Below are 144,179 nucleotides of genomic sequence, written 5' to 3'. Positions count from 1 at the left end.
AAGCTTAACAACTTAGTAATATATACTTGGATAATACAACTTTCTTACTTGCCCTAAGATCTTCTATAACAGAAGTTATAACCGATATATTCTCGCTAGCAATGATCTGAACCAAAATTAATCTCTCTCAAGTAGCAAGTGTAGTATACACAAGTCTTCATGAAAGAGGCAATTAACAACTGCTACAAAAAATAATTATATATAAAGATGGTTTGAAAGACAACGCTCTATCTAAAATGACCTCGCTGTATTCATAGCACTGATAAAACAGTTTTACTTTAAAAAAATGCAGCTTTTTTATTCATCAAAAGAGAAAAGCCCCAAGGTCACCTGTCAATAACAGAACAAACCCTCAGTAAATCACAGTGCTTCACAAATAAATTCCTCATCAGTAATTAAAACCAGGCCTCTCTGGCCCTGTGTTATCAGCTCATCAAATTCATTGCTCATCTAGAATAACAGATCCACATCTGCAGTCATTACAGCATGCCAGATAAATCAATCCTCTCAATGATGCTTTGAGCCATCTCTGCTCCCTTTTAACCAGCCCGATATTTATTTCCCCCTGACACTTCTGACATTCTATTTACTGTAGGCAAATGGAACTCATACGGCACCTTGTAATGGCTTTACCAAACCCCATTGTGGGGCATATCTTCGAAGACTGATGGTCGCAATAAACAAGGTTTTATGGTGTAAGTGTGAGCTTCCAACTTCTTTTTTTCCAGGAATTTGACTTCTGCAGTGAAGAAGGTTTATTACATTTGATTGCAGGTGGAAAAAGCTATATCCACTTAGAGACCTGTCAGCTAAAAGCAAGCAGAAAACTTTGGAAATAATATTATTTTTGTGATTTCATTTTCACATTGATAACAATACAGAATAAAGCATCTCCCTGTCAGGACTTGGAAAGCAAGCCCATGGTTTATCACTCCACTTCCGCCCTCCCTCCCACCAAATCAAACACCCGTCTCCTCTGGTAAACTTCAAAAAAGGTACAACAGCAACATGCAATCACCGCACATGTACCATGTACATGCCAAACCCTTCCCAGTATTGTTTACATTCAATTCTGAAGTATGAGTGTCTAATTAGATGTATGTATATTAATATATAGAGTGAATCATGGTCTTTGTGGTATCTGAACCCAGTGAAAAATCACGGGTTTAAATTTACTGCACAAACCAAAACTTTTCACTGTTTCGTGCATTCTCTGATAACATGTGTTAGACTGTTGGCTTCAGAATAAGAACATAAATTGTTTCTTTGAGAGTGAAACAAACAGCACAAAAATTACTTTTCAGCATAAATTTTGATTGTTTGTACACTATCACAGCTGCTCTATTTAAGGAAATTGAGTGAAAATCTGTTTAAATGAAAAGAAAAACAATTTCTAAAATCTGAAGGAGTATCCCAGAATCTAACACATGTGTTAACGACTCTGAGAATTTTAGCAATTTCTAGCACTTTAGCAGATACACCCCTTCTTATGTGAAGGTGGTGAGCTTACATGTACATATGTACATTTATACAGCGTATGACTAAAAGCATTCGCTATCCATCCAGTAACCCAACTTTTGTACTAGAAATCTGTAGGTTTTGTTCTACAAAGAGAATTATGTTATGTATAATTTGACTACCAAAACAAATTTCTAGTACAAGAGAGAAGTCAGTGAAGAAGGGCAACCCAGCTTACCCCCCAGTGAGCCAACTGTATTGCAACTGGACCTGTGTCGCTCTACACAAACCATCCTTAAGAATGAGCAGTGCTCCACATCACTCCTGTAATTATGCATGGCTCAAAATTGACTGCCATTAAGTTACTGTCACAGTGTTAGTGGATCTCTCCTTTAGCATATATTAAAATTTTATTTCTGTGTGTCAATGATGCCTCACTCACAGTAACATGAAAAGACTGTTAAGTTCTTTTTCTCAACAAAAATAAAGTTAAAGCCTATAGAAGGCTATGAATTCTCAGACTGATTCAAAAATGACAGGATATAGTCTTTTCCTTAATGAAAAATCTATATTTATCACTCTATTGTTCTTGTGTACTGATCCTACTGCTCTCTGAGGCCAAAGTTTGAATATATTGGATTTTGAAATAATAGCCCAAGGCTCCGCGATGCTGGGTCATGATACATAAATGATGAGAGGGTTGTTCCTTTTTTCACTCCTCACCGCAAAAAGAAAATACAAATTCCAAGTTGAAAAATCTTCAAAAGTCTACATTATCTATAGAGTGCAAATTATGTAGGGATATTCACAGAACTATAGACAATACAATCTGAATATATTGAGAAAGACAATTTGCCTGTTCTATAAATGAACGAGTTATTTGTTGCTTTAGTATCAAAGTACTTTACCATAGATGTGGCATGCTCAATTTTTTTTGGCTATTTGTTTGGCTCAATTGATTTTTCATATAATAAAGAATCAAAATATTTGAAAATACTAATCCAGGAGAAAGATTCAGAGGCTGAATTTACTAATCTCTTACAATTCACAGTTAGATTCTTAAGTGTAGAAGAGGTTGAAAAAGAATAAACCCACAGCTATAGTCTGTTAGTACTAAGAGAATAAAGATATTTAAATCTTTATTGTTTTTTTTTTTATTTACTTATAGTAAAATTTAAGGCTGCTGTTACAATGAAAACATAAGGGAAAAATCTGGAAATTATTTTTCACTTTCATCCCATAATATAGTTGCTATTATATAGATTTCTGTGAAGTTACACTGAAAATACAGTGACATAGAATGTATATAAGCAACAGCTGCCTTTTTAGATTTTGTTTCTTGGGAGTGACTACAGCTTAAGTTTTCAAAACCAGCCACTGAAATACACATCTTGCCCCAACATCCAACTGAATTTCATGTGAACCTGGGGATATCTGATCTTCATGCTATTTGTGAAGTACCTGAAAATTAAGCTCTGAGATTCCTAAACTACTTCAGCAGTTTAACACACAATATCCACTAAGAATTAACACCTCAGGGAAATCCCGAGATTACTGCAACATTCAAGTGCTATAGAAATGCAAATAAAACTTTGTTACGCCTTCTTTTTTTAAAAAAAAAAGTTTAAGTTACATTATGAATTATACATAAAAAGCATAAATATAGTGCATATATATAGAAATAAAATTTTTAAAAATCATTTTTCATACAACAGCCCATGCTACGCCATTTTGTCTAGGCATACTGTAATTCTGGGAATTTTTAGAGATAAAAAAATTCTTTGATTACCAGAATCAAATGCAAACTCAGTTTTACAAATCTTAAAGAAGACACTTCCATTAGCCACATTCCATAGCATCAAGCAAGATTGAGTCTGCACTGATTCAACCAAAACAAAATCACTACTTCCTGCTGGGCACAGCACCTTCTTACGAGGTTTCTAAGAAAGAATCAAACTAGCTCACACTTGATTAGCTACGGGTTGACAACCAAACATAATTGCACAAGGTGTTCAGTCTACACAACCGCCTTCTATACACCCTCCCCACTACTCTTCTGAAATACTGGGTTCAGAAACTCAGCATCAAGGAAGTGGCTGTACAAACACAAGGTTACTCGGTAACATAGATAGGACAGCTGTTCTACTCCAAGGAGTTTTGGAATTTATTTCTTGCATATATTCCATATATTCTGTACATAATTTACACCAAAAAAACCCCAAACGAGTCACTGACAAAATTTTTAAGGAATACATTAGGAAATCTACCAAGGAGCTAAAGAAATAAGGTAACATTCTCTTCAACTGCCTTCAGTAAAATAAATAATCTGAAATTCCTTTTAAAAAAATGTTAGGGAGAAACACTGTTCTTTTTGAAGTTTATATTTTCTTACTTAAAAAAAAAAATATGACTCCATTCCTAAAAATAGATATTTTTTTAGAGTCTAAACTGAGTTCTTAGTAGCTTCAAAAGACTGCATTATGGAAGACATTCCTTACCTTTCTAGATTATTACATGTATATTATATATTATACAGACACACACAGAGAGTGATTGTGTGGTTGTTGTGTTGTTGGGGGTTTTTAATTAACTTTAATCATTTACCCAAGCTTTATATATTATCCTGTTAAAGGAGAAATTTTCAGTCTTGGCAGGTAGTAAAAAAAAAAAAAAAAAAAATCAGATTGTCAATGCTCCCAGATAGCTTTGCTCCCATTCTTCTAAACATTTTCCTACAGTAACAGCTAAGGCGTTCACTTTTTCTCCTCATTCCCACTTCATTTAATTCAAATGTGCATTATCTGGCTAAAAATGATTTTTTTTAATAATAAAAAAAATTGATTCAGCCTGACATTGCTAAAACTGTAACCAAGTCTGTTCAGATAAAAATCGAAAAATTCACTGAGTTAACACTGACTGTCTGCTTTTATTTCTAAATAACATCTTACAAGTTAAAACCAGTATTTTCCAAGATTTACACAGCCATTTCCTGAACAGCTACCAAAATCCATTTACCAAGCTCTCTGTACCATTTTGGTCCATCTTATAGCCATAATACCCTCTCCTCACACCATAGATAATGTAAAGCACTGAAGAAGCCTGAATAAACCATGATCCATAACCACTACCCCCTCCTTTGCCAGCCTCCAGAACTGCAGAAGTTTTTATCACCTGGGACACCCAGCATTCCAGCTCTGATTTACTGCCCAGTGGGTGCTTCCAAGTCCCCAGAAATCAGATTATGGGATAAAGAACCCTGAGTTACAAGACTCTTGTTCCAGTCATTGCTTCCTTCTCCCTCAATATTTCTTACATGTTGTTCTACTCTATCCTACTTCACCAGGAACAAGGGGAAAATACTATAAACGTGTTCACCAAGGAATTTCTATTACAACAGATGCATTTGCCAGAGCAGACATGAACTGGTTTTGCCTTTCCTCACTCTCCCTCCCACGTTTGCCCACCCTCTCGTGCTGCTAAATTAATCAGCTTTAGAATATTCCCAGAATACTGAGGTTTGTTTTTTCCCCCACTATGGTTGTGTATATCGACAAATCTGATGTATTTAGAAAACCAGTTCAAAATGTTAAAATGCCGCTTAAAAGTCATGCAGTTACAGAATTACAGAGTGATAGGGTTCTGTAACTGCATGACTTTTAAGCGGCATTTTAACATTTTGAACTGGTTTTATAAATACACCACATGCCAGTCTACAGTTCAACTCTTTACTTCCTTCTGCTACAGCCTTCATTTATGAAGGGTTTTAATTCGTCATTTTCAGGTTTTCACTACTAATCAGATTGCTGGTTTCATTTTGATTTCCAGATCGTGAAGCAGACTAGAAATGTGTTTTTAATCAAAAAGGATCTTGGGATCAGTGTTCATCCCAACACTGACCTGGGTTAAGTACAACTTCTTGCATTAAGGCCTTAAAAGATGGTGTTTAAGTTCTCACTGCCATAGACTGCGAAAGTAAATACTGCCTATGGAGGGTCCTGAAACAGTTTTCTACATGAAGAGAAGTTATTATAGTCATTGTAAAACACAGGACTTGGAACAGTCTCACTGCTTCTAGTAGCTCACTAGTGAAGTTAACCTACTCCTTACAGAGGAATACATTCTTGAAAGGGCAGCCAGAATGCTTTCTTGTTTTTACTGACCTGAGTGATCCATAAGGACCTATCGTTAGCAAGACAGTTTAACTTTGGAATAAACTGGAGTTCGCCACCCAGTAATGGAAAGTATAATATTTACCAAGGAAAGTTTCTCTGAAAGAGGAGAGTGGAAGCAAGAAAGAAACAGAGGAGAAGGAAATGAATGGGAATCCCCAAACCTCTACTCAGAGGGCACTACCCTGCATCCTCATAGGTGACCAAAGCTCTGGCACCTGACATGCTTCATCTCTCCCTTGTGCTGCCTTTGTTTTCATTCCTCCCCTCCCCCCCCAATAAACTCACTTCTATTTATTTTAAGAGTGAAAGTAGAATGTCTCATTATATAGTAATGAGGTTTCATTAGTAAAGTCAATTATTACATTTTCCAGTAACAATGAATCTCTATTCACCTCCACACCATTTGTGATTTCACACAGCTTTATACCACCCTTCCTCAATATAGAAGCTGCTCTTCACCCATCATCCTCATCATTCTTCTGTTCTTCCCTCTTTGATGTTTTTCTGTGTCCTTTGGCAGACAGCTAGAAGACGACCAGAACTGCACAGCATTCAAGATGGAAGTGCACCTCAAATCTGCAGTCACATACTACGGTTTTCTTTTTGTTCTATACACTTTTCCAAATAATTCCTAACAATCACTTTGATTTGGCTGCTCCTTGTTAAGAAATGCTAAAACATACTTGCTAGCTGGGGAATTATTCAGATACATAATTTACAGGCAGGCTGGCTATCCAGGTTTAGACACACAGGGACACGAGTCTAATCTCAAAGGTAAAGAGACTAGATCCTGGTACAGTACATCGAATGTCAGTATTTTCTGAGTAAAAATAAGTACATGAAGAGCCCTCAGGCAATCTGTTTATATTTAAATGGATCTGAAATTGATGTGCCCTATTTTATTTCAACATGTTTACTGGCATAGGGTTGGAAGGTTTAACAACCAATTAAATAAAAGACACATGTAGCAGCATGCTTCATAAAAGTTAATACAATTTAAGCACTCCCACTACCCCCCCAAACAATCACTTTGTCCACTGCCAAAATTAGATGTTATTATTAATTACAAACAAGGATTTGTATATGCCAAAGTCCAAAGCACTTGCAAAACCAGAACGATTACTAGAAAGGTACTAACCCACATATCTGTACAGCCTTGAAATTCTAACTTTTCTTTCTTATGCTTCACTGTATTATTTTAATGACTGCTCATTTACCCTGACTCTTGAAACATGCAGAATATGACCAAGAGAGATTAATTTGGCAAAAATATATACTCAGAGGGTAACTATGTACAATCTCTACAATTTAGAATAGGCTATACCCTCTAAACCAGTGCTCCCACTGTTTTTTTTCCCCTCTGCTTTCCCACAACATTTTAATACAGCTGCAATTTGAAAACCATTCTATATTCTAGTTTGAACAATGGTGTGTCACAGACAGCTAACCACAGGTCCACAGTAAATAAAGTTGACCTCTTTAATGTTTGAGTCATTAAAAGTAGAAGTTCAGCAATTTCCAGAAAACCAAGATCAAATACTATAACTTTTAAGAAATAGTGGAACTATTGAAATATATTAATATAATCACACAAATATGCTTAGTGTGCCATTCTACACTCCTCCACAATTAGGTTCTGAAAAAGAGATTAAGAAGTGTGCATCCTACTGCTGTGGAAAGCATGACACTGTATTGCTTTCAGTACCTCAAACTGGAGTTTCACCCATAAGGGTGAAGACAGATTGGTCACAGTATTCATATGAAGTCAAGGAAATCTGACAAACATGGGTTTGTACAATATTATATCAGATTCCAGAAACTGTGCTTCACATACTTACTGTACAGTGACAGTCTGAAGCCATGAATATTTAAATGTTCTACTATTCCTTGACATTTGCCCAAACCTCTTTTCAATGACAGAATTATACATTTCTTCAAAAATATTCAATTACCCCAACCCACAATAAGACCACAAAAGGGAATACACTTGGATTTGTAGACTAAATTAATTTGAATTTAGCAGGCAAGTCAATACCTTACTCAGGACCATCTCTCTGTAAGAATTCTCATTGCTCTTGTCATAATTGGCTTAGACCTTACCACTGACATGGGATCCTGCTCTAAGATCATACTAGTGAAGCTGCATGCTGATTTAGTGTTTTGTGCAATAATTTGTTTTAATGTAATATGTAACTCAAACTTGGTTAATATTTTAAGATAGCCTTTACCTTAACTGCTGTAGATTACCTAACAAATAGGGCCTCCATTAGTGTAAGAGATATTAGCAGCTACTGAATAGCGCTTAAAGTGCATAAATCCCAAGAACATCTGAAAGACCTTTTAATTGGTGGTTCTATTAAAACATTTCTTGGGAGGAAAGGTAAAGACAGTTCATCCCACACAGGTGTACCTTCCTCAAAAGCAGTAAGCACTCCAGGAGGTACGAACAGTATATAAATCCCTTTTACAGGCTTGTGAATTTATGTAGCAACTTCCATCTTCCCCTAAACAGTCACCTGAAAACTACTGCCTGCGGTAAAACCACTCATCATCTCATTAACATGAAGAATCACCGCCACAGAATGAAAACAAAAAATAGTGCAACATGGGAACACAGAAAGTCAGAGCCATGCAACGGACTCTCCCTCAAAATACTCATCACTCATGCAAAATGAACGCTCAGTTCAGGTGTCCCATTTTTCAGGACCAATAGAGCTTAAAATGGGTTATTCCATGTACCAGATTATTACAAAACAAAAACCAAAGTAGTAGGTATTAGTTTTCCTCCCTTTTACTTGGGTATGATCCTTTCACTTGTACAAAACCAATTAGTAATTCTAATTGAAACACATTCATCAGAACTTTTCTAAATACGTCATGCATGGGCAGTAAGCAGTTTCGAGAACTTGCAGAGAGGTTCAGATTGGCTAAAAATGTGTCACATTTAAGAGACATCACAAATGGATTAAGTGTTGCTGTGGGGCACTGTGTGAAGAAAGGCTGCTAGATTTTTTAGCGACTATAATCCATCTCAGCATAGAAAATTAGCCATTCTAAGTAAGCCCAATACAACCCACCAAGAGGAGGAACTCAGGGGAATGTACTTAAAATCATTTAATACTTTCTGAACACAAAAATCACGAGATGGCTCCACTGCTGCATCCATCAATTGTGAATTCTTACAAGAATTCTTTCCAGTTCAACTTCTTGCAAGACCAACAACTTAATTCATAAAATGATTTGAGATCTACCATCTGTTGTCACATATCATTTCCTCAATGAAAACTGCCCAGCAGAGAAATAAGAAAAACATCTGAATCAGCAACTGGATAAAACAAAGACCTAAGCACATGCAGAGAAAAAAAAGTAAGAGATATCTGAATCCTTACTTCAGACCACCTTCTTCCTATTTGCCTACCCCTAATAGCCAGAAAATACAGACTACAGATCACAGAAGATTTTTGGATTCCTCGTTGATTCTAAAAGGTTAGCATCCACAAATAGTACTTTCTATCAGATCCAATAAGGTATCTCAGCAGATACCTATCCCAGATGTCCTGATCTTAGTACTAGTCCTACCATAGTAAAATACATCAGCAAAAAGCCATCTGGGTTACAAAATTTAACCACATAAAGAATGGCAGCTGGATGCTGTCCACCACTCTCCATTGATTTCTCACACAGCATCAGCGTTAAGTACAAGACCTCTATTTTTATCTCTATTGTGGTGAATATCTCGATCCAACAAATATAAAAGAAAAAAAAGAAAGAAGCCTAGGACTATTTGCTCCTTAAGCATCATTGGTTTTCCTTTTAGGGTAGGCAATTCTCTCTCAAAGCCCTCATTGCTATTTAAACCCCAATGAATCCCAGAACCTTGTAATCCAAGGAGAAATTATTTCTTCTTTTTGAGTTTCCCATAATTCTGACAAAATAGACTTTGGCATTGTGTACTGAAATTACTCATACAAGTGGTTTTGTACAAACATTTTGTTTAAGAGTTCTTCAACAAGGTCTTCTTATCTTTCCTTTTTTGAAGAATTTTGGAGTGATAACAATGAAAATACATATAAAGATATAAGTCAACTCATTTAATTCAGTCATACTGCTGGAAGGTACAAGTACAGCCTCCCCATCCATGAAGTGCTGATGAAAAAATTCCACCAGCAATTTACATCTGTGTCAGATAAAGGAAAGTAGAGGCAGAACTTGTGTTCTTTATCTTGAACCATCCAAAAACCAGCCCAGAAAAGCCACAGTAAGCAATTTTACTGCTTTCAAATTTAATTTGTATGAGGTTTTTTGCTTTTTAAATGCCTATGACATACACCAAACCACTAACAAGATTATTTTGATACCATTGCTTTTGGCCTCTCAGAATTTATGTGGGATACTGTCCCACCTTCCTGGGGAAGTTAAGCTTTTCTCAGATTATATCAGTAAAGCCCTGTGTATGTACCTATGCATATGCACACATGCACATAAGCACAAGCCATATATACAGGCAGGGACGGTGATGTTCCTCAATGAATAAGGCAGATGTTGCAAGCAACATGTCACTCAAACTTTCAAAACTGATCATGTCATAAATAGAAAACCTTTTCCCACTATTTCATATATTTACCTCTAAAGGGCAAGAGCTGACTGAGTGAAGGCATTGACCAGATCTGTAGAAAACACAGCTGGATTTATCTTGTCTGCAAGATTAGTCTATACCTTGCTTTTAGGGAATGTGGACCTACTGGTATTCTATGTAGTATCCTATGAATTCATACATTTATGCATGAATACTCTCTCATATATTTATAAAGGAAGCAATACAGCCTCATATAGGAATTCCTGAAACTTCAATTAGTCTCTAAAATACTCTTATTTTATTGATATACTGTACATGATTAGGATACAGTAAGTACATCAATAACCGAGTAAAGAGAAAACATAAGTAATGTGTTATCAAACTCTCAGTGTTATCACCCAATGCAAGAGTTAGTTTGTTGTACCTTTAGCAATAGTAATAACACACTGATAGTTTGAACCCACTGTGGGAAAGCAGCTTAAGAAGGAGATTCTGCTTATAAAGGCACAACTTGCAAAACAGAATCTGCTTACGAGGTAGAAAAGACAGAAAATAGAACTGTAAGCTTTAGGAGTTCAAGGCATGATTATTGTGCATATTGCATATAAATTTATGATCATCTAAACATCTACATTTAAACAGAGCCTCACTCATAACTTAAAGGGAAACTCTCCAAACTAGGCACAGAACATTACTGAAGAGATGACCGTTCTTTTTAGTTGAGCACTTACATTTTCATATGAAAAGGCAAAGCTTTTATTTTTAACCAGCAAGTAAGTAATCAAAAAAGAGACTAAGATACTTGAATAGAACTATCTGACAGGCTGAGGACATCTAATAGTACAATAACGAGCACTTTTATAAACAACAATCTACAAATGTATGTATTTTGTCTTGCAAACCATACTACTAGTGAAGCCAAATAGAGACACTTGCACTATCTTGTTTATGAGAACTGGAAGAGAAAGTGCTAAGTGACTCAATTCTTGAACCTCAATAATTGAATTTAAAGTTAATATGGAAAATTATGGGCGAAGATTGGACAGAAGAATTATCCCCTTATGAAAAAGATCACTAAAACAAGACTAGAAATAGCAAAACAAGCCTTTATTTTTGCTTTTTGAACAAATAAACAGATTTATCTTGTATTACAATAGTACCTTCAGCAGTTTCATTGTCAGGTCCCATTTTCTGCTTCCTCCATTCTCCCCCTCTTCTGATTCAAAACCATCCCTTTAACACATCATTCCTAATTAGATGATTAGTGCTTGGAAGGGCAGGAGATAAGTCATTTGCATAATTTAATCATAAAAAGAAGTTAAAGATACAGATTTTGCTGTTCGTTTGTACAATTATCTTCACCGGCCTGGGGGGCTGAGATATTAATGTGATTAAACAGTATTTCTGCAAACAGGCAACTGTGTGTCCTCTATTAAAGCAGAGCTTGAGGCAAATGAAAAATTAATTTTAGAAGACAATCAATTTTATTCTACATGACTGTAATAAATAACAGCCCATCTGCAGACAAGTCATTAGGCCCTGGGAGGCTACATGTGTCACAAAGTCTAAATGACATACAAGGCCAAATTTTCCACCAAAACCAGAATGAGTAATAAATAGTCCACCAACTGCCATTCCTGTTCAGAAAGTGCACAGGACTTCCCAGAAAAATCAGATGCATGTGTAAAGTACTAATCACCGATCGTGATTTAAGCTTGCAAGCTATTTAGAAATACAGGTATGGTGGTTTACCCTTCATCATATTTTCAGTCTCAGCTTGAGAAAGGTTAAAGTTTTTATATTAGTGAATACCAGTAATGAACAATCCCTTGCATTTTGTGAGACTGCTATTGCTTTCAAACACAGAATTAATAGGCCTTGAACAGAATTGAAGTTTCTTAGGTACTAGTTTTCCCAATACTCTGCTGAAATAATTTTCAACTGAACAGTTAAAATGGAGCAAACTGATTTTAACAAGTCCAAGAACTTGAATCAATAGCTATAAGAAATCAATATTTTCTGAATTCTAGCTGGAAGTATAAATCAAGAGTAAACAGTCAGGATACTATGATACTGTAAACTTTATGAAATGTACATGCTTGTTAAGTACATAATTATCACTTTCCTACTTTTCAAACTGTCAAGGTGCATAATATTTTTTCCACTACTCTGTACATGCAGTCACCCCCACTTAGAATATTAAATCCCCCTACCTTTATTAAAAATTGTCAAGATTGAGGTTAATCCTATTTCATATATTTGAGACTACATAAGGATTTCTGAATATCAGCAGTGTACAACTATGCACAATAACAAGTTTATAACATTCATTCTACAGAAAATAGTTTCTATTTATCACCATTGGTAAACACTTTCCACAATGGGAAAAGTGAAAATTCCTATGCAAGTTGCACAAACACCCTGTAATCCCTTATTCTTGGCAAAAGTTCACTTGGCAACGCAGGCATACATTTATTGACTCTTACTAATTGTAGCCCATATAGTACTTCCATCAGAATTATTCAACTACACAGAGATTCTTTATGCTTATTTTCTATATGAGTATATGGACTTAAAAGAAGAATTCTTTCATGATGCTACTTCCAAATTTGCACAAAATCTTTCCTAGTGTGGACCAAAGTCACTTACGGATTAGTCCGTGGATATGCATTTAGTTTTGATTGCTTTCTGCACTCCAAATCCAAAACCACTGAAATCAATTGAAAGACTCTGGTTCTGCAATGGTTCCATTGCAGAATTTCATCTGCAACAGGGTCAAAAGAACACAGCAATCACTTCCTTCACATGAGATCCACAGCCTTCATGTTCATTCAGTCCCCTCTACAGTGTTGCACAGAAAACTTATAGCCAAATATTAACATGTTCTTAAACCGAGTTATTAACACTTAAAATACCTTCAATGTTAAATCTCCTGTATTGTGTTTTTTCTGTTATACCATGTCTATGTTGGATTAGGTTACAACCAGCACTGACTATCCGTTTTAAGATCCTCAACAGCACCACTCCAAGATACACAATTAACTGAATGGAAAGATTATCTACTCTGAAAAAAAGGGTGGTTGAAACCAGTGTTTCAGAAAAACGTTATGAAAAATCAACAGCAGAAAAAGCAAGTTTCTAATTTCACCTACAGTCATATAACAGAACTATGCAATCATCCTAAGCACTTAAATATAAATGTTCTTTGCCCACTTATTGTCTGTAGATTTGGTTACTATCACTCTCAGCACTAGACATCAAAGGGGATTATTTTGGAAACAATGTGACATCATCAGATAAACTACTTAGTGTGCATAAAGTCGCTAAAAAAGAGCTTCTTATCAGAAAGCAGAAAAGTGAACAGCAGCATCAAAAAACCCTCCAAACAAACTTCCCCCAAAATCGGTGTTTAGAGGTTACAAAAATTTTACAAGAATCCACTAACCCCTATATCTAAACATGGCAAAGAGTACCTTAACGAACTTCTTAAACTTGAAAGACAACTCAATGACCATTCAACACAACAAATGAAACCTGCAACTGTTGTCTACAATAGAATGCTATATTTATGTATTTCATTACTGTGTTGTTACTATCAATAACAGATCAATCTAGGTGATGGGGAAAGATGAGGCTGTGTAGCCACACAGCCACAAGTACCTGAAGGTGTCAAAGAGAAATTCCAAGGCAGCAGAGGGGGGGAAATGATAACTGCAGAGTAGGCACAGCAGGAAATTCTGCAATGAATTCAACATACTCTGCATGCAGTGCACAGCTTAGCAGCTCTTGCAGCAATTTTAAGGTGCTCTGGTCATATCAGCCTACTGCACAGCTACTGCACACCACGCATAAGAACTTCTTGGACTCCCTTGCCTGACGGAGCATGTGCTAAAGGACTGTATTGTTGAAGTACACTATCTGCAGTCCGAGTCTTCTAACACCCAGGAATCCTAAACAAACATACTGCATCCACCAGCCCAGCCTCCCTGATCCTACTTTCCTCTCCCTGTAAATCAATAACCAACTCCTATTAAGGGTTTACGCTTTGTGAGACACAGCTTCACTGTGAGCCGGCAGCAGGTGGATGTAAGATGTGGTGAGGTGGTGATGTTCTTTCATCTTTCCATTTTTCCCCCTAGAAAGCAGAGGTATGGACCACCTATTACTACTTAACACTGGCAGGACAGTAACTTAGAAATAACCATGTCTCCTCCTGAAACCACCCAGCCATCTCAAGGTGGCTTAGAGGCACTGGGAAGATGGCTACATTCCTTTTTTAACATGTAGGTAGAGGACAACCAGCATCAGCAAGGCTCCTACTTTTATTTTGGCTGACTAACATTAGAAAAGTAGTTACATGGAAACAGACAAATTTGCTGTAGGTTAGGAGAAGCCAATGCAACAAGACCTTTCTAACTACACTTAACAGATGCAATATAAAACCAAGAATTATTCAGACCCTAATACAACACATTATTTAAATCAAACGCAGCACTGGTAGAATGCACCCCTAACCTAGGCTGGCTTACGTGCCACACTTAGCTGCAGAAATGCTCAACCCTGTCAGGCATTTAGCTTTCTGTTAAGAGGTAAGTTTGGGAAAAACAACAAAAATAGAAAGCTTATACTATCAAAAACTTCACATGAATGGATAAAAAACATTTCTTGCGAAGAGTTTCTATCTGGATCAGAATACACCAGGATAAGAACTCAGTCAGCTTATCTTCACTCAGAGAACATGAGTTCTAAAAATGTATTTAACAGTCGACTGTCATAGTCTGAACTACTCTACAACAGTTCCTGCATTACTCAGTAAAGATGCCCACAATAAATATAGTACAAATATTTTTTGTTTTGTTTCCACACCGACATGAGATTCTCCCAGTAAAATAAAAGGTTAATTTTTTCAGTCAGTAAGATTAAAAGCTAAAATTGTAAACCTTTAAGGATGAATATCAAAGAAGATGAACAGTTTATTTGATGTCCTATTGTTTGGGGGTGAGAAGGGGAGCAGTAAAATTTGCAAGAGAAAAGTATTTCATGAAATTGCAAGACAGAAACTTTGTTTCTTTAGGTTGGAACTTGAGATTTTTTTGAACGAAAAATCAGTTGTGTGACAAGGCAATTTATAAAAAAACAGCAGGAAGAAGTGACAGCAATTACAGTTCTGATACGAGACAGAAAATCTAGTGTATGATAGCAGGATCAATTAACCTTCCTAAGCACTTCTGATGATGAGAGAGAGCGGGTTTGCAGCATCTTACAGTAATCATTCCGGCCAAACCTTTTCTGAGGCCTCCTTCTAAAAGACACATCACAGCTGCACAAGGAACAACAGGGATAACTTCCCACAGACACCAGATATTTTCTGACTAACTGTTATAGAAACAGTCTATTAGCCATTATCTAAAACCTGTACCAGGCAAAAACAACTGTTATATGTATAAGAAAAAGCGTAATGCAGAATGTTTTAAATACACTAATTCGAAGTTCTACATGAAACTCAAAATACTTGTTCTTTAAAACTAGCTTGATCTTCTTATTTAACAATTCCTAAATTACTGCAACATACAAGTAACTAAAATCCTGCTACTGACACATCTGTGCTAAGAGTTTTCTTACAGCCACCTCCGCCTTTTTTTTATTATTAATAAATTAAAAATGAACAAATACTACTTCTCAGGTAATGATGGGCAATAAGAGAAGTCAGCTCAACAGCACACACAAAGGATTTCAGGAAATCATTTGTGAGACAGAGAAAGCAAAATATGAATACAACATGGAGGATGAGAGGGTTACAACTCAGACTCTGCTCCAGTAAGGACAGAGTGGCAGAGTATCCATATTGAGCTGCTTGAGCGACTCGTTGGAAGGGCAGTGATGACATCAGTGGCTAGTCATGACATCTATTCGCAGCTTCAACAACTCACACATAATCCAGTCATCCTAGTGAATGCCAATAAAAATCTTTCTTCCACCGCATGGTTATTTCTATACTGTAAATTGGTTGCCCAGAGAAGCTGAGTCTCCACCCTTGGAAATACTCAAAATCCAACTGGACACAGTTCTGGACAACCAGTTCTGGCTGACCCTGCTAAAACAGAGAATTTGGACTAGCTGATCTCAAGAGGGCCCTGCCAACTTCAACAATTCTGTGTTTCCACGAAACTCATCAGATTTGGAACTCTGTACACATATAGTGTAAAATAATTTTTATTAACTTTTTAAATAAAGCGGTTTAATTCCACTGTCCATACAGATCTTGAAACAGAAAAGTGACTCAATGTTCTGTTGACTGAAGGTAACACGAGGGCATCCCAAGCTAAAAGTTCTCTTGCCACAGGCTGGACAGAAATAAAATTATACGCTGAGAATATTACTCACATGGCTATGAGAAGTACAAAAAAAATCAAAGACTTTTGGTAAGGACAACAAAGATAGTTCATAAAGCCATATAAGTTCATTTAGGAAATTTAGTTCATGATCACAGAAATGCAATTTAAACTAAATTTCTGGATTATTCCAAAGCCTCTCTTTTTAGAAATATGTATGCAAGATTTTCCAAAAATAAAAGCTAATTTACATGGTTTGTGAAAGAGGCTTTGGAATAATCCAGAAATTTAGATTAAACTGCATTATATACATGTGTGTGTGTGTGCGCACGCATATATCATATGAATCAATATTTGTGTATATATATTAATTACATACATCTCATATTAAAACTGACTTCCACTTTTATTTACAGGGTAGCTGAAAACACATTATCTGGTATAATATGAAAATTGTGATCACAGAAGCCTATGGCTGGTAACAACAGTGAGGAAGATTACTAACAGTGTGTGCAAAACAATGTGGAAAAATAGTATTGAGATTTTCAACTAAAAATCAGAGCTACCTCTGCTCAAAATGCTATTAGGACATGAAGGGGTTCATCATACCATAGACAAAAAAAAATAAAAAATAGAGGCGTCATTCAAAAGAGTAAGCTCAACCTTCTGGCATGAAGAACATTTCTGCTTCTTAGCACAGGAAACCCATTAACAGTCTTCAAGCTGGTGAGATGTATCAGGTTGAGTCTTGAATAGAATAACTGAAAGTGCACTGATGATGCAAAACATGACATATTTCAGTACATTCTAGTCATAAACAGACTAGACTGCACACATTTTTAGACCAAATAAAATAGATAACATCTTGATTCTAAAAATATACTTTTCACCCAAAGCCCCAAAATTAATTTTCCCTGTGTTTTTCCATATGTAACTATGATGTATTCAAGCAAAATAATCTGTCTTATAGAAGGAACCCAATCAGAAAAAAATCCAAAATCACTACACAAGATGACCTCAAAATTCCAGGTCTACCCTGCACTTTATATATCATACACAACCACAGCTAGTGTTGACGGCAACTGAACTTGTCAACTAAAGTGGAAAAAGATTTCAAAGTTTTTAAGATTTCCACCTGATTCACTCATAGGATACATCACAGAAGCTATCTAGCTCAGGAAAGACAGAAAACTAGTTGAATTGCTGGGAAAAATCTGAAGAAACATACATTAAGGATCCTTTCAACACTTACATTCCTATTGAATATTATAAAATACTTTTCCTTTCAATACTTGGGTGTCTATGTGCCAAATCCTTAACGAATACTGTCACTAGAAACCTTCAATTAATGACAATATTAATGGAGCTTTATGTAGCGTAGATAATAGAACACATGCACGATGTAGCTAGATACCTCAAGTTTTACACATTACTAGTAAAAAAGCCTATTAATAAAGAATAATCCAATAAAAGCACTGTTTGTGATGGCATTACTGTACTTTTTAGTATAAGTAAGAAGAGTCTCCCTCCTAAATAACTACTAAATGCCTAGGGTTCTAACATATTGCTGCAAGCTATAATGGTTATAACTGTTAATCCAATACACCTTTTATACAAACCCATAAACACACGAGTGGAAAAATAGCACAGATGTTCATCTCTAATGCAATTTCCATTCAATTTCCTAAGTGCAGTCCCTGTGTGCAAACTAGCTTAACGTTATGTTTAGCTTGCAAATTCTTTTAATAAATAATGAATGCAATAAAACTGGTAGATCAATGGCAAGCTGAGAAATCATAAAAAAAAAAAAGCCTTTTGTGCTCATGCTGTTGCCGATTTCAAACTTTAATCCAGTGACAGATCGATACTACTTTTTCTTTTTAACCCATCACATAAATAGCAGATAGACTAGATGTAGGTTAAATGCTGTTACCAGATATCAATTTCCAGAAACTTGATAAGATCAGACACAATTGTAATCGAACATTTTATACCTTAACATATACACAACAATATACACTGCTAAACATTACACTTTAAGCCACTGTACAGTAATAAAGCAAGCACTATTCATTTGATTTGTTTTTACTTTTGGGGGAAGTGGTATTTGTAAAGGAGTCAAGAAAGGCTCTGACACAATATATTTTAATGAGCAAAACGGGCTTAGCAGGTCAAGATGGGCTGACAAGGAAATATAATCTCCTCACTCTTGCTAGTGGCAAACTTTATACGCACACACAAACAGCAATATAGCCATGCTACAAAAAGAAAGCAAAGAAACAAATTTATATTTTACAGGATTTGGACATTGGGACCGTCTGGGACAATAGGTATTGGTGTTTCTTACAGGTTGTAGAATGGGGGGAGAGGGAAAACCCTAGTACTAAGTCACTTTGGATAACCATGCCTTACCAAGAGGGAACAAAGATCAAAAGCACGTACCCCCAGGGGACAATTCTAATATCAAGCAGGATAAATCTAAATCACCAAGAATCATTACTAACTAATGTACTTGTGATTGGTAATGCATGTTTAATCGTAACATATAAAAATCTTGCCTTAGCTTACACAAAAGAAATGCGTCACAGCAATAATACAAAGACAGCAATAACTCTACAGTATCCTCATTACATTTGGTTTTGCTATTAATATTGTTTACATAAATAATTATTGAAATGCTGCATTTCCATACACTTACAGGATTTCATTACCACTGATAATGACATGAAGGACTTACAAAAGAAACCAGATGGGAACTTCCTAGGTATATTAAAGCAAGGATTTGGATACTTTGTTCCTAAATTCAGAAAAATCCAAAATTACCATTTCTGGAACATATTGAAGAACATACATTGGAAAGATGAAGGACATACAAGGAAAGATTGAAGAACATACATTCAGCAAGAACAACATCAGACCCAAAAATGTAGTGCCTGTTTGAAAAATCCATGTATGCATAATTCTTTCAAATGCAAGTTTTAAGCAAATATGTCCCATCTTTAACAAGAATGGCTCAGATTCCAGAAACATTTATAAGTTCTTTGCCCTTGCTCTGGAAAACTTCCACTGGCACGAAAGGGAGGTTCACCTCAGCAAAACCAAACCAGCAACTTTACGGACCAGATTTCAACAACTTTTTAATACTGACGTACAGCTCTTACACAATGCGAATTCCAGCCTGTAAGCAATGAAATAAACAAGACACAATTCTTTAAAACATGTCAGAAAGCTGATTTAAATATCTTCTGCAAAAATTACTGAAGTAGGTAGATACTACTTTCTCACACTAAAGCCACCACCATACAACAAAACATGATTTTCTATTTCAGTGATTTTTGCCATGCTCCTCAGTTCTACCAAAGTTGATTTTCACCTGCCCTTAAAACAAATGCATACACAAACTGCAGCTGCGTGTCCAACCACAACCCCAGTGTGAGAATAATTTCCCATCTACAGAGCTGGTCGCTTCTAGAGGCTAAGTATAATGCTATTGCCACACATTGATATATTGGTGAAAGAAAGGCAGATATAACAATGCTAAAGCTTAAACTCATTTGAATAAACTGTGAATTTCTATTACATATATTGTTTCCTTTATCAAATTGGAACTACTGGAGCAAGAATACCAAGAATGCCAACATAAATCTAGATCTGTTACAGCCAGTTTCTCCAATTTATTTTCAGCAGCCTTAATGACAAAAAGTCAAAGTTCTTCTGTTTGGGGGAGAGATTAGGAGAAGGAACATTTGTGATAATTTTTAGCATTAAAATAAAGCAATAGAGAAAGAGATCAGGTTTAACAAAATGATTGAAGCAAATCACAAAACATATTTTATCTTCTAAAGAAAAACAAGGAAGACCGCAAGTGGTTTATAATAAAAGCCAATAAAAACTGTGCATAGCCTACGTGGGAAATAGATCTTCATTACTCATGGCAGAGTACTTTACACTTTGTACAATCTTTTCCAGAATTTAAAACCGTTCCAGAAAGACACATTCCAGCCTCTTTTATGATTTGTGTTCCACAGGTTCTGCTCCAAGATAATGTATACCAGACTACACAGATCAGAAATTAACGGTGATCAACAACTTTTCTAACGTATCTGGCACTAAATGGTAAGTAGTAACAGAAACAATATACAAATGCTTTTATTTTAAATCTAACAGATGTTGAATGCAGACATATTTAACTTTAGAAGAAAATTATTAATAAGAATTTAGAAAAAAAAGGAAAAAGAGAAAAAGCCTTACTTCAGCCTGTAATCAATTTGGACACAATGATACTCTATTTATAGCAACACTTTTAACATGTTCTGGCCTTATATTATTTATTCGGATCATTCCTATTACAATGAAATATTAATGTTGAGAAAGTGGTTACTCTATTAAGCAGCCATCCTATGTTTAGATTTTAATATTGATCTACACTATTTTGGAATAATTAATCACCCTATATGAAACTGTATTTGTCTGACTTTGTATTATAACATGATCAGAAGTTTAGCATCTTCCCCACAATGATGCCATGATTAAATTTATATTTTGACCTATTCCTAAAGGCAATTTAGTTATTCCAACAGAAGGGGGAAAAGGGGATACCGCCACTTTAAAAGCTTCAATCTCTTTGACATTGCTGGCAGTGTATGGGAACATTAATGCATCTGTCATGATAACAAGCTAAGAATAACATCTAGACATCAAACCGAGCAGAGAATCCATCTGAAGTGATTCATTCAGATCTGTCTCATTGATTTATTAAACACAGGGCAACATCTGCAGCCTCACAGAGCCGCTTGGCAAAATTAATGCAAGATCAATTCAAATGGAAAAAAGTGCAAAAGAGATAAATCAAAACACAATTTGCATGCAGTTCCACAATCAGGCTTATTGGGTGCAAATGCTCAATTTCCCTCCCAAAGCAAATGAGTTTAAATGTTGTTTTATCTTTGTAGAATTGTGTGATTTGAAGTGACAGTGAAGAGTTCTGCAGGTTGAAATGGTGAAAAGAAAAAAAGGAGAAGAAATGCTTGCAAAGACCTTTTGAATATGCAACAAGAATATCATTAATACCTAATTGTTTAGCTTTTTTGTCTTTGCTACAAAACACAGTATTTTTCAGTTGTAGAAGTCTCAGTAGAAAATTACATATGTATTATGCATATACACATGCAGGAAACATACAAATACTCCATTTTGGAGGAAAAGCATGTTACACTTCAAATGGGAAGCTCTATTGCTACGAAAAAAGAAGGGAATTTTAATCAAGGCTTCTCCAGATTAGATATGCTTCTGATGAAAATATTCAAGTATTTCAGTAGTTTTGAGCAAGCACAGACTTTCAAGATGTCCAAAAAGAAAAAGGGATTTTTCCAGAAGTATAATTAATCTGCTCAGAAAGTGGAAAAATTCCTTTCTGCATCTCTAGCAGAATCCACTATGTGAGTGATCTCTCTCGAGAACGTTTTAAGTGAATCTCCTGTCTGAGGAAGAAGAGGAAGCTGAGAAATTGATCATTGTTTTTATTTTAACATGCTACCACCTCCAAAATTCACAAGTTTGTCCAAGGCTGAATGCATACTAAATATTTAATTAGTCAAAGAAGTTTATATAGTCAGATATCCACATTTTAAATCAATATACTAGGAAGCTCTGTGCAGTGCTACATGACTGGATTGCTTTAATTTTCATCTTGACATCATTCTCCTAATAAAAGAGAGTATTGCTGACTATAGGGTAGCTTTTAATAGACAACATGACTAGACCCTCATTATCTCATAAAATAAAATGTCTGCATTTATTGCTTAAAGTCATTTCTAGAGCCTTTTATTGTTTGTGAATAGCTAAAGTAATACAAAATATTAGCTTAACTGGATACTTTAAATCACAAAAAATAAGCCATGTACCAAAACACTGTTTTCTGGGAAGTATTCTTACTATTCACTGACTAATCCAGACTACTATGCTTATTCAGTAGCCAACAGCATCCATCAAATACAGTAAGCCTGTAGAATAGGTTATGATCATACTCATATATTGCTAATTTTAAGGACTGATATATTTACCATCATTAAAATGTTCTCACTACAGTTTTAAATTTTAATTTAAATAAAGCCTCATTATAGTTTTCTACTTCAATAAATGTTATTCTTTGCTACTAAAATTAAACATGTGTCCATAATTTAAGTAATGATCTGAAGTATCGCAAATTAGTAAGTAAATATATTGTACTCACTATTCACTTGAAGATGCTCCCTGTAATGAAATGAATGGTTAGTTTCATTTTATAAACGTTGCTTCCAAATTAGATTACAGGATGATGGCTAATGACAAAGTTAAGCACATTTTGTTTACACGTGAATGAAAAAATTATATGTGTACTGTTTAAAAAAATATAAAGGTCAAAGAGGCTAGATATAGGTAACTAGCGTTACATACACAGAACAAACGTACACAAAACTTTCGCTTACAGGTACGTTTCTCTGCAGTTCTTATGACCTTTGTAGACAAGCTCAACCAAAAAAATGCAACAGACTAAGCAGGAAAAGTAGAATTTCTCTCCTTTTCAATTATATATGATTGAGGGCTCACATTCCAATTAAAAAATAAAAGTGTACACTAACATAAGAAATGTTGGCTTTAAAAAGTCAACTAACATTGAAAACAATGACAAACAGCATTTCTTATTGCTTTTCTGGCAGCTCTTGAGTGAACTCAAGTATGCAGTATCTCTGCAGTATTCAAATACATATATCAATCTTCATATATTAAAAAAATATACATGTTACAAAAGCAATGCACAATATTCCAAGTTATAACTAATGCTTGACTCATGTAGTGGAACAATACGGATCAAAGAGTTTGCTTCTAAAAGATGACATTTTTTCAAGAATTTACTTCCCAGGTACAGAACCTAAATGCTGTATATATATAGCATTTATAGAGCAGTTCTACTGTGTTTTATTTGTTTGCTACCATGCACTACAGTGGTTTCTGGGTCACTTCAGAGCAAACAAAAATTAGATCTCTCATATATTTAGCTATTTTTATCCAACATGCTCTCCCATTAAGTATAGGTTGTTCAAGGAAAAAAATAATCTGTTAACACAATCACATATATAAGCATACAGTTAGCATCACAGAATACAATCAACATTGTTAAGTTATAATGCTTGAGAAAAGTTTCATATGTGCTGATAACGTTTATCATGCATTACACCTGAAACCGTGAATGCAAAATACATTGCTATCAGTAGGTTATTCAAACCAGTGGCATTTTCAAAAGGTACAAAGCTTGAGCAATGTCCCAATAAATGAGAAACATTTTAGGAAATGTAAAGTGATCTGCTATTCCTGAATAGGTAAAACTACATAGTGTTTTCCTAACTAGTCAGGGAGAGTTTGCGCTTACACACGTGTTGAATGAGTTGAGAGCTTCGACTCCATTCAGATGTGTTTCTGCCCTATTAGATCCCCCTCAACAGTGCTCTTGCCGTATCTGCAGCATTTGACCAGGTCTTCGTTCCACTGACTGCTCCTTTCAGGCCCTCCAAGAGCATCACTCGGCTCCTCACTTACAGCTCCCCTGGCCTCCCTTCCCAGCTGCTCCTTGAATTACTTATTCCCCTATCCTATCACAGCCATAAGTCTTTGTTAAAGGGGAAAAAAAAGTCGTGAAATACAAGTTTTAAACATTTAACACTTCAGCATTTCTTTATCTTAAATCACAGGTTATAAGAGGGCAGAAATCATCAGTTTGCATCTAAAGGCTGTATCATCGAATCAGATCCTGTATTTCCCTAAGGAAAAAACTTTGGCACAGTCACAGAAATTAAGACAATTTATTTCTTTAACGGTCAATTTGCACACTAGTCGAGTTTTAGGAACATTTCAGAGAAGCACTTACATGTTAAATGTGTCCCTTAGTACACTTAGTTTTGTTCAAATACATTAGTCTCAGACCTTATTTATAATACCATCATTTTAATAAGGCAGTAGTCGTGATGTCACAGAGGTGCATGACATTGAAATAGGCAGCGGAAGAAGGTGTTACAGGAACCAAACATAAGCAAGAGGAAAAAGAACATACTTCAAATAAACACATCGAGGAATTGAGTGCAAGCATCTCCAAAATGTCACCTTTAACAGAAAATAATTTTAAACAAAACAAATACCGCTAATTCAAGAATGGACGGCCGGTCTGCTCCTGCTTAAACTCGCAGCAGGATCAGGCCCCAAACTGGTGCGTACTTAAGGTGATATTTTAAAAAAAAAAAAAAAACAAAAAAAAACCAAACCTACTCAACACGTTCAGTCCTAAACAGTGAGAAATAGTGACACAAAAAACAAAGTCACTAAATATTTGCGTGCTGCAAATCACATTTCGCACGCAAAGCTCTCTGAAACAACCTCTGTGAAGAAAGTTTCCTGCCAGACGGAGAGCAGAGGAGCACACTGAAATGCAAATGTCTCTGAAAAGGTATCTCACGAACTGCTAAACTAGGAAATGTCATCGCCAAACACCCTGCCTTACATCCCACACTATGTATTTCTGATAAGCCCCGAGAGGGTTTTTGTGTTTATTAGATCATTATCATTTCTAAAGGCAGTAGCTATGAGGTCACAAACCGGGATTATAACCCCAAGTACGAAGGACCCAGCAGGGATCTCCCATGAATACAACCCGCTCCGGGCTCAGTGATTTAAGCACGGCAGGGCAGGGGCTACGGCCACACCAGACCCCTCCATCGCATGACGCAAAATTATTGCGGAGCGATACGGAGCAACAGTTTGCCCGTCGGCCGGCCAGCCTCCCCCGGCGGGCATCTGCCGCGCCAGCCTGCGCTCGCCCGCCGGGAGCGAGGGATCCGAGGAGAACTCCAAGTTTCAGCGGAAGGAAAATAACGGAGAAAAGTTTAAGGTGTCTTTTTTTTTTTTTTTTTTTCGGAGCGCATACGCGACCTACCGGCTTTCCTAGCTAGAGAAAAAGTTTGCAGACCGGCGGGCAGCACGGCCCCTCCGCTCGGCGGTCCTTGCCCGCTCGGGGGGCTGGAGGAATCCTGGAAAGTTTTCCGTGCCGGCACCTCCGCGGTGCTCGCCTCCCCCGCCGGCCCCGCCGCACCTCGGCCCCACTCCCCAGCCAGCCCCCGAGCCCGGGCCCGGCCCAGCCCGGGGCTCCCCCGCCAGCCCACCGCGGGGACGGGACCCAGCGCCCCCCACCCCGGCCACGGCTCCCGGCGGAGGAAGAGCAAAGTTTTGCGACTCACCTCGCGTTGGTGCAGTCGTTGTACAAAGTTTCGAAGTCCTTCCTGGTGATGAGCTTGCAGCGGTTGACGCCGGGCTGGATGGCCCCCAGCCCCCGCAGGATGCGGACCTGCTCCACCGTGCACACCACCGGCGATATATCCAGCCGCTTCAGCTTGGTGTAGACCGTGTGCAGCCCCCCCACCAGGTGCTTGAGGAAGAGATCAAAGACCTGCGGCAGGCAGATCAGCTCCTGTCCCTCCACGAGGAACGAGGCCACCTTCACCCCGTGCAGGTCGACCATCTTACACTCGTTGCCGCCGCCCCCGCCGCCACCCGCGCCGGCCCCGCCGCTGCCGGCGGAGAGGAAACTGTTGACGAGGCTGTTGGTGAGGCGCGGGGACTCCGCGGGGCTGGAGTACAGCGGGTCCGCCCGGAACAAGCCCGCCGAGCCCCCTGCGCCGCCGCTGGAAGTTGCGGCGATGACGGGCGGCGCGGAGACAGCCATGGCCAGCGCCGGCTCTCGCCGCGGCGCGCGGTGGCTCGCCTCAGCCTCGCGCCCCTCGCGCGCTCTCTCCCCGCGCTCTTTGCGGTACTACTAAAAACAGAGCCGCGCGCCCGCCCTCCCACACGCAGCGGCCGCCGCCAGCCGCGCGCCCAGACCCCTCCCCAGCGCCGCCGGGGGGGGTAGCGAGAGGGGGAAGAGTGACAGCGCCCTCCAGCCAATGCGCCCCGCCCGCCTTCAGCGCGGCCTCGGCGAGTGGCTGCCGGGCGGCGGGGCGGGGCGGGGCAGCGCCGGCCGCAGCACCTGGGGCGAGGGGCGTGAGGCGGCCGGGCCGGGTGCGTGAGGAGAGATCGCCCGGTTCGCGCTTCTCCTCGGCTCCCGCCAAACTCCCTCTCTGTGCCGCGGGGTAGGAAAGTTTCGGTGGACTCTCCCTGGGCCGGGAGGGGGTCCCGCGGGAGCGGCCCCGTCTCTCTGAGGGAGAGGAGGGCAAGTCTGGGGCCGGCCCGCTCGAGGTCCAGGCGCCGTCCCCCTTTCTCGGGTAGTTTCAGCGGTCGCTGCGCTCTGGTACATTCCTGAGGGCTGAAACACCTGTGCCCTGCCGCAGCTGAAAGAAATCGGGGAGAGGGGGTAGCAGTGCGAGTCCCCGCTAGGTAAATAATACTTCTGACTTCCCACTTAATGCGAAAGCAACTCTTCTGTGAATAGACGGAGGAGGCAGCGGCAGCGTATCGCAGGTGAATCAGGTCTCAAGCCAACGAAGCCCCTCCAGAGAAGGGAGCGTGTCCCGCGCCAGCAGGAGGAAGGGAGGTTGTGAGGCGTGGGGGCTGGTGATCAGTCACAGGAGGCAAAGTCCCGTCTCGGGACGTCTTGTGTGTAACTGCTTGAAATTTCCAGATTCAAGTGCTTTATCGATTGTGTTACAGGTACAATGGCATCAGTCGTCTCCTCACGCCTGACTGTAAGGCAGCCTCCAGAAGCACCATGTGGTACCTCGTTCAGTTGCATACAAGTAAAACCTTGCTCAGTCCTGGGGACCAGACAGATCCTATGTCTCCTTCACCTGTACCAGGTCAGTTTACACAAGAACTGCACAGCTTTGTGTGTCCCTTCTCCCTGAACAAGCAGACCCAAAAGATGGCCAGGCAAATTTCATATAAAGCAGTTGAGTCTGACAGTTAAGCACCCAGCAGCAGCCAGGACACACTGGCTAAATTGGCTATTTTGCTTCTTACCTTCTCCCAGTGTACTTACATTTCGCTTCTTTTCCCAGCCTTTTCCCTTTCTTCCTTTGTATCAATATCCTTCTTTCCTGCTTATTTCTACTTTTTTCACTCTTATTTTATCTTTCTTTCTTTTCTAGTCCTTTAACTTCATTCCCCCCCCCCCTTTTTTTAGCTTCCCTCTAAAGCATTCGGTAAACAAAACAAGCAGAACAGTATAAACAAAACAAGCAGAAAAGTATAAACAAAACTTTTCAAGTGGATACCAAGTAACTATGATCAAACTGCTTGTCTGTTCTATCTTCTTCCTTTTGTTAAGCTTTCTTATTTAGGCATCCTTTCTGCAAAGTTTAATATTTTTGCATTATGAGTAATGCCATTTTAGATGAGGGGAGATGACTGTATGCTAACTAAATTGCTATATTTGTAAACTTAAATGATCTAAATTACACCCTGGGGGTACCTCACTTTCTCTCTGTTGATCACATGTGTGTTTAAGAAGACTAGCCACTTGTTTTAGGCCCCTTGCCTAGCTGCCTAAAACTAAGGTAGTATTTCTAGGTTTAAATGAATAGCTTTCAATAGAAATGCTTATGTGTCCTAAACTAGTTCATGCATCTCTCTAGGATCAGAACCTTAGATTTGAAGCTCTGTGGGGCAGGGGCTATTTACTTCAGCAAAGTGTTGAGTACAATTGAGCCCTGAACTCATTTGAGATTTCTACATGCTGGAAATGATAAAATAACAAATAACTGACTTGAAATAGAAACTTTGGGGGGTTAATTTACTGGATATAATTGCTATTAAGAGATATAATAAATCAGATTTAAACATTTCTCATTGGCTTTGCCCTTTTAAAGACATTTTTTGCTTTGAGATTAATGTGACAATCAAATTCCACTGTGAGAATTCTTTTTCCGTTTTGACTTTAATGTCTTCCATAAGCTAAACATATTTCTAAATAAGACTGAATTTTTGCAAGGCCAGAGGAAGCCTTGCGCATCAACACCCAGCAAGTTGGAGTGGCATGAAGCAATATAAAATCATAAAGGCTGTAGTAAAAACAGTACCCTTGAGAGGCGACTATCCATGAAGAGAAGAACTGCTCTTAAACTAAGAAAATGCTCAAGGTTTGAGAATTAATACCAGCAGCTGTCCAGTTCAACTAAGCATATACAAAACAACTATATCAATGAATATTATTATTTTTCTGCAATTTTATTAAAAGACAAGGCAAAGTTACTGAAGCCTAACAATCATACAGTAATATCTTGTCAGTTATAAAGTATCCAGATGGTTTATTTGAATGGAGTCCAGCAGTATGTAATTTGTATGTGTGCAAACTAATAAGCCTTCCTATAGCTGAAATAATTATTTTAAAATATTTATTTAAAATTAAAGTTTAAATATTTGTGTTCCTTTTGGAGTGGTTTGCAAAATACTCTGTTTTCTTAACACTGTCAGCTATAGAAATATTGGTGTATTGTATATTAGTCCTATATAAAAATTGGCTGTGTTTGTATGGCAAAATGTCAAGCAAAGATTCTGTTATATTTGTTTGTTTTTGTTTTTATCATCATTACATATGCCCCATTGGAGTGAAATGTGAAAGAGCTCTTTTCTGACACAGGAGAAGAGTGGAAAGCCCCAGTCATTCCAGATAGGGCCAGTCAACAGCTTTCTGGAAATTACTTATTGCCAGCTGGCATAAATGTGGCTACTGGCTCACAGGGATCCTATAGAGAAAATGATGGGTAACACAATTGACTAGGAGGAGACAATGATAAAAAATAATAACAGCTTTTTAGTGAAACAGTAGGGAATGAATTAAAAATAATAATAATTTTGTTTCTAGAATACTGGAAAGCTTGATAGTGATGTTTGTGTAGCCAAACATGAGACAAGACAATAAAAAAAAGGAATTCTGTAGATATTGCAATGCGATTTTTGATTTCTTTTTTTACCATAAAAAAATTTCAATAGACTAGATATAAGTATGTCCAATGTTAGTAGATTATAGGAGAAAATGCTAGTTTTTAGTGAAGAACTTGGATCTTCACTAAAATAAATGTGAGGGATAAACATTTATAATGCACCCTATTCATAATAAAATGGAACATCATTTTTTTCTGAATTTCAGCCTGACTGGAGTTCTAGTTACAATGATATTCTCCTAGTTCTTAACAAAAAAATTACTCAGGGCCCAATCTAAAGCTTTTAACTTTCCATAGTCATCTTTGAGTTTATATCATGAGCATGCAAACCACTGATATCAATAATTTCCAGTTAAGGCTTGAAAGGAAGTAAGAAAATTATTAATTTTTTTCTAGTTTAGTGTTTAATGATTTAGTTTACTTGGGAAAATGTAACCATGATTATATTAACAAATGTAGGCCACTGACGTGAGAAAAAGAAGAGACTGAAATTAGTATGTCACTCTTATTGCCCACATTTTTCTAGACTCACTAGTACTTGACACTTGTATTCAATTTATTTCTGACATTTCAGTAAAGGTTTTTTTTTGAATTGTGGATTAAAACTTCCCACCTAGACATCAAGGATTTTAAATAAAACTGATGAATCTAAATGTCTAAGTATCAATAGAAAAATGATCCCTTCTCTTATGTAATTAAATGTATTGTATTAATGTGTGCATAATGCAGAATCAATAAATAATGAATTACCACTGATTGTAATTGAATGTTTTCATAATTTTATTGTCAGCCATGATAAATAATCAGTACATTTATACTGCATTAAATTAATTAGTGTGTCATTTCTATTACATACATCAGCAGTGAAGTAATGCAGTGACATCTGTTTCTAATGTTTTAAAGATGTGGTATTCCTTATTAAGTAAAAGGAAGAGTTATTAGAGGTATTTTTTGTGATTGGCAGTTATACTGGTACAGTCAAAGAGATGAAATACAAGAACTTGCGCTCTTGGCAAATGCTGCATTTCAGCCCCTAATGGTAGTGAGTAACAATGATGAGAGTAAATTTTGCTTCTTCAGGCTTTCAGAAAATTCTACCCACCTTTCTAGAGAAGTTAAGTGTAGATCTTCTCTCCCTAATACAGTCAGAGAAGATTCTAACATGCAAAATAATTAACACTACCAAAGAACTGACCATCCACATCCATTTCTATATCTGTTTTTCTGCCTCAGTCCTCTGCATATACAAGGGGATTCCCCTGCTAAGTGGTCATTAAAAAGTCACAGATTAAGCCTTTTTTTGGCTGTGACGGTCTTATGTGGAAGTATCTCGACTGTTGGGTCCGTAATCTTTGGTTGGAAATCATACTAATTTGGGATATCTCGGCACTTTAATACTACTCATACTGATGTACATGCAAAAGAAATAGGAATTTGAGTAGATGTTGCAAACATGGGAATTGAGAAGTGAACGAGTAGAATAGGAGGAATAGAATAAATGGAAGGGAACTTAGAGCAAATAAACATGAATCAAAATGTACCAGAAAGAGGGTTATTTTTTGAATTACTTTAGGTATTATAATTGGGTGATCATCTGGGAGCAGGGTGATGTGAACTGAAATACACTGAGCAGCAACAATTATGTACTATAATAGAGGTCTAAGATTCTTATTTAATGTGATCTTTTCCAAGGCACTTACAGACATCCTTAACTTTTTGAAAAGAACAATTGGAATGTCTATGTTAGGGCTTATTTTACAGAGTTCTTCATCCATAAAATAGCTTTTAATTTTAATCTTAATTTTTTCATACCGTCAATATACATCATAGTACTTAAGCAATATTAAAACTATTCAGAATTATTTTATTCTTTTCAGTGCAGGTCTGATAAATGGCTTTCAACTGATCACTGACTACCCTTGCACAAATTTCAGAGAATGGTCTCTGGAGCAGCCAGGAATTTGTCCACCTGGCTTGCCGTGTACACAGGAAACTCTAGACTGGCTTTGGACTGCCTGTCCGGGCAGACTGAGGGCTGGCTGGCTCCCAGGCAATGGGTACACGTTTAATACTCTGTGTGCTCTAACATCACGTTCCTGCTGTGTGTGAGTGCGGCTGTAGGCTTTCTCCCTGCACAACAGCTGACTGTGATTTTCAGTCTACTCTTGGGACAGTCCTCAACAGACACAGCCTTTGAGACAAGCTCTCCAGTTCACAGAATCTGCACTGAGCTCAACAGTTTAACTGAGAAAATTAAAGCACAAAAACATTCTCTCAAACAAGGTCCTATCTACTTTTCCTATTCCTTCAAATTTCACTTTTTTAACTGAAGAGGTGTGCCCTTTGATGCTTAGACACTGTCATTTTTTATCTAATTGATGTGTAAATACTTTTATCCTTAAAGTGAGGAGTACATTTGTTGGATAAAAATGTGAGTAGTACTTTTAAGATCATTCCAATGAAATATATGAACACAAGATGCAGTTGTTGCTAATGATTCGCTACTTTAATCTGGATTCTGATGTTGATTGAGGATAGAAAGCAGTAAAACTGCAAAGCCAGGACCTTAGTAATAAGTAGTAAGGCTGTATTACATGAGATACAATCATCATTAAGGTTCAATATTGTTTGCACCTTTTCTTCTTCAAGAAGAAATGTTAATACTATTAGATGTGTATTGAGGTTAAAACACACTTTATGATACTACTATGAACACAATACTACGTACTCAAATATATTCAGTACGTCATTATACCTGTATGCTTGTTAATATCCCCAGAGGAACAAGATTAACCTCATCTCTCACTCTCTATATTTGCAGGTCAGCTAAAGAAAGCAGAAGTTTTCCTGTTCTGTCTGTTTGAGCATCTCAGTCCTAATCTGAAGGCACCACCATCTAGTGGGATAAGAAGGTATTTAATTTATCTTTACGTTTTTTGGTATTTTTATACATGGACATTGCACTCTACTTCAAGCAATAATAAAAAAGTAATATTTTTTTGTTTATTTAAGTGTATAAGGTTCATGTGGACCTTTCATTAATTCTCATAACTTCTGTTTAACTGCAAAGTATTTTCCAATAACAATCTTAAAAGTAATTTCCATGAAAATAGGTTTTCATAAACAGAATTTTATCAATGAGAAAACAATTTATAGCTATCCAGACTCAGTGAGAAGTGCAATTGATTTATTGAATAAATATTTTTTGTATTTTATTGAATCTACTTTGTGGAAATCCAATTGGCAGAATTACTAATATTGTGAAAGTAATTATCTTGAGCTCATCTTTAAAACCAATATGTAGTTTAGACAGTAAAGATGCGTAGTTGCAGTTTTCCATACAGTCATTAAATTTACAGCACTTGGTTGTAAGTATGCTCTGACCATTAAGTCCCATCAAAAACAAATTTCAAAAACAAATGCAAAGCATTCATTTTCCCTTGGCTTTAAGAATGACCATTTATTTTACTTTTGCCCATACTGATCTATGGACTGCTACCTGTTCTTATTTGGTTTTCTTTTTGCGCGCTTAACAACTGAAAAGGATAATGGCAAGGATTTTATATGGGGGAGGGAGAAACATAAAGGTGAGCAGTGTGTATGCATTTGTTTGTTTTTTCCCAGAGAATGCATGCATCTGCAGCTGTTATCCTAAGATGCCTCCTTGTATTCAGGTCTCATTGATCTTGTTACAGCATTTCACACATACGGGGATAATTGATTTACATCATCCAGGAGTATGTATCTTCTCTAAGTGTGAGACTAAATATTAAGAAATTACAATATTTTTAAATTCCATAGAGATTTTGTTATTTTTGTATTTAAACCAGTAGTTACATAATAAAGCTTTAAATACTTCATGACACAGATAATATTTTAGCATTCAAAATTTGTGCCTGTGTCTGTTTCCAAGGAAGTGAATGGTATTTGCCTCAATACCACTAGACATTTCAGTATTTTACTATCTTCAAATGATAGAAATCTTATTGACAGAAATTGGCATCAATGGGCATTTTTCATTGTACGTCAATTTTATGCTACTGTCTTTTAAAATATTACATGTCTTCTGAAAGCCATACAGTAATATCAATCTGTGATGCCATTTCTTATTGAAATCAATATGGAGTAAAAATCAATGGACCTGGTCCAAACTGGTTGAGGCAGTACATGCCATTTTGACCCTTTGATCCCTAAACCACAAGCTGAGAAGGTTAGAGACATTTAATTTAGAATGTGAATTAAGAAATTTGTAAATATGTTCATTAGAAATACTATTTGCAGTTGATAAAGTCCAGGATGTTCTACCTCCCACTCCCTTAGAAGAAGAGAAATCCTACATAACTCTTCAGAAGACAGGCTAGGATGTAGGGAAACTAAGGCCAGTAATCTGTACAACTACCAACTCTTGATTTCACATAGACTTTCTAAAAGCCTTTCTGTCAAAATTATCATTTATTTTTCAACTCCTGAAGGAGTGAACCCAGTCCTGAAGCCTTACTTCCACTGTCTGCTAGCTCTTGGTCAGACTTTAACAACTCTGAAGGAGACTGAAAGGAAATATAATGAACATGATGCATTTCTTTGAGTAAAAGTAACTATTTAATGAAACTAGCTGCAGTATATTCTATAGTTCTTTATAGGAAGTGGAGGTAAAGGCCTCATTGGGAACTTGTATTATTTCACCATTGTCAAAGAAGTGTGATCTGGAGAGTCTGAATTCATTGCAGAATTGAGTTCCTCTGAATCTCAATCAAAGGAATACACAGTGGGATCAGAATCAAATATTCAAGACTAAGTTTTGTTTTTAACGTGACCAATATTCTGTGTCTCACAGTCATTCTCCGTATGTTTTGTGGGCTTTTGGACAAAGTGAAAAACAGTCACATGAAAAATAACAGTGTCTTTCTTCATCTTCAGGAGACATTATTGACTTTCTCAATTGTTTTTTCGTCTTCCTTCCACATCAAGGTTGATGTGACATATAAAGAAATATGTGATCTTATATAAAACTGGCTTTGTATACTTTAACTTCATTGACTTTCTGATGGAATTACTGGTGACTTGTGGAGGTGTAAAGATGATCAGTCCATGAGTTAAAGGTACAGGTTGAAACACCTGTGATCATTATTATTTAATGCATAACCTTCCTGAATTGTGAGTTTTTAAAAATCATCCTTACTCATATTTATATTGCTGAAACCACTACTTATATCTTTAGTAATATTATGATGCTATGAATTTTAGGATATTTTGCACTGAGGAAGACTGTAAAGCAAATAAATTTCTTCAGAATTTTTTCTAGAGGAATGTGTTACCATGTCATTAAATTATACCCATTATTATTTTAAATATACTATGACAAGATCTGCTGTATTTTTTCACAAAGTCTATGAATATAGAATAGAGCATAGTTTAATATAGACCTTGGAACTTAAATAATTCTTTTTCCTAGAATGTAAACAGAGGATATAATTTTAAATACAAAACCATATTTTTGGATTGTGAGTTCTTTTATATTTTACGTATTGTTTCATCTTCCAAGTAAGGATATAAGTGAAAGAATGAAAGAAAACTGTTGAGAATCAAAAAAATGTTTTTGCTTTGAAGTGATAGAGCAAGAATGAGCTTCAGACACCAATATTCTCTGCTATTTGAATGATTAATGTTGATTGAACATATTTTTGTCATTTCAGGTCGTGAAGTTAGCCAGGAATTCCAAGTTTGGTAGATATTTTTCATTAAAAGAAACTTAGTTGAATCCAGTATCTTGTAGTGCAGTCTTTTTACATACAAAGTATATGTTAAAAATTCAAATTCCTAGACATAGTGAGGAAACAGAAAGCCCTCGCTGTCTTTTGGCCAGAGGTGTTATGTATCTGTGCTGCAACTCATCAATTGTCAGTCTTTCTAATAGCAGGCAGTTCAGGGAAATCCTTTCAACAGGTTATATCTTACTTATTCCGTATCTTGGGCAGTGGCATCTATTCTGTGATTATTTACAGCTCAAAGCACGTTTTTTAAAAGTTGCTAGTGTCTTTCTGTGTAGTGGCATCAACATACTTCTATTCATCCCAAGGAAATAACAAAGACGACACCATAATTTAACAAAGATAAATAAGGCTTCTGCTGGAATATATCTTCCCTATTCCTATTTAGGGAATTCCTTGTCATGCAGGAAACCATCTGAAAACAGACTATCAGGAAATTCTGCCATCTGCAAGACTGCAGGGAGCAATTGTTTTCACAAGTCACAGTAACCCTGGTCAGAAACAAGATTTTAACACTTGGCTTACTAGTCCTTATGGAAGAGGCTACCCATGCTAGCCATTATTCAATAGAAGGCTGAAAAGCATTATTTTGGAGCTTGCTTTTGCTGTCTTAAATCTTTCTTCCTCCTCTTCTTCCACATAACAGTACTCTCTTGACATTAACGTACTCTTTAGCATTATTTAATATTGCATCCAATTTTATTGTTTACTTACAGCCTTTTTAAGACCGCCCGAGAAAGGTGTGCACAGTACATAAACAATTGTATAACGGAAGCTTAAATTCCTGATAATAAAGATATATCCACCACTCTACATTTTGTGCCTCATACTAGACAGCATAAAATAAAATGCTTCCATATTTACAGAGGGCTAACGACCACAGTGATGAAAGACAATGGCGAATCACATTGTTGTTCCTTTGTGCTAGGTAGATAAGTTTTAGTTCAGAAGAGTTTTTTCTCTTCACGTTAACAATAGTTTCCATTAAAAGTCTAGAGAGTAAAGGAACCAAATAAAATGAATTAACACTAAAGATGAAGTGAGAAAACCACAACCTGTTTTTCAAAGATGCCAGGTATCAAGAATGCTAGCTATCATACCAGTTATGATGATCCCTCTGTTGCAAAATGGATTATATTCATAGTAATTTCAAAGTTATCCGGGAAATAGGAATTACAAAACTTTTATTTATTTTGCTATGTACACTATAAGGCCTTTGTTGTCTTGATTACTCATCTGTGTTTTGATGTGATATAAACTCAGTAAAAAGAAACTGCTTTCACCAGCAGATTTTGTGGACCTGAACTCTTCATAATTGTCAATACTGATAAACTCACACAATATAGATTTACTAGCAGAACGTACGCTTTTTACTGTAGCAGCAATAACATGGAATACATAATTAAATATCAGCTATATCAATATAGATAGTATTGAAATATAAAAAATTATTAGTAATTTTAAAAACCTTTAGAAGTGTGATGTCTACATGCAGTTCCAATTTATTAACTGACTTTTTGAATGATATCTTCATCTGAATGCACTACCACTTAAGCTAGTTCACCTACTAATTTGTATGTAATTATCACTGTGTAACATCCCTTGTCTGGTCAAACAGTCCAGACTCAGATAGAACCTTACTATTTCGAAACTCTTTCTTAAGAACGTTTTGAAGTGCCATCACATAGTATCTATGTATCAGTTTTTCTGTACAATTTGATTACATTTTATTGAAAAAAAATGAACATATGTAATACTTCTAGATTTGACTTCTTTTGAAGCATTTTTCCACCTTTTAAAAAGATTACAATAGCTTCCATGAAAAGTTCAGCCTGAAAAAAGCAAATGAAAAAACCCAAGCACTAAAGCACAAAACAGAAAAGAATTGCACTGACATGTGAAATGTGTTAAAATTCTTCTTTGAATCAGTCATTTAGACATACAAAGATAATGATGATGATTATGATGACAATAATTATAATCAACTAAAATTTAAATTCATCCATTTTCCTCTATGCAAATACCAATTATATTTCTTTTCTTTAAAATGAATGTGACCATTTTAAGTAGTTATTCTTGCAAATCTTTCTAATAATCTGCCTCAACATTTACAACGGCATAGCATTCTTCTGAAGTAGGGGAAAAATTCTGTCTCTTCTGGCTTAACTGAAGGGTTGATATAAGGGTCTATATAAGCTATATAGAATTAATATTCATATAGCACGCTCAGAATGTGAGGAGCTATTGCCTATTTATTTCCTTTTGATTATTTAATCAAACAGAGGAGGCAGTGCCACGCATAAGGTGCTAAGTAGATATAAAAAAGGGGAGTGAACAGCATGTTCCCATTAGTTCTGCTTTAGAGTTTCTGAGTTGGTTTAGGCACACAGCATAAGTAAAGTATAATGGCTCAAATTCTTCCTCCCTCCCCTTAGAGAGTCTGTGATGCAAAATTCCTCTGAGAGAGGTGGTTACAGTTCTAGGAATAGTCAGATCGTGGGGAGCAACGAGCAATTCTGCTATTGGAGAAATTACCTTATCAAAAAACTGTATTGTATGTATTGCCTGGATCTATGATGTACGTCTGCTAAGGCTGGCAACCACTAAGCCTAAAACTTACCCTAAAAAAGGTGATCCTAAGACTAAAACAAACAAAAAAGTCTTAGAATCAGTACTATGCAGTATGATTTGTTACATTCAAACCTAAATTCTCACTCAGAGTACAACCAGATTTGACCTCCTATTGTTTTCATTTTGTACATTATCACTCTAAGAATACATGAACTGGCGAATACGCTATTATCAATGCAATGATGTTGAAATTCAAGTTTCAGATATGCTAGAATGCTCAATTGCATCGTCCCCCAAAAACAGATTAAAATGCAAACATCTTATAAAAAAACATTAAATACTTTAATGTAGCTGACCCACATAATGTTTACAGTAGGAACATTCTTTTCCTAAACATATACAGTTTAATTAAAGTTTAATAAGTACAATGTGGATGCCTTATTTTCTACACAGGAAAAGCTAGCATTTAAATGGAGTGTACTATGCTTGGATTAATGAAAAATAGATGTTAAATTGTAAGTGTCCTTTCTGAATTCTCAAAAGCATCACTACATATTGACTGGAATCACCTCACAACTTTTGAAAGAAAACCAAAAACTATTCCAATTTCTGTGAGGCAAGCTGGGCGTAATCTCATCTCAAATTTCTTAAAAGTTTCAGTGGACCACTATTGCTACTCTCTGGCTTTAAAATCCTAAACAGAATATTTTCAATACAAAATGTTATGTAACTGTAACGTTGTGAGGAAAGTGCTTAATAAGGAGGCCTTTACTGCATATGGCTTTAGTAAATGTAGCTACTAAAAATAAGAGGTGAACACATGTATTCTTCTTCCTTACGAACAGGACTGATGGCTGTAGAAGCTGATGACTTTCTTTTTCGTCACAGCATTTTACAACAAAAATTTCTCCTGAACTTGCACTCCTACAAAGGACGTATTTTCATATATGCCTTTTCAGAGGGAAATAGAATAAGAGGTTCTGGCAGCTCCTCCATTGGCTGTACATACCTTTAGATAACACTAGTAAGTTTTTGCCACTGCAGCTGTGAGGCACTGACAGACCCAGAGCACTGGAACAGAGGCAAATTCAGCCTCAAACATAGACTTTCTCAAAGTAAAAATAATGTTTGATTCATCATTTTTATTCATCTGCTTACATGATTTCAAATGTAGTTGTTAGATTTTATTTCATCTTTTTAACTCACTGTTACCACTGTAGCTTGCTTTACCTGAAAATCGGTTCCTCACTGTTACTCACTCCTAACTTTTATATGTCTCTTGGATACAGTTTCATGTTTGAGTCCTCGGTGATAAGTGTGTCTTCACAAGAATCCAAGCTTGCAAGAACTCATTTCATCTGAGGCCTTTATAGTCTTTTGTTTATGGTTTCTCTGGTGAAGTCTAGGTAAAAATACTGCATATGAGAGACATCAATTCACTTAGCTTTATGGACTACTTTAAACCCTTTTAATTATATGATAATATTTATGGTGAGTTTCCTGAGGGAGCTTTATCAGTTTCAGAACTTAAAGTCTTGGTTTATCCTCTCTTTTCTCTTCAGCCATGTGTCATTTATGATTTTCAAGACTGAGGAATACTACTGTTTTTAAAAAACTACTCAAGAATCTTGCACTTGATTACTCCTTCCGCTCTGTGGTTGGTTGGGATTTTTTGCTTCATATACCATATTATCCATCTCCCAGGCCAATTGCTCTTTTCCTCAGTATTTGTATGGGCACATTTTTAAATACTTTTATACAGTGAAATGAGATAACTAACTCCTATTTCATGTTTAAAGCAACACACATTTCACCTTTAACAGTAATTATTGTTTGTTAATCAATCAGAAAAGATCACAATGTAGAGGCTGAACTTTTGCATGGTAAAAATTCTGTTGACTGTAAGGAAGAGTATGCCCTAATGGCTAAAGAATCCATATTCATAAATTGGCAACAATTCAAAAGACATGAATAAAAGAAATGCAATACATAAAAGAACAGGAATATTTCCAGAGAAAAGAGATTGAGTTCTTACATAAGCTACAGTCTCCAGATGTTTTGAAAAAGGTAAATTTTTCCTACACCCTGTGAACACAAGTCTGAAAACTTCTTACTGTGCAATAAAAACTACTTCAAGTAACATTGCAAATGAAATAAGGCAGTAACTGAATACCATTAGACACACTCGTCCATATTTACTAATCTTGATTTATTGCACGACTTTAAATAGCAGGCCTATGTATCCAATCAGTTTATCTCTTGTTTACTGGCAGTTCCTGAAATATCATAATTGACTGAGACTTCTAGATGCCAGAATATGCAAACAATGGAATTGCTAGGACACAAAGCATTAAACTCTGCTTTGTAACATCCTGTTTTATAATGGCATAATTTCAGTAATTCTTCCCAATTTATATTGATGTTATTGAGATCAAATTTTGTTCTAGCAAAGGCATTTTCAGCAGAGGAAAAGAAACAGAGAAAATTGGTTATTTAAATAATATTTTAAAAATCCCAAATTCAAATGTACTTTGATAATAATACATATATTCTATAAGAGTTTATAATTTAAATCCTGACTTGCATAGGTAAGGTTCAACTGTGTATGTCCAAGTACATTTAAGTTTTGTTGCTTGCTTTCTCTTATAACTTATCCTGCATTAGTCCACAGTATCTCTAGATCACATTTTTGGCTTTGAAATCAGCCTCTTCATTGACCCTAGCAGGAAATGACTGCTGGCCATTCCTATTTATCATGACATCAGCATAGGAAAGCATTTTCTTAGGTGACTGACTTTGTCATCTTATTGACCAATCCTGAATTTGGGAATACTTTGAAGAACCATTTAAATTTTCATTTACAAACTGATGACACCATGATAAGTTACATATTTTTTTTATTCATTCAAATAGGAAGAGCTGGTAAACCATACAGGGTGTAAAGTCTGAAATAAAAAGTGTTAAAAAGTGATGTGCAAACTTCTGCCAGAAGAAATTCTGCTTTGTCTTTTCAAGGACCTCTTAGGTACAGTAAAGAGCACATTTCAGTCCACTGGGGAAGTGAGGGAAACTTCTGAAAAGGAACACATTCCTTTAAGAATTTACAGCGTATCAAACCCAAAACATAGTCACAAACTCCAGATTGTTTTTTTCTGAACATGTATAAAGAAAATTTAGTCCTTTGTTTAATTATATTGACATTACTTCAGTTTCACAAATAATTTACATAATTCTGTCTCTATTTCAGTATTCCTAAAAAGTACACTTTTTTTTTAATAAAGAAAAAAAAGATACAGAATGAAAATTAGGAAGGCAAAAGGCTGTTTTACAAACAAGCCTAAAAGCTGCCAAAAAACACCCAACCCTGCTACAAAAGAAGATGCAGCAATAATACCTCATGTGCTATGCCAAATTATTTTAGCCACGGTTACAGAGCACTGAGAGAAGTAATCTAATCACTTAAAAAACTGAACTGCCACCATGTATTGCATATAATGCACTAATATCATGGGTTTAGGTCAAAGTAAATCAAGATACAGTCTGGTTCGACTACCGGTAATTCTCCAGGTTTCCAATTCCTAAAGTAGGTTTTCCTCCACATGTCTCTAAGAGACAAGCAATAACAACTTCAGCATATTAGTCATCACCCTAGGTTCATCAGCTATTTTAAGCATTAAAGATTAGCCTGTAGCATAAAAAATAACTGAACTTTTGGGCTTCTGCAAAGACTGTCTCCTTCATCCTGCACATCTGTAGTGTTAGGAAGTCTATAAAACTAATAAGTAATCTTTAATGAAGCCGTAGTGCAGCCTTCTTTCCATATTCGTCCAGTTACACTGGGCAGAGCAGCCTGATGAAAGCTATGATCCTGGGTTTTTTCTCCTTGTGCTCATTTTGTACCAGAAAGTTTTGACTGCAATGAGAGACCTACAGATTTTTTGCAGAATGTCATTAATTAACTTGCATTGCGTGCTTATAGAAACAAAGTGAAATTTCCCATTCTTTCCCATCTCTCTAAACAATCCTATAATTTACTCACATCTCAGTAATCAAAAGGGCAACTTCCACATTAGTTTCAGTGCTCCTTAGGTAGAGAATGTGGATTTAATTACTGTGGTTTGTTTTTTTTTTTTTTTAATATGTTTAGTGCACTGATCTACCAAGGGCAAGATTACTGTATCAAAGGAACATTCAAACATTCATACTATTCATGGGAATTAAATGTATACATACAATTGAGAATTTGCAGTTTAGGGTCTAATGCCACCAATAAAACACAAGTCACGTGTTTTATGGGTATGGTTGGGACTGACCATTGCAAGATAGAAGTAACTATCAGATAGTAGTAACAAAGAAGAAGTTAGAATAAAGGTGTATCAGAGTTTAGAAGAAATTTGGAAACAAATATTTTTTCCCAAACATGTTTGAGTGTAGAGTGGCTGTTTCTGTAGTTAATGAACAATCTAGTTTGTGCATGCTTGAGTGACTGACAGTTGCATAACAGCAAACTCTATATGACAACCATGCATAGTTTCAGCAACACACAAATGTTTTCTTGCTGCCTGAACTAATGAGCCATTTAGTTGGGATAAATCAGGTTATTCAATAGATGTTTCAAGCAGCTAATAGGCCCGATCCTGCTGCTGATCCTTATTCAAACTGGTACTCAAGTAGAATTAAATTCTGTATCCATTGAGTGAATAATAGAATGAATAATGAGATTTCACACGTGAAGTCACTGCAGGATAAAGATACTACATAACTTAAAAAAAAAAATCATCATAGTGAATATGAAGTATTTGCGGTTTGTTTTTGGAGGAAGAAATAGTTCATCAAATGATCTGAGACTAGATCTTGAGATAACTAGAAACTCCATAATTCAAACACTGATTTGCCCTGATTTTCTCTTGCACTTCAGTGGCTACTTGGGAAAATCAAAACACTTACATAGTTTATGGAGTTTCCCAAAAGTATTTTGATAAAGTTAAATATTAACTACACAGACTTTAAAGTAACGAAGTTAGTTCTATGAATATGTGAAAATCCCAAATAAAATTAATAAAGCCAAACCTCGTGGTTTTATGAGAATTGTTTTACTTGAAATCAAACTAGGAAAAGTTGCTTACAGAAAAAATAGAATTACTAAAAGTGGAATCTTAAAATTTATCTTTGCATGTGTCTTTCTGAACTGTTATTGCTAAAAATGCTGTATGAATCCACTGCAATATATAGGATTGTGAATTATTTCATAAATCATAGAAAAGCAAATGTATCTAATACAAATTGTTTTAAAAATACATTCAGTCTTTTCAGTGTGCATTTTTGAATGCATCTTGGCAATTCTAATTGATGAGACCTAGTTTAACAAAATCTAGGGAAATTCTGCAATCAGGCCACAGGATGTGCAGTTTAATTATGTTGGTGTGCATTTCTATTTGTTTCTAATGTAGAGGATCTATTGGTAAAATGAATGCCCATTTTGTGGTCTGTTATGCAGAAAATGTTTAATCCAGTGTTTGATTTACTCTGTTAAATCTTCTTTATTGAATGTGCTTATTCATCCATGCAGAATTGGGTATGCTGCTTTCTGTTACTATGACATTGCAATTAAATAGCTAAAGAGAAAAACATGGTAAGACATTTTCTCAAGGTCCATGAAATTCTCATAAAAATTACTTACATATTTTACTTCTACATTTGCTGATCTTAAAACTGTAAAGTACAGAGAAATATTTTTGTGTTGTATGGGGCTGACAAACCTTGCAGTTAAAGATCCTGAATAATCATTTTTGTCAAATAAATAGCACTTAGAAGAATTTCTGGTCCAGTGGATAATGACTGTCATCACAAAATAGGATTGCACTGATTGCATCTTATGAATGAAGCTAACAGGAACTCACAGAACCAAACAACAGCATTTTGTGGTGGGATAAATACTTAAGCACTTGAGAAACAGTAAGACATTGACAGTGAAATAGCTCTGTTCTAGTGCAGTCCTAGAATTATACTAAACAATAACAAAAGGTTTTCACAATGCAATTATGTTTTCATCGGTATGCCCTCCCTCAGTAAGAAGAGGATGTGCAAGGAGAAATTGTCTTATCTGATCTAACTAATATAGTCATGCTTTGTTCCTCAAATCAAGACATTTAGGTCAGGATGATCCAGCATTGTGAGAATTCTGGAGCTAAACTTGTGTTGTTACAGGTTAAAAAGTAGAAATGACGGCTTTATTAACAGAATTGCGCTATGGAACCTGCAGAATGGAAGTTTTTAAAAAATCTCTATAGGACAGCTGAAAGCATAAATATAAGGAACATAAGATTTGATCATACTACTTTTATATCTGAATCCATAACTACTAATTTTCTGTTACACATTTCTTAGCATGGTAATCAAGTACTGATGTTTAAATCTATATATTTTTTGTTCTTGTGTTGTTTGATGTTCCCTGCTGGGCTACTTTCTGTGCTGTAGTCTGTTCTAGCACGTCTGGCAGTACCGCGGGGGGAAGGTGGTCTCTGGTTTCCATTAGTCACTTTATACTATTTTCACTATACTTTTGCCATGTGAACAAGGAGCTTGTAATAAGGTGTTAACAAGCTGCTAGCTGGTTTATTGTTATTATTGATTTAAGGTGTTAAGACTTTAATATAATCATACACAATGAATAATATTAAGAGATGAGTTTAAAGCCATATAAGCCATTAGATGCAAAATGCAAAGCAAAACTTTCTAGAAATTTCCTGTGTATTCTGGCACAGGTATTCTGTGCTAGGTTATTTTGCCTACATTGCTTATCTGGCTTTTTCAAATATGTGTTTTCATTCTCGCTATTCTTTCGCTCAGGCTGGTAACACAGAAGGGGCTACTCTGAAATGGTGGATTGTGGGTTTCACCCCCGATTCCCCCTTCATTTCTTTGTAAGGTGAAGGAAGAGGCAAAGGGAGACTGAAGTGTGACTTAAGGCTGCAGAGGAAAAGAAAAAGTTAATGTTAATTGATAGGTTGAGAAAAATAGAGCGGTTTTTGAATGCAGAAAACGAAGTACAATCCAACGTAGACTATGGCTGTTAATTAACAAGGAAGGACATGAGATTACTGACTAGAAATAGATGAACTAATACACTTTCTTTTAAAATCTGTCTTCAGCATGGTGCATAAAGGAAAGAAATTACCATCATTGGGGAGTAAGGCGACTTTAAAAAATAATAAGGGAAATATTTTCTTAGATAATAAAGTGCAGTGATTGATGAGATTAAATAAACGATAGTGTTTTGGAAACACTGCACGTGCAGGGGGAAATAACAACAATTAAATCTGTTGTGAGATAATGAAGAACTGGTCATCCAAGAAACTTCAGTGGAATCGACACATAAATTGTACAAAAAATAGGGCTGTTTGCTTTGAAGTATTTTGCATTTGCAGTAAGTAGGTGGAATGCAATTGCATTATTGTACTTCGGAAGTTTTCGGACCGATGCTCGGCGCATGTCTGCATTGCCGCAGTGCCCCACAGCACCCCTCTCCCCGCGGCGGGGGCCGGCTCCCCGGGTCAGCAACAGCTCGGGGGGCACCCGGCGGGGTGACGGGCCCTGCCTACGGCCTGGACGGCGCTGCCAGGGCTGTCCGCACAGGTGCTCCGTGAGGAGCCGGCCGCGGCAGAAGCAGCGCGGGCTCCTCCTCGTCCTTACCGCGGAGTTGTGAGGAGGGACCTTGGCCCCGGAGCCACCGCCCGGAACCCGGTTCGCGCCCAACTACATCTCCCGGGGGGCCCCGCGCGCGGCGGCCGGAACTCTCTCCTCGGACCTCCCTGCATTTCCGCCAGCGCCGGCCACGTGACGGAGCGCCTTCCAAGATGGCGGACAACCTGCCCTCCGAGTTCGATGTGGTGGTGATAGGGACCGGTAGGAGACGGCGCGGTGGCGGTTCGCGCTGGGGCTGCTGTGGCGGGGGACGAGGGAGGCAGCGTCAGAGGGGCTGGGGGTGTCAAGGTGGCTGTGCTTGAGAGGAGGCAGGGCTGGTGGCTGAGGGTGGGCCGGGGGTCTGCCGAGGGCACCTGCGTGAGGAGCTCTGCCCCAGCGTCCCGGGGACTCGCAGGGCGCTCTGGGGTCGCTGCTAAGACTTTAGTGTTAAGATTTGCTTAGAAATCAGAGGTGGCGCGGAGGTGTGGTGCGAAGCTTTCTCTGGGAGGGGGATCTCCATCTCCGTTCCCGGGAGCCGGTCGGTCAGACAGACAGACAGACCTCCTGCCCCTGCACACTGAGATCGAGTGCTCACTTGGTGCTTCATAAAGCCTTGTTGAGCCTGCCAGCCTTGGCCTCCCGTTCCTCTGAAATACTCTCCTGCTGCTTGAGTTTACTTTTATGCACTGAAAATTGTTCTGAAGAGCTAAATTCCATACTGTTGCAGTATATATGGTATATGCTGTTAATACTTATTTTTCTGTTATATCTTGGTATATAATACAAGAACTTTTATCCCTTCAAAGTTTTTTTCTAATTTTTATGCCTGCTTACAAGTAACCCAAAACTTTTGGTTTTTTTGAGTCCTTCTCGTTAAAGGATGTTTCTCAGTAGATGAACAAACATAAGGTTGAATGACTGGACACATCAGAGACTTAGCTCTGAACTTTCTGGAACTACCTGTGTTTTCTATATCCTACACAAGTTTATCCTGTTCCCTGCTCAGGTGAATAGTGGTGGATCTTGAATGTCTCACTGAAACATACCACAACATTGTAACTACAAGACAAATTTTAGAATATTCTGTCAGAACTAAGACACTTGCTGCTTGCGTATCATAATAATTGTTAAGTATTGAAATAGATTTCTGTTTTGTAGAACCCAGTGACAGTGGGCTGGTTTGACCTGGCCTTGATAAACCCTCCCACCTTAAATTCAGCGTTGAGCTCTAGTCTTAAAATGTTCAAAATACATTACTGTTTGTAGGTCCCAAATTGACACTCAAATTTTGTTTGCATTTATGAAGAGCACCCATGGTTAGCTCAGGATGCTGGTTGGAGCATAGATACTTCTAAATGTTACTGTTTTCCTTATGAAATCAGGAACTGTGTTTTTTGAGTTCACTAATCTGTCAATTTTCTACTTTTCTAGCAATTTGGAATAAAATGAGTTTCTTAATGTAATTGCTGTTTTCAGTTTTTACCAGGAAAAAGTAATCCCCTTACAATATGTATATAATTGGTCGAAGGGTTTCTGATTTAGTTCTGAAGTTTGTGAAAGGTTCTAAAAACATATTGTCCCTATTGTTGACCGTAACTCTAATTAAAATACAAAATTAAGGTTCTTGAGCAAATTAAGAGACCTCTTCTATATGCTTAACCCACTAAGAACTAATGAGTCTGACATTTTCATTTATGTTCAGATTTGTGAATATTTTGAGTGTATGAGAAGAATGATTCAATGAAAGGCTAACTAAAAGGGTGAAATATTAAAAATTGCATACCTTCTGTGATTTTTGGGATAATTCATTGTTTACTGCCGTGAGAAAAACAGTATTTATGTAGATGATGCAGTGGTGTAGAAAATTAGAGGAAATTCAGGTTTCTAACATTAGTATTATGTTAAGCTATTTAGCTATTCCAGCTGGTAAGGAGAGTAGAAGGTGAAAACAGTAGTAGGAATAGCTATTGTAGCTACTAAGGAAGCTAGTGAAGGTGTTACCTCTTTAAAAGAGCTGATTATAACTTACATAAATAAGACTTCATCATTTCATGAGTCCAACAGAAGAGTAGCAATGTGCTGCCAATTTTTTCTTTTGGAGTTTTTGTAACTTTTGATGAAGGTAGAATGTACTCCAGCTTGCTCTGGCAACCCTTGTGCTGGGGGGTCTCGGAGGCACAGAGTGCAGGCCAAGGGAACCACTTTAGTGCTGGCAGCCTGCTCTTGTGTGCTGTCTTTCGTGGCCCATGATACGTTGTGCTGGCTGGAGGCATGTGTTAAATAAATAACAGTGGGCTTCTTGCAGCAGAGGACTGCAGTTTGGGGGGTAGTATGTCACAGATGGAAGAGATGGTGTGGGCCCAGACACACTTAGAATTCACCTGAAACTGGCAGTTCACCAGCAAAGACACTTTCGGTGAACTATCTGTGCCAGTGAGAGTTGGTCATGCAACGCCCATTAAATACAATCTTCTCTGCTTTGGAATGATCCTGTAATATTAAGGCTTTGATGTTGGGGAATGTCCTTGTTCTTTGAGCTAAACTCTTCCTCTGAAATACTGCTGTATTTGGTGGTGGTGGTGTGGATTTGTATTAAAGGATGTGTTTTTGCCCACCTGTAGAGAGTACCGCTGTAACTAATTTCAAGATTTTCAGACTTATGCATTTTAGGAATTATTTTGTCTATTCTTTGCATTCCTTTTTGCCAAGGGCATACATAAATCGTGACCAACACTGTTGAATGACTGGGTTTTTTTAAATCTGTATTAAATTACTCAGCATGGAAGATGATTCGAGGTAAAACTTTCATCTGTATTTTCTTCTTGAAAATGACTCTTAAGGAAATACCTTAGCTTTTTCTTTAACTCTCTGTTTTCTAATGTTGTAACCAGTACTAAGTGTACCTATGGATATTTATTTGTTATATTGTAATAACTAGAATGTTTCTGTTGATGATGTTCTTAATTGCATAGTAGTAATTGCATTCTTTTCTGCATGTATGGCTTTTTTCTGGCTTTATAATTTGTGCGTTAATTTTAGTAATTAGGTTGAGTGGTAACATTAGATTTGAATTTCATTTAACTGTTTCTCTGTAGTAAGCTTAATGAAAATGGAACCTTTCACTAAATTTTAGTCATCAGTGCTCCCTTTAATGCTTAGGTTCAATTACTTCATCAATATTTCTATGGGAAAAGTAAATTTACTTATTGAGGAAACTGCTTTTCCTTAAACCCTATTAAGCATTTTCTTGCACAAGCAAGTTTAGAGCAAGATGGGTGTGTAATACAAAAATAATAGTCCTGGTGGGGTCAGCAGCAAAAGTTCACTACTATCATGGAATTTATATCTATAGTTCTAAATAAAACTAGATTATCATATGATATAAAACTGGTGGGCATATCTTGAGGTTTTTGAGGCAACATGATAGGAGAGTTAAAGCTGTTCAGACATTGCTCTTTCATTCTACCCACTTTTTTGTTGCAGCATTGAAGTCACTCTTCCCTCCTGCCCGGGCTTCTCTTCCCTACTTTCTTGCTTTTTGAATATAGTTCTATGTTCAAGTTACCCACTAACCAAACAGGAGTGGATTTATTGGGTGATTCCCTGCCAAAGCAGATACTATGCAATATCTTTAATCCTCAATGCAGTTCTAGTATTTTGGAAGGTCTGTTCTTTGGAAAGTGATATGCAGTGATTTTTATTTGTCTGAAAGTAAGTTCTAGATTTGGAGGTATGTTATGAGTGCTTGCTTGAGGAATTCAAGGTGGACATTAGTAATTTTCATTTCAATGAGTTCATTATTGATAAAATTTTGTGGGGTCAACTTGTAAATTAGTGCAGGTATTAATATGGTAGTACATTTATAGCAGGAGGGAACATTATGAGGTTTTTTATAAATACTTGTCTCAAAGAATAGGCATCTATTTGAGAGTGACACAGAGCTAGGAGTCTGTCAGGGCTTTTGTCTTTTGGCAGTTGTCAGGAAAATTCATAGGTGAAACATTCAGCAATGTTGAATTTATGTCAGAAAACACTGTAAGTGCATAGATTTGAAACATGACTGTGCATATTTATAAGTGGTGTGGATAAGGATTCAGGGTCATCCTTGATCTTTGAATTTCTTCAGTTGATTGGGTTATATTCAGTCTTAACTTCTTAAACTTTTCTCTGATACTCCAGAAGGCCTGTATTAACTGCTGGTGAAGTTGTAAAATAAAGGATATGGCTCTTTAAAAAGTGGTTGTATTCACAAGTTTGTCTGCCAGTAGTTCTAATTTTTTTCTAAAAAGGAGTTATTCTTTATAAAAGCAGTCACAGTAAATTTTCTAGTTCTATGCAATTTTCTTTCCATTCTGGTTTTCAGTGGTTATAAATAACACATGAAATGACTTTCAAGGTAGAAAGCAGGAATCCATTTTGAAATATTCTATAAAATAAAGAGTGATTTATGGTTTCATATGATTTTGGCTGAAAGCACTCGGGCTTTGCCAGGTCATCAAAGTCCTGTCAGGAGAATCTATTATTTATTGTTCGATATGCTGGGAGTGGTGTAAGTACTTTGTTTATCTTATGTAAGTATAGTGTTAGGAAAAATCGCTTTCATATACTAATACAATTTTAAAAATATACCATGGAAAACTAACTTAGATATTATAGATATGAATGATGACGTTTACATTAAAGATTGAGTTTTAACAAAATTAAATAATGAATAATTCTTAATGTTTTTATTGTTGCATGATATTTTTCGGATGTGCCTAAAATATTTTCTAATGCATCTTCTGGGCTGATATTTTGGTTACATTATCTTACATAAGTACACAGTCTTCATTTTACATAAGCAGCTCTTCCAACAAAAGTTAGATGAAAAACCAGCTGAAGATGGATATTTTTTGATGTCAGTGGCCATTGTGGACTAATAGAGTAGCACTGACTTGTAACGTTGATGTCTGGAAGGAGGAAATAGACCCATATTATTATTATAATTTGTAAATAAGGCATGATCTGTCCATGAAACGTCAAACAAAATGAACACTGACTCACAGTTTCTGCCTTTTATTTTGTTTTTTTAGTATTCTCCAAGTGTAAACATTCCTTTATCTTACTGACCTTTTTTTAACCTGACTAAAATAGAGGGGTTGTTTTCTTGGCATGCCTTCTATTCTGAATTTTTTTGTGTAGCAGAGGTGCTGTGGTAGCCTTCTTGGAGGCTTGGACTCCCACTGGTATCTCAGATAGGATTCTTTCCCAGATACTGTGCAATAGAATCATAGAATCATAGAATTTCCCAGGCCGGAAGGGACCTCCAAGGGTCATCTAGTTCGACCTCCTCGCAGTCAGCAGGGACACCCCCAACTAGACCAGGTTGCCCAGGGCCTCGTCGAGCCTCTCCTTGAATATCTCCAGGGATGGGGCCTCAACCACCTCCCTGGGCAACCTGTTCCAGTGCTCCACTACCCTCACAGTAAAGAACCCCCTTCTAATCTCTAATCTAAATCTGTTCCCCTCCAGCTTGAAGCCATTTCCCCTCGTCCTGTCACTACTGGACTTTCTAAACAGGTTCTCCCCAGCCTTCCTGTAGGCTCCCTTCAGGTACTGGAAGGCTGCTATTAGGTCTCCCCGGAGCCTCCTCTTCTCCAGGCTGAACAACCCCAGCTCCTTCAGCCTGTCCTTGTAGCAGAGGTGCTCCATCCCCCCCCAATGTCCTGTGCTGCTCTTGTAACAAAACTAATTATTTTGTGACTCTTTTGTTGTCCTTCTCAATCTGTTAGTGTTCTTCAGGTTTTCCAGATTATATTGCTGATTTTACAAAATAAGAGACTGTAGTACTTCTGTGATCCTACTGTGAAAAATATTGAATAGGTCATCTGCATATCAAGGTGAAAAACTCCTTTAGAAAAAGTCTTAGCAAGGTACTTTGGAATTATAGTCTGAATGAAGACTAATCAAAAAGACACATTTGTCTGTCCCAAGTCGAAAATGTCACTCAACTGTTTGGAGAATGGTTGTAAAACTGGGAATTCAATCCTTCTGTAGGAACTCATCTCTTTGTAAATCACTGATGCACTGAGATTGACAAAATGCTTTGGTTGGCTTTAGAGAAGAGTCTCTGTTGGTACACAGATAACTGTATGGAATTACTAATGTAGGACAAGAAATTTTTTACTTGTGACTCCTCCTTGACCATTTATATTTTCTTACTGTCTTAATGGGTTGTCATTTCTGTGCCATTACCATATTCTGTAATGCAGAAATATAATAAAATTGATCAAAGCTATTATCAAGTTTAATTAGCTAGCTTTAACTTAAAATATTATATACAAAAATTATTTCAACTTTGTTTGTGATTCAATTATAAAATGTCTTTTAAGTTCTACATATACCTAAAACGTACTACAAAGATTGTGCAGTGAGCTTCTCCTGAGTCACCTGCTCTTCTCTTCTTAGAACTCTGGATACAAACGAAATTTATTGCAGTTGGTCAACTGTCTGACTCCAGAAGATTGTTTTGAAATTGTCTGTGTTCCAGCATTTTTAATATATTTTCCTTCAACATTTTGTATTATGAAAAAGCCACTTGTGATTTATTTAGTAGATACAGTGGAGCAAATTAAACATTTAAACCTTTTCAAGATGAAGCTTGTGTAATTCAGTAAAAGCTTATCAGTTGGATGACTGGGAAATAGTTTACAGTGAAAAACGCAGGAATCAAGATGCTTGCATTCATATGAAGCTGTTTAGTTTATAAATTGCTTGGGGCAGTGAATGTATCCATTTCGAGTCACTTGAAGAGGCAGTGTGTCACTATGGCGTTACATATAGCCACTAATCAGAAGAGACACAATGTGTAAGCCTGAAATTAATTTTTGATTACACAGAGGTGAATTATAACATTCCATTATTTTGTAAAGCTTTTAAAATTGGTTGGCTTTTAATGCTGAAGAAAAGAGTTTTCTAGCTTAGCAGTTATCTCTAATTTTAATTTTGCTATGTTGAAATCAAAAGTAGAATTGGTATCTTGATAACTGTTTATGTGTAGCTAATTCCTGTAATTCTTCCTTATTTACTTGTAAAACACATTATTCGTGAAAATGAAAGTATGGCTGATTTTGCTTTATAGGAAAGGTCCAAAAATTCATGTAATGGGCATTGTCTCAGAATCACAGAATAGTTTGGGTTGGAAGTGGCCTTTAAAGGTCATCTAGTCCAGCCGCCCTGCAATGAGCAGGTTCATCTTCAACTAGAGCAGGTTGTTCACAGCCCCCTCCAACCTGACCTGGAATGTTTCCAGGGATGGGGCTTCTACCAGCTCTCTGGGCATCCTGTGCCAGTGTTTCACCACCCTCATTTTAAACAATTTCTTCCTTAACTCTTTTAGTTTAAAGCCATTGCCCCTTGACCTATCGCAACAGGCCCTGCTAAAAAATTTGTCCCCATCTTACCTGGAGGCCTCCTTTAAGTACTGAAAGGCTGCAATAAGGTCTACCCAGAGCCTTCTCTTCTCCGGGCTGAACAACCCCAACTCTCTCAGCCTGTCCTCAGAGCAGAGGTGTTCCATCCCTCTGATCGTCTTTGTGGCCTCCTCTGGACTTGCTCCAACAGGTCAGAGGTTGCTGGGAACAACCAGATGTAGACTTCAAGGTCAGTTTGCAGCAGCCACTTCTCTGAGATTTACTGAAATTAATCTGCCTCTCATGTATCCAAGAGGACTATAATAGCGATAGTGCTTAGAGATCTGGCACTGTCAACTAATGCTACCAAAAGCGGACTGTATTCTTTACCATAAGATTGTCTGGTGAATGAAGGTATGGCTTTAAGGAGTGATGATATAAGTTTCAACCGATACTAATCAGCCCTCCTTCATGAAGAAAAAACTGTTTATCTTTGTTTTTCTGGTAAAAGAAATGAGGTGCAGGACAGTTTAACATAATGCAAATATTTCATGTGTAAGCATTCTAAAGGAGAATATGAAGGGGCTAGGAGGCACAGAAGGTGTTTATACTTCTTGATAACAAGCACTGCTATTTCTGAATTCATCCTGCCTCAAATATGAAGAACTTCTGAGTCAGAATATTAGATTGATACAAGAATTATATGGATTCTTTATTCCTCTACTTAAATCCCTTTTATGCTGCCAGATGTTTATAACATTCTGAAGTATGGATCAGTTGCTGCTTTCTTGTGGTTGGATCATGTGATTCCTATTCAGACTTCTTAATTAATATCATTGGAAATCTAAAAGCTGCCTGATTTGGAACCTTATTTGAGAAAATATGCAGTAGACCTTTTCATTTCAGATACAGTAAAATGAGAGGTGTGCTGTGTTTCACAGTAACTCATATGCATAATAGGTTAGTAGGAAAATACTGGTTACTACTAATTATACCAGAGGGCAGATCTCTTGATGATTCAGTAATTTGATTACTGATTTTGATAGAAGTACGATCTTGGAATTATTTTTTTAAATCTAAAAGGAAATGTAGATTCTCATTTAGATCCTGCTGTTCTTTGATCCATTACTGGATCCAAATCATTACTCAACTGCCTGTTTGAAAACATTAAATGTCATGAATGACACAGGTTATAGTGCTAAGTCCTTCATCCCTTAAGCTGGCAAAACAGAAGCTGACGGTTCCTCAAGAGGGATGAGTGGCAGGAAATGTTAGAATAATCCTTTATGAGAAAAACGGCTTAGAGATACCATTAGGTGTAAGTGAAACTTCGGAATCAATATGAGGGATACAGCCTTTCCCCTGCTGTCGCTTGAATTCTGTAATAAGTCATTATTTTCAAACCAAACTGTAAGAAGAAGTTTTGGAGTCCACTCTGCCCTGTAGCTAGCATCTGAACACATTTCAAAATTTGAATATAATCCATCTTAGAATTTTTTGAAAAATGAAATTTCAGAATAAGAAACTGTTTCCAAATGGAAAAAAAAATTAAAGAGAATGTATTTCGTTGTTACTGAATAATCTGAAGGGGACCTGTGTTGCACAACTGTGTGAGCATCCCGTAGGAGATAGTTTAACTTCACGTGCTATCATTAAATCAATCTCTACCATTTCTCCAAGGAGGCTTTTCCAAGTTAGTTATTTTTTTCTTAGGTCAAGAGAGACTATCTATAACGATATTATAATGGTCTGTTTACCAGACCCCTTTCCTGGAAAAGCCTTTTGTAAAGTAACCATCATGTAGTCCAGATCACATGTAGGAGTAACTTGCATTTGATGAAGCTACCTATTTTTCATGTGGTCTTATTTCTGTTAGAGAAGAGAATTCAGAAACTGGTCCCAAGGCACAGTCTTATTTCTTTGGTTTACCGAGGTTTTGTCACATGAGAATAAATGGTGTCTCGCTCCATCAAGTTGTTCTCAGAGCCTCTCCAAAAGCTAAAATGCTTGGGCCTTGCCTTTCTTGCACTTGCTCATTCTGTTGCCAGTGGGTACTCGGGGGGCCACAGTATCTCAGAAGCAAAGGGTTGGTGAAGAAAATTGATGCCAGCTTTCAAGAGCAAGGAAGCTAATTCAGGGACCAATTTCATCCAAGGTTAATGGAAGAACAGACCTCCAACACAGTATCAATTGGATCAAGCTTAAAGCAATCAGTTATGCCCTGGTAGCTATAACTCTAGTCCTGGTCAGCCAGGCAACACTGGTGATGTTTTACAACACTTTCTCAGTGGCTTTTATCAATAAGGAAGGAGAAACAAGCTTCTCAGTTCCATTTCCAGAGTAATATTCTCTGTGCCCAAATGAAGGAAATAAAACCTTTTTCAGGAACTACAAACAAAATAGTAGTAGATTCTGTGCCAGATAAGTTTATAGACAGAGAGAAATGAAACAGATATATAAACAATTTCAGAGGATGGCTGAATGTGGAGTTGCTTTCACATAATAAGGCTGTGCATCCAGGATCTTGTGACAGTCCTGAACTACATGCTGCAATTACATATTTTCTCATTGTCTCTTTGTTCAGAAGGGTCTGTGTTTTGAGTTCTTACTTCAGAAAAAATCAACTCTAAAGACTATTGGCCTTTCTAGGCTGTGAAACGAATCTCCCAGGAGCTGATCCAATTCTTCATCCCTATTTTTACCCCCAGAGATTAATTCTATGATAAGCGTTCACTTGCTGTGGAAGGTCAGCAACGCAAAACTATTGTAAATTTTTCTTTTTTATCAATGCAGAAAGGGATTTTCTTTTTTTAATACATCAAAATAGTAAGTGTTAAAACTGAAAAATTTGCAGGGAAGTTGTAGTTTTCCTGGAAAATTTGTCATGCCTGTCTTAAATGTCCTTTCTTACGTTGATACAGACATTTGTACTTTCGGACTGTCAACGCCATCATGGAACCAGTCTGCCAAAACTTTCTATTTATTTCATGTGGAAGGAGGTCAGGAATGGCCAAAGATAAGCGTGGAAAGGTTGTGAGGTCTTTGTTTTGATGGTTGTGTTTGCCTTTGCTGGCACAGGTCATGAAACTATGGTCTCATGTATCTAAGTCCCTCTAGGTGTTTTCTAAACTGCATTTCAGGTTCTAGAATTATTAAAGACTAGCTCAACCATTTCAAATGGTCTGTTCCTGTCTCTCCAAGTGCTAAATTTTACTTAATACCCCATTAAAGTCTGACAGCTTCTTACTCTAGGTAAACTAAAACTGGTACTGCACAACCATATTCTACTTATAAGGTAACCTTTAACATACTGCATTACGTGTTTTAAATGGATTGTCAGATTGGCAACATGCTGAACTTTTACTCATTTGTGAAGGCAGTATTCTCTCTGAAGAAATAGACAACTGCAGACCAGAAATTCTCATGGAGATGGTTTGGTGTGAAGTTAGCCAAAGAAGTTTGTGTCTTACCACAAACTTCTTTTTCCACTTTCAGTTCTGTCTCTCTTCAGCGAGCTGTGCTGAGCTGAGCTGGTGTGCTAGTACAGCTGCTTTTGGTCCTACGCAGTAAATCACATTAGTGAAACGCTCCTTTCACTTTGTTTAATCTCATCCCTTAATTGAATATGTAGCCTAAGTGTCTCCTAATACCAGTCCCTTAGAATTTTAATCGCTTTTACTGAATTACCTGCTTAAACAGCCAGTATGTCATTTAAAAAGAGATTTCAGCAAAGCTAGTGCCAAACAGCTTTTTAGATAGTGAGCAATGCTTCTTTCCTGAATCTAGTCAGAAATTCAAGTCGTCTAATTGTGCATGTAAAAATCTGGTGAGTGGGAGTAGAAGTTAGAGAACAGCCTTCTTTATTTATTAAACTTCCAATTGCGATCGTGTGCCATTCCAAACAGGTAGTGCTGGTAGAGAAATAGCTCTAGCCTTTTAGTTGGTTGGATTTTTTTTTTTTTACTACATATCTTTTCTAAATATGGTATAAACTTACTGATTTGACAGTGTAATTGCATGATGATGGGCTATGAAGGTGATCAAGAGACTGGAGCACCTCTCTCATGAGGAAAGGCTGACAGACCTGGGTCTGTTTAGCCTGGGGAAGAGAAGTCTGAGAGGGGATCTCATCAATGCTTGTAAGATCTAAAGGGCGGGTGTCAAGAGGACGGGCTTTTCATCTTACTGCTCTTTTCAGTCGTGCCTGGTGACAGGACAAGATGCAACGGATGCAAGCTGGACCACAGAAAGTTCCATCTGAACATGAGGAAAAGCTTCTTTACGTTGAAAGTGCCAGAGCACTGGAACAGACTGCCCAGGGAGGTTGTGGAGTCTCCCTCTCTGGAGATATTCAAAACCCACCTGGATGAGTTTTGAATGCAGCCTGCTCTGGGTGAACCTGGTTTAGCAGGGGGGTTGGACTAGATGTTCTCTAGATGTCCCTTCCAACCCCTACCATTCTGTGGTCCTGTGTGTCTGTGTGGGAGATTTTGATAGGGATACCACTCTCAGGACAACCATCTCACATTTGTTCTGCCCCTAACACTAACCTTAAATATGAAGTGAAGGTACTCCTGCATTGTCAGTTTAACTTTTCTGTTTACAGTCAGGTCTGGGTCTGCGGGTGGAAAAGTAGTGTGCTCCTGGGCACTCTTTTGGAGCAAACCACTTAGTTCAATCAGAAACAAAGTCCACATACAGTTCTGAGACTGTTCACAGCAGAAATGTTTGCCAGTAGATGATATGGAGGAGACAGCACTGTGCAGGACTCTGTCTGCCATACACAATTGTGTAATGCCATCCCAACAGGTTTATACCATCATACTTTCCAGTGTATTCTTGGACAATATACCAGAGTATGCAGCATTTACCATAAATTTCTTAATTTTGAAACACCATTTAAATGGGTTGTTACACAGTCTTCCAATTATATAAGACACTTTGAAATGAACAAAAATACATAAAAATGCCCTCAGATAATACCTGTTTGTATCAGGAGGGATACAGTTACAGAGCATCCCATTAAAATTTGGGTACTGTGCTGACAAGCGCTCAGTCTGTTTATGATAACAAGGTGTCTAGAGAAGACATTGGTGACAAGCTTTAACTCAGATGTGGTAGGGTTTGCGAGTGATACGTGCTGTACAATTACTAAGAAAAAAAAAGTTGCATTCAGGAGGGTTGTAACAAAATATTAATGAACACAAATTAGTGTTCATGATTTTAGTATCATGGGAGTGTTAAAAATTTCAGTGACTCACATTGTAATCGTTCTTCTGTTTAACCTGCCTGTTTCTGGCAAGTTCTAACTTTAGTTAATTTTTTAATATATCTTGGCATACTAAGTTCTAAAAATTTTATGTGTTCTTTCAGGTTTGCCTGAATCTATTATTGCAGCGGCATGTGCCAGAAGTGGCCAGAGAGTTCTCCATGTTGATTCGTAAGTTACGCCAATAATTTTCCTTTTTAAGAGTTAAACTGGCTAGAGCTGTATCTGTGTCTATGTCAGTGTGCCCTTCAGCACTTCTGTTTTGTGTTCATCTGGCATCAAGTGATCTTACGCTTCTGTCTCTAACTTATTTTTGGTGTGTTGTTTCCATCAATAGAGCAGGCAATTTTTGCATGCTAGCTCAGTTATTTGGAACATAAGTGATGTGGTCAAGGATGCTGTTGATGGCTCCTTCTTCCATACAGACAAGAGTCATTACAGATTTAGTGCCCTTCATTATCATTCCTGACAGTAAGTATCCCATTCTGTTTTTGTGGGAATTTTTCCCTGGGCCATTATCATTTTATGACAAAATGTTTTACTAGTATCTTATTTGTATCAGTTCTCAATGCCTAGAGAAGTTAATACAAGTATTTTTGCGTTGTAATTGTTGTCAGAATGAAGACGAGTGAAATCTGGCTGATAAGGCAGGAGATGAACACAGGACTGTGCTGTCTTGTCTCTATCCTGTGCTAAACCAGTTTGTAAGAAGAGTACAGAATCATTGAAATCAGTTGATTCAAAAAGTACTTCTGTTGCACTTTGAAATAGAAGGATTTGCTCAAGCACTAGGAGTGGCATATTTCTTTGCAACCTTTTAAGAGATTACATTTAATTTTACTTCTCTTTACCAATTAGCCAAAGTTAATTTTTTTTTAATAAACTATGACTATACACTATGATGCACGCTGTTTTTTAGAAGAATGTAGGAACTTTGAACCTTGGCTTATTTGTACACCTGCTCAGCAAAATTTAGTAGCGTGACTCAAGTCTAGAGCTCTGGTTTCTGAGGGAAGCTTGAGATCAAATGCTGGAGCCTCAGCTGACCAAGACAAACTCTTAAAATACCACCTTCTGCCATCTAGCACTTTAAAACTCTAATTTTCTCATAACTCTTCTGAGATGATCGATCGTTACTAAGCAGCTTTTGAGGCTGCTTTACTGTCTGTGTTTTTCTAGAAGATAACAAATGCAATATATTTTGTGAGATTTCTGTGCTGGATACCTACCCTTTGCCTGCTGTAGTTCGTTAAGTGAGACCAAGGTATGATTATACAGATACTTTTTTTGTTTGTTCTATTTTTTCTTGTCAGCATTGCCACTGATGTTGATTTTTGCTGGCTGCTGGCTCCTGTCTTGTTGCTACTTTTTCATCACGTTGTTAGTGCACTTATGCAATTTGCTGGTCTAATACAGTTTTGGGAGAGGGTCATAAGCAGGGGCTACCTAAGCAGCTGCTGCTAAATAGGATAAAATGCATAATAATTTTTTAGGGTGAAACAGATTTCAGCTGTGGTAATGACTTATGCATGCAACCAAAGTGGATAGTTTGGTAAAATTTAATCTGACCTGTGTGTGGGCTAATATCTTACGTATTTTAACAGTAAAATCACAACTGATAATAACCAGTAAAAGTCTATGTGGAGACTAGTTTCAGGCAGCCTGTTACCTTTTCTCGAGCTGGTATCTGCTGGATTTTGGCAGAGAAGTGTGGCAGGAGGGTTTGAAGTGGTGGTAGCAGCAACCGTGCTATGAGCTTGGATGTTCTGATTGTTAGTACTTGTTCGCCAAAAACGACAGAGTTGGCATAGTGTTTTACTTTTACATTGTGTTTTTAGAGCTCTTGCCTTTCTATGAAAATTCCTGTGATGTGCACCTGAGTATCCAGCACCAGGGTTTAGAGACTTTTCCCAGACACACTATATGTTATCAGTTTTTCTTGTGTCTTGCACCAAGACCTTAAAAAGGATATGCTTTCTGTTGCTCATTTTTTCTGAACAACATTGGTTCAAGATTAAACATTTTTAATCTTTTTTGTCTACAGCCCTTCAAAGGACCCATTGATTTTTCATGCATTGATTTCTAATTTGAAATCATACGCAATTTCAAAATTTTCAAGACTAGCTCACTTGGTTGCATGAAACATGGTTTGCAGTTGCTCAGTTTGCTGTTACACTGCCCACAAAGTTTCTGGGTTGTGGTGTGAGGACAGGGGATACGCTTCAGAGTCAGTTGGATTAAGAACTCATCCTATTTAATCTTGAGGCACTACTCTCAGAACCTATGGAAAATACCTCGAAACTGTAAGGAAGAAAGTCCTTAAATGGGCAAATATTGTAGTAATGCAGTTCACAATGGGATAGTACACAGCAAGGCAGTACTTGATGCTCCATATGTAATGTAACTAATGATACAATTGAAACAAAGACAGCTCTTAAGATTGTAATAAACTTAAAGAAATATGCAGCTACATGGTAGTGATACTGAAGTTACTATAAAGACCTCATGCATAATGTGTAAGGACATGTTAATTTCAAACATTTTGGTACAATAATTCTTAAATTAGCTATTAGATTGCTAACCAAATATTAAAAACCTTATCTGTAATAATAGTTAGCCAGTGGAACTTTGATGTTTGTTTTTTCTATCCATGCCTATTTTTAGCTGTGCTGAAGAGCCTTTCAGAAAACTCACAGTAGCAGGCAATTAGAACTGTGGAATACAGATTTTGTTTATTACTGTTTTCCCTTAAATATGCTCATTTACATTCACACATGCTTTTGTTTTTATGATGAAAATGAATGCTTCAACATTTGATTCTTTTTTCCTATGGAGTTATTTTCTAATTCTAGTGCAGGCTAAAGTCAGGGAAAGGTGTTCTTAACCAAGGTGTTATTCACTCATATTAATAGCTGCCATTTTAATTGGTGTATGTGCTCACTAAATCATGGTCTAGAATCCATATCTTGCAAAAAAAAAAAAAAAAAAAAAAAAAAATTTATAATAGAGCCCTTTTATGGCTTATTTTTGAACAGTGATTCAAGGTTTAACTTACTCTTGGGAGGTTTTCTTGTTTGTTTGTTTTTCTGTTTGCTGACACAAACAACTTTGTGCTGAGGTTGCTGCAAAGATAAATGTATTTTTAAGAGTGTCCATTCAAAAATAGTAAATAAACTTGTTTCCTTTGAATCAGGAAGTGAAGCAAACTTTATGTTAAAAGTTCGTCCTCTGGAGAAATACCAAAAAAAAAAAAAAAAAAAAGAAAAGTTTATACTATACAACCCCTTCCCCATAAATAGGGAAGTGTTTCAAGCCATCTGCTTTTCATGTTTAAGTTAATACTCTTGCAAAACAAGCCTACCAAAACCAACAGGAAACCCCCCACCATGATGCCATTTGAATTTTAAGTGAAAAGTTAAGTCTGGAAACCTTGCCAGAGATTCATCTGAATTAAAATATTTTAATTTTATTTACTATATGTCTAGCTTAATATACTAATTTTTAGGTGAATTTTCAAATTTCATTTTACTGAGGTAACAGTATAATTGAAAATTCATCAACAGAAAAATCTGGTTTTATTCAGAATATCACTTTTTAACAAGATATGTTGTTCCCTTCTTGAAGGATCATGAGTTTGTTTTTTTCAGATTATAAGAAAATAAGATTTGTGTTTACTGAAATGCTTGTTTGTGTTATGTGTGCTATTTTGATTAATCTTTTGTTCTCTACAAAGCTCTGAGTTAAGTTATGCACAGGATATAGAAAATGTATATGGATAAAGTCTTTGTTTACAGTTTGCTTGCACTCGTTACCTTGTGTACATCATTTTATTACTTTTAATCTCCAGCAATGTTTGCATTTATCATAATATACTGCATAGGTGATTATGGAAGATAGTTTTGAAGTGGCCTATTATAAAATACTAACTTCTAAGTTTGATTTATAAACACTGTCCAAGCATCACCATCAACAGTAGCTAATCTTATTCAAAATAGTCACTGCACTGCAGTGTTGCCATAAATTCCTCTAGACGGATTTTAAACTAAAGTTAGCTTCTGCCAAATAGTAATTGAAGGAGCTCTATTTCTATGTGCCAGTTATCTGTCTCAATAAATGTAAAATCTGTGGTTCTTTTCAGAGAGCTGCATTTACTGTAGATATTAATGAGCTGTTGACATGTGAAATTTCAAGGATATTTGTTAAGTGATTTAGAAAAGTAATTTGCAATTTAAAATGTGGAGATTGGCACTTAGTTTAAATTTGAAGTTTCTGAAGAAAGGTAGATCAATACTAAAAGTTGGTTATTTGAAGTGAATATACTTCTCAAAGTAATTGTTCATATGCATAGGGCTTTCTCCTGATGGCTCCTGTTGTTTTCTGGTTTTGTTCCTTTGCTTATTATCTTTTTATAAGTTATGTACTTGTTTGGTTACTGAGGATGGGGCAATTAAGAGGTGAGGTATGTTTAGCTACATTTTGTACTTGACTTGCAGCATCTAGAATATAGCATTTGTAGACTATAGTTTTATTGTCTACATCCTTCCTCATGGAAATATTTGTCTTTCCATATGGAGTTTAATTCAAAGGCAAAGGAGTGTCAAGATGCAGGATTTTAACTCCTCTTCTGTGCCCAGCTTGCTCTGTCTGCTTCTCATTTCCTGCTTCTTGACACCTGTTCCCTTTCTTTTGTTTTGACTGTACTTTGCATGCAGAGTACTGGAGTGTTCCTTGTGTCCAAAATTCTGTTTTATTTGAGCGTCCAAAAGCACACTGGGCACCCTTCCTGTACCCCCGACACCATGGTACCTGCGTTTGTAATTTGTTCCACTTCTTGCTAGACAATCTGTCTCACTTTGTTCAAAAATTGTAAAATATGTAATGTAATATGACCCATGTTTTCATATAGCCGTCTTTTTGATCTTTAACCTCTGTGGAGTGAGGTAGCTGTGTGAGTACAGCAACCAGAGAGGGAAAAGGTTGCTTCTCAAAGAAGGTCAATTTTTTGCAAGAAAAATAGAGGAATTATTAAACTTTCAGTAAGGAAACATAGGAAAAAATTCTTAATTCTGGTGTCTTGACTTTTTTTGAAAATGTTGGTTTTATTTTTATTTTCTTCCAGGATTTGATCTCATAGCAAAGGTATTAGAGAGTAAAACATGGTCTCAGCTGGTCCATGATGTTTACCTTTGGTTATGTTAATATCCCAGGAGATAATATAATGTAGGACAAATGACTGCCACCATCACCGTTTTATTGAGCTGAAGGATCTCAAGAGCTGTTTGGGTTAAACCCTTCATCTTGGAAGACAAGAAAGCTTAGTCCACTTCTCATGCTCCAAAACACAATTACTGTGTCAGAATGCGAATTTTTAATACAGGTGACTGTGTACTTAATAGGTAGCACATGAAACTTTGTGGGTTTGAAACATAAGTCATTTTGTGTTCAGATCCTTAAAATCGATGTGGCAGTAACTTCCTTTGCAAAAGACAGCTACTCTGATGGTTCGAGACTTCTTTCTGAAAGATCAAATACAGGACAGAGATGCACAGGCAGCTCTTGGGAGCAATCACGAGGCATCAGCAGCTTTTCTTCAGACATCCCCAGCTTTGACTGTTACTCTGTTAGGACATGGTACTGCGAAGGGCAGTCTTCGTAACAGCCATAGTCCATTAAATACTTTTTCTGTTCTTACTTATGTTTTCCTTGTTTATCTCGTGCTTTTTCAAAAGTGTTCAGTCTCTCAGATTGCAGTCTGTCTTCAAAAGGATGTTAGATATTCTCTTGGTTCAGATTCCAAGAATGTTAATTAGTTGGAAACAATTTGCAATTTCAGTGTTCTGGACTGAGATTTGCTAATACTTTGAAAGAGTCTGAAGAAAAAAATTGTGTTAGTGACTGAGAAAAATAATCCTAAACTAATGTTGGAGAAAAGAGAATTAAGCTTTTTGCAGAGGTAAAACTCTACTCAGGCTACATTTCCAAAACTTTGCAAAAATGTCTTTAGCAGTTCTGCTGTTACAGGTTTGAGATTTGAAAAATGTGAACTAAAAGCAGTAGTATTTTAATTCATATGAAAATCCCGACAATACAGGAGAAGTTTTGAGCAAATATCATCTAGGGAATAATGTAATAATGTATGGTAGAAAAACAAAACATCTGTGCTTTAACTAACTCTGTAGAAAAATTAATTTTTAACTGCTGTTATACTATCAAAATGTTTCATGTCCTTACTTAGAGGATAATTGAATTATAACCCTGAAAAAGGGAGAGAATATCCATCTTTAAAATTTGCTAATATAGCAAGAGAAGAGAGGAGCTTAGTCCTTGAGACTTTGGGACAATATTTTAGCTTTAATTAGGCTTTGATCTTGACCATTATTTTAAGGAATTCCTCGGTTCATTTTCAGGGCAATTATAACAGAAATATTTGGTTACAGAGGTCTCCTATTTGTAAAACCATTAGTCAGCTCTTTCCAGAATTCCTCTTCAAGATTTTACAAAAAACTTTGCTCATAACATTAGTAATCATGTCTGGTCTACCTTCCTTCTGTAATGTTTTCATATGAGAAAATTACACAATCCTGATTCATCATGTAATGCAGGGTAAACTAATTAAAAAATCTGGGCAAAAAAATATCTGGAAGTTGATGCTGTGGTGGTGTAGCATAACTTGGGAAAGGTGCTCAGATGCTAGAGGAGAGGAAGGACAGCTGCGATTCATTTTCCATTTCAGAAAGGCCGTACTGTCTTCTCAAAACTGATTGAGCTTCAGGACAGCATTATAGACTGCTTTGTTGAAAAGATTGTTTCACATCTTTGGTGGTTAAAAAGAAAAGCCGTTTCGAAGGAAAATCTACCCGATGAACAGAGGAATGTATGCATCAAAGATGTCTGACAGCTCACAAATAAACTTTTGTAACTTTCTGTGAAAATAGCATACTAATTTCTCTTACTGAAAGTTTTAATTATAAATATTCTAAATATGCATGAATTTATATTGGTATAGAGTCAAGAAACGCAGTCCTAATTTTAGGCAGGTGTTTTCTGTGATTTCTGTGATCAATGGCCTTGCTTGCTCTGACAGCCCAGATTGTATTCCATATTCAAGGAAACTTGGAACTAAGCAGCAGATTCCCTTAAAAATAAATCTTCATGGCTGTGTTTTTTGGAAATCCCAGAGGTGGTAGATAATATATGAATATCGAAATTTTTATTCAGTGAAATTTTAAGAAGATGCAAGAAATTAACCTGCACCATTGACAGCTAAAACAGAGCTGGAGATTATCATTGCATGCAAGTATCAGTTACTGTTTTACAGATTGAAATTTGACAAAATCAGGCATTTAATATATTTAATTCTCATAGCTTTGTATCCTATATGGTACCAAATAGTAGTACTTTTTCAGCCTCATCAGTATCATTCATATAATGAGGTAAGTATGAACTCCTTTTTATAGCTGATTGGAGTTTCTGGTTGGTAACAGGTCTGCAGATCTTCTGCTTAGAGTAACCAAATTGCAGGGTAGACTGTGTGGGTTCTTCTGAAGTATAGACCCAGTCCACAGCCTTAAATACCATGTCATGTTGTTGAAGCCACCTTTATTCAGTGAATGCTGGATTTTGTTGTCTTTGCAAAAGATGTCCTATTTATGTTCTTTGCTATTGCCTTGAAGTAGCTGAAAGACTTTTTTAGGTCAGTTTCTAGTCAGGAGCAATTAGACATTGTTTAGCAGACATCTGTCCTTCATATGCTAAGTAAGCAACATGGGCTGGAGCATCACCCTCTGGTACCTAAAGGAGCTGACACTCCTAATGAAGTCTTTGTCAGTGCAGATAAGCCTTGTCAAAACCAGCCCATCTTAAACAGTAGAATCAAACCTGAATTTAATTTTTCACTGTTATCACACTTATCTCTACAATTTAAAAGTGAAGGATGTTATGATAAGTTCAGTTGATTTAGCAGTCTTCACATTATTCAGTGAAGTGCAAAACCCATCATCCTCCCTAAATGGTTTTTTTTTGAGTATGCAATAATATTAGGTGTCCATTCAGGAGGGTATTTTTTTGCTATCTTTCTGAAGTGCCAGCATACAGTGCCAGAAAACAGAGTGAAATCCTCAAATAACTTTATTTTGCAAGATCTAGTGATTTTTTAAAAAAATATTATTGCTGTATTATTTTTCCCTTCAGAGTTGTTTAAATATTTAAGATGTAGTATGCATGATAACAAAAGCTAGTTAATTCAACTGATGTTTAGAAAAATGTTGATAGAAAATTTTACAAAAGGGATGGTAGAGGCTGTCTTTGATCAACTGCAGAACTGTTAATTTTCTGTGATATAAAAAATGTAAAATAATATTTTCAGGGCAGAAGGTGGTAAATATAAACTGAAGAGTACTCATAGAGTTATGATCATTTTGTACAAATCAGTTCCTTTGGCTCCACCTACAGTATATGCAGTTTAATAATCATTTTTCCAGAGCATCTTAACAGTCTATAATAAGCACAATCTGTTTTGTAATCAGCAGATAAACAATAGAGTGAACTTTCCTTCATTTGACATAATCGATAAGAGAGATGTGATTTCTACTGTCTGGACCCAGTTTCAGTTTACTTAACCCTCCCTTGCATATCCACCTCATGAAGCACTGGTAGTTTAGACATGGCATGCAATGCAATTATGTTAACTTCCACATCAGCTTCAGTCAGAAGCAGTATAGTTGTGCTCATGTGACAAAGATTTTAGGTTCCTGCCAGAACCTGAAACTGTGGAGTGTGGTATGGATGCAAAAAACTGGCTTTTATGAAAACTCAGTTGAAACTGGCAGACTTGTTGGCTTTGCTCCACACTAAGTGAAGATGTCTATAGTCATGCGTGTTTGGCCAAAAAGCAACATGATCTGTGTTTTCCTTTTACTCACAGCATCCCATGTGCTTTTCCCAGCGTTATTGATTTTATCCTCCAAATGGTTTGATTTTGGACTATAGGTCAGAGATGCATACAAATGATTGAAAATGGAAGTTTTGCATGTCATTAAGAATTGTGAAATATTACACCAGTTTTTATATTCTGCCTCTGTAAAATCTCTCGTGGAAAATATTCTGAATGTCTCAAACTTGGTTTTGTTTTCTTTAAACCTGAAAAGGCTATGTGTTATCTGTCCACCAAGTTTCGTTGTTGCTTTTTCTTTGCAGGAGAAATTACTATGGTGGAAACTGGGCCAGCTTCAGTTTTTCAGGATTATTGTCCTGGATTAAAGAAAATCAGGTAAATATTTCCAAAATTGCTTCTTTTAATGTTCTTAAGCATTAAGTCTTGGTTGTTTGCATAATTTATTACAAGACAAATTATCACAATGCTCTTTCTCTTTGGTGATTTGACAGATCAAAGAGCTTTCTACTTTCCAACTTTACTAGTTAAGCTTTATCCATCTGGCCTAGCATTCTAGGACTCTGATATGCCTCGTTTATTAACATTATAATCCGAGAGCAAATGGTCTAGTGCTCAGTCACACTTTTGGGGTTCTTGAATTTATGTAGAAGCAACTACACTACTGTTTCAATTCCTTTCCCAGCATCTTCTGTAAATGATACCCTGATTTTCTCCATTTCATGTTTGATTATTTTCTACTCTCTGATGTTTTGGTCCCTTTTGTTCTTCTTGCATGCTTTCAGCTGATTCTTCTTAACTGTGAGAAAGGTAGTTATTAGATCTTTTCATTGGAATGTTCTGTAACCAGGACAAAAAGATTAATGTTGATAGTGTATTTTTCAATGGCCAAAGTTTAATTAATTCACAACAGTCCACTAGAAATCTTCTGAAGAGGATATTTATTTAAGAGATTGAGTACTTGGACTATATTAGCAAACGGATGTTCATATTATTTACGGAAGCATTATGAGCTTGTTGGTCCGTAGAAGATGGAACTTTGTCAGTTCAGTCTCATGCCTATTTATTACATAGTGCTACCTTCTGGCATAATCAGTTGAGTTGCTCAATGTCAGAACTCAGTATTGTCAGGGTTCTGTTATATGATTTAGAGATTCCTATGTAGACAGATTAATATAATACCCAAATCAGTTTATTTTTTCATGTGGTCTCTGTGCAAAGCGTTTTGGCACAAAATTTGGAACTAACTTGGCTGTGGCAAATCTGTCATTTGGTAGATTGTATTCAAAGTTAAAATCAACTCTATACTAAAACTTGTATTTCATTTAACACTGTATTTTCAGTTACTAGAGGTAGTAATGTAGTGCACATGTTGGCATGCTATAATAAAGGAACCAGTACTAACTATTTTAACTCAAAAAATCTGAATAGAAAAGCCATTAAGACAGTTAAGATGATTCTTTTTTTTTTTTAATATAAGATGGTACAACAAATCATTTGGGACTGTAGAGATGTATAGTTCAAGAGCAGCTGGCACAGTACAAAATGTAATTTTATAATTGTTCCTTGTAAGCAAAAGACAGATATCGATGAATGTGAAGACTGGAGAAAACTGATCCTTGAGAATGAAGAAGTTATTTCTCTTAGCAAGAAAGATAAAACTATTCAATATGTAGAAGATTTCTGTTTTGGCGAGTAAGTATTAATATAGAAATATACAAATGATTTTATGTGCCCAGAGATAAATAATCATATGCTTTTGGCCTCAAGCATTTCACCACGCTACCATATTGCATGTTGTGTAAAATGTATCCGTGAGCTCTGAAACAGTGCTCTAAGTGCTTTTGTTGAAATCACTTGGACTTTGTTGAAGTTAACTTGTTCTTCTTAAACAACCTTGTCTGGATGCAATGTGATTTGTTGGCCAACTTTGTGAGTTGGTAATTTACTTCTGAATAGAAGATGGAAGTGTTGTATTTGTAGGTATTATTAGTAGCAGATAGTTATGCACTACCATCTATTAAATTTTTCCATTCTTGATTTGGCAAACAGCAGCTTTTCTCATAATAAAAAGTTAAACTCATAAGTACATGTAAAATGAAATAAGTACACTAGTATGTGAACACGAATGGACAGTAGTACTGTAATTATAAAATACTTAATTGTGCAAAAATGATAAAGTAATCTTTCCCCTTTGTCATTTTTTATATTCAGTGGATCTAACTTACTCATTAAACAGTGCATACTCATGATGCTTTAGAAGGAATTGCATGGTCAAGGGCTCCTGGTAATATGCTAACAGTTAGCCTTTTGGGGCTGTCACTCTCCTTCTGTTTTTGAAGTAAGGTAACTCAGCTCTTACTTTACATAGAACCTGCAGAAAATACCTGCTTAGTTTGAAGTATACATATTTACTTTTGTGAATATTGTTGCAGAAGCAGATGACCAATAGTATACCATCTTAGGACTGAGTATGTGATAAATATCTTTTAGTTAGGTATTCGTAGAGGTATGTCTGCATTAGCAGAGGTTAAGAATACACATATTTTGTTTAGATTTTTATAAGGAAGTATGATATAGTCTTTTGGATTTTGCACTGAACTGAATGCTGTTCTGAATTCCTGAAAGGTTCTTTGGGATAGTTATGAACCCCTTGTATGATTTTCCTAAGCAGATGTGATATTGACTGATGGCCAGCTCATGGCCAGCGCTAGATGTCACACTTTGTAGAAGTGAGCATTATACTTGAGTCAGGACAAATAGAATCGAAGATTCTACTTTTAAGCATTTGACTTAGCCTTGCAATAGAATTGTCTTGATTATCACCAGAAAAACCACCCCAAATCCCACAAGCAAGATTGGCAAGATTAATAAACCTAGGAAAGAAAAAGTTTTCCAAAATAACTTAAAACTTTATGAGAGATTCAATTATTGTGTTTCTGACAATTTACACTTTCTGCCTAGATTCTGTTGTTTTTGCTCAACTTTATAACTCCTATGAAGTAACCATTAAACATTTATTTTGAAAGAATAAACAGCTGGGTAGCAGTATAATATACACAGTGCAAATCTTAAATGAATGGCCTTAGAACAAAGTGCATCCATCAAAGGGAAAGAATACTGTGTCTACAACAAGCTGTATTGAAAAAAGGCAAATGGCTGAAAAATAAATAGTGAACACCTGTGCTGAATAAATTAACCAGCTGGTTGGCAATTTTTCATTTGACCTATCTGAAGGGGTTGCTGTTACAAGGCATTAATAAGACACATCCATTTTAAGATATTCCTTTGTTAGTACCATTAATTGATGAATGGTAGAAGATAATATTCTAAATTTACACAACAATTTGTCTGCAGATGTATTATTTTTTTCTGAATTAGGAGAAGAATTGTCTGTACAAAAGTTCAATTTGAGTGATTTTTATAGACAGTTCTTACATTATTCAGGAACATTTGTTCCTATAGGAAGGATGTCATGAATTTAGATTATATACAGTTTTTAGGCTTTCATTATAAAATGTGTAGAGCTGCATATCGTGCAGATTTACGTATTCATTAATGGGAATTGAACAGAGATTTAAAATATGTAAATATAACATTACTGTTACACTGCTTTTCAGAGTGATATAGAAGAAGGACAATATATTGGGAATCCAAATTTTATTTTTATTTTAGAAAGTAATAATAAAGTATATTTAAAATGAGATTGAGCTTGGGAGAAGGTAGAAAGAAAACTTGTCTCTGAATTTTTGTGTTATAAAAAGGTTTAGGATAGGTCAAAGAAAAGGTCCATTCTTAGTTATTGCATAAATGGCAACAGCTTTTGCAGTTTTCACAAATACCGTGTTCCAAATTCTAAAAAAACCCACCCCAAAACAAAAATCCAAACAGAATCCCAAAATCTAATTGACTTTCATTTGTGTTTTTAATAGAGATTACTTTTTAAAAAATGTTTGAAAAAATACTTATCTTTCTTTGATATTTTATAGTTATTTAATCCTTCCAATATGAAGAAAAAAGACATAATTAATGTACAGAAACAGACTTATTTCATTAGTGCTTCCTTCTAGCAGTCCCTGTATTTCCCAGGGCAATATTTTACCCCCTTCATGAATAAGTGCTTCCTGGTGGCTGTGCACAAGCTAAGAGAGTTATTCCAAACTCTTATTTTTAGAAGCCCATGTGAGCTCCCCAAGCTTTTAAGTGAGGAGCAACTTTTAAAGGATACAGAGGTTTTGTTCCCTCTTGGAACAGAAACCCTGCCCCCTGCTTCCCTCTGTAAGGCTACAGATGTGTGAGGGAGCATTTTTATATGTTACTGAGTAATTCCGTGCCATTCACTGAATTTTAACCATCCTGTTAGTTATTGAAATTTTGTTCTGTATGTTTGCAGGTCACCTTTAAAATCATAGTTCATTAGTTTTCAGCCAAGATTAAATTGTTTATTCAGTGCATTAATGGCTTGTGGTATAAAGATAAAAAGATAGCGTGAAATTATCGCTGAACTCCCTTCACTTACAATGACATTGATTTGATTCATCTCAGCTGGTAGTATAAACTAAAATTCTAAGTTCAAAAGTAGTAGTTTCTAAGGTGGATGTCATTGAAGTTCAAGATAAAAAGAATATATGAGATTAAAAGTGGAGGTCTGCTTTATAAGAGGAATTTTAAAGAATTGTGTTGTGAAAAGGAAATGGACTGTACAGAGTAAATGCTGTGTGGTAACGTCCCGGCTTTTCCCTGGCTGCCTTCATCTACTGTGCACAAATTTGTAAAATTGCATAAAAATACCATTGCTACATGGGGGAACTTTGGTCTGTCTGGCTGTTACTGGAACAACTAATTAGAATGCAAGGTCAGAGTTGACAAAGTAATCTCAGAGTTTTACTTAAGCTTCAGGTCAAAATTGCCTGCATCTCTTAAAGACTTGCTATAACAGTAGGTGCAAAGTAGTCCTGGTCGTATAAAGCACTTTGGTTTTCTTCAGTGTGTTTGTTTTTTAAAATACCTACGCTTAATGACTTTAATACAGTTTTGCATTTCAATTTCAAAGGGGTTTTTAATCCATAGGAAAAACCTAATCAAATTGCTTTACTGTTTCTTTTTTTTTTTTGTATTTCTTTTGTTTATGTAGCTGTGTATGGTGTTTCACCATGAGAACTTTGATTTTCATTTTAAGCTCATTCCCCCTCCTGTGTCCATGTAAAGTAAGATCCCCAATTTTGGGTTGTTTATTCTTTTGCCTCAGCAAAAGTACTCCTCATGAATTATATCTTTGCAGTCAAAGAACAAGTATTCTTTAGTGGGTGGTATACCTGATTTGGCCAGCATAAAGAAATTCTAACGCTTTTCATAGAAATGCTTGAGGTTCACATTCTGGCACCGACTCAAAACTTTAAATAAGTGTTTAAGACTGTTTAAAAGACCTTTTCTCCCTGCACTTCTTCCCCTTGTGTTTTTAATCAGTCAGGATTCTGCTGAAGATGTTGAAGAAGCTGGTGCCTTGCCAAAGCTGCCTGTCTTTGGAGCTTCTGGTGCTGAGGGGGCTGCTCAGGCGTTGGAAAAAGAGTGTCCCCCAGCGGAGGGGGCCTTCCTGGGGGCAGAGGAGGCTGGAGGCTCTGAGCCAGCAAGTGCAACGGAAGGGAATGATGCAGAAGTAACCTCTGAGAATGACAGTTCTCAAAATACGGCTCTAGACGAGTCCTCTCTGGAATTGGGAAAAACTGAAGCCGCACCCTCGGAAATTCCTGCTCAAGAACCAAAGAAAGTTACATATTGCCAAATTGTCAGAGAAGGCAGAAGGTTTAATATTGATTTAGTTTCCAAGGTAGGAACTAAGTGACTCTTTTCATATCAGTACTTCGCTTAAAATGCTGAATTTTTAAAAAAGTCTTTAATGTTGAGGAGGGCTGATACTGTACCTGTGAGACAAAAAAGACTCTCATGAGAAGTAAGCAAGAATTGCTGCCGTTGAAACAAATGAGCTATTTCGTACGTGCTCTTTAGCGTTTGTTTATAGCTAAAGAGACCATAAAGCATAGCTCAGAAATATGTCCATAAAAATAAATTTCCTGAAATTTAGCATTTAAGTCATACTTTGCTCTTTTCAAATAGTACCATTAAAAATATATTTTTTTTCAAACACATAAAATCAATCTATATGCAGATCTTAGATGTTTTTAAAATGAAAAATAATTTTCTATTAGAGTACTTCCTAGGTTTTAGATTTTCCTAGTTGAAACTCTCCTTATCTCTCTGTACTGGTTTTGGTTCTCTGGCAACCAAAGCACTGAACTGGAATAAATTTTATTGGAAAGAAAAAATAATTAGTCAGCTTGTATGTTATGGAATAACTGTAAAGTTAGTCATTATTGTGTTGAATTCTTACTGGTGTGTGTTTTACTTAGAGGAGAAACTATTGGTCTGACATATTTGTCATACCATTTAAACTCTAAAATCTCTCCTTTATGTGCTTCACAGTATATGGATATGGCCCTGCAAATTCAAGTTAAATGGAAGTTTTTCTTAACTACTGTGCTTTAAACTATGCATTCTGCAAAGGGAAGTTTTTCAAAAGTTGAATGCTTAATTTTTTGTATTTTGCATGAGAAGATTTTTCAAACCTCTGGAAACTGGGGAAAAAAAACCTTCAAGAATGTATTGAATTCTTTGTGGAGACACTACAAAATGCATTATTTGAAATTTTGGCTCTGTGTTCCAAATGTAGATACCGCTTTCATGCATCATTGGAATGACATAATGCAAACAATAATCAGTGTATGGTGGTTAATCAGATAATACTATTTTGTACCCTTTTTAATACTTTTTCTGTGCCACTGTGTTACATGGTGTTTGTTGCAATGAATTCTAGAAATTCTGGCAGGAGAGTAGTCATCAGGGCAAGTTTATGTTGGTTTCTTTCTGGCACTGGGACACTGACTTTCTCGTAGTGTCCTAGCTAGTGTCCAGTAAACCTTTATCTTGGAAAGTCCTGTGTGACCATGCAAATTTTGTTACTCAGGGCCACAAGACTTGAAGCATGTTTAAACTAATCTCCAATGCTTTTCAATTCAGACATATGTCTTCTGTTAATAGCTACATTTCTGTCCCTTAAGTATTTTGTAATGTATTTGCACCTCATAGAAAGAGTAAAGGTAGAGAGATTATAAATTAATATAACAGAATATGACTAAACCTTAACTGGGGGTTTAGGAATTTACATTTAGAAAATGGGACCTTATCATTTCGGGTAATTTAAGAAACAACTGGAGATGATTTACACAGACAGCGTCATGTACTTCACTGATATTAGGAAATGAAGGTTATAAAATACAGTGTTCAAGGATATATAGCATACCATACACAGAAATTATCCAAGATGACAATACAAAAAATTGTCTCAAGCTGTGACTGCCAGACTAATAAAACTAAATGAGCAGTAGCCTGACAGCTTCTCCCTTTCTCTCCTGTGGACTGCTTTGTCTCCTCCATCTGCGTGGTTGCTTCAGTTCATTTAATATTATTTTGCTCCAACTGCATCTTGATATTGTTTTATTCAGGTTTTACTTCACTGTGTGAACTGGTAAATACTTATGAAAAACACCTTAAAAATGGGTACTTTTGGTATCACTGTTACCTTTTGATGTAAGCACTTTCTCTTTGCTCACCCTGGTTTTTTTCCTTCGCTGCAGTTGCTTTACTCCCGAGGTCTGTTAATTGACCTTCTGATTAAGTCAAACGTTAGCCGATACGCAGAGTTTAAAAATGCGACACGAATTCTTGCCTTTCGAGATGGAAAAGTAGAGCAGGTATCGTAAAATAATGTATTGCACAAGTTTATTCTTATCTTTTTAAAGTCAAGAAACTTGAAATCGGTTTCTTGAGAGTTTTGTAACAGTAAACTTGAAGAAAAGTATTTTCCTTGAGATTCTGATTTTTTATTTCATTTCTGGGATGAAAAGGAGTTTGTATGTCTCCTATAAATAATATATAAATTATTTATATATTTATTTTAAAATATATATAAATATATATTTAAAAAAAACCAAACCAAAACCTAACAATGTGTAGTGCAGTAAACTATTGACATAAATCTTTGCCTCATGTCAAGTATTTAGACTGTGACCGACTTGGCAGCTAATTCGTAAAGATTCACAGGTTTTAGGTTTTCAAATTCCTAACAGAGACTCATAAGTAACAGAGAAGTTGTTCGTGTGATATAATGGCAACATGAGATTTTGACACAGTTAATTAATACAAACTCTTTTGATTAACGTAGCAGTCAGAAATGCAAGTGAAATTAAGGGAAATAAAAAGGGGAAGAGGCTGAAAAAGATATTAAAGTATTTGTATTGTGGAGAATTGGTAACTTTAAATATAGTTGTAATAGAAAATAATGGAAATAAATTTATAAAAAAATAACTGTAATAGAAAGTAGTAATTTAAAATATTTGTTAGGTAGTCAGACTATAGTGTTGCTTGATGCTTTTCATATCTAGAGTATGGAAAGTATCTGAAACTATTAAAAAATATTTTCCAGGTACCTTGTTCTAGAGCAGATGTCTTCAACAGCAGACAGCTCACTATGGTGGAAAAGAGAATGCTAATGAAATTTTTGACATTTTGTTTGGACTATGAACAACACCCTGATGAATACCAAGGTAGTGTTTCATTGAACAGTGTACACTCTCTTCTTATGAGTTCATTCAGTTATGCACAATTTTGATACCTCTCCTGTGTTTTCACGCAATTTATTTTTATGGATTCATTTTCAAAGTATGCTTTGACCTTTTCATGACCTTTTAACTTCAATGTTAAATTCTTCTACTTAAGCACTTGCTCTTCTAGTTCCCACATCATTTATTATTTACAGTTTTCTTAACAGCAAAATTATTTATTACAGCAAGGCTGCAAAATGTTTTTTATAATTTTTAGTTGTTTTCTTCCCCCCTGCCAGGGATTTTTTAATATGGTGTGATATACCTGATTTTTCGGTTCTATTTTTTGGGGGTAATACGTAAATCTTCACAATATGATACCACAATATCAGAAATGGAGAAAATGGATTTTTTTAAATTTGAAAGTAAATGTAATTTAATGTGTTTTAGTTGCAGAGGGCAAGTTCAAAGGGCCTTTTTTAAACTGATGTCTTATTTAGAAGAGAGAAAATGTGAATAGATTTGAGCCATAATATGCAAAGATTAATGAACATCAGGTAAAAAAGGAAAATTGGCTAACAGAAGGAAGGTGATGGAAACCTGCTCTCTGCTTTGGGTCTGTGCACCTCAGGGTACAAAGAATGAAGTGATGTTCTCAGTTTTTGGAGTCTAAATGTAAAATCTAAAGCAAAAAAGAAAAATGTGTCAAAAAGAAATAATGAGGAAAGAAGAATAGTTAAACTACTGACATGAGTTTCAGACTGAGGCATATCAGTGCTTTTGTACCTTGACAGTAGCTTGGATAAGCAGTATTTTTGAAAGATTCTAGTGTTAAGATGAAACAATTGTTAAGGTACTGGTTTTCTACTTGAACAAGAACCTTAGGTTAGGTAGAAACATCAGAGAAAGTTATTTTAAACATATGCGGGAGAGAATTGGTCTATATTAGGAGTGATGTGTTAAGATTAGGAGAAAGAGTCTATAATGAACTCCAGAAAATCCTGAAGGGAGAAAAACTCATTAGACTGAAGTGGTTTATAGATTACAGGCAATTTCAGGTTTGCTGCTGCTGGAAGAAATGGAGGTGCTCAGAGTGAGAATGTAGGTGATATTTAGAAAATTTATTAAGTAAAAAAAGGAGACGCCACATCAATTTTAAATGAATCCACTGATTCATGTACCTAAATGACATTAAATTTATTTTACTTCCAGAGTAGTTAAACAGATTTTGTTCCTACATTTTAAAATAGCCTGGTAAGTAATTGGGAATATTTTGTGTCAGATTAGTCAAATATAAAGACTTCAGAAAATTTAAAATTGCTCTTGGTCAGATCATTACATTTGTGGGAAGGCAGACTTTTATAGGAAGAGTTCGTGATAGTGAAGAATTTTTTAAAGCTTTTTTCCATAAAATTTGGAGTTCTGAAAGAAGTCTGAAGTGAGGAAAAACTTGAGAATTTTTTTTAAAACGATAAAAAATCCCTGCCATTTTATGATGTGCTGCTACCCCTTACAAAGGCTGGTAAAATACATTTGTAATAAAACAGTGGTTGAATCTTGAACAGAATATATAACTTAATAATGCTAGTCTCAGCATTGATGGAAGTGTTTCTAAATTACCTATTAATTTATCCATGAATGGAATAAGCTTAAGAGCAGATTTCTGAATAGTATGAAAGTATGCTGTTGCTTAAATACGGTCTTTTCCTGGAAAAAAAAAATCATTTAATTATTAAGATAACTACAGTTTTTCAGGGATATATCAGTGTCGTGCAACATTGACATTAAACGTCTCCTGAAAGACTTACGTTTCTTTGAATTTCAAAGTGTGTTGTCAATAGTGTTCATTTAAAGGGGAGTTGTGCTTCCTCATCACTGTTTTCTTTGTGTCTCATCCATACTTGTTTGTTGCAAGTCATCGATTTGAATCACACCTTCTCATCTTTGGATTAAGACGCTGTGTGAGTGGCTTCTCTGTACATAAATACGCACTCTAACCATCTCAGTATGGATTCAGCAGTACTAGTCCTGAATGGGTGTCATTCAGATACAATATTTTGGGTAACTTACAGGAAACAGTGTCCCAGAACACTTCAATGGATTTTTGTCCATGGTGACTCCCTTTTTTCCCGTGATTAAGAAATGGGTTTAGACCAGGTCTAACATAATGAATGGATGAAGCCATATTTAGAGGTTGCTTTCTAGACTGTTGGAGACCTGTACAATGGGTTTGTGTTACGCTGAAATATTATAATGGAGTGATATTTCTGTCTTCTGAGAAAACTCACTTTCTGGAAGTAAAGTTTTTAACTTTCATTGACTTGCATTATCCATTTTCAGCAAGGTGTTTGTTGAAAAACTCAATTGCTTTTGTTTATTTAAATATGATAGTGCTTGTTTAAGTTGAAGCATATGGGAAAATACAAATGCTATACAATACCTTTACCTAAATTTACTTTTTCTTCAGACTACGAGAACAGTACCTTTGCTCAGTTCTTAAGTACACGGAAATTAACACCCAGCTTGCAGCACTTCATTCTTCACTCCATTGCAATGGTTTCAGAGACTGATTGCAGCACTCTTGAAGGTCTTCAGGCAACAAAAAAATTTCTTCAGTGCCTTGGCCGCTATGGCAATACACCATTTTTGTTTCCTCTCTATGGTCAAGGAGAGATCCCACAGTGCTTCTGCAGGTAAGCTTCACTTTTCTAATACAAATCTTCAAAAAGGAAATCCTTGGTAACCTAACACTAATAGGTATCATTCAATAGGAATCATCCTCGTAACAATTTCATGGTGGTTTTATTTGATTTACATTTTCTTTGGCTGGGAAATTCTGGCTTACCCCTTGGTTAAAAAAGAAAAAAAGTTGGAAATTATGCTACTCTAATACTTTGAAACAAGTTTCATTGTGTTACAGATGCAAATTGTAGTAGCTGGCTGTCGTGGGGGCTGCCTATGGTAAAAGTACTAGGAAATGTGAGAGAATAACTCGTACGTAGCTGTCCCTTTTTAAAACTGGCAGAGACTTGGATTGATGTCTGTCCAAAGGCATGACTATGCATTTTAGTAGGTTGAGAAAATTTCTGGTTTAGTCTTCCTGAAGTTACAGGAAGATACATGTTTTCAATTTGTGTTACTAATTAATACTGAGGGTTCATCTACCATTCGTAGGTAGATATTTAATAACGAACTGGATTTTTGTTATTAAATAACAAAGCAAAATTTTGCCACGTGTCCAATTTATTATTAAATAATAAAAAAAAGTTTAATTCTTACATCACAGACTTACAATCTCACATCAGTTGCTCTGTTTGTATGTCCTCATTTTCTTGGCATTATTTTGTAGATTGTAGAATCTTGCACCTATGGCATGAACAGCAGAAAAGATATGGTGAAGCCCTGTTATACTGAGCCACACACAAACTGCAGTTTTACATTCTGTTATCTTAAACAGCAGCTTTATGTTCTCCACTACTTGAGCCCTAGAAAGTAATTGAACCAAAAAAAAAAACCCTATTGATTGCAGGATAAAACAACATCCACTTCAAACCCTTTACTGGAACTGTGGGCAATGATAATGTAGTCTTCAGTGTGACTCCTGGGCATCGTAGTTCTAGCAGAGGAGTTGTTGATGGATATTTTTGGGGACCATCAAGAATACATGTGCAGGGGGTGGGCAGTTTTAATTTTCAGTTGTATCCAACAGTTCAACTGGCTTTTAAAAGGCTGAGGTTTTTTTCTTAATCTTTCCTTTTGCTAGCAAGCAGCCTTTTCATCTGCTCTATGTGGATTTTTAATGTAGTAACCTCTAGGTCTGAAGTAAACACTAGCTTTGTTTAAAAAAAAGCAGTATTGCATGGTGAGGCCATTTTGTTGTCTGAGTGATGTGTTTGTGTCTTAATTGCTTTGTTCTTTGTCGGTGGACAAGTGCTGCTTTTTACATGTGTGCTACTATTAAGAAATTCTGGTTTACAGCATGCTATTGGACATTATCTTCCTATGTTGTCTGTGGGATAGATTCTGGTTTTCTTCTCTATAACAGTTCTTAAATTACTGCTATAGCAACTTGAGCCTATTTGGCAGTGTAAAGGATGGATGCAATTATATGTTGATAGAAACATTCTGGAATAATTATCTTAGTTTGTGGAAGGTATCTATAAAGTAGCTGGTTGGCACCAGCAGCTGGCCATATTGTGGAAGGTCTTGTATTTGGCCTTAGCAACTAATGAAGGCCACATGGAATTGTCCTATATAATGTATATACGTCGATTACCTAATGATTCCATTAGTTCATTAGGCAACGAGGCATTGTTCTGTACTACATGGAATAGAAATGTTATTTGGTAACATCTGTACCTTAAATCTCTTTACCTCTTTCATCGGTACCTGAAACTGTATTTGTCTGGAGGATTTTAGAAGATGTGGACCTATATAATTAGGTGCACAGACAGGCAATTTGTGAACAAGAATTTTTTTTTTGTAAGTACTGTGGACATAGTCATGCAATAGAACTTGCTTCGTAGATTTTATGGCTATATTTGTCTTTACAGGACTTCATAGGGGTTTTTTTGCTAAATTATAAGTCTTACAATAAGGGCAGTATTTTAATAGTTGAAGCAAATTACTTGTGTCAAACCAAGAAGTAATTATACTTTTTGAAGGTTTGTATTACAAACATTATAATACAAAATAAAAGTGTTAACGTCTTTGTTTTTAAGTAAACAATTTAGGAGGCAATCACAGTTTTTTTGGGTTTTTTTTAAGATTAATCACAATTTTTATATGTGGTCTGCCTTGGGTATTATGTCTTGCTAAAACTGAGCAGTATCCGAAGAATACTGTTCAAACTGTATAGCAAAGTGGTAACGCCACAACCTATACATCATACCCTACAGTTTTTATCACCAGGTTATCAGAGTAAGGTGTCACCTGTTCTGTGATTTCTAACCACCGTTCTATATTCTGTTTTAATGTAAACCTCTTAAGCGTTTCTTGCAGCCAGTTACACTGTGTGTTCTCATCAAGGCTACTGTTATAAATGGCATGCATGCATATTTATGTGAATGAGTCAAAGACATTTGTAAGTCACATCCTTGCATTCTAAATGAATTCTGCATAAACAGTACAACATTTTATAACTACCGACGCCACTCGAGTGAGTAAAAGCGGTGTTAGTTCTTTATTGGTTTAAACAGGTATGGTTTAGGAGAGAAAATTAAACTTTTATATCACTGTAATGTACCTCCCAATATGTCGAGGTACAGATGTGAGATTTTTATCTCCATAAATTGGGTTCGTGGTACAAGGAAGGTCATTGGAAGCCTCATGCTATTCCAAATTGACAAGCAGCAGAACTTTACTGGCCTGTGTAACAGCTTCCATTGGTTCAAACTTGGTATGAAGCTGTTATGTCTCTTCCTTTCTAATTTAGTAGTAGTAGTAGCAGCATGCTTAGTAAAAATAGGTATAGTAGTATCTCATTTTTGAGGAAAATCAAAGCAAGTCTTTACATTTGATGGGGTAAACATAAGACCCCAAAACTGCAATAGGTAAGGCAGCTGGGAAATCAGGATATGTTTTGCAGTTTGCTGTTAACGTGTTTGTTGCAAATCTGTGATAAATTTTTCATTTTCTTGAAAAATGTCACTAAAGAAAAAGTATAATTGGGCATCATTGTAAACTAAAGTCTTGGTGATACAACATTTAGAATATTTAGTGTGATTTTGATGGGTTTTTTTCTGGTTTTAGAAAACATTAGGAAATACCCCAAATATTTTCTGATGTAGGATGTTAATGTTAAATTTGTCAGCTTCAAAATTTTCATTTGTAACCAGGGAAAAAAAAAGGTATTTGACTTAAAAATCTGAAATAGTTGTCAAAAATGAGGACATAGGTGCTTTTGCGTGTTGTTCAAAATTTCTCTTTTGTAACTGGAATCTCTGTTCTTTCCTTCCAGTTTTTCAGAAACAAAAACTTTTTGAGTATTTTTACGGTTTTGAGGAGTGTTTGGAAGCACTATTTTACAAATATTTTTTCATATAGTTCACTTTTACAGTTCACCTCAGTGAAAGATGCCTCTTATGAGGAAGCTTTTTTTTTTTTGTTTTTGAAAGCATTTTTCTGGAGGCTTTCAGTTGTGATTCTCTTTATCCCTGACCAGCGTTGTTTAACAAATGATAGCTGAGAAGTCAGTTGTAGGTTGTGGCCTCACTTCTGTGATTTTCCTCAGTGCTTTGTGAACACACTGAATTTCAGGAGAGACCATGGTAGTTTCTCTCCAGTTTGGTTTTGTATTCTTTTTTCTGGACTCTTGCAAATATGAACATACAAACGGAAACAAGACTTTCAGAGAAGTAATAGTGTCATTTTTCCCCATTTGAAGTTTTAGAGGGAGTTGGAGACTTCACCACCTGTCATCTCATAAAGGTTCTAGGGAGTGATGCATCGTGTCTTTTTCTCTTCCTTAAGTCATCCAAGAATTGACAGATGTGGTGGTGGAATGTCTTTGGCTGCTTTGCCATAGGAATTAGTGATTCACTGACTTTTATGGTTAGTCAGTTGATGACTTGCATTTTCTATAAATAGGCTTTGTACTTTTACATTCTGTATGTATTTGGTGGGCAATGTAACCTTTTTTTAGTAGTTGTTACAGATTCTAGCTGAAATTCGTCATTTTTGTGTCAGTGACAGTAGTAATTTTGTGATGGAGGAAGGATCTGATTAAGATGGTTCATCTCTTTCAATCCCTATATTTACAAGAAGATTAAGAGTCCAGGCTGAGATATGATGGATTGTGTGATTGATTTGGAAGGTTCCTGTATATATTTCAAAAATGAATAATCAATTTTTTTTCCTTACACTTGAGCTATTATGTGCTACAAATGTCAAAGCTTCTGAGGTAGTCTCAGGTACTTTAACATTTCCAATTATGTCCCTGTTAAAATCTCTAGAAAGATGTTAGTATTCTGAAATCAATTAGGAATTGAATCAAATAGGAAACCTGACTGCAATAAGCACTTAAAATTTATATATAAAAATCTTAGTGCATCATCTTTTTCATTTGAATCTATACATGAGTATTATGCCTCTATAGGTAAGCAATATGTGTAACTTTTCCGTATGTTAATTTCATGATTTGACATATTAATGACAAATCCAAACAATGTTAATTCCTTGTGACGATCAGATATAACATATTTGGGTCTTAGCACATGTGTAATTCTATGCAAGTGTGAAAGAATCATGGGTAATTTAGAAAACTTAGGCTCTATCTGAGATATGAGTTCAGTCCTGTATTTCAAAATAGGTAATGTTAATATTTATATGTTTCTTATTATTTAAGATTATTCCATTTGTTTATTTTCATTTCAAAATAATCTTGAAAAATTATTTTGAAATTACTGACAACTTGTCAGTATAACTTGGGTTTTACTAAAATACTGAATAGCTGCAATGCTGCTTTCTTCTTGTTTTCCCTTGCATTTCATTGAAATAATAAAACTTCCGATGTAGTTTGGGTTTTAAACACAAATGATATATTTCTCTTCCTTCTGTTAGCAGATGAACGCGAAATGGCCAAGTGTAGTTAGCATGATTGTTTGTAGGATCAGTTGTTTGTTTTCCCTCTAAGGAGAAACTCTTTCTTGGGATAAACATCAGGGAAGTGAGATAATCCATCATTCTGAGACCTGTTCACTAGTGATGGATGGATAGATTGGTAAAGTAACTCAATAATCTTCATTTTTTTCAGGTTATTCACAGATCAGTGAGCATTGTCGTTAATAAAGCTATGGAATGCTTTTGTGTCCTTGCCCACATTATTTCTCAGAATTTGACAGGAAAAGACTTTTAATTTGGAAATAACCTTAGTTGTGAAATGCATTCTAAGTGTATGAAACTTTGAAAGTACCTTCCCATTTTAGATTTTATCTTTCTTCTCAGTGAGATGTTTGTCAGTTAAAAAATTATTTACAAATATGACAGCTTTTCTGCTCCTTATTATTTTACTGACGAGAAACACAGTGTTCTTGAGAAATTTATGCCTCATGAAGGCCTTCAGCCATTAGAATATATCACATAGGATGCTCTGATCGTACGAATGTTGTCAAAGTATATTGATTTCAGATCTCTAACTAGACGTGGAAAAGTTTTCAGTCAAGAAATTGTATAATAGGGGTTAGAATATACCCTGTGGTATAGGAAAAACAAATGTAACATTAGATATTTAAAAAGGCTGAAAATAACTTACATTCTCCTACTATCATTCTTGATTATTCTTTCTCCATTTTACAGACATATCTGGAACTTAAAAGCACAACATAAAAACCCTATAATGATAAGTCATTAATTATTTGCTTTAATAATTAAGAAAATGATAATAATATGGAGGGAGTATATCTAATACATTATTTGGTATTATCTCTTAACAGTCTCTTAACAATTAAACTACTCTCTGCTTGTGTGGGGATGTGCAGGTTCCAGTTTATATATTCTTCCTGAGAATTAGGATGCAGACATATGAATATGTTAGAGCATTATCAGAAGATCTGTGCAAATGACATGAATGTTTATTATTGGAGCAAGTCTGGGATGCAATGCATACGTAGTTTAGCAGAGTCCTTTTTAATTAAACTAGAAGACAGAGAAATGTAGCTTCCAAAACATTACTGAATTAGTAAAAGAACAAGTCCTATGAGAAGAGGCTGAGGGAACTGGGCATGTTTAGTCTGGAGAAGAGGAGGCTGAAGGGAGACCTCATTGCCCTCTACAACTCCCTGAAAGAAGGTTGTAGAGAGGTGGGTGCTGGCCTCTTCTCCCAAGGGAATAATGACAGGACCAGAGGAAATGGTCTGAAGTTGGGGCAGGGGAGGTTTAGATTAGATATTGGGAAGAATTACTTTACTGAGAGGGTGGTCAGGCACTGGAACAGCCTGCCCAGGGAGGTGGTGGAGTCACCATCCCTGGAGGTATTTAAGATACGTGTAGACGTGGCTCTTCAGGGCATGCTCTGGTGCCCGAGATTATTGGTTTATGGGTGGGTGTGATGTGGTCGGGTGTTGTGTGTGATGTGTTTTGTTGGTGGGGGGCTGTGTGGGGTTTTTTTTGGTTTGGTTTTTTTTTGGTGTGGTTGGATTCGATTATCTCAGAGGTCCCTTCCAACCATGGTGATTCTGTGATTTCATTGAGGGTTAAGATAACTTGAATTTTTATGTCTTTTCTGGAGGCAGGGAGCAAATAAATGAGTTTTATAGATGAGCAAATGCTTGGTGACTGGTTCCTAGTTTTTGTGTCTCTGCCCTACGGTCCTGATTTCCCAAGCTCCTCTGTGAGGGCAGAGCTGTTGTATAATTGCAGCTAAAGGACCTTGTGCAAGGAAGAGCTTCTTCTCTTACAAGGTCAGTAGAACTGAGGGCCAGGCAGATCTTATACTTCTACCTTCCATAGAGATTAGTCTGAAGAGTGCATTTGTAGTTAACTACCATCACAAGAGCACGAAAACCACTGAACTTTCCCCCACCCCCTCCCTTTCTGCTGTGTAGTAATTTCTTACAATTTCCACAGTGCTTTAGTCATAATTCCTAGGACACTTGCTACTTAAATAGTTGAATATGTTACCTAGTGGATCCTCACCTTACTTTCACGTAAATAATCTGTTTCTTGTGTTTAGCATCCCAGAAAATGATTCTTAACCTAGGTTCACTAAAAAGTAGTGTTAATTGCAATACCCTTGAAAAATGTTTATATAATTCTTCCATTTAATAAGCCAGTATTAAGCAACTTCTCTTTCAAATTCCAGTAAACATTTCTGAAGCAGCTGTGCTAGACCAGCTACAATATGGTTAAAACGTGGTGTTTATCCTCCAGTTCATTTCAGGTCTTTGCCCAAAACTCAGTCAAGGGTACACCATGGAATTAAAGTGCAAGTTAATTTTCTAGCAACTTCACTTTGAGATCTGTTTTTAGATAGTTTTGTAAAGCAAGATGCAAGTGTACTGACTAAATTTGTTGAGCAGACTATTCAGGGCTAACAATGTCATTATTTTAAGAAACAGCACTTTTTACATTGAGATTATAACTGTTCAGAAGCTTGACAAAACTTCATGGCTCTAAATATTTTATTTAAGAAGGGTAAATCCCAGACTGTTTTATAAAATTTTTTTGCCTTCATCTGGGTAGGTGCTCATACTGAGATTTGACTGTTTTTGTGGAAACTCTGTGTTGGGAAAATTGACTACTTATTTTTTAACTGTAGCCATTTTAGATTTATCTGTATTATCCTTTTTAATGTTTTTAGAACATGCAAAAATGTTGTAGGAAATGCTGAAGTTCTAGAGACTGTTCAGGAAACAGAATTTAACATAAGAACCAGGTTGCAGGTTTCTCTATGTATAAAAGCAAATTGAAAGAGGACAATTCATTAATTCAGCACTTGGCATGTTCTTTGATCTTTTGCCAAAGCTTGCTGTGCTGTACATTCACTTTTAAGGAGGGAAGCAAATAGTTTTTGCTATAGAAGACTGTATAGTTGGGGAGAAAAATATTCATTTTTTTTTTTAATTAATTGCTCTGTGCATTTTAGAAACAGAAGATAAACTATGTGCTAGAAAGAAGAGCTACTTTTTTGGTGTGAAACTTGTAATATAGTTTTCCAGTTCTTTTATGTAGTTTCAGAATGAGTCTATAATTTAAGATGTTTATGCTTTCTCTGTGTTGAAAATCAAGATGTCAGATGGAGAGACATTCTATTTTTGTTCAATTAATATCGGAGAGCATTACATCAAAGCAGTAAACTTCTCTTGTAGCAACAGATGCAGCAACCCTGAAGCCTATTTTCTCTCTTGTTACATTAGTGTTTAATTAAAGAAAACAACTAGTTGGAGGCAGTTACTTTCTGTGAAATGTAATGAAGATTTATTTTGTAAGTGACCTTCACTGTATTAGCGGAATCAGTAATCAGTAAAATTAATAGAATAATCAAATTATATACAAACTCATAAATCATCACGAATATGCTGTCAAAAATTCAACTTTTAATATGTCCTATTGTTTCACAGCTGTATTAAAAATTACAGCTACTGATTCCTGCCTTGATGGGAACTGAAATGGCATTTAAAGGCTGTGTATGACGGAGAGCTACCAGGCCAAAAATTTTCACAACTGTTAATTTAGCTGTAATATGATTTGATGTCACCAGGGCAAAGTTGAAGTTGAGTACAGTGTTGTTACTATCTTTCAGCAAAACTTGAATTATTGATGTAGGCAGTCGCCAGTTAATTAGAGTAATATCAGTTTAAATGTCTGTCATTTAGGGTTAATGGTATCAAAGAGTTGCCTTGTACTTGAAGTACAGTCAGATCATCTTGAATAGCCTATTGTATGAAAGTAAGTTAGCACAATGATTTTACTTTGTCATAAATTATCGGGATGCCATTTAGTTTAATATTTCAATTTTTATATTTAAATAATTTTGGCAAGTTCTTCCTAATATGTCATTTTTCATGCTAGGCTGTTTTAATAGGTATTTTGGCTCTTTGTAATTGTTTAACACAACACAATCAAAATTCCTTTCCATTTTCATTTAAAAAGAGAAGTTTTCCACCAGTCCACTCTGAAAATAGGTCATGCCCTCCTCCGCTGGATAGCAGGCAACTCTTGGAAATAACTAATTCACATTTTTGCGCAGCCAAGCAGGAAAGTTCTTTCAAAGCACGCCAGAAAAATAAAGTGCATATATCAAAAAGCCCTTGACTGTGGTTGAAGTCAAAGGAAAAATATAATTTATAGTTTTTAACAAAGGAATCGTAGTTCTAGTTGGGTTAATAGTGCTGTTTTTTTATACAACATATAAAATAAATTCATCTGAGTTGGTTTGAAAGATCCTAATACATGCTTTGTCAGGCAAGAAGCCATTGATTGCAGCATTAGAGATAATAAGCCTGTAGCTCAAGGCTCTGTAATAACTCTTCAGCGGATGTTTAACCTTTGTGTTGTCTTCAACAATCTCCAGACAACCAAGGTTGGGATTCAACATGGTATATGTTCCCCCTGCTTTTGCATGGGTAGAAGAGGTATTTCTAGAGAACTGGATCCTCTGATTCAGCCAGTAGTAAGTGATATCACTGACATTTCCTTAGCCTGCTACCTTTTGGAGCCCAACTCAGAAGAAATGTGAGTTGGTAACACATTTTAGCTGTGTCATCCATGTAATTTAAAAGGTATTGCAGTACTAACCGTCTTTGAACTGTCTGAACGACTTTTGAATGCCAGTATGGATGCCATTTTAGGAACTCAGGTTTGCAAAAGAGCTGTTTAACTTTAAAAAAAAAACAACCCAAACAACCTGTTTTTGTAAACCAGAAAAATCCTGCTATCATCCCAGAAATTTGGGAGAACTATGTTCCCCCAACCCAGCCTGCCTTTCTCATATTGATTGTGTGCTTTGGGTAGTCTGATGCCTAGCTAATGGTAGAATTGTAGTCACACTGATCTGTGTGACTTTACAGTGTAAACTTTACTAAAAGATAAATAGAATTACACATTCTTATTTTAAATATAGTACCTAAGCAGACTCTGTTAATGAAATAGCAAGTGCAATTTCTAATTTTTATGCTCTCCCAGTTTCAGCTCTGTCTGTCCATCTGTGAGCTGAATATCAAATGGTTGGGTCATACTAAACTTCAGCTGAATAACGGGAACTTGGGAAACTCACAGTATCCTTCTCTGGCATGATAAAATGGAACAGTGTGTCACTGTATTGAATGGGCTAGATACTGTTTTATGATTTACTCATAAGAGGCTATTTACTTTTGAATAACAGGGATCACAAGAAGAACACAGGTGTATTTAACTTGGAAGGAGTTAACAAAGGAAGAATTGCCCAATGTGGCCTGATAGCATTAGACAGTTGTCTCCGATAGAGCACTTCTCTCTGAGAAAAGGATAGGCAGTTTATGTCAATATGCAAATTATTTGTCCATTCTTTCTCTTCAGCATTCATGACAAGAGGTCAGTGAGAGCTGATTTATCTGAATAAACCACTGGAGGTTCTTAAATAAATTAAAACCCCATACCATTAAAGATTCCCAAGATAGATCAGACATTGCAAACAGTCCAAAGCTGAAATTGTATTGTAAGGGATAGACACACCTTCCCCATGTTTTCTCTTTACCTTTTTCCACTGAGTAATTTCCATGGTGACTGGAAATTTTAAAGAGAAAGATGATTTCTTATTTAATGCAATTTGAAAAAATATTTTCTTAAATGCTCTTACTACCAAATTCTGGAGAACTTAATTGTTTGCACTTTGTATTATTATTATACTAAGAATGCCCCTGAAATAATGCACTGTAAACAAAAAACTGGCTGACGTTTATCGTCCTGCGTGACATCCTTGTCTCTAAATTGGAGAGACACGGATTTGATGGGTGGACCACTTGGTGAATATGGAACTGGCTGTACGATAGCACTCAAAGAGTTGCAAGTCAGTGGCTCAGTGGGATTGAGTGCATCCTCACTTTGCACCCTCAAGTTTGCCAATGGCACCAAGCTCTGTGGAGCAGTTGGTAACGCTGAAAGGAAGTGATGCCATCCAGAGAGACGTTGGGAGGCTTGAGAGGTGGGCCCATGCAAACGTCATGAAGTTCAACAAGGCCAAGCGCAAGGCCCTGCACATGGCCTGGGATAATCCCAAGCACAAATACAGGCTGGGCAGAAAAATGGATTGAGAGCAGCCCTGAAGAGAAGGACTTGGGGGTGTTGGTTGATGAGAAGCTCAGCATCAACCTGCAATGTGTGCTCCCAGCCCAGCAAGCCAGCCATATCCTCAGCTGCATCAAAAGAAGCATGGCCAGCAGGGCGAGGGAGGGTATTCTCCCCCTCTGCTTCTCTGTGGTGGGACCCCACCTGGAGTGCTGTGTACAGCTCTGGGGCCTGCAACATAAGAAAGGACATAGACCCATTGAAGTGGGTCCAGAGGAGGGTCTTGAAGATGATCAGAGGGATGGAGCACCTCTCCTATGAGGACAGGCTGAGAGAGTTGGGGTTGTTCAGCCTGGAGAAGAGAAGGCTCCAGGGAGACCTTGTAGCCCCTTCCAGTACTTAAAGGGGCTACAGGAAAGATGGGGAGGGACTCTTTATCAGGGAGTATAGCAATAGGATGGGGGGGTAACAGTTTTAAACTGAAAGAGGGGAGATTTAGATTAGATGTTAGGAAGAAATTCTTCACTCTGAGAGAGCTGAGACACCGGAACTGGTTGCCCAGACAAGTTGTGGATGTGTTCAAGGCCAGGCTGCATGGGGCTTTGAGCAGCCTGGTCTAGTGGGAGGTGTCTCTGGCCATGGCAGGGGGGTTAGAACTAGATGATCTTTAAGGTCCCTTCTAATCCAAACCATTCTATGATTAACTCACAGCTTATGAAGCTTTGCCCTTGAGAATCTCTAACATACATCCTCTTTATGTAAGATCATGAATTTCTCCGTGTTATGATGTGTTATGATGCTCTCACAGAAAGTTTAAAGAGTTTTTTGAAAATACATAAAGTGAATCATATGTAGTAGTTTATGCTTTCTTGATAGCATTTTGAAGAGTGTGGATTTAAATTAAAACCTTTCAGAAGCTAGAATTAAAAAAAAAAAAAAGGTTAAAAGTAGTGATATCACAGTCATCTCAATGTTAATGTGGGTCCAGTAAAAGTTGTAGGCATCACCTTGTGTCACATCAAATCAAGAGAGAAGTAATTCCCAGAGATTAAGCCTGTCTTTTGGCAGATATAGGAAGTTAAGATGCAAAGATTAACCTGGGGTCATGTTTATCACCAGATCAAGTGAACTTTGACTGTGCAGCTTTACAGGAGAGCAGTCTCCAACTTTGTGCATAGGACAGGTTCAGCTGGTGAAGAGCCACAGCGTGGCTAGTGGTGACATTTTGCAGTGGACTTACTTGACATGGAGTCCCTCATGTTTAAATATCATAATCTAGTTTCTTTAAATTTTGAGTCTCCTTAGAGTTTAAATGCAGATGAGTTCCGATATTGGCTTACTGTTTGGGTAGCATAATTTTCTTTGTGTTGGGTACTGGGTTTTATTTTGGGTAGCATATTTTTCCTTGCTTTGGGTACTGGTTTTTGTTTGTAAGTGGAAGACTGATAAATAGCTTAGTATACTTCAGCTTTTGAAAAACCGAGCAGTGAAGCTAGTTCCTTTTTTTCATTTAGGAAATTTTTCTATCATCAGTCCACACATAGAAGATCTTAAGCGATTGTATCATAATTTAGGCATAATCTGGAGGAATCACTGTAAGAGGTCGTCTTTAGATAGTAAAATTCTTCATTCTGTTGGGGCACTTCTCAGTGCCCTCAAAATTTGAGCTATTTGTAGTCAGTGAAGTTTCCACAGGACATTTTCTGAGAGTAGAGAAATAACTTCTGAATCATGCTCACAATTCTAGTAGGAGGTTAGTGTGGTTATCATGTGTTCTTACATTTTTATTCTACACCATGTGCAATGTAGCAGCGTCAGAATATCAGTAAATATTCTAAGCATCTTCAGTAAATTTGTGCTTTTCCATCCTGAATGACTGAAGATGGTGGCAGAGAATGAGTGCTCAAACTAATGTAACAATTTAGAGGACAGATAAATGCTAATACAAAGAAAAGTTAACAACATATCCTTTACAAAAACAATATGGCATGCTTTATTTTCATTGGGTTTTGATTGTCTGATTCAGAGATTAAGATATGCCATTAAAAATGTACTACAACATGCAAGGTATTTTTCTTTGCTTATGACACACACTCATAATGATTACAATTAGTTGTGATAAAAGTAACCTTTATTTTTTCCTAATATGTTTCTAGGTTGTGTGCTGTATTTGGTGGTGTCTATTGTCTACGCCATCCTGTGCAGTGCCTTGTAGTGGACAAAGAATCTGGACGGTAAGGGTAATATAAGTAACCTCCTGTTTATATACAAAATACAGATGAAAAATGTGTGAAGTCAATTTAAAAAAAATGATTCTTCAAAGATCCTCCTTGGTATTAATAACACATCAACCTTGATTAAAAGTAATTTGTGTATAGGTCCTCCAGAACAAGGAAAGTGGTCTAGAATATAGAAACTAAATTAATTTCCCTGTGATATTACTACAGCTCCTGATCACCCAAGCTTGGAAGACAAATCATTTCAGCTGCCGGGGGGCTGGTGATGAGTGATGTTAGTTTTCCTTGTGGCCTTACCTACTCTAATTGATTTTCATCAGATGACAACAAAGCCCTCTGTTATTGCATTTTTAAAAATGGAGCTCACCTAAAGACTCATCAGATTAATCTTTGCTGATAATGCATGTCACTCCAAGAGAAAAGACTTTAATGAGTTTTTAGGTAGATTGTTGTCATAAACTATGCTGCCCTCTTATCCTAGGATAAATTCTTCTACAACGATATCAGGCCTGTAGGCGGGTTTACAGTTCAGCTAAGAAAAATCAACCTGTAGTTTTTTCCATAGTGGTATCTTTCACACCTCTAAATTATCATGGTTTCTGTTATATATATTCTATCAGTTAGTAGTCTGACTGCAGATTTTGGTTCTTTTAAGAGTCTGTTTTCAGCTCAGTTTCTGTAATTGAAAAGTTCAAAATCTTCTGCAGAAAATTTTGAAAATTAAGCTAGAAAATATGTAATAACATTTTTATTAGGAAAATTAGTAAATGGTCGGTGTAATGTGTTTACTTTCCAGTTGCACTGCACATTTGACTCTTTGAGCACAGTACTTGAGCACAGATTTGTCATTACATAGTCAAGTAGTGTCTGTTTTCCCAGAAGTTCTATATACAACTGATCTTACCTTTCTGTCAGTTCCTTAAGGTTCTGAAGTTCATTGCAGTTTTTGACTTTGAAAGATGCAAATGTAATAGTATTTCATCATGTGTGACTTTAACAGATTTTCAGTATTCCAAAACCACTGCTCTTTTAATAATGCTGTTATCTGATGCTGAATATGAAGAAGCACAACACGTGCAGCTTCTCAAGGCTAGTCACCTGCCTTTTCCTTGGAGCTGCCTGCCTTCTTCTGTTGTCTCCTCTTAGGTCTCCCATAGTTTCAAAACAGGTATTTTACCAAGTAGTATTTCTACACCAAAATAAAAGTAAACCAAAAAAAAAAGAGAAGGGCAAGTGTCAGACTTCTTTGAGATGATGAAAATAACGCAGCCTAGGTCAAAATAATTTTTTTAAAAAGGTATTTTCAGTAACGAAAGATGGGATACAACGTTCCCTTTTTTCCTTAATGATTTTTTAAAGTGTCAAACATCATCTTCACTGTAGCAAAAATGTCACTTAGCTGAGTTTCTTTGATGCAGGTATATGTTTTTATTCAGTTATATTATTTTTTCTTTTATTTTCTTTCACCTGAATCCAGTAGTGCTTTTACTTGTTAATTCTTTTCCTTGGAGTGTTACTTCAGCAAGCAACCCAGTTAATTGCTAAGATCATCACTATTTCCTTTCCCTTCTTTTGCTTTCTTCATCTCTCTCCTACTGTGTATTCCCTCCCTGCACCAGTTCCAATTTCCTCTTGACTTTGGGCTTCAGTGTTTTGCCTAATAAAAATTGGCTATCAAATCATTAATGAGGGTATTTATGAGTTACTGAGCTTTTGAGTCAACAGGCCATTAATAGACAAATTCATATCTTGTTGTCAGTACAGCTGTCTCTGTAGCTTCACGGGCAGCTTATCGTGGTTACAAATAGGTTAAACTCACAATAGTAGAAATGTAGTCAGAGTGTGCAGTATTCATTTCTATTTTGTAAGCATCTTCTGTGCAGATCTTAGTGCAGTTATTTTTTCACTATTTTTTATAGTGAAAAAAGCTATTTTTTATAGCTTTAGTACATGTAAGGAAAATTTGTGCTTATAGCTACAGCCTTGATTTTCTTCTCAAACTTTTTGTGGATAGAGTTTGATTTGAAGTTCTTAAATATCATCAAAGTTTATTCTAGCTCCTTTCTAGACATGGCTAACATTCTCTCCAGCACAAGAAAAATAAGAACCCATTTAATATCTAGTTCAATTGCTTTTTCACTTTTTTACCACCCATAACTGTATATACAGAGAACAGTAGATTTCATTCCCAACTATATAATTATCTTTATCATTTTACTATAGCCTTTTTTATAGTTTATGAAAGTAAGATTGAGGGCAGACAGTGTGGAAGTATAGAAACTTTTAGACATACCTATCTTAAGGTTTTGGTAATCCACTTTAAAGTTTCTAATTTTGACGGATTTTATCATATTAGGTCTGCTGTTTTAATACATATGCAGACCATCCTGCGTTCTTGATAGAACTCTGATGCTCTGTTAGAAAATAAAAACCATATCATATTCCTTAGGTTGATGAAAAAACATATTGAATGTATGCATAATTATTTTGTTGTTGCTTATTTTTTCTGTGTTATTGTAGGTCACTTTTTGGGGTACATATGATAAAATTTGAAGTATTTTTAGTTACATGGATTGCATAAATAATTATGGTAGGCATTTTATGTTAATCGCACTTTACATATGTTTCCAATTACATAATTCTGTCTCAAAAATGGGAAAGATGTGATAAATGGAAATTTATACATCTGTAATAAAAAGATATAGCAAACACATAGTAATTTACATATCTTTCTTGAAATATTGCATACTGGCTTTGTCAGTGCTGGTAAGTCCATTTCAAGGATGTCGCCCTTAGTCCATTAGTTTGGATAATGAGCCCTATAAAGTACATTTATAACTCGTGGCACTGCAAGGAGATGGATTCTAATTTTCATCCTTTTATCTAGACACATTGAAAGAAGGTCAATGGAGGGTTCTCTATGATTCATTGTCCCAACACATATCAGATGACAGAGACCTGATAATGTCAGTGCATAAGTGTTTTCCATATTTGGAAGCAGTACTTGAAAGAAATTTTCTCAGCATCATCCTTTGAAGTAAAGTGGAGACTAAAATTAAAAGTGCTATCTCTTTTTCTGTTTAAAATCTTATCAAACATATGACCTGATAGCTATTCCTGAACAAAGGAGAGGAAACAACACTTAGCAGGAAAATAAAAAGTGTGTAGTTGCTTTTGCTGGCTTTGAGTGATGCAACATGACATTTAATCAACCTTTCCCCTTCTGTAACGTTTAGGGGGGTGGCAGGGGAAATTGTTTCATAAACAATAAGAAAGGTTATAATTAGAAATGAACTGTAGCAGCTTGACTTCCTTGTTTATTTGCAGTATTCAAATGAGTGCTTGAGAATGAAATCAGTTAGGTTAACAATAAGAAAAACCTTACAGTTGCAAGTGAAACACATGTTGAATAGAATGTCATCGAAACTGTATGAAGAATACTACATGTTTAAACAGTGCTTGTACCATTAGGCATCTTTTAATGTTTTCAAGTTATCTGTTCAATTAGAATATAGGTATATATGTAGTACCCAGTTTCCTGTGAAGTCAACATTAGAAGTTAGCATTATACAAACATGCTTAATTGCCATAAGCCTCTTAGATTTGTAAATAAGCATTGTGTGCACCCTTTGTTAATTCTCTTTTCAGGCTACAAAACCAGCTGATTTACTAAAGCTAGTGGCAGCTGATTGCTATTACTTCTTTAGGTTTCGTTCTCATCTCTAGTTTCCTAGAGAGTTTTGATTACAGAAGCTAATGAATAACTTGGTCACAGAAATGCTCTGTATTCATAAGGCATAACTTGCATGTCAGATATCAATTCATACAGGAATAATGTTGTGCTATGATAAAACACATTTAAATCTGTAGGGAATCTCTGTCTTAGGCATCCTTTTGTTTCTTTTTGATGTTTCCCTGTGCGTATGTGTGTGGAAATGTGTGTGAGACAATTTACTGATTTCAGTCCTGTGTATTAAATCAACTGAAACATTGAGATACTGATTAAGAAGAATTTCATTTTAAAAAAATGCAGTAACTTTCATACGCCAAGCAAAAGTTAAATGAAACTAATTTGCTTTATTTATTTATACAATAAATGTTCTGATATTGTAGAAACTTTAAAATCTTGTTTTAAATGTCAGTATTAAGCGTTAAAGATTCTTAGTATATGCAAACAAGCTATAAAGAAAGAAATTGTAGTGCATGTATTTTCCTTGCACTTTAGATCGGAAAAGCATTCATTAAGGTAGGTGCTCTTTAAACCTGTAGGAGTTTCTAAAAATGTTTGTAGCATCTCAGTTTGAGGAAAATGTGTACAGTTAAATTGAACACAGATTATGGCATGTAGGAATCAGCAGTAGAGGCTGGGTTTAGTTAGTATCTGCATGCACCCTCTTTTTAATTTTTTTTCATATATATTATTTGGTTTCATATATGTCATACATGAATCTGAAGTTTGTTCTTTCATAGAGACTTTTCCCCATTAAAATCTGAAATTTGTATCCTGTTTTCATTTAAGCACTCTGAATTGCTTCTTTCCTGTGGTTTGCATTTCTGAACCATTTATCAGATTGTTATTTTGTTGTGTTACGCTTGACTCCTGAAAATTCTTGTAGCAGTGTCCCAATTTTTAGTTATTCTAATTTTGTTTTGACCTGCTTGCATTCAGAAAGGCTTTTTTGGAGGGTCTTGGGTTTGGTTTGGTTTTGTTTGTTTGGGATGGGTTTTTTTGGGGGCAGGGATGATGCGTTTTTTGGTGCTTTTTTTTTTTTTTAGTTTTCAAACTATTGCCTGAGGCAAATACATCTTTGCTTTAGAATTTGTATATATTCAAAGATAATCAGTATCTACCAAAACATTTGTGTTGCTTTTAAAGCAATATGACTTAGTTACTCCTTTTTGTAATTAAGAGATAAATGCTATGTTTAGTCACAAATATAGAAGCTCAGAAAAGTCCTTGTCTGATGCACGTATTTTTCAGGGATTTTTCCTTACATCTCTGAAGTTAATTTGCCATGTAATTTGTCAAATATGATTGGCAAAATAAATTTGTCTTTGGTAAGGTAGGTGACTGGGGGGGAAAAAACCCACCGTGATCAGGTAACACCCACAAAACCATTCACAGTATTACTTTTCATAGAATCATAGCGTCATCTAGGTTGGAAGGGGCCTTTAAGATCATCTAGTCCAACCATCAACCTAACTCTGATTAAAATAAATAAAATAAAACAAAAACGAAAGAAAACCATACAAAAGAACCCCCCACATTACTGAACTATGTCTCTAAGCTCTTTGTCAACCTCTTTTTAAAATACCTCCAGGAGTGGTGCCTCAACCACTTCCCTGGGCAGCCCATTCCATGTGTCAGGAGGTGAGATACCTAAGCTGTTTTTGCCTCCAGTCAAATGCCAGCGTTATTAGCTTGTATTTAATTTTCTGTATAATGTGACCAATTTGTTAAAGTTCTAATATCATTAGCAATAACAGCATTGTATAGATTAAAAAAAAATAGATGTATATACCAAGTAGAATGTGTAAGTCTAGGATTTAGTTATCAATTTCAGTTGAGTTGTTTCAGAGGTTCACATATTAAAAAAGTGGGTAGCTAACTTATTTGAAAGATATAAATGATGTTCTGTGTAACTCAGTTTTGAAAACTTACACGTCCTTTGTTACCGTATATCTAAATTTCTTATTTCGGTTTGAATTTTTTTAACAGTTGCAAAGCTGTTGTGGATCATTTTGGACAAAGAATAAGTGCTAATTATTTTATTGTGGAAGATAGTTACCTTTCAGAGAGTGTATGCACAAATGTGCGTTACAGGTATGTAGTAAAACAGTAAGCACAGCAAATCTCTTTAAATTATAGTGTATAAAGTATCATGTGAGTTAAGAGATTATTGTCTCCTACTTTATCTTGGCAGTACAGCTTAGTTCTGTGCATAGTTTTTCTCTTCCTCTGTATACTTGAGGACATACTGTACTTTCTGTGTTTAGGTTTTCTTAAATTTTCCTCTAAACTATATTCCCCTTCTCCTTATGAAGAAATCCAATAGCCCTAAGTGCATTTCACATTTGTTAAAATGTGTTTGGAAGGTGAAGGTGCCTGCTACTGCTCTCCCTTTAAATATGTTCAGGATTAGAATAGTACTAAAAGTCATTGTTTTCTCTGGTTTTCATTGTTCTTGCCCAAAATATAGCATATACTGTCTTTGTCTTCAAAATACTGCAGACGAGATAGCAGCAAAACTGCAATAGTAGGTGCAGTATGGAAATAATCGTAGGCAATGGAGAGGATTTGACACTTCACGAACTTCACCCTAGTGTATTTCCCCTTAATCCAAAGTGTCCTATGCTGTTTGGAACATAAAAAGTCCTGTAATATGCTACTATTAATCTTCATCAAATAAAAAATAAGATAATAAGATTTTTTTTAAAAATCTGAAGGATATTCAAGCTGTTTTGTATAACGGCACCGGCTCATTTATTCATCATCTGGTTTGGTCATTGAAAGTACTACATTCATGTTCCAGATGTGGTCCTACTTCAGCAACAGGCAAAATACCTAACTAACGGTCATATTAATAAAGATTATATGTTTAAATAGCCTTCCCACAGTATTCTGTTTAGATTGCTATTGCCAAAATTCTGAATCCAAATTGCTATTTTTTACATTTTTGTGAAATGCCGTAACTGTTTTATTTAATTGTAGGCAGATCTCCAGAGCAGTGCTCATTACAGATCAATCTGTACTAAACACAGATTCAGAGCAGCAGGTATATATCAATTTTGTATCACTTATCTCTTTATTAATTGTATGTATTAATATTTAGCTCTCGGTAGGAATTAATTCATGCTTTTCTTTTTCTGCTTGAATCCAGCTTTTTAGACAGCTCTCTGTACGATTATTCTTTAATTCATTAGTCTGTATAAAACCATTAGGAATGTTTGGGGTTTTTGTCAATGACATGGGTTTCCCTGTTTGGTGGTTGGCACTATATGAACTAACAGTTTCTAATCTGCTGTATTTAGGGTAGTTGATTTTGCTTGCTTTTAATAAACTGTTTTCCTTAATATTCTGTTAATTGTTAATTATTTATATCATCAAACTTTGTTCAAAGCTCTTTTGGTTTTTTTAACACTCACTTTTACCATTCAAAGTTCTTATTACACACTTTCAGATCCTTCTTTTAATGTTTCTGTTTCGTCAGTCTTTGCAAACCTCAATTTTAAAGGATATTCATCTGTTGTTTCTTCTGTTTGCATCCTGTATTCTTACAGGTTAAACAGGACCTACAAAATAAGAACATATGAGACAGAGAAGTCTGTTCTTCCTAAGTCTTGCTACTGGCATCCTGCATAATATTACTGCACTCTTTCTCACCAAACAGTGCTCTGCCCAGTGTTCAAAAAACATTTTGCAGTCTCTTGCCAGCAGAGTTTCTAAACTTTCATCCTTTTGGAAAGGATGGTGGTGTGAGGTTTCTTTCTGGTCTGCTGTTGCAGACATTCCTAGCAAATGTGGCCTTCCTGACTTTGGTAGAAATTCTTGACTGCAGAATTGATTCCGCAAATTGTTACTGATAAACCAAAACTGTATAAACATCTGCAGATATTTTTCACCTTTACTCAGAATTTTGTTGGTTACCTCATCCTCTGTGTTACTGCTTTAACGTATGTTGCTCTTTTGACTTGATAGGTTTCCATTTTGATGATGCCTCCAGTGGATGTAGGAAAACCAGCAGTTTGTGTAATTGAGTTGTGTTCCTCAACCATGACATGCATGAAGGACACTTGTAAGTACAGGGTATATGTAATCTTAACTATATCTTTCCCATTGACTCTATCAACTCTGAAACAAAAATTAAAATATGTGTATATCAGCGCTCTGCTGCACAATGACCAGGTTATTACCTGAGAAAATAGTGTGTACTGGGTATTGTTACCAGCAGAGGAGTGAAATAGTCCGTTGCCTTCATGCTGTATCAGTTATGTGTCGTTTCATACGGCTTCATATGAAGAAATTATACCACAAGATTCTTACTGCATTCGAGTTCTTGTAAATTTACACATGATAATTATTTATTTAAAATCTTACTGTGATTTTCATGGTAATACAGTCTATTGTTCTTTATTTCCAAACAGGTCAAATGTTCCTTTAAAATCTTATGTGGCTAATAAGCTTCGTAGTTGCAGCTTTATTAGTACATGGACAATATTTAGTTGCTGTACTGTAATTACAAAATAGCACCACAATGAGGTTTTTGTTCTGGCTGCTCTAATATTATTTTTTTACATTAAAAAAATAAAAGAGTATTATAATTCTGCATTTTCTTTATTCTGTGAGATTAAGACAACTGAAAGTTTAGTGGAATGGCAGACAAGGTTAGTGGAGAGCTCTAGTAGACTGTTTTTCTCCACTGTAATTAGCTAAGATTGTGTAGTCCTCAAGTCAAAATATTAAGATTTTTTTTTTAAATTTAAAAATGTTTTCTTTGTAAAATATTCTAGCAAGAATATTTCTCTTACTGCTATAAGTAAAGTGCAAAAACCCACCCAAAGTATTCTCTTCTGAATTATTCGTTTCTTAAAAAAATGTAAGCAAAAAGCTGTGGGGTCTTAGTTAATATAGATGCATGTATAGTGTGTTTTTTTCCTTTCAGACTACCTTTAGACCTTAAGAGAATCTTTATGCTATATGATTATTCTGTGGCCCCGTGAAAAATGCTACAAATTTTTGTTTTTATAAGGATAGATTTTCAATACAAGCATCAAGTTATATTTCAAGATTATTTCTAGCAGAATATTTTGAGGTATCTGTTCTTGTCTATTTCTACTTTTTTTTTCTTCATCAGCATATACTGAACAATTGATAGAGTACAGTTAATACAATAATAAATTTTTCCTTCAGTAGGTTTAAAAAAAATTCTGAAGCACATAAATCTGACTGTTAGCTTGTCATTAGCTTGCTTTTTGAAAAGGAGTACTTCAACTGAACTATCACATTGAAGTACCTGAAGTGCACTGTATTTGGGGGCTATCTATTTTCTGAAAGTTTTGGGGGAGGTGGGCTTATGTCCCATTGTGATATTTGGAGGAAAGGAGTGCATTGTGGTCTATTTGAAGGAAAGTTGTAAAAGTTCTTTTAAGAACTTTGTTGTCCACTGCATTAGATTCTTTAATTCTAGAAATATCTGAGATCACTTTTCTGGAAAGGACATCCTGGTATTTCCAGTAACAGTTTTCTGTGTGCAGAGCTTTATGACTGTTGTTGGTATTTTATGTGAACAGATGAGCAATAGAATGTTCTTACTGGGTATGTATTTTTCTTTCCAAATTCTTTTAAAAATATTACCAGTTTGGGACGCTCTATGGAAGACAAATAGAACTAGAGGTTACCTGACGTGATGCTTTTAGACAAAAAATAAGTAACTGTAATAATAACCAATTTATCTTACTGTTACCTCAGCTTGTACTCAGGTCTTTGCATGTGAAAGAAGAGTGAACTAAATGTTTATGTAATTGAAAGTTATATTTCCTACTTAAACAATTTAAAAAATGGAAAATTTGTAATTAACAACCTAGTGCTATAAAACATATTGCTAATATTTATCCTTTTAATAGCTGATTTACTTTATTTAAGGGTTCACAAAATAAATATAGCAGGAAAGTAAAACTAAAGAAGGATTGATGTTCAAGTAGATATAAATCATTAGTTCATGAAACTTGATGAAAAATTAAGGTTTCTGTTATTTACATCTCTCTATAAATTCTTTTATTTTCAGAAGACAAAGTACTACATTCCGTAATGAAATTTGTCTGCATGCATTGAAATAATATAGCTGTATTTTAGGTATAGCTAAATTCTATTTATGGGACATATTTCATAATTTTTTTAAACTTTTACATCATTATCTGTAAATGGGTTTTAACCTGACTGATTTCTCCTTCAAACAATTATTTAAGATAAGTATACAAATACATCTACTCTTTGATCACACTGCATAAATGACAGGCACATAATCTGTATTGCCAGTTGAGTGGAACCAAACTCCTTCACTTGCCCTAAAAATTGAGACCGTAATGATGAAATCATGAACTAAACTCATCGTTCTTCTTGCTAGAAGAATTACTTGAAGACAAATGTTGGCAACCACTGTAACTAATGCAGTTATACCTGAGTAAATCAAATATAATCAAAATATATACTGATGACTGTGACTTATAGCCATAACCTTAAAGATAATAAAAAAGATTCTATAGAAAGTAAATGATGTGAACTTTAGTGATTTATAGTTGGGTTTTTTTGAGGAAAGAAGAGATTGTATTACAGTGTTAAGGGTTGTAAACATTTAGATAAGGTTACAGGGAGACTTTCATTATCACCACCTGTTTTCAATTACTTTTTTAGTACATATTGCTTTTAGACAGAAGATTTGGGTTTGGTTAAATAAAAAATGAATGTTTGAATATATTCTGTATATGTGCAATCTGAAAGAAGAAGAGCGTGAAAGGTTAATTTTCTGATCCTCCTGGAGTCAGTTTCAAACTTTGGAATAACTGAGGCCAGAAAATCATTTAAAATATGTATGATGTACTTGTAAATAATGACACAAATATAGCCAGACTTCGGACTGAAAAAAGCATGTCATATGGATTTAAAATAATGCTGTAGCTACACATTGCTATTAAATTGATCAAAAATGTGCGGTAAAGAAGAAAAAATGAATGAGCTCAAACTTTGTACAAAGAAATGTTAATCTTCTTCATGATTTTTCTCTGCTGATAAATTTCCAGACAACCGTTCACTAGCAAATGAGTGGTGATTTTATAAGAAGCTTTAAGATGAGGCTTTTATATATCTGGATGAATGGATGTAAAATCAGGTGGGATAAAGCAGCAGAGTAGTTGGCTCTGTATCTGAATAGAGGCCAATGGAACAGAAAAGAGGTGAAGAGCTGCATCAACTGATTTGTCTCTTCTAAGGAGTCAGCAACTTCACTAGTTTGCAAAACAGAAGAAATAAAGGAATAGTGTGTTCCATGAGGAATCTGTTTAGCAGCTTTATTTTATGAAAAATATTTAAATATCAAATCTACATTATTCAAGAAAAAATTGGGAATTTTCACAAATACAGAATTGGATTTAGTGTCATTGATTTGCCCATGCTGTAAGGTAAATTCTGATTAATTACGCAGTTCCACAAATGTGTTCTTGTGGTACAAAAACTCTTTATGTCATCTTTTTTCCAATATGGGCTTGCTGTGCTCTGTGATTTGTTTCTGATGTGTACAGAGCACCTCTTGAAATCAGTTTTGCAAAGTGTGGTAAATCCTGTCTGGCCCACCTGACCTAATTTTACCCTTTTGCAAACAGAACTGTTGTTTCTCTCATGCTATAAGAAGGTGGATGGATGAAATGTTCTAGAGCTTTTTTGTTACGTTGTACCAAGGGATTGCATGTGTCATAATTTACATCACAGAACGTTCTCTGATATTCAGCAGTGCTTCTCTTTAAATTCTCTCTAGTTTGTCGAAACATGACAGTGTTCTCACTGTTCTTTATTCTCCTTATGGCTAGAGAGAAATAGTTAACTGCCAGCCCAGTTGAACTGTAACTTAAAACACATCTATTCACTTCATCTCCTGTTTACTGTTTAGTACACTAAAAAAGACGGAAGTCTTGCTCAAACTTTTTACTTCAGTGGAGAAGGACAACTTCCCACTTACTGCTGTACAGCCAGGCTTAACTGCCAGTAGCCAAATTTCCAAATTCCTCTTCAGTCCCAATTTAGCTCTTAAAGGAGAGCTTTGATGATATTTGTGGGTTTAGTAAGTTTTTGAACTACTGGACTGTCAGCGCTGATAAGAGTGTTCTTGGGGTTTCTAGAGGTCATAAATGGCAAATACAATGTGTTATCCTGGTTCTTGCTGTTACTTTTCCTGGTATTAATAGACACCTTTTCATAGAATGATACTCTTTGTCCGCTCTGCTGGTGTTAAATTATACTTTTGTCATACTAACATATATGGAAGAGAGAGGTAGTTGAGATATATTAAGAAAACTTCTATATGGTGTATATACACTGAATTTCCATAATACAGTATTTCTCTGGGTTGAAGGAAGTGAGTAATATAAAGAACAGTGATTTATAAAAGCCTGCTGTGCCCTTTAAAAAATTGTAAATGATATTTATGTATCTGTGTACTAGTGATTGTAATTAGTTTGTATTCTCTTTTAACAGATTTAGTCCATTTAACCTGTCCATCAACTAAAACTGCTAGGGAAGATTTAGAGCCTGTTGTACAGAAGTTATTCAATCTAAATACAGAAAAAGGTAAAAATAACTAAATGGAGTATTAAGAAGTATTAAATTAAGTATATATTTTGCAAAAATGTGATTTATCCTTGTAACAAACGTATCTGTTACTGAACATCTGAATCTGTTATCAGAGTCAACATATGGTGAGCTGCTACTTAGATATCAGTATTTCAAAGTAAAGGAATTTATTCTGAGAGTGAGATTGATTAGACAGATGTCAGGTTTTTTCTGTTTCATGATCTAATGTTCCAGGTCTTCTTCAGCTGTAGTTTAGTTTCAGTATGGCACAGGATCATGGCTAGAAGTGTCCAGGACCTTTTTGATTTTTCACGCATTCTTTTTCATGGAAACATATTTGCTCCTCAGCATGTCTTTCAAAGGTGCAGTAAGGAAATTAAGTGTTTGTGAATATTTTATTTTTTTTTTAAACTCTGTCCTGTTTTTAGTGAACTCTATCACTTGGGTATCTCTAACAAAAGATCTCAAAACCCCAAAAGTTAATAATCTGCTCTTCTCCTCCAGGTGACAGATGACCTCAGTGCTATAACAGTCTTAGTGTTCTTTTGCTTTCTTTTACTGTAACAGCGTTGTGCATCCTTTGTTATCTTCTTCGAGCGCTTCCTTGTTTGCTGTTCTTTCTTTAAATTCTCTGGTTTCTGCTTGAAGCAGTGGAAGCCTAAAGTTGTTAACACTGCAGTGTTATCAGGAAGATAGATTTCCAGTCATTTCCAATAACAAACTGTTTTGCCCTAAATTAAGGACACCTTAACCGCTACTTTGATGAACTTTGACCTCAAGGTGGACAATTTCACAGTTCCAGAAGAAAGTAGCTGTTGACAAAGAAGTTTTTACCTAGAAAGAAATTGTCCCTGAGATACTTTGAGGAAGTTCCACAGAAACTTAGAAATTTAATCCTGAGATCTTTAGTCATATTTTTGGTAGATGCTCATAGAATAGTTAGCACATAGAAGATGTTGCTGTGTTCTAACCCTGGCAAAGCATATTTAAATATAGCATGCTCCTACTTAAATAGATTGTAGTTCTTCTATCAGGAAACAATTCTTAACTGTCAGTGGAGGTGTTTATGTTCATATATATATATGCAAGTTAGATGTGGATGTATTTTATAATATTTATAATTGGTTTGCTTATAATATTTGCTGTTATGCTTCATTCTTAACCTTGTGAATTTTCTCCTGCTTAAAAAAAAAAGGCAAAAAAAAAAAAAAGGCTTTTCTGTGGCCACTCTTTCCTTTTCCTCTCAGGGTAACCAAGAGCAGTGTTTCATGAAGGACTGAGTTCAGCTTTTCACTAGTTTGTTTTTCTGTGCTCTTTTCAATTTTTACATTTTTTTTTCCTCTTCTTTTTAATGAAAAAAGCAAATAACTTACTGTTTTTATTAGACAACAAAGTGTTCTTAATAGGAAGTGAAATATTAAATAATATGCATATTATTATTTTTTTTGCTTACAGGGAAGGCAATTATTTTGATATCCCAAAGATGTAAATTTTTTACTAGGTTTGTAGTATAAGAACCTTTACAAAACAAACATATACAATACAACTAAGGTTTGTAAATAGAAAACTTGATTAAATTGGAGAGCTGCAAACACTTCTCGTGTTGATATTTGTTAATTTTAAGCCTGCTAATTTCTAATTTTTAATATTAAACATATATCTTAAATATTCAAGACAGTGCCATGTGTTTCAAAGGCTCAATTGATGAAGAAAAGATTAGCTTGCAGTTTAGTGTCTTCTAATCATTTCGGGGCGGGGGGGAGTTAGTATTAATCTTAATGTTTAAAGTGATACAGTTTTGAAATGATAGATTGTTTAGAACCTGACTGAAATTCTTCTGTAGAAACTCTGTGATCATAGGGGTCCTCAGGTGCACTGAGGCACTGAAAAGCTAGTTTTCACTGACACATAGGCCTTTTTATCATCAGGATGAGGTAGTGGTCGTATTTTAATTAAAATGTCAGAACAAATACTGTTGGAGTTATTGAAAATGAATCACCAGATAAAGTGAGCACTGGGCCATGGCAGGTCAAAGAGGCAAAGTCACCTGGAGAAGAGGACTCCATTCATTTTCCTGCCTAAATGAGGAAGAAGTAACTTTTATGAGCAATGTGAACTTTTAAATATATTAAAGAGCATCTTGAGCTGTATTAAGGCTCAGACTTTCACAGGCTGATGAATTTAATTTATATTTCAAACTGTTCAGTATGGTTAGCACCTATTTTTTTTTAAAGTATTTGACAGTTATAAAAAGATACTGATGGAATAGTGTAGATTTATCTCTTTTTTTTTTTTTTTTCTAGTTCAACTGCTTTAAAATACTGTTTTGAATGCCATTGTTATCTAGAAGTTTCTTCCTTGGAAGGAAGTAAATCTCACAAGGTCTTTTACAAGCTTCATTTATTATAGAGGAGGTAAAATACCAGAAAGGGGATAGCAAATATGCCAAACAAATAGTATCTATTAAGCTAAGAATCTATGTTGTGTATTCCTCCATTGCATTCTGCACTGTTAAAAAGTGACCTTCATATTCCCAGAGGTTTTCTCCCTGTGCCAGGAGGAGGTGATATGAATGTGTAAAGTAACTGCAAGAAAGTATAGATGATGAACAAGCAAGACATAGTTTATGATCATTTTGTATTTGTAATGAGAATTGTAGCACAGTTCAAGTCCTCAGTAAGCATAGGTAAATATAAATTAATATTTTATTTTCATTTAGCAGTATTTTCACAATTTAGAGATTCTACATACTGCTTATCACACATCTCAAGTAGAGAGTTTTGATAATTCTTTATTGGCAGTTAATTTGGGGGGTGGGTGGGTTATTCTGTGTGACTTTTTCTTGAATTTTTTTTTTTTATTTAATCCATGAGCATGAGTTAGTCTCCTTAGATTGGCTTGAAGACACTCAACCTTAAAGCACGCAAAGGTCCATTATGAGAAGAGTTCCCATACAGAAATAAGCTATTAAATGAGTGGAAAAAAAAGTCTACATCAAAAATATCTTTGCATGTGGAATACAATAACTTCAAGCTGGCACAGCCTGTGAAGGTCTTGTTCAGACTGTCATATGCTCATGGAGTTGATTATCTAGAGTAGACTAGATAACATGAAGTATCAAGGCCTTAAATTTAGACCAAGTTTCTTGGTTGTATGCTTTTAGGTGATAAGTGGTTCTTACATGGCATAATGTGTACAGAATAATTAGGGTTTCCATACATATGATTGTAAAGGAAAAGTACAATGAAAGAGTACCTCAGAAAAGAAAAAGTTAAATGAATTGGCTTTTTAAAGAAAAAAAAAACACTTTATTACAGTAATTCCATGTCAATAAGTTGACTTTTATTATGCTAGGTTAAAAATTTCCCTTATTACGTGTGAACATTCATTACTGGAAACACTTTTTTTTGTCTTTTCAGAGACTGAAAATGAAGAACTGGAAAAACCTAGAGTCCTCTGGGCAGTCTACTTCAACATGAGAGATTCTTCAGGAATTGACAGAAATTCATATGTTGGCTTACCCCCAAATGTTTATGTCTGTTCTGGACCAGACCCTGCTCTGGGAAATGACTGTGCTGTCAAACAGGTTGGGCAGATCAGTTTTTTCAGTTGTAGAACTTGAATTTTAAAAACCTGAGGAAGTCCAATACAGTCTACTTTTGTTCTGGATTATTCTGCTTTGTGCTATATAGTTAGTACTAATGCAGATGTAAAGCTTCACAGCCAGACAGAAAAAAATCTTACTTAATGAGCAAAGTAAATGTCAGTGGGATAGAGGACTGAGGAAACTTGAGAATAGGTCAGTCAATACAGTAACATTAGGAATTCATATAGTTCATCTGAATAGGTAAGGGGAACTTAGAAGGGTACCTGAAGATGATTTTGGTGGAATGGTTACTCACTCTTATACTGCGGAAAGGAAGAACTGTCAAATAATTCAGAAATATAGACGGTAACTCCCCAAAATATGTAGAATTTCACCTGTAAGGTTAAAGAGGAGGTACAGTAGTAGAGAAGCAGTACAAATCAAAGGTCAGAAAAGCCTAACTACAGCTCAAGTTGAAAGGATCATCAAAGTAGTTTAATACCTGCAGGACAGTCACAAACCTAAAACCTGGTGGGGGAAAAAAGCCCAGTACATTACTGATCTGGTACATTAAGCTATCTGTCTCAGTTTACCATCTCTTTGCCTTAGTATCACTGTACTAAAAACTTACGGAGTAATTGTGTCTCTGAAGGAATTGAGGGGAATGTCATTCTGTTTGTGACCTTGAGATAGTATTTGGCACAAAATCACACTCAGTTCTGATTTTTAGTTCTCAGTATTTGAGTGTCTATATATCTACTTCCTGCTAACTAGAATCTTGAACTGAGAGCTCCTTGCATTTTGCCCAGTAGTAGGCATGCCATGCTAGTACTCAATTTAAGACAAACTACTAGTGCTTTGAAATTGGAGGTGAAGAGAGAAAGCTCCATAAACAAAACCAGATGGAGAGGTTGTGAAATAGCCACCTTCTGCGTGGCAATAGGCAGAATAAGCAGGGACATCAGATTTTCAAGCGTAGGTATGGAAATGTACAAAGAACTTCATATGAGGCTCTCATTATGCCTCCCCCACTATGAGTGAATGGAAGGCAACAAGATCTTTACTTGTTCAACGAAAGACAGCTACAGGAATGCTTCTTGGCTCTTCCATTCAGAGATCCACCTTGCCTAAGGAAGGTGTAAGTTCCTAGGCAAATCTACCACAGCAGTTGCTGTGGTGTCAGGGTGCTTTCAGGGCTTCACATGAGAACACTTTTATGTCTTTGTAGGATTATCTGGCAGTAGGCATTTTTAAAGCTGTTTTTTAGCAGCTGTGTTCAGAGAATGTGCAGGCCGTTTTCTAAGCAGTTGCAGGATATTTTTATGGCTAAGTCATAAACCTCTTAAAAAGAAGATTTTAAAGTGGAAAGGCTGACATACCCTGAACTGTAGGGTCAGAACAGTATAATTAAGGGCTAATAGTACCCTTCATTTTGCTTTACAAGGCAATAATTTGCCTCCCAAAAGGATAAAGAATTATAAAGACAAAAAATAATGCAAGACAATTATTATGGTAGCAGTTTTAAATAGTAAATGAGCTCTTTTGTAGATGAGATTTTTTTAACAGTTATTTAAAACAGGGCAAGTTAAAAGCTCTTTAAATACACTTAAAAGCCAGACTATTTCTAATTCTGATAGCCACCTTTTCTAGCAGTCAGCTTTGACCTTAGGAGCTCTTTTTCAAACCGATGACTATATCCTACCAATATCTGAAGGAAGCCTGCAGGACAGCAGGCTGTCAGGAAGTGTAGTGACAGGACAAGGGGTAACAATGTTAAATTGAAAGAGGGGAGATTTAGATTAGATACCAGAAAGAAATTCTTTACTGTGAGGGTGGTGAGGCAGTGGAACAGGGAAGTTGGGGATGCCCCATCCATGGAGGTGTTCAAGGCCAGGCTGGTTGGGGCTTTGAGCAACCTGCTCTAGGGGGAGGTGTCCCTGCCCGTGGCAGGGGGGTTGGAACTCGATGATCTTCAAGGTCCTTTCCAACTCTAACCATTCTATGATTCTATGACTAGTGATGTCAAGCTGTGCTTAAATATTCTAGGTGCTGTAGTTAGCCTGTGTGTTAAATCTGTTGACCATTAGTGAGATAGATGTTAAGCAAGTAGAGGAGAAGCAATCAAGAGCCCAAAACACTGCCTTTCAGAAAAAGTAGATAGAAGATAAATTTTCTTGAACCTATTTTAAATTTTGAAACAAATGGTCACTAGTTAGAGTGAAGAATATTTTAGTGTAAACAAGTTTATAATTAAAAGCTATTAATAGGGAAAAAAGTGAGGAACTTATATGAGAACAAAGTGAAGAATAGCCTTAAGATGAAGAACTCGCAGATAGAATACACCCTTCCCATCCTCATGCAGCAGGTGTCTTCTAGACAAAGAGGAGAAGGCAAATACATGTAAGTTGGTGTGCCTTCTGCCCCCAAGTCACTTTTATCTTCTAGCAATGGGATGCAAATCTCCAAACATGAAATATTTACTCATGAATCTGAGTGCTTTAAAAAATAAGCATAAAACCACATTGTGTATAAGTCTTGGAGATAGCTTGGAGAATTGAATCTAATTTCTCTAATCAGTGTTTAATGTTTTAATGATACTTCCCATGATCTATGTTTTCATTACCATTAGTATTACTATATGTCATGCTGTTTGATTGTATTGATGATACATTATTTAGAAGGCGACACCACAGATTTTACAGACAGTTATCCATCTATAGCTCAGTATACAACTTATTTTTGTTTTATTTTCTAGTTTATTTATATTCCTAATATATTACTGAATTAATTTTGATGTCTGCATTTACTTGCCCTAAGGATAGGCTAAGTAAAATGTAAAGAGCCATTTATGATTCCTTCAAATTCTGTATGTATGGATCCAGTAAAGCATCTGGCTTCCGGTTTTGTATTTTTTCACTGCTACAACCTGATGTGAATTTTTGTCTTCTAAAGTAGCATGTTCCCTGAAGTATTTCAGATTTCTGAGGAATCTTCATATGCATAAGAGGAAGCACTAAAATTGTCAGGCCAATATTTGCCCTTTAACTTTTTTACCTTTTTTTCTCTATCTGGAAGGATTTCAGAGTTATTCAAGTGTGTCATATTTCAAACTACTTTTAGTTTGGTAGTGTTCTTCATAAAAGTTGCTATGAAAGCCCATGCAGCTTGCCTACATGCCATCAAGGTGGGTAGTTGGGATGCAGTAAAACAGTAACAAAACATGATTTTATTCAACTTCAAGCAGAATAACAGTTATTAAATTAAAGTATCTATGCAAGTGCTTTACTTGCTTATGTCTTAATGCTTAATTCAAATGTACACACTTGAAAGCTGGTACACTTAACTACTAAATATTGAAGGAAGTATTTACTAACTGAATTAGTTACAGTAAGTATCAAAGTGTTATAATAAAGGAGCTCTTAAATTATTACTGGTTATTCTGCATGACTTCAGCTGGATAAGGTTAACTTAAAAAATTGGTAGACCTGAAAGCACTCTATACCATTAAATTGTTCAATTATAATCAATGTCATGATGTCCTACATAACATACTGAGACTTTCTTTCCATGTTCAACCGCATAATTATTTGACCATTTTTGGAGTAGATAGTCACTAACTAATTGGAGACTGAATAATTGTTGAGAACTGCATAGGAAGTGTTTGATCTAGTTCATCATATATTTAGTGCAAAATACAACACTTCAATAGTCTTTTAAATATAATAATAGTTGAAATATATTGCTGGAGTTTCAAGGACAAGTGCAGACTTGAAATAAAAAGTCTGTTACCTTCAAAAACTTTGTTTTGTAAACTTTTTGTACAATGTTTGTACATCCTTGCCCTCCTGAGTTTTTTTAAGTTATAAAACCATGTTTTTGAAGTAGAGAACAGATTTTTTTATACATATGTGTATTTATATACTAATATAAGTAGTTTAAAACAGGTTTAAATGGGTACGGAAGAGTGAAATTTAGGAAGCAGAATGAAAAATTAAATTGAACTAAGAGTAGACAGGGTCATTTAAGCAGTTAATAATGGAGTCCTGCATCCACGTGCTGGTGATACAAATCCACTGCTGGTGGGCAGTGAAGTTTATCACAGAAAGCTGTTTGGTACATGCTCAATGATTTATTAATCTGAAAACAATTCCCTCTTGTCCAGGAATCCACATCATGTAATCAGCCTTTGCAGTTGGCATTAACTGACCCTACTGTCAGCTTTTTCAGTGCAGTGTCTGGTAGCAGTATGAATATAAAGATTAAATGCATTCTTGCCTGTGTGGGAGTTCTCATCACAGGTCGTCTTTAGGGCATAGTTTACTAAATAGACAAAATCGAGAGGCAATATTCCTGTGCCTTTTTAGAAACCTGGAGCTCACCGGAACTGTGATCTGCAGCAGTTGTCTCCATTTGCCTTAGAAGCTTAAGGACTTGGAAAAGCAAACCTTTATGGAAATGTGAAGTGCATGTTGATTCAGTAAATAAATTGCTGAGTGTCTCAACTTTTTTTTTCAAGATAAGCTCATAGATAGGTTATTTGCACAAGAACATGTAGAACTATTTAAGACTAATTAACAAAGCTCCTTGCATTCATGTGTTTTTTAAAGGATTTATGGCCTCCATTTTTATAAAATATATGGTTCTCAAGAATTCTAAGATCTTATGATTTTGCTTCTTTTTCTCCCAGATTTCGTAGTTGCATTCTGTATATATAACAACTACTCTGATGTTGTCAAGAACATGTTTCTTTTTAACATCTTTCATTTGAAAGTACAAAACTTGACTTTTTGTGTGTACTTATTTTCTAAACCTCGATGGCATGAAGAGTAAGTGGTATTGTAAATTAAATCCTTGAGCTGTATTTTAAGAGTTAACGGTCTTTTTATGTAAATAAAAGTTGCTTATACAGTGCTTTTCAGAAAGACACAATTTGTGCACATAGCTGTATGCACATACATACATATGCTCATGCAATACATTGAAATGGTAGAAAAAAATTTTAATAATAAATGTATCATATGCAAATATCCATGTATTTTTCATACTAATATTCCATTGGATGTGCATAGTTCTCAGTTGAACTATCTGTGAGCTGTTCAGAAAAAGAGAACTGGAAATCTTTTTGTAGCTTTTAAATTTAAGAAGGGATCCTGTATAGATATGATGTTGATCGTACACATTAACAATTTCCTGGCTTTGATTGTGATGTGAAATGGATTCTTCTCCCTGAAAAGAGGCAAGATCTTTCCCATGATTTGCATATAACTGCAGCTAAGGGTATTTTTATAGTGGGAAAGATTATTTTGCTTACAATAAATCAGCTCTGTTCTTAGTACAATGTAGAATAACCAGCATTTTTTAAAAAGCCCTATGCTCTGACTTTCCTAGTAGAACAATGTAAAAGGATAGAGTGCTTTTTCTTTTTTGAGGACTGCAAGAAGGTGTGAATTTCCCATGTGCTTACACACTGTCACATTATTAAATCACTATTTATTTGAAAGAACAGAGGTTAATGTTAAATTTCTGTAAGATACTGCTCCAAGGTATTTAATTTCAAAGTAAAGTTTATTTTATGTTTTTTTTCTGAATAGGCTGAGACTATTTTCCAAGAAATGTTTCCTACAGAGGAATTTTGCCCACCACCACCAAATCCAGAAGATATTATCTATGATGAAGATGAGATTGCGCCAGAAGAGACTGGATTCAGTAATTCACCAGAGACAAAACCTGAATCCTCAAGTGAGGAAAGCAGTAGCGGAGGGACTACTGCTGTTAAGAAAGAAGATAATGAAAAATGAATAACACTGTTCTCTTAGCAGAAGAGGAAGTTGGCCCAAACTAAAATGTAAGGCAGGAAGGGTAAGAAAAAGAAGTTAAAAAAACTCATAGCCATATTGCAATTGCATTGCTTTCTTTAGCTTGAATAATCTTTCTTTGTCAAATAGTTTCATTGACATAGGCCCATGAGATGCAAGGGTGTTTGTAGCTGAACAAAAGATACAGGAAAAAAGCATTGATTTAAAAATGCTTAAATATGATTCATGATTTGTTGAGAGGGTTTGATTTTCTTTTACAGCTTGGAAGGAATCCTCCATCTTTTAAACAGGTAACAAGTGGAAGCTAATCAAAAGAAAAAATCATAGAATTGTCGAGGTTGGTAGGGACCTTTAAGATCATGTAGTCCAACCATCAGCCTAACTGATTAAAAAAAATATCATTAAACCATGTCGCTAACCACTATGTCAACCCGTCTTTTGAATACCTCCAGGGATGGTTCCTGAACCGCTTCCCTGGGCTGCCCATTCCAATGCTTAATAACCCTTTCAGTGTAAAATTTTTTCCTAATAGCCAATCTGAACCTCCCCTGGCACAACTTAAGGCCGTTTCCTCTTGTCCTGTCACCTGTGATTTGGGAGAAGAGACCAACCCCCGCGTCTCTGCAACCTCCTTTCAGGTAGTTGTAGAGGGCAATGAGGTCTCCCCTCAGCCTCCTCCAGACTTGGAGAAGTTCCCTCAGCCTCCCTTCATAGGACTTGTTCTCTAGACCCCTCACCAGCTTGGTGGCTCTCCTCTGGACACACTCCAGCACTTCAGTGTCCTCCCTGTACTGAGGGGCCCAGAACTGAACACACTACTTGAGGTGAGGCCTCACCAGTGCCCAGTACAGGGGCATGATGACTTCCCTACTCCTGCTGGCCACGCTATTCCTGATACAGGCCAGGATGCCATTGGCCTTCTTGGCCACCTGGGCACACTGCTGGCTCATGTTAAGCCGGCTGACCAACGTCCCCAGGTCCCTTTCTGCTGGGCAGCTTTCCAGCCACTCTTCCCCAAGCCTGTAGCGTTGCCTGGGGTTGTTGTGACCGAAATGCAGGACCTGGCACTTGGCCTTCTTGAACCTTATGCCATTGGCCTTAGCCCATTGATCCAATCTGTCCAGGTCCCTCTGTAGAGCCTTCCTACCCTCAAGCAGATCAAGATTCTCACCTAGTTTGGTGTTATCTGCAAACTTACTGAGGGTGCACTCAATCTCCTCATCCAGATCATCAATAAAGATATTAAACAAGACTGGCCCCAAAACTGAGCCCTGAGGGACACCACTGGTGACCGGCCACCAACCAAATTTCACCCCATTAATCACAACTCATATGTGAGTGACAAACATCATTAGTTAAGGTTTTTTGAAGTGGGGAGAAGGTTCAATTGATAATTCCAAAGGTTTGTATTGATCCCAGTTAATAGGCTTAAAATTAGTGTGATAGCTGTAAATTATGCATTTTGTAATGATAAATCATAAAGCATTTATACAGTGAAATTTATTGAAGTATTTATAAGCCTGATTTGTATGAAAAATTAAAAAATGAGAAGGCTCTTGTAAATGACTGTGATAAACTTGCACTTCTGAACAGTGCTTGAAATTAAGATATTCAGATGATGAGAAATATTTAGTATTTACTTAAAATATGCACCAAATAGATCAGTAGTATATCTAAATATAGAGATCAGTGAATTTTGATGAATCAGGGTTTAAACTTCTACATGAACTTAGATATAGTTCTAGCAGTGCTTAAATGGTGTACATAAAAAAAAATTGCCATTATATAATGAATATTCAGCACTGCCTGAACTTGACACATTCAGGCTTTTGTACAGTTTCTCCGTGCATGTGCCTGCCTTTAAAATGGCTTCATGCCATAAAGGTTAATTTATTTATTTTTTTACAGCATAATTGATACGGTTAGCTTCACTTTCTCTTGTATTATAATATATTGTCCAATTTGCATTTCGAAACCTGTTTTTTTGGTGTTTACATTCTTTGTTTATTGGATAGGTACCATTGTGTGCATAATCCCAAAGTCCTCAGAAGAATATGTCGCTGAAATGTTTTCAATGTTAAACAACAGTTATCTTTGGATGCTTGTGATGATTGAGCAGTTATTTATATATAGTAATAAGCAACTGCCTCTTCATTTAGCTGTAAATTTTATGTGTATTGGAAAGCATGAGTACATGGTAATTGTATTTAACATCTACTAATTTGTAAAAGAACTAAGTGGAGGACCTAGTCCCTGTTTGTCTTCTAGTAATAGGTATCATAGTTGAGTTTTTCATCTTCCATGTTTACAAGGAAATCGTTTGATGAAAATTAAAGGTTTGCTTGCAAGTGCATTTTTCTGTGTTTTCTTTCAATTATGCAAGAGAAGCAGTACATTTGTTAGCTGAGATTTCCTGGTTATTGTTGTCTACTTTCATCATGTTGACATCTGTAATAAGATTGAAGCTTACATGTATGACAGTATGTTTATATGAGTTAGCAAGTTTATATAAAGTAACATCTTTGTGCTTCGTGTCCATGGGAAGCAAAGTTTGGAAATTGATTTGGTTCGTGTCCATGGGAAGCAAAGTTTGGAAATACTGCAAATTTGATTTTAGATAAGATAGAATAATCTACAAGTTGTAAGCTATGACTTTACACTACATTGATTACCTAAAAACTGTTCTCATGTCTCATTTGTATGGTGAATGGAAACATAAAATGTTTTTCCTATGGTACTTGGGTACCCAATAGCTCACTTGCAAAAGCTGTAGATAAGACTGTTGATCTTTGTATTTTACAGAAATCATGCGCTGAACTGCATTTTGTTCTTGCTTTAAATGATTTAAGTGTTCAAAGCGAGGGTTAGGCTTATTTGAAGTAGTTTTTAAGGCTTGTCATACAGGATGTATTCAAAAGATAACATGACTTTTTAAAAACTGGCAATTTATCTGTAGGATTATTAATAAATCAAGTTAAAGAAAGATAAGGTTAATTGAATTTTTAAACAAGTAGCTGTATTATCCTTCAAGCACCTTGGAGCTCATACAATATTCACACCTTTTTTTTTCTAAGGAGTGCTTTGATATGTTTGAATTCCTTTTTTAATGAGTACTTTCTTTTTAACTTGGTTAATTGGATTAACCCTTAATATTCAAACAGTCAATTTTATGTCATTTTCCCTTCTGCTGTTGTATTGCCTTATCTGTATGACTGCAATTAGTTACTGTTCCTTTGCAAGTATTTTCAGCCATGAAGCTGCTACGTCTGCTTTTTCTGGTGATGATGATGCTTAGGGCCATTTGACAGGTAATCATTAGAACTTAGATCCTTGCAGACTACGGGGTCTTTTCTCCTATCATTGCAGGGGGATTTATGTAGGTAACTCCTATTAATGTTAATGGGACTTGCATGTGTAAATCCTCCTTGCATCAATGGGAAAATTGACCCCTGAAAAAAAAAACACTTCATGTTAGACTTGCTGATTCAGAAACGTCCAGGCACTGTCAGCTCCAGTGTGGAAATGTGATGGAGCACATGCTTTGTGCGATTACACTGAAATGCTCTGAAGGGGACTTGGGGAACTTACAGGGGGGGTTGTCTTTTTTATTGTATTTTATATTTTCCATACACTTCCAAGTCTCGTCAGAGTTCCTCTCACATTCTCTTTATATAGCTAGTATCCATTTCACTTTCTGTATTCAGGAGGGCTCCTTTTGCTTCAGCTCTCTCTGTATTTTAGGCTCCTCTTTCTCCCCTCTAAATCTTTTTAATTAGCAGTGTGAGTTGTAACATCTTAATTTCAAGAACAGTTTGCTAGTAATGTATTGATTAACGACAAGTCAGAATTATTAAAATACTGTTTTCACACAATAAGAGATTAGGTCTATAATTTAAAATGTTGAAAGAGTAAAATCAATTTCCTCAACACTTTTCCAGGTTGGGAATGGGAAAACATGAACTACCCACTTTCCTCAGGTGGTGGAAAGGAGAGACAAACAGGTGGAAATAGCTAAAGCAGGATTGTTGTAGTGAGAGTATTAAATGGGGGCTGTTTGTCATAACCTTCAAGCTCTGAGATCAACCAAGTCTTGCACTTTTATTTCCCTTTCTGCTGTGTGAGATTTCTACACAATTTCTAACAGTTTATGGACTCTGGAGAAAAAATTATGTATGTGTGTTTTCAAATGAGGCAACAACAATTAACCAAGAATGAAACAAAATATAAATGGAGCAATATCTGGCACATGCACTGGGGGCTTGGCAATACAAATAAGAATATTATTTTTTTATCTGTGGACATGTTTATCCAGTCTTTATTTTGTTGCTCAGTCAGTTACTAATGTAGATCTTTCATGTAATCCTCTGCAGTACATTTTAGATTTTTACTTATCTGACAACTTGATATCAGTAGCAAATTTTATTACCGCTTTTCTTAACATGATTTATGAAATTATTCCGCAGCACAGGTTTGAGATGATTCCTACTTTTTTGCTAGCTGCCAGTCAATAATAGCATCCTTTTACCTCTCATGGTTAGGGTTGGTGTTTTTAAGAGTCTTTGAAGGGTCATGTCAGCAGTTTCGGGGAAGGCTAGCATCATTATAATCTGGATAGTCCATATCCATCAAATTAGACTCCTCAAAAATTGTTGTAGATTTGTGAATCTGACACAGCTTTTCTCTATGAAAGCCTTGTTAAGTCTTCCCCAATATTATGCCTGTTCATATCTACTAATTCTTTCTTTATGATAGTTTTTATCAATTTGCCTGCCATGGAAAGTAGATTTCATTCAGTTGCAACCATAAAGCAGCTCCCTTGAAAAAAAAAAAGCTCCCTTAAGGAAAAGAGAAGTTTCAAGTCATCCCCTTAAAAAGTAAAAATTCTAGTGTCAGAACCACCCTAAATTGCTGCAAAGATCTCTTCCGGCTTTTCTGCTGTAATGAATGTTCTCTTCACCCATTAATTATCCATATGCTCTGCAGATTCTGGTGGGTTATCTGCTGTTGATGCTCTTATTATTTTTCCTTAGGATTCTGTGACTGCAGTTAATGCAGTTGCTAATTTTCCAATTATGGGAGCAAGTTACTGAGATCACATCATGAAACTTAATTGATTTGTGTGTGTGTGTGTATACAATTCTTAACAGATTTTTTTTCCAAATAGTATTAATTAGTTTTGTGTGTATGTGTGCATGCATATCTTGTGACAAAATTATTAACTCATAAAAATTCATAATTCATGACAGAATTGTTAATTCATAACAGTCTATTATTTAAACTTTTGCAGAAATCAACCACTATAGAATGTCCAAAAGTTAGAATTACCTGCTATTATACCAAAACTGTCAAAAATATGCGGGAGAGTTGTGGCAGGGCAGTTGCTTGCATTCCATGGGTAAGTAGTAACACCAGGTATCTTTGGTAAGATGTAGTAGTTGTGACAGTAGTTGTGGAAGTTTGGAACATTGATATAAAATGTTCATTTATTGCAAACCAATTTAATAGTAAGATTGCTTCAATAATCAGAGGAATATCTTAGCTTAGGTGTGTATGTTTTGAAGAATAATTTTATTAATGTGACAAAAAGTTATCATAGAAGGATACTTTCAACTGTAGAGGTAAGTAGTAGGAAATGGTTAGCCATGTGGAATTCATGTCATCAGCCTCTTATCTAGCAAGAAAATTACTTTTGGTGGAAATGGGGCTTATTAGCAATTCCACCATTATGTTTATTTACAGGCTGCCAGTTCCTGTTTATAAGAGTGACTGATTCTTCAAAATCTGGATGGGGAGCCAGGCAGGAATGTTGTAAATCTGAATGACATTTGAGATTTAGAAAGTTGACAGTGAAGTCTCGGGAAGATGCAGTTGTTGACTGCATGGGAGTTCTGATCAGAAGAGACTTTAATAGAAAATACTCTTCCTGTCACAATTCTAACAGACAATATATTTTGCACTACTTGCATACTTTGACAAAAAAGATGGAAGATATCAAGCTGAGTGTATATTAAGCCCTAGATGTATTTGAGTAAACAATGGTTGCGTAGACAGTGGTTGACTCCCAGTGTATATAATGCTGCTCAAGTGGCAGTTTTATGTAGGTGTTTTCTCAATCTTGGGGAAAAGCTTCTTTGAGAGTGTCACAAGTTTTATAACTGGCCAGTATACTGAATTCAGCAGTGTATTTCTTCACCTTATTTTGGTTTTTCCTATTACCTATCTGAATTATTTTACTTAGATTAAGGCATCAGGTAGAACTAAAATACTTTCTTAGTGACAGTCTATAATCTTTTGATTACCATAAGAGGCATGGTGCAAGGAGGTTGTGCTGTTAATACAGATCTCAGAACATCAACATTTTTAGATAAAGATTTTTAGGATCTCACACTTCCTTCTGAAGTGCCACCCTGTAATTCATCATATATTTGGGTCTCTGAGAAGGCTTTAGTGCTGTTTCACCATTCTGTATGGGTAAGTCTTCAGTAAGTGGGGCATGCTAAAGGGTATGGGTACTCCATCCGTCCTCTCAAACAGAGTAGGCTTCTCTTCTGAGGTGTTACTGTATGATAGCAATCACCACTGGTGGCTAACAAACATGGCTTTTGCTTTTATAGCTGCATTTTTGCTGCTCCAGCTTCAGGAAACTTATTCTCTAGTTGAGTACTGGTAGCTTTATCTCATTCCTTTTCTTCTGCTTGAAGCATGGAGCTGGACTAAGAAATGCTTCTCTGTTGGAAATAATTGTTGTCTCATTCCTGAAGCTGTTAGGTTAGTAAGTCGTGTAGTACAATGATAAAACATCTGGATAGCATCATGTTAAACTGCAGTTCACCACAAGGCCTAGTTCACAAGCCATAAAACCACTGTGGTATTTGTTGGTAATTTGGTATTCTGTACCTGAGTTGTACCTGAATGAGGAGTAAGTTGTTTTTATTACTGGCTGACATCATAATAGAAACTTGAGTCTAGAAAAGGATTTCTTAGAGGAGTATTCTCTCATCAAAAAAAAAAAAAAAAAAAAAAAAAAAGTCACAAATCCATACCCTCCCGTGCAGATTTTCAGACTGAGTACATAAGAAACTTTGTAATGGCCAATATGGAATTCTGAATCTGTACCATTTCAAACCCAAGCATATTTCTGGAGCTCACCCAAGGGAAAGCCATTTAATCATTAGAGACCAGCTGTCAGACCAATGTAACGAAACATTTCTCTGCTCTGGGAACTCTTCAGTAGTGTGAAAGTCACTGCAAGTCACGGTTGAGTCCTGTGTTGTGAATAAATTATCCAGTGCATTCAGCCTTTTTTTGTGTTTAAAAATTTGTGTAAGCACCAGCTAAGTGTCTTCAGTGACTATTCAGAGAGAATCCACTGTATGATTCTTACAACAACTTATTAACTAAGTCATGTGGTATTTTCCTGCTCCATATTTGGATGCTGAAACAATACATAAAACTTAATTTAAAAATTGTTGTATTCATTATTGCGTCATAAATTTTTAAAACAAAAAAAATTAAAATGCTTTTATGAAAACCAACAAGCCCACTATCTATTAAGGAAGCCATCATAAAATAACTTCGGTGACGCTCGTACACAATGCTTGCATTTTCTTTCCATAGAAGTTTTACGCCGGTAGACCTTAGATTACTTTCCAGGCTCTCAGTCCAAGTACAAAATGAAAATGTGAGCATGATAAAAGGTAACAGCCCTCTCAGTTACATTTTAAGGACATATTCATCTCTGCTAAGATATCACTTGAAATACATCCTGCATAGAGTATACATTTAAAAATTTGGTTTGCATAAAATCTCTTCAGATGGCCTGTTTTGGTGTCATCTCTGAAGTGATGTCTGAAAATATATACGTGTGCACACGTGTAATAAAGGAGGAAGGAAGCAGTACTTGAGTAACAACAAGCAGTGGATAATGTATCAGCTTGGGATTCAAGAGAAACAGATACATTTTTTTGGCTCTGGCACTGTTTCCCTCAATGAATTTGTTTGAGGCATTTCCCTCTAATGTCATAGTAAAAAGATGTAAAATGGTGACAGATATTTCCTGAAGCCTTCTGAAAGGTCAATAAAATATAAAAGTAAAACATGTATTTGAGAAGGAAAATGAACAGTGTTAATGATAACTGTAAAAATGGATAGCAGTAATACTTGAGGTGCAAATGATTTTCTGAGAAAAAAAAAAATTGAATACAATGTGATTGGGATAGTAAGGGTTTTGTTAGCCAAGTACTTTTTTCCATCTCTGACAGTTTCTGTGTTTCACAAGTAAGGTTTCACCAATCAGCAGAAATTCTTTCTTACGGCTTAATAAAAATAATGTAAAATTACACTTTTTTAAAGAAATCTTTTTCTGATTATGCATATTTTGCTGGCAGATTGTAATGCATATTGCTTCATTGTTTAATTGGGACTTAATGCTAATGTCATTAACATTCTATATGATAATTCAGTAGGTTGGCTATTTATAGACATAATGAAAGTCATAATTTTTTTTTTACTAAAGTGCTTTTGACTGTGCTATTAAATTAAAAAGAATGTTAAAATTCTCTAACCTGAGGTTAGCTTTCAGTTTCATTGTCCGTGGTCTAGTGAATGTGAAAAATACTGCTACATGCACTAAATATGGGGTTTTTTAGGTATTGATTATTATTTTTTACTAGAGCCTGACTCATCCTTTCCATTGAGGAAAAAAAAATAAATCGATCAAATTAAGCAGTAATCTCAGGAAACTGAGATCTGAAGTTTGAAATATTGTCCTCCGTGAAGACTGTTTGGAGTTACAACACTGAATTTAAGTAATCAGAATCTTACCTATATGTTATACTGTGGTACGGCTTATAAATCAGATAATTAGGCAGCACTTCACCTTTCAGTTTATTACCAAAAATAGGATGTGTGCTTTATTTGTGGTTATAAAGCACAAAATAACTGCTGAATTTTGTACTACATGCCATCTTTTTAGTATGGACAATGAATTCTATGGATTTCTTTCTACATGGACTTTTTCTGAGCATTCGTAATGTCTTATTTGCATAAGTTATCTCATTTTCTAGAAAGGTTTTTAAACAAAAGCAGTGGGATACCTGTAACAAAAGTCAATAAGCACGAAAACATGAATGAAGTACACTTCAAGGAACTCCTAAAATTATGTTTTGGCCCTGTTTTGGGTAGTATTTTACCTGATGTCCTTTTGTACTTAACTGATGAATACAGTATACATATATATATATATATATATATAGTGATGATATTCTGCTCCTTCTTATTTTAATTTACCTTTTTGCAACTTGAATTATGCATACCTGTAGGGCTCTATTTCTATTCTGGGTAATATGTCCCAGTTCATTAAACAGGTCATTTTGTTTTGTGCTCTACGCTCTAATCTTTGAGTCAAAACATGATGAAGGAGGTTTAATGGTGCCGGGCCAATGAGGCTGATGGTGGATGCTCAGCAGATGGGGCTGAAGGCCACCGCTGTCTGCCTCCTCTCTGGCCAGGGTTGTGGGACAGCTGGAGGAGGCCTGGGCTGGTGCTCCTCAGCCCTGAGGGAGGAGAGCTTTTGTGTGGTGGGAACAGGTATGTCTGTAGGCAGCGCTGAGGGAGAAGGCCTGTATGGCGCTGCTCCCTGCTCCTCTCAGCTGCTGTGCTGAAGAACTTGGTGCTGCTCTCCCATCTGCCTTGCCTTCTTGATGCCTCTTCTTTCCAGTACATACTCAGTTACTCCAGAGAGAGAAATAATGTCCCTTCTTCGTAGGTGATTATGTTTGACCTTGTTACTTCCTTCTTGAGAAAATACAAGTAAGTAAACTATACTTGTCGTGCAGTGCAATGCAGAATGGCACAAGCAAAGGCCTGGTATTTTGGGGTGGCTTCTCTTGGGTCTCTGAAGCTTTGCGGTCAATAAATAATAGCTTCTCTGACCAAGGATGGTCATGCCAAGTGGAAAGTGTTGTTACGGCACCTCAGCATTCAGGCTGTACTCACTGTTCTCAGCTCCTCAGGAGCTGAAGTGATGAACCACTGTGGGCCGGCTTATCCTCCACAGGAGAAACTAAGCGCAACTCTGGATGTAAATTTTGCAATTCTGTGGATTTTTTGAGGAATTTGAGGTAAGTTTTGAGTTTCTTATAGACACTTCTGTGGCTGTCGTCCTTGATGATTTTGGAAAGAAGACTAAGAACTAAACAAGCTAAGAAAATTGTCTGAACTTGACTGGTGTCTCCGCAATGCCAGGCTGAGAGGCCTCCTCCAGGAAGGCTTGTACTGCCCTGCTCTCTGAAGGAGCATCTGTACAGGGTTGGTGCTATGGATGCTATGGTATCTTCACACTGCAGGGCTTAAACATATTCTTACTGAAATCAATAGATATTTTTCTTTTAAAACCACTTGGAAAGGTTTTTAAAGGATTCTTGGAATTTTTGAATTACCACAGATGAATTCATTCTATTTCACTGCATCATATCGGTTTCTAGTATATTAATAAAATGTATGAAGCCAGCCTTAAAACGTGTTCCTTTGTGACTTCCCAATAAGCAGGAAGGATTTTTCAAAGATGTGTATTTTTCTCTCAGTAGTGTTGTGTACAGACTGGAGATTGCTTCTTCTGTTGAATTGCATAATGAAAAATCAATCAGTTTAATGGTTGACAAACTTTGACATTCAAATAAAAATGTTGCTGGTATTTTCATAAAGACCTGTAGGCAAAACTAGATTCAGTGACTTTAATTTATGCAATAGTAAATGTCTGCCAAAACATAGTACAAATGACTGTATAATGAGGCAATAATAACTATGAGGAACGGAAGGAAAGCAAACAGAGGCCAAATTTCTCAGTTCTTGCAGATTATAAAATTTTGCAAAGCCTTTCAATGTAAAATATGTTTCTACAGCATCCTTTTCAACAACACATTCTGTTTTAAAAGCAATTGCTCAAAATCATCAAAACCACATTTATCTGAAACTGTTGCATAGTATCAGATTATGATGTGTATTTTTTCTCCTTGTTCAGACTTCTACCCAGGCTGCATTTACTTCTTGACCAATTTCCATCTTACTATATATTTGGCAAAAACCAGCTAAATAAAAAAGCCTTGTTGCTAGCCGTTCTACTATTTTTCATATGCCTGTGAGCATTAAGGAGGATAAGAGAAGTCCTTTGGTGAAGGAGAAAAAGAAGAAAGCAAAAGGCTTGATAAGCTGCTGGTTTTGCGTGCGTGTTGGTTTTTCGGACTGTTTTGGGGTTTTTAACTTTCTTTGATTCAGAGGAGAAAGAAATCCCGGTAAGGGAAGAGGACATCTTCGTTCCTTGTTCATTTCTACTTTTAATGTATGTTTAAACACAGTACTTGGAGAAGAGCAAAGGGAGTGCTGAGCCATGCTACCAATTTCAGCCTTCAGGCACTGCCATCCTAGAGGCAGCAGGCTGGCTTCATAAATCCCAGTAGTCTCTTCTTGTTCAAGTGTTGTCTAGCTACAAGCTTTTCAGTGTCATTCATCCTTCATCCACTCCCCTTTACTTCGTTCTTTCCATACCCAATTTCTAAATGCTTCTTGGAAATTTCCTTTCCCAGTCCTAGGATAGGCTTCAAGGAGTGACTGGATGACCTCTAGTTGTATGAAGAGGTCTCAAGCTGGGAGATGGAAGGGCACAAAATGCTGAATACTGAACTGGTGTCTTGAAGGTCCTGACGTGAAGTGAAATTTAATACAACCAAAGTAGAACTCCTTTTACAAAAAAAAAATAATATGTATTTTCTGCCAGTACCCTTTGATTTCCGTGCATGGCTGGCAGTTACTGAGGCTCTTGCTCATACAGATGGTGATGTATTTTGGCAGTGGCCACGTGTCAGCTCGTTGGGCTCCTTGGTCACAGAGCTTTTGAGTGCTTCATTATGTCAGTAGCAAGGCAAAAAAAGTTTTGCCTTGCTTTCCTCTTTTTAGCACTGTTAACTACTTGAATCTTCTAAGCTTTGCACAACTTTCAACTCCCTTCCATTCCTACATGCTCTGGGTGGTTTTGTTAATTCTTTTTGCTCTGATTAATCAGCTGGATCCACTTTGCCCTTTTTTTCATTTTCCTTTCATGCATTATCGCAAGCTTTGCCTTTTAAAACTGGCTTACAGGATTGCTATTTTTTTTTAGTATAATTATGTTTGTGAATTCAAGATATTAACTAAACTAGATGTAACTTTTATTGCATTGTCTAACAGGGGGAAAAAGAAATGTACTCTTCTGTGCTGCATTCCAGTGCTCACAGGATAATGTAGCTGCCTTACAGCCGCCTGCCCTTGCTACTTCAGCTGTCACCTGCCCTTTGTCTGTTGGACTTATTGTTATGTTGTGCTGGGTTTTTCAAGGCAGTGGCTGTCTCTTTCTATTTCAGTAATGTCTAATTAACTTCATGGTGCTAGATTAAATAATGTGCCAGGTGACTCACACATTATCACTGCTTAATTGTATATTTTGCTACTTCTTTTCTTGAAGGATCTTTTTCATTTTTGTTTCCGGAAGTCCAGGAGATTATTCCTGGTTCATTCCATGGGATTGATGATAATTGTGCTTCTCTTCCATCTTTATCATTCTTCTGATTTTTGTCATTATATGATGACTGATTTTTTGTATCTCTGTTTTATAACTGTCAAAAACAAAATGAAGAAGTTAATTGGTTTCCCAATGGCCATAGAAGGAGCAAGTGGTGGAGCCCAGATTAAAGCATTGTTCCCATTTTTTCCTTCTAGCTAAAATTAGAGCTAAGTTACACTATACCTTTTATTTCTGTGGTTATTTGTGTGGTGATCTCCTAGCATTTCTTTATCAAGGAGAAGTCTGTAGTATGTTTTATTCAAGAGCTCTGCATTACTGCTGATGTTAATGCCTAGATGGAAGATGGTATGGTAAATGTCTGTTCCCAAGTGTAAAAAGTTTTGGGTTTTTTTATTTTTTCTTTAAATATAAGCAACTGTAGTATTCATTTCTACTGAGGCATCTCACAAATCTTTACTTATTTTTAGGGGGAAAATGTTACGCCATGCTCACACTTTGGAAAAGCTGTGGCAAGGAGAGAAATAAAGCCATGGCTCAGTCGTGTGTCGAGTGTGCAAGCAGGGACTCTTCTTTTAAAACAGGTTCTGGGGCCTTTCGGCTCTGTTTTTTAAGGAGCATCTGATAGGACTGTGAGCTACTGAAAACAAGGTAAAGCCTGTTAGCTGTACTAGTATCTGTCATAAGCAAGGGAGCATGTATATACTCAGGTGTTTCTTTCCCTGTCATAGATGTGAATGAACTCTTAAGTTATAATAGGAGGTTTGGTACTTAAAAGCTTAAACGATTACTCATGAAGGCACAAGTTTTTCTCAGTGTTTGGGAGATTAGTGTTTCCTGTTGGCACTTTGCAGCATGAAAGGAGCATGCATGTTGCATCTGAAGAGCAAGACAATATTGGATATTTACTGTACGATGAAAAAGTTCCTAAAAAACTCTAAAGGAAAATACAAACTTGAGGAGACAGTAGCTGATTGACATCTGTGGAAGTAATTTTTCTTTCATGATTCTGGCATTTCATGCATTGCTAAGTGTCATCCCCAGCTATCTGTTGTATGTGTCAGTAAGTGATACAATATGACAGCTGCTCTTTTCCATTCTGTAGCATCAGTTCATTCAATAATAAGCTTCCATGTGTTTTTATCTTCATTGTCTCTTTCCTGATAGTTCAAAATAAAAATAGATAATGATTACAATTGATACCGAATTCTCCCTGGTGCCAAGGTCTTGAGTAAGCAGCCCTATGTGCTAAGTAAGTTATTGACTCCTACTTGCTGTGGTGCTGTAACGTACACAAAGTACCTACAAGCACATTGTGCATTTTTAACACTATCAGATTATGCAGGCTTTAGCATGCAAGTACTGCCAGTCTAAACATTACTTATTATTCTGTCCAACATTAACAATAATCTGAAAAATGTTTAATAGTTAATATTGTATTCTGTACATCCTATCTTTAGAATGGATGTATGGATAGAAATGCTGGCTTCATATTCTGAATTTTACGTTTTTTACAAGTGGTGTGTAATTTGGAGTGTACATAACAAGCAGAGGTGGAATTGAGATTTCAGCTAAGCCCTCTTCTTACATATGATCATTGTTACATGACTAGTTTTAGGAAAATAGCATATTTATTCATTTTATGTCAATATAAAATCATACACTCCTTACTGAAATCTCTTTACAAATATTTGTTATAATGCTGTATTTTTAAATGTACGCAATCTGAATCTTTTATGATTCTACCACTGTTGGAAGTTTAAAAAAAATATTTTAAAGTTATTACTGATGTTACTTTGTAATGCATAGGCTTAGCTTTGATATATTTGATTATTTTCCTAGCCCTGTTAAGTAACAATTGTCAGTTATTGGCTTTATTTTTTAATATAATTAATGTAGCTAAAGTAGGTGCAGTAATATAATATGAAAAAAACCCCATAAAATACAAGATTTTTCCCAAAGTTCTAGTTTAGAATTCAGTGCCTGACTTCAGACAGAGAAGAGGCTGTTATCAAATGCTTGCTTCTGACTTTAAATAATTAGCCCTGAAACTATTCTGGCAAATGAAGTGATATGCGTATTATATATTCTTACCAACAAATAAGTAGATGACTTACTAAGCTGTAAACTTACAATTTCAAAGCAGTCTCACTGAGTAATTATAGTGAAAAGGAAGACTGGGAAGCACTGAGTTACATGATGACAAAGAAAGCGGATTTTAGAGTCTGTTTATCTCCTGCTGAAATAGGAGTTGCATCAGGTAGGGTTCTTCAGTTTCTAATCTAGTTGTTCATTAGATATTGTATCATTAGATTTTCATATGAAAAAAGAAATCCTAATTACATTTTCATTCTAGTAGGTTCTTAAGTGAAACTTGTCTGTAAAATATTTTATTTAAGCACATTTTAACACCAGAAAATTCAGAGACTTGTCGGGGAAGGAATCTAGCTTAAAAACACTTCTGAAACTCAGTGCAAGAAGATACATTTAGCCCTTTGTGTCTGAGATGAAGTGAACAGGTTTAGAGCTTTTATGGCTTCAGTTTTGGCAAGCCATCCTAGAATGTGTTGTAGGTAGTCTTGAAGCTCGATAGCTAAATAACTGTCACCGCACTGGTAGGTGGGTACATCACAAGTAATTAAAACTGAAGCAGCAAAACTTTCTCGCTTCTTCCTGACTAAGGCATGCTTTCTCAGCAATAGAACTAAAACAGTTTGCTAACCTCCAGCACTTGTGTCAGCAGCAAAATTGAAAGTATTTTTTGTCACCTGCACTGCTGTCAGCAGAAAAAAAATAGAAAGTAGAGGAACATAATTTCAGCACTAACATAAGTATCAGAATGATTTACCTGTCTGTTCTGCTTCACTTTCATCTCAGCTTTCAGGGCTTCATTCATCAATCTTTTATTTACACACGCATATCTCATTTTTACACAATTTCTTTCTCCCTGACCAGATGGCTGCATTGTCTGCTCGGTGTTCATCAAAGAGAATGAGAAAATACACGGATGTGTAGTGTCATCTGGGTAGGATTTGGCTAACTCTTATTTTTCAGCAGCAATTTTGTAAGTATTCAGTTAATGAAAAAGAACAATTAGACATTTCAGAAAAATACCACAAAATTCTCAAACTTATATGTGAAAATATTATCTGTCAGTCTATGCACCAGTCTTGTTTCAGCACACACAGACATTTAAGTGGCAGTAGTTTAGTAGGAATAAACTGAAAGCTGCTTCAAAAAAGAAATGTACGTCTTAAATAAACCACAGAATTCTTTAATACTATTTTTTTAAAAGATGCTAATATTCATTTGAATAGCATATATGAGTGCTGTAGTAGTTCAATTTAAATTTCATCTATAGTACCCATTTTGTCCATATACAGTTCTGGTTTTAGAAGATTAGAAATTTTTAGGAAGAAGCTTGTTCTAGTAAAATGCTTTCAAGTCTTACTCTAACTTTTTGCAAAATTATTCTTGCCTAATTTCACATAACCTGTCCTGTCTGCAGTATTTCTAACAATTTTTTGTTGCATTCTTAGCTTCTTCAGTGCTTTTCACATACGAATTTAGCCTATAGAATTTAACTTTAGTGTGATGCATTCATTTTTACACCTTGTTTAGAATTTAATATATACATAGTAGAAATAAATATTAGTAATCATATTTCCATTCTTTATGAATCCCATAATTGTAAATCAGATATTTTCCAAGTGTTTATTTGCTTTTTTTCTACCAGATTCAATTTCTAGTTTTTGTTTGATAGTAGAGTTTGGAATTTGTTTTGAATTACTTACAGGCTGATTAACTTGAGTAATCCCAGGCAAAGAATGGAAAAGAAAAAGTTTGTAAAGAGTTCCTTTCCATTCCCTTGACAGTCAGCTTTGTATTATGGATGGCGAGTATCATTAGATAAATTTTATATCATTCTTCAAGATTAATGTTCATAAAGCTATTTGTACAGATGTAATATCTATTTTAGATGCAAGTTGTTGGCTTTGCTAGAACACAACAAATTATCAGAGTATTATGAATAGAACACATGGAAAATGGATTTAAATCAGCTAAGAGACTTCACAAAGCTAACGATGGGAAATAGTCTTTGAAAGGCACTATTTCTGGCAGGGTAGAAAAGTATTATGTTCTTCAATATTCTTATCAATAATGTAACATAAATATTGTACTACCACTCAGAACATTTGCCACTGACAAAATGATTATGGCTTAATAAGCATTGACAAGGACAGAGCCATTATGCATAATAATACAGCTTGTAATGGTAAGCATTGGCCATTATAATAAACTACATGTTAATGCTCTTGTAGTCAAATGTGTTCTTGTAGAACAGGGAAAATAGGTTATAACTACGGAATGGACACTATGTCCAGGAAGGAAGTGACTTTGAAAAGGCTTTAAAAATAATGGTAGTAAATGACTTAACAGAATCTCCCAGCAATTGATATGAAATATAGGATAAATTTGATAATAGTATTAAAATTACTTTGTGCACCACTGAGGCTAGTATGTTTTCATTTTTTAATCTACAGTGTGTTCTCATTAATTCTAGTATCTAAATTGCAAACAATGTTGAAGAATTTACGGAACGTAGAGAAGAGTTTCAGATGCGGGTCAGGCTAGAGAAACACCTATAAATCAGAGACTGAGATTGGCTTGCTGAACTACTAAAAAAGAACTTAATAGCGTAACTGTTAGTGTACAAATAACTTCATTGGATCAAGGTTTGTCTAGTGAAGTCTCTTTAACACAAACACAGCAAGGACTAGAGCATCAAGCAAAGTAAATTCATAATAGAAAACTGTGAAACAAGCAACCAGAGGAAGTGATGGCTTTTCTTTCTCAAAAAGTCTTTAAAGTCTTAATTGCCTTACTGTAAAGTGTGTGAGCCCACACAAGGCGTATAACAAATTGCAGGAGTTAAAGACTGAAGTTCATGTCTGTGACACAGATATCAGAATAGCTCATTTAAGGTAAATTTCTGCCTTTAAAAATATGTGGTAATTTCTGAATGTTATTGCTCTGATTACAGAGATGTGTTTTAAGTTGTTGGTTAATTTACTGAGAAGATATGCTGAAAAATGGGTGAAGAAAAATAGCACCTCAAAAGAGCAGTCTCTCAGGAGAAATTGGAGGAGTTGAAGGGAAAATGCCCAAATGCTATTTGCTGAGGTGATTTAATCTCTTTTACATCAACTTACAAAACTGTTTTTGCTTAGACTGAGAAAGAGCTGATGGACATAAAGAGTGCAAGAAACTGAATTGAATTGAAAAAGATTTTGTATTAAATGAGAAACAGCAGTCACTGAAGTGAAGCTAAAGTGAAACATTGCCCTCTCCTCTACTTTTATTCTTTCCACTGAGATTGCCTAAACTCTGCTTAAACTGGAATGTAACAAAAATATGCATTTAGATCATTTATTTTAATATATTTAGAAGTTTCATGTCTACTGCTAAAGACAGCTTTTGGCTCTGAGGACTATTATGTCATTTTGTACCACTTAATATATATTGCCAGAGGAAACAAATTCAAATGCTGAAATGTAGTCAGATACATACAAAATTATGGCTCAGGCTGAAAGTTAGAGAGAAATACCAAGTTCTCTGAATATGAAACAACGGGGACATAGAGGCTGCATTTGGCCAGTGTCAGAGTTACTCCATTTTGCTTTCAAATTCTTCATACTTTCTTCTGGTCTTTTGACTGAAAACATAATGCTAGAACCCAAGATACTTAGTTTGTCTACGGAGGTACTTTAAAGTTCAGAATTCAAGAAAAACAATGACAGCAGCTCTAGCTGGAAGTAGTCACCAGATCTATCTGTGTCATCTATTTTAACTACGTCTATTGTTTCATATTATTTCCATGGAAGGAATGCTAAAAATTAATCTGTTTAAAAAAACACAAACCACTAGTATTTTGCAGTTGGTGCTGGGGGATTGTGTTTTTCTTTCCTCCTTCTGCTGGAACTGGATAGTAATTGCAATACATAAATTTTCGAGTAAAGGTGTAAGAATTTTAAAAGGCTCTTTCTCCCAGTAGAGATGTAGACTACTTCAGAGTCCTTCTTTCTCCACTGTACGTAGAGAACACTGCCATCTGGAGTAAAAAGAAAGAGAACCATGTTACACCTTAAGGCAGCAAAACAACTAAAAATTCAGAGTCCAGAAGCAGTAAGTGACATGGGACACATTTTCTTAGAGCAATCTAATAGGTTGTGAGGACAGCAGGACATCACTTACACAAGAGCAGGACAACTGTGATTTTGTTGATGGAGTGTCCTCAGCAGGGCATCTCAAATTTCAGGAATGGTCCATGCTAACAATAACTATCTTTCTGAGGCTGTGAACTGCCCTGAAAATGAATATGAGCCCTTGCAGCATAGAAATGAGGAACTTCAATTTCTGCTGAATCATTTTTCTATGTCTTGGAAGAGAACAGCCATGATAGATGCAATGCGGTGAAAGAACAGGAGCTTCTGGAGTTCCATGCATATCAACAAGTTCCAAAACTGCTATCCCTCCATCTTTATTATGATATAAAAGCTATCAACTTCCAAATACCTCCTCTCCCACCTCCTTTCAACATTATGGAACTTAATATATGGTGTAGTTTGTTAGTTTGATAGTATTTTTATAATGCTGTTGTTAGTATACATCCGTGGGATGATGCACGCTGCAACCCTCATAAATAGGGCTGATGTTATCCCCATTTGAGAGGACAGAAAACTCAACAAGGAGGTTGTGATCTGCCCAAAATCACATGAGATTTAGGTATCTTAGGTTTCAGAGGCTACCTTAGTTCACAGATTTACCGCTGCATAGGCCATAAAATCAAAGAGTTTTCAACGTAAGGAAAAAACACTTGGAAGTGAAACTGAATATGGGAGGGAAAACAACATTAGGTAAATGTTCAGGTTGGTAGTTGTAACTCAGTTCTAACCATCAAGACAGAGGTCTTGATAGTTCTTTAAAAATATCAACTCACTGTTGCTGCTGTGCCCAGTGGCCATTCATAAAAAGAAATTAAAAAAAAAAAAAAAAAAAAAAAAGACACCCTCCTGCTAACATAAGGCCTTATTAGTTATGAAGTTCATGTCTTGGCTCAGAAATACCCTTATTTCCAAAAGCATGTTGGAAAAACAGAAAAGCTGTAAGAAGACAGTAAAATAATTGGCAGCATGTGGCAGGTTCCTTACAAAGATAGACTGAACAGACCAGAAATCTACAGCTTGCAAAAGAAATGCAGCCAGGGAGATCTAGCAGAAGGTCTGTAGCATCATAAATGGTTTGGAGGAAATGTTTAGAGTACAATTTCTAGTTATTTTTCATAACACAAGAAGTAACACTGTGCCAAGGGATTATCAGGCATGAAAGAGGTTAATATCTCTAGGTGTGGAGTGAGTTGGGGGGGGAAGTGTTCTGTTGATTTTTATTTTTTTATTATTTTTTTTTTTTCTTCCAGAAAAGTAGTGGCTATTCATTGGTCAGAGAAGTGGAATAATTTTAAGAGTCTGCTCAGGAGAATGTGAGTAGATAACCAGTTTGAAGCTATTCCTAGTTCTTTAATTCTGTCTTCAAGTTAACAGTAGAATTTTAAAGCTTTTTAGCAGTGTAGGTCCTTTTTTTTTCCTTCCTTGGTGAGTGCTAAGAATGTTAGTGCTTTGAATCTTGATCATAAACCCAGATTCTGTATTTCTTATTTAACAGGGTTATTTTAGAAGCTCCACTTAATTTACAAATGGCATTTTCTAAGTCTTTCAGGTTAGTTCTTAGGACATACATCATTTAGGAATGATAACTAGCTAATCATTATGTTTTCCTCTATTTTTAAATCATCTTTATGACAGCTACAGTGTCCTTAACTAATAATTCAGAGAAATTAAAAAATCAGACCACAAGAATATTTAATTGCCGTAAGTACCTTCTAACTATTAATCTCTGCTAGCGTACAGTAATATAATAAATTTTGTATGGATATACTGATTGTCACCATATGATTATCAGACAAGTTACTTATGATCAGTGCTTTTCCAGTGGACTCAAACACAGTGCCACTATTACTGTATTAAACTAAGCAATGAAATCATTTTTTCTGGGGTGTGGTTGTCAAATGCTGAAAAAGTTATTTTTCTTCATGAGTGGCATATAGCCTTCCATGTAAGCAAAAGATCCTTATGTGTTCCTGGAATTCTTAAGCTCTTTAGTCACTTATAGGATTAGAGTGATTTTTCTGTGAAGTTTTAGATTTAGTGACATCTACACAGAATAAAACTTTCAGTTCAGATCTCTGTCTTTTTTAAAGTATATGTGAGTGGATGAAGGAATGCTGAAAGCTGTGGTTTATGAAAAGGTGGAATGTGTCTGTTTTGAAACTGCCCTGTAGCATAAGGACGCTGGCAAGTCATCATGGAAATGTATTCTGTCAGGTTATAAGCTAGTTTACCCTACTCCAACTTCTTTAACCTTAAAGGTAACTCCAACAGAGAACATGTTTTTTGATTACCTTAAAGATAAAATAAATAATTTTGTGTTAGGCAGAGCATTATCAGACAACATTGGGAGGCAGAATGAAATTAAGCTAGAAATAGGGAGGGGAGAATGTGCAATTATACAGCCACTAGTTAAAAAAAAAACAAAACCAGCACTGAGGAGACAAAATGTGAGTAGATTACAATTGTCATTCTTGATTATATGAATCTTTCATGTATTGTAGTATCCTTTAGTCGGTTGCAGCTGGTATCAGATGCTTCCATATGGAATTCTGCAGAGGTGCATTTTTGGATCTTTGTAAATAATTTTAAGAAACATTAATTTTAGCGTCAAGGTCTACATTAGATGCACAGCTTCTCTGAAAGTCTTAGCTGGGGAGCTATCACTTCTTTGAGCTACCAAGATGCTGATCACTCAGAGTAGGGTTTGTGTGGAGACATTTTCTATTAAGAACATGTTTATTGTTAAATGGATATCTTATAATCATCTTCTAATAAAAATTTATCTTGAAGAGATGTAGGGTTTTTTGATTTTGGGGGAAAAACCTTCCTAAAATTAATGAGTAGAGTTGCAGATGTTAGCAATTTTTATAGAGATGTGTAGTTCCATGTTAGTACTGGTAAGATCCTTGTTTCTTGTGATATCTGTTGGCAATGCTTTTCACAGATTAATTATAGTTTAGTTTTGTTAAGGAAGAGTGAGGGGCTTTTTAGGTTTAAATATACATCCTTCCAATTTTCTGTGTCTCTTATGAGAGTAAACAGAAACACTTAATTTACCTTCTTAAATGTTTGCTATTTTATCTATCATATCTTCTCTTATTCATCTCGACTTTAAAGAAAAATGTCCTGTTTTTCACTTTCAATTTTTTTTTTTGTAGCTTTGATCATTTTTGTTGCTCTTCTCTGGAGCGCTTTGGTCTGTTCTGTACATTGGGGTTTTTTTAAGAGTGTGCCCAGAACTGAAGACAATAATTGAGGGAGGAAGTTCTTCTACTCATTTATAAGGTAGATTTATAATAACATACCTTCTGCTAGTAAAATAAACTTGCTTGACTGAAGAAAAAAAAATCTCTTTAAAATTCCGAAACTGCTTTGTAAGCACTCAGTTTAGTATGTGTGGTAGATTTATAATATGAGTTTGCCCAAACTTCACCCTCACACTTTTTTTTTCTTTGCTATTCAGTATCTGTTTAGATTAGGATTTTCCAAGGATTTAAAGGATTTTATGGTACCTTTCTCCCATTGAATTTCAAACTCCACTAGACTCCTTGGAATAGCCCATTCTTATTGAAAGACATTTTCCTACTGTCTATCTATTTATGTTTAAAGAGCTCTTTGGATTTGAAAGAAATAATGTAAACAACTGTTTCTTTTAAGGTTTCATTCATGATTTGCACTCCTACTTACATGTATGTATGGATATGTATTTTAACTCCAGTATGTTGCTTTTAAATGGAAGACTTTCTTTTAATTTGAATATTGAAGATTGTGAACACTGAACTTAAGTATGAAAGCATGGTAGTCGTGTCTGGAAGAATTACCTAAAACCTCCATGTGAATACAGATAATTTGTAATTCTTATTCAGGTAAGTGTAATGGAAGTATACTTAGGTGTTCCTGTTGTGTTTTACACTGCTTGATATTTCTCATCTTCTCCCTTAACAAAGGAAGATACAAACTGCTGTATCTTTAGGAAGAATACTCCATTCTTTTCCTTTTCTTATTCATTAAAAAATCAGATTACTTGGTAATGCTGATGTTCATTGTTTTGGCTTATCTGGAAAATTCCAGAAATATTGTGTCCAAGTGACCTGGTAGAGGGGAAAAAAGGATTTCTGATTAAAAACTAAGACCAGTTAGGTATGCAAGACTGCATCTAATTTATGCATGCAGTTGCCATGACTATGTATGCGCATTGGATAATTGCTAGCACAAATGACTGCTGGCATTTGCACACACATTTATCCAATTAGTATGTGCAATCAAAGTAATTTCATGCACAAATTAGCTGCACAATTGTGCATGCCTTCTGCACATGTAATTGTATGCCTAATTGGTCTGAAAGTCTTGTTCACAATGTGTGGCTTTGTTTTATTGCAATATAACATAAAAAAACAGTGAGTTTTATTTGCAGAAATGCAGATTTTGCATAAAGTTAGTGTTTAGAAGTAACTCCAAAATGTTTTTACTGGATTTCCCAAAAGAAACATTTCTCTGTGTGCTACCTATAGGCAATGTGAGATTGCATTCCCTAAATTAAATGACAGTTGAAAATTTCACTTACCTTGAGTTTTCGATAATTATAGCCTTAATAAATCCTATAAATTATTCTATCCTTAATGTAGAAATAAAGCCACAAAATTGCACCATTTTTGTTCCTGATATGCTACATATAACATTAAAAAGTACTACTTTATTATGAATGCTTGCATGCAAAAGATGTTAAAAATAATGCCACAGTTTTATATTAAAAGAAAATGTATTAAGCACTATACTTAGTTCATATAAGCATAAAAGCTGTATAGGAAAAAATACTGGAATCAGTGAAGTTTGTTTTGTTTGATGTAATTATTCCACATTTGATCGTATGCTTGAGCCAGGACTTCTTTAAAAGCTTATTTGTTTTACAATCATATTTGCCAAAATAAATTCTTAAAATCTTGATTATAACAAGGAAATTGAAGAGCTTAAGAAGGTAGCCCAAATTTCTTTAAAAATACCATCAAAATGGTAAATTTTGACCAGGCTGCATAAAGTAAGCAGCTACCACAGAGAAACTACCTGAACATCTATGACATACCTAATTTTTTATTATCTATTATTCATATAATTGCAAAAGTTTTGGGGCTGCTTTTGATATTTCAAATCACATGGTACAGTACTTTTTAAAGAGATTATAGATTGTGGCTTGGAAAAGGTTTAAAAAAAAAAAAGCAACAGAGATACTGTTTACCTTTGAATTTCTCTGGATTATTTTTGAAGTGTTTTCCTGGGTCTGGCAGTCCTAAAAGCGGTCTTCCAAAACTAGCCCTTGCTCTTCCAAAAAGAGGAGCTCTTAGTTAAGCATACGGTATCAAGGAGAGGTGATATGTCATCAGGCACTTACTGGCAGGTAAGGGGAGCTGGTAGTGATCTTCAGGGTGATCCAGTATGGAAGAGCTTTTCTTACCTACCTTAAGGCCATTCGGCAATAAATAGAGAGATGTTTCTTGCTGTTTTGTTGAATGGCACTGTTTATGCCACTCTCACATTGTTCAGCATAATTCTGGTACCACGGTGACGTTTCTGAACCATTCTCCAGATGGTCAGTCTGCCAGTGTAGCGCTGGCAGCACGCAGCAAACCACCATCTCTTGGAGAAAGAATCCAGTTGTTGACTAAACCACTGTAGCTATGAGAAAGAGCAAAGCTGGCCAGATGGAGACCCCTCTGGTGGCTCCAGTAGCTGATCTGGCTACTTAACCATGAGATGAGTCGTGCAACATCCACAGGACACCCTACATGTAACAGAACATGCCATAACTTCATCTTTGGCTGTACTTTAATGGGAAGCTATTTGGGCATCCCCCTCCAGCATTTGGACCACCAGGATAAAGTTACCTTTTGCTGCTTCCAGTATGACTGAGCTGGTGATGTGATGCTGATGGCTGTCAACCTGGCATTTTCAGATTCAAATCCCAATAAGTGTGCTTTGTTTGAAGGCATGTATTCGTCCTTTTGTTTTTAATGAAATGGAAGAACTAATAAGAAGAATCCAACGTATTAGAAAGCTTAAATTCAGAGTTCAACATTTGCTATTTGGGAAATATTTGTACAAGCATTGTTTATTTTCTTCTGTTAATACATGATATGTAAAGATAAGAATCTTGTAGCTGAAGCCCTCTTCAGTCTGTGTGCAGGTAACTTGTTTTCAGAGAGTGCCGGGCTTTTATGCTGTGAGTTTGTTGCCCATGAGAACAGTCCTGTATTTACACTGGAAGTGGCCAGTGCACTAAACAAACCAAAAAAAGCCCCAACAACCCCAGAGGACTGTAAGTGAATTTGGTCATGTCTTCTCCTTGTAACAGACTTTTCATAGGGTACCCAGCCAATGTGTGAATCTTGGCAGGCTGTCATCTAGAAAAAGAGTAGTTCAATTAGGGGTCCTTTGAGATGCACAGTACTAGATTTTTTTATGACTGCAAATGAAGTTAGTCTGATTTGCTTCTATACTTGCTTCTCTTGGAAGAGAGGCATACATAAGCTTGACTCCCAGTTCCACTTTTCCAGCAATTCATTGTGTTTTGGGGTGTATCACTCTGTCTCAATTTATTTGTGAAATAGCATTCATAATGTAATTTTAAGTTCTGTTAGAAATGGGCATATAGGGTAATTAGTACTTATAAGAAAACGGTTAGCAATAAATTCCAAATAAGAGACCTCAAGGAAATGGATGGTTCTGTGCTCAGTTTTTGCATGGAGTAAGTAATGTAGGGAATTTCATACAGAATTATAAAGACTGAGAGAAATACTGAATATTTGTCTGAGTGAGCACACCTTGTCTTCTGCAATAAATACGGGGGGCAATAGCACATGGCCACACAGTTAAATACGGAATGATGCTGTGTGCAGACAAGAAAGTTAAATTAGTGTTGCTTGTACAGTATTATTGTGCTGATTAGGTTTTCTTTTTGAATAACTGATAATTTTAAGATATTAAAATGAAACATTACTGTCTCTATGTTCAGGGGTTCTTCCCTTATGTATGAAGGAAAGAGAGAGGGGAAAAATACACGACTGAACTTCTGGGGTGAGGAAGGATTGTCTGGACACAGCTGGTCAAACTTAGTGCAAATGTGTAAGTATACCCTCACACCTTTGGGTGGTCTCTGGTCCTTGGTTGGTCGTACGGCTCTCCCAAGCCCTGTGGGGGTGGTGGGAGGGAGGGATGCTGGCAGTGGAAGGGGTCCCTGCCACGCTGCTCGACCTGACACCTGCCGGGAAGCACCCAGCCCCAGGCATCGCTCTTCTCAGCTCTCAGGGGGCTGTGTGCATTGCCCAAAATATGCACCAGAAACTTTGCTGAATATAAATTTGCTTGAATTATCACTTGTCTCGGCACTGTATGAATGAGCAAGGGCTACAGAGCAGTGCTTGAATGCTGCTTCTGGAGGGAATTGCGAGAAAAGCAAATTTCAGTGTGATGTAAATGAAAAACACAGAACAATAGAAAATTTAACTCCTTGTAAACTAAGATTAAACAGTATGCAACAAATTTATCACTGTGTTTTATATAACTCAACGTGTCTTTTAATATTATTTTCTGTTTACTTTCGTTTAATTTTGTGTGTTAATATGATGACAATTAAGCACAGCCTATAAGTGGTACATGGAAAATATTTCAATAGATAGAGGATGAAGAAGATCTTCATTTTACGCTGAAATTTGTGACTGCTTTTATGATTGGTTTGGGAGTAAAAATTAAAGTAATGGAGTGAAAAATTATAGTAACTTGGGCTTTGTTGAGCTTTTTAAGTGAGTTAGGTATATTATGCCAAAAATGGTTTAGATGTTGTTTGGCTGGCCATTGTGGATAGGCTGGTTTATTGGTTTGGTGTTTTTTTCTGTAACAGTGTTTCAAATTAATATACAATGGTTTAGATTGAAAGACTGAACATGGATTAGACTAAAGTTTCCCTTTGATATTCATAGATAAGATAGTTGAAAAATGCATAGTGTATATGTACCTACCTCTTGCAGAAGTAACTATGAACATCTAATCATGAAATTAGTTCCATAGTCTGTTAACTAAAGGGACTAAAGTATAAATGGATTTTTGAAACAAAATTAACAAAACAACGTTAGGTCACATAATATCAAAAAAGTGTCTCTGCATTATGGGCCACAAGTAGTAAGTTCATTGTACAAGAGTACCCTCTATAATAACTCCATGGAAAAGCTTAGCAAACAGAAATCCTTGACACAGTTCTTGAAATGAAGTAATTAAGGGTAACAGAGTAACAAGTAATTTGACCAGACACAATATTGAAAATCACTCTCTAACTTTTAAAATGGTAAAGAATAGATTCAAAGGGCTAGCTAGTGGCATGGAAGATAACTGAGAGCAAAATTTTGGATTTATTCTTCAATAAGAATTGTCTTGAATGTTTAAAATATATGAGCAAAGGAATGCTTTCATTTAACCAAAATCTGTCCTTTTGTAATCCACTAGTTAGCAGAATAACTGGGTGATTGCAGATACTGCAGCTGATGAAAGTGTGAGTTGCCTCTGGGAATATTGGATAAAAATCTCATTTAAAAAAACCAAACAAAACAACCTTGCATATGTAGCAGTTACACACTTTAAAATTGCTTTTTGACAGACAATGAGATATCACATGCTATCCTAAATAAGAAGCTTGCACTCATCTTAGGTCATGCACAAGATTTTACTTTGAAGAGTGTGATTTCAAAATAAAATAACTTCTAAACATTTAAAGCCTAACCATAATGTCTTAAAAAGAGACAACTCTCACTCTGATACCAAAGAATGGTTTTGTTGCAAGTAGATACTGGAGTTTTTGCTATACTATAGAACCAGCGCAATGGGGAGAAGACCCTTACCTTTGGTGTTTATAAAATATTTCTTTCTTATATTTGAATTGTAAGATAAAATGTAATTTCAAATGTGAAAAATTATAGGGTACATCATCATAATTGCGGGAAAGACTAGTCACTCATTTGTGCCATAGGCATTTATTAATCTCTTACAGTTTTGCCTTTTATTGCATGAATTTATTGTAGATTGTTGGGACATGCCTTATCCTTTTGGGAAAGCAGGTACATTATTCAGGGACTATTACAGTTAGGCCTGACTTTCATTGCAGACAAGGCATGGGTATAGCCAAGCAAAATAAAATTCAAACTGATCTCAAATTTGGTTTGGAAAAGACATCCAAAATGTGTGCAAGTTTTATTCATATCTTATTTTAAATTAGCTTTCACGGTAAAGTTTTGATCCAGCTGAATCAATGGGGAAAATTCCCACGGACTTAGAATCACTTAAAATGTATTTCATGAGCTGAAGTCAGAAACTTTGTTGTGCCACTGTACCTGCTTAAGGTGTGTCCATGTGTTGAACTCTGTGATTCTGGTCACCTCAGCTTAAGAAGGATGTAGTGGGACCAGAAAAAGCCAGAGAATGCCATGGACAAACAGCGGTACAAATGGCTTCTGTGCGAGGAGAGACTGAATGGCTGGGGATCGTCCAGCCTGGGAGAGAGAGAACAGAAGGAAAATATGATAATGGTCAATATAATGAAGAAAGGATTGAAAGTAAATGCAGGATGATTATTCACTGTTTTGCTTAACTAAAATAAAGCAGGTAATTATCAGCATGATGCTTTATAACAAGTAAAAGGAATTACTTTTTGAAAAACAGTAGAACTTTTAGCACAGCGTGATTAAGGTCAAAAGGATAAAAAGGACCAAAAGAGGCTGGGAAAATGAATGAAGCCAGAGTTGATCACTTGCTATTAAATACAACAGTCTAGCTGAACTCTGGGTCACAAACTCTTGGTTATTAGAAGGTAAGCCAGAGCACCTGAGGAAGGACCCCACTGTCTAACTTGTTCCTTATACACTTTCTCTAAGGATTTGCTACTACACATTATAAAAGGCAGGATACTCAGATGCTGTGTGGCAGTTCTCTGATGCCCTTTTTGATTGATTACACTGGTTCCTGGAGCTTAATTCTTGGGGCTTGGTATATAGTTTTTATGGGCTTTGGATACAGATGGCTGGCTGACCTCTAAGATCTGAAGCCTAAACATAGACATCGTCAGAATAGAAATAAGTGCTTTTTTTTTTTTTTTTAAGTTACCTAAGAAATTTGGAACAATCTACTGCTGAAATACTAACACAACCTGAACAGTAAATGTTTCACCTGAGAGTCTCATGTACAGATTCCGCAATATTGGCTATGTTGCTAGATCAGTTCTATCCAAATACAGGTAACAATACGCCCTTCAGTATGCCTTTTGTTTGTTTTCTTTCTTCTTTTCTCAGATTAAAGTCTTTCCTTTGAATATGGTTTACAGACCCCTCTCTTTTTTTTGCTGAGCTGGAGGTTAGTATACTACTGAAGCAGCAGCATTTTTTTTACAAGAAAGGAACAGTAGAGGGAGGTGTTCTCTAACTTTCTTACTATCAACTGTTGTGAAGTATGTAATGAAAATCAATTTTACCATGTGATTTGAATGATATCTGAATACAACAACTATTACATTACGCTTTAAACATTTTGTGTTTGAAAACAGAAGTTGAAAGACTGCTGAAAGTGCCCAAGATACTTAGCATATGCTTCGCGACTGAATTTGAATGTGTTTATTCAGATGCTTGGAAGGCTTTGTATACATTTGAAGGCAGGCAGTTCTGGTTCCATAAATTCAAAAAATGATAGTAAGATTGCGTTTAAGACATACATTTTAATGAAACTGATTTTGGCATGTTTTCTGGATTTTGAGTGTCTGGAAAAAGATGTGACCACTGTGATTTTATTTTTAAATTTAGTTTTAAAGTTCACAGTCATTTTTTAAATACAATTCCAAATTTTGGTCTCCCTGGTGGCTACTTGGGGCCAGTTTCTGTGTACTTGTCATATATCTCAGGATGTACTGAGCTGCAGTTCTTTCCTGTCCTTATTACTGTCCTTTTCTGCTTCCTTTTCAGCAATCCAGTGCATCCTGTTTCCCCCCCCATCTTGCCCACGCTCTGTTTTCTCCAGCAGACTCCCTGCATTAATCTGTATATAGTTTTCTCTCTTCTTTTTTCTCCTTATTTTAGGGCTCTCATTCTCTCTCAGCTGTCCTTTGTGGTCATTTACTATCCTCTGTTGTGCCCCATTTCCCACAGATGAGAACCCTCAATTTGATACAGCCTTTTATCAACCACTTCAGCATTCAGATTCATGTTCTTCTGTCTGCCATCCCATCACCGTATTTCCTAACAGCAGGTTTGCTTTCATTGAACCTCAAGGGAAATAGCATCACATTGTTGAAAGGTGTGTGGTCTCAATCCCAAGGAAAATATGAGGACAGAGTTGAGCAATCCTGAGCAAAATGTTCACAGAAAAACTGTAATAGTTTGTGATAACTAAATATTTACATTGAGGTTGGTGATAAAAGTGTAAGTGTCTGCATGCCTTGTGCAACCAGAAACATACATTTCGATGAGGTTTTTTCTGAGTGTCAGTTAAGTGGATGAAAATAGGTTTTGTCAGAATAGACATATGGATTCCTTCCCAGCTATTTCCAAAAGGGTTCTCGTCCAACCTCTCAGTAACCTCATTTGTAAAATGGAGGAACAATACCTGCTGCCTTCATATGGTTTTGCTCAATAATTGGGTCTTTGAAGTATGGTCTTTTGGCTTCCATCCCAGTGCACCTGTCCCTTGGTGAAAGGGTATTTGATGGGGCTGTTTGTCTCTGTCTCCAAATTGCTGATACGTTGGTCAGACACTTTCCCAGCTGGGGAGCCATATGTCGCAATTGCTTATGTTCGGTGGCTTTGATTAGGCATTTTTCTTTCAATTAAATGAAAATTGTCACATTTTAAACAGAAGTATTAAGAGTGCCCATTTACAGATAAAAGGTGAAGTCTATAGGAGCTGTGAAGTAAGCAAGCAGTACAAGTTTGCCTAAAGTGGGTACGAGATTGGAGACCCAGCAGTAATTCTGAGGAGGAGTGTAACTTTTGATAATAGCATGGAATTGCACACTCATAATGAGTGCTACA

At 36.0% G+C, this 144,179-nt stretch overlaps 2 protein-coding genes across 4 annotated transcripts in view; one reads left to right on the top strand and one right to left on the bottom strand.

The window, feature by feature from the left end:
• The window catches only part of DACH2 (dachshund family transcription factor 2), a 300,591-nt gene extending 274,217 nt beyond the window's left edge, over positions 1 to 26,374 (bottom strand). For all 3 annotated transcript variants that reach the window (XM_014955166.1, XM_014955167.1, XM_014955168.1), the window contains exon 1: positions 25,802 to 26,374. In XM_014955166.1, the coding sequence (XP_014810652.1) occupies positions 25,802 to 26,286 (485 nt within the window). In that variant the 5' untranslated portion in view covers positions 26,287 to 26,374. The remainder of the gene's footprint in view (positions 1 to 25,801) is intronic.
• A 19,224-nt stretch (positions 26,375 to 45,598) lies between these two features.
• Positions 45,599 to 113,778, top strand: CHM (choroideremia (Rab escort protein 1)). Its single transcript, XM_014954940.1, has 15 exons — positions 45,599 to 45,681; positions 58,224 to 58,290; positions 67,315 to 67,387; positions 68,583 to 68,704; positions 72,476 to 72,836; positions 74,701 to 74,817; positions 75,549 to 75,669; positions 78,134 to 78,359; positions 91,524 to 91,601; positions 97,324 to 97,428; positions 98,317 to 98,380; positions 99,304 to 99,400; positions 103,849 to 103,941; positions 107,364 to 107,530; positions 113,122 to 113,778. Exons 1-15 carry the CDS (start codon positions 45,633 to 45,635, stop codon positions 113,326 to 113,328), a joined length of 1,947 nt encoding a protein of 648 aa, XP_014810426.1. The 5' UTR covers positions 45,599 to 45,632; the 3' UTR covers positions 113,329 to 113,778.
• Positions 113,779 to 144,179: the final 30,401 nt, after the last annotated feature.

The sequence above is a fragment of the Calidris pugnax genome, unplaced genomic scaffold (genome assembly GCF_001431845.1).
Source record: "Calidris pugnax isolate Ruff unplaced genomic scaffold, ASM143184v1 scaffold38, whole genome shotgun sequence".
Taxonomy (NCBI): Eukaryota; Metazoa; Chordata; class Aves; order Charadriiformes; family Scolopacidae; genus Calidris; species Calidris pugnax.
The sequence above is the reverse complement of the archived record's forward strand: the minus strand, read 5'-3'. Positions and strand labels throughout refer to the sequence as shown.

Coding starts and splice junctions, on each gene's coding strand:
- CHM (XM_014954940.1), top strand. CDS start 45,633: ATGGCGGACAACCTGCCCTCCGAGTTCGATGTGGTGGTGATAGGGACC. Junction 58,291..67,314: donor AGAGTTCTCCATGTTGATTC/GTAAGTTACGCC, acceptor TTTTCTTTGCAG/GAGAAATTACTATGGTGGAA. Junction 99,401..103,848: donor GACATGCATGAAGGACACTT/GTAAGTACAGGG, acceptor CTCTTTTAACAG/ATTTAGTCCATTTAACCTGT.